Consider the following 117,909-nt stretch of genomic DNA (forward strand, 5'->3'; position numbering starts at 1 on the left):
AGACGCCGTACTTGAAAGTGGACACAGAATGTTTTCTTAATAGAATTTATTTTGCCAATTGACTTAGATGTCCCTTGAGGCCGGAGCCTCCAGACCTCTGACCCTGCTTTAGTGATCTTCGAAGCTTTCAATTTATTCAAACCTCCTTGCTTTTGGTCCAGTCCAGTTGTGCTGACCTCCCCAGTATTGAGTGTTGTCCTTCCCTTCACCTAAAGTAGGTCTTATCTAATATCTGATCAGTAAATAGACCTCTCCCATCCTCGCTCCCTCCCCTTCTCCTAACCACAAAAGAATGTGTCCTCAGTTTAAACTATTTCTCAAGTTCTTGTAATAGTGGTCTTATACAATATTTGTCCTTTTGCATCTGAATAATTTCACTCAGCATAGTGCCTTCCAGGTTCCTCCATGTTATGAAATGTTTCACAGATTCATCACTGTTCTTTATCAATGTGTAGCATTCCATTGTGTGAATATACCATAATTTATTTGTCCATTCATCTGTTGATGGACACCTTGGTTGCTTCCCTCTTTTTGCTATTGTAAGCAGTGCTGCAATAAACATGGGTGTGCATATATCTGTTCATGTAAAGCCTCTTATTTCTCTAGGATATATTCCAAGGAGTGGGAGTCATATGGAAGTTCTATTTCTAGCTTTTTAAGGAAGAACCAAATCGATTTTCAGAGTGGTTGTGCCATCTTACATTCCCACCAGCAGTATATAAGAGTTCCAATCTCTCCACAGCCTCTCCAACATTTATTATTTCGTGTTCTTTGGATTAATGCCAGCCTTGTTGGAGTGAGAAGTAACCTCATTCTAGTTTTGATTTGCATTTCTCTAATGGCTAATGATGGAGAGCATTTCCTCATGTATCTGTTAGCCGCCTGAATATCTTCTTTAGTGAAATGCATGTTCCTATCCTTTGCCCAATTTTTAATTGGCTTGTTTATCTTTTTGTGGTTGAGTTTTAGCAGGATCATGTAGATTTTAGAGATCAGGCGCTGGTCGGAGATGTCATAGCTGAAAATTTTTTCCTAGACTGTAGGTGGTCTTTTTACTCTTTTGGTGAAGTCTTTAGACGAGCATAGGTGTTTGATTTTAGGAGCTCCCAGTTATCTCTTCGTCATTTTTAGTAATGTTTTGTATTCTGTTTATGCCTTGTATTAGGGCTCCTAATGTTGTCCCTATTTTTTCTTCCATAATCTTTATCGTTTTAGTCTTTATATTTAGGTCTTTGATCCATTTGGAGTTAGTTTTTGTGTGTGGTGTGAGGTATGGGTCCTGTTTCATTTTTTTGCAGATGGATATCCAGTTATGCCAACACCATTTGTTTAAAAGACTATCTTTTTCCCAATTAACTGACACTGGGCCTTTGTCAAATATCAGCTGCTCCTATGTGGATGGATTTATATCTGGGTTCTCGATTCTGTTCCATTAGTCTATGTGTCTGTTGTCGTACCAGCACCAGGGTGCTTTGAATACTGTGGCTGTATAGCATGATCTAAAATCAGGTAGAGTGAGGCCTCCCACTTTGTTCTTTTTTCAGTAATGTTTTACTTACCTGGGATTTCTTTCCCTTCCATAGAAGTTGGCAATTTGTTTCTCCATCACATTAAAAAATGTCATTGGAATTTGGGCCAGAAGTTCATTGTATATATAGATGGCTTTTAGTAGAATAGACATTTCTACAATGTTAAGTCTTCCAATCCATGAGCAAGGTATGTTTTTCCACCTATGTAGGTCTCTTTTAGTTTCTTGCAGTAGTACCTTGTAGTTTTCTTTGTATAGGTCTTTTACATCTTTGGTAAGATTTATTCCTAAGTATTTTATCTTCTTGGGGGCTACTGTGAATGGTATTGATTTGGTGATTTCCTCTTCGATGTTCTTTTTGTTGATATAGAGGAATCCAACTGATTTTTGTATGTTTATCTTGTAAGCTGAAACTCTGCTGAACTATTAGTTTCAGTAGTTTTCTTGAGGATTCCTTACGGTTTTCTGTGTATAAGATCATGTCATCTGCACATAGAGATATTTTTACTTCTTCCTTGCCAATCTGGATGCCCTTTATTTCTTTATCTAGCCTAATTGCTCTGGCTAGGGCCTCCAACACAATGTTGAATAAGAGTGGTGATAAAGGGCATCCTTGTCTGGTTCCCATTCTCAAGGGGAATGCTTTCAGGCTCTCTCCATTTAGGATGATGTTGGCTGTTGGCTTTGTATAAATGTCTTTTATTATGTTGAAGAATTTTCCTTCAATTCCTATTTTGCTGAGAGTTTTTATCATGAATGGGTATTGGACTTTGTCAAATGCCTTTTCCACATCAATTGATAAGATCATGTGGTTTTTGTCTTTCGTTTTATTTATATGGTGGATTGCATTGTTTTTGTAATACTGAACCAACAACCTTGCATACCTGGTATAAATCCCACTTGGTCATGATGAATTATTTTTTTGATATGTTGTTGAATTCTATTGGGTAGAATTTTGTTGAGGATTTTTGCATCTATGTTCATGAGGGTTATAGGTTTGTAATTTTCTTTTCTTGTGGTATCTTTACCTGGTTTGGGTGTCAGGGATATGCTGGCTTCGTAGAATGAGTTAGATACTATTCCGTCCTTTTCTATGCTTTGAAATACCTTTAGTAGTAGTGGTGTTAACTCTTCTCTGAAAGTTTGGTAGAACTCTGCAGTGAAGCCTTCCAGGCCAGGGCTTTTTGTTGTTGTTGTTGTTGGGAGTTTTTTGATTACCTTTTCAATCTCTTCTTTTGTTATGGGTCTATTTAGTTGTTCTACTTCTGATTGTGTTAGTTTAGGTAGATGATGTGTTTCTAGGAATTCATCCATTTCTTCTAGGTTTTCCGAATTTGTTAGAGTACAATTTTTCATAGTAATCTGACATAATTCTTTTAATTTCAGTTGAGTCTGTTGTGATATGGCCCATCTCATTTCTTATTCAGGATATTTGCTTCCTTTCCTGTATTTCTTTAGTCAGTCTGGCCAAGAGTTTATCAATTTTGATAATTTTTTCAAAGAACCAGATTTGGCTCTGTTAATTCTTTCAAGTGTTTTTCTGTTCTCTAATTCGCTTAATTCTGCTCTAATTTTTATTATTTGTTTTTCCTGGTGCCTAATGGATTCTTGTGTTGCTCGCTTTCTATTTGTTCAAGTTGTAGGGACAGTTCTCTGATTTTGGCTCTTTCTTCTCTATGTATGTGTGTATTTATCAATATAAACTGACTTCTGAGTGCTGCTTTTGCTGTGTCCCAGAGCTTTTGATAGGAAGTGTTTTCATTCTCGTTGCATTCTATGAATTTCTTTATTCCCTCTTTAATGTCTTCTATAACGCAGTCTTTTTTGAGCAGGGTATTGTTCAGTTTCCAAGTATTTGATTTCTTTTCCCTGATTTTTCTATTATTGATTTCTGCTTTTATGGCCCTATGGTCTGAGAAGATGCTTTGTAGTATTTCAAAGTTTTGGATTCTGCAAAGATTTGTTTTATGACCTAATATGTGATCTATTCTAGAGAATGATCCATGTCCACTATAAAAAAAAGTATACTTTGCAGCTGTTGGGTGGAGTGTTCTGTATAAGTCTATGAGGTCAAGTTGGTTGATTGTAGCAATTAGATATTCCACCTCTACTGAGCTTCTTACTGAAGTCCTATCCTTCTCCGAAAGTGGTGTGTTGAAGTCTCCTACTATAATTGTGGAGGTGTCTATCTCACTTTTCAGTTCTGTTAAAGTTTGTATTATGTATCTTGCAGCCCTGTCATTGGGTGCATAAATGTTTAATATGGTTATATCTTCCTCGCAAATTGTCCCTTTAATCATTATGTAGTGTCCTTCTTTATCCTTTGTGGTGGATTTAACTTTAAAGCCTATTTTGTCAGAAATTAATATTGCCACTCCTGCTCTTTTTTGATTGTTGTTTGCTTGAAATGTATTTTTTTCCATCCTTTGAGTTTTAGTTTGTGTCTCTAAGTCTAAGGTGTGTCTCTTGTAGGCATCATGTAGACGTATCATGTTTTTTTTTTTATCCAGTCTGAGACTCTCTGTCTCTTTATTGATACATTTAGTCCATTTACATTCAGCGTAATTATAGATAAGTATGAGTTTAGTGCTGTCACTTTGATGCCTTTTTATGTGAGTTGTTGACAATTTCATTTTTCCATTTATTTTTTTTTTGCTGAAAAATTTTTATTTGTAAACCATGTGTTCCTCATTTTCATAGTAGTTGAATTTATTTTTGCCGAGTCGTTATGGTTTTCTTGGTTTTTATTTTGAAGTATGGAATTGTTAGTCCTCTTTGTGATCACCTTAATATTTACCCCGATTTTCTAAGTAAAAACCTAACTTGTATCATCCTCTATTGCCTTGTTTTCCTCTCCATATGGAAAATCTATGCCTAGTATATTTAGTTCCTCTTTTTGATTATTGTATCTGTTACATAATGACTTCAATAATCCCATGTTTTGAGCATTTTTTTCTTTTTTTAATTAATCTTATTTTGTTTTCTGATTTCCCTATTTGAGTTGATATCAGGATGTTCTCTTCTGTTACCTTGTGTTGTGTAGTTATCTGATATTATTGATTTTCTGACCAAAGAATTTCCTTTAGTATTTCTTGTAGCTTTGGTTTGGTTTTTACAAATTCTCTAAGCTAGTGTTTATCTGTAAATGTTTTAATTTCACCTTCATATTTGAGAAAGAGTTTTGCTGGGTATATGATTCTTGGCTGGCAGTTTTTCTCCTTCAGAGCTCTATATATATCATCCCATTGCCTTCTTGCCTGCATGGTTTCTGCTGAGTAGTCTGAACTTATTGATTCTTCTTTGTAGGTGACTTTTTGTTTATCCCTGGCTGCTTTTAAAATTTTCTCTTTATCTTTGGTTTTGGCAAGTTTGATAATAATATGCCTTGGTGATTTTCTTTTTGGTTCCATCTTGAATGGGGTTCGATGAGCATCATGGATAGATATCCTTTCGTCTTTCACAATGCCAGGGAAATTTTCTGCCACTAGATCTTCAACTATTCTCTCTGTATTTTCTGTTATCCCTCCCTGTTCTGGAACTCCAATCACGCTCAAGTTATTCTTCTTGACAGCACCTCACATGATTCTTAGGGTTTCTTCATTTTTTAAAATTTTTTTATCTGATTTTTCTTCAACTATATTGGTGTCAATTGCCTTATCCTGCAAGTCTCCCACTCTGCATTCCAGTTGCTCGATTCTGCTCCTCTGACTTCCTATTGAGTTGTCTAATTCTGCAATTTTATTGTTAATCTTTTGGATTTCTGAATGCTGTCTCTCTATGGATTCTTGCAGCTTATTAATTTTTTCACTATGTTCTTGAATAATCTTTTTGATTTCTTCAACTGCTTTATCAGTGTGCTCCTTCGTTTTTTCTATAGATTGCCTTATTTCATTTCTGAGGTCACCACTGATGTCTTGAAGCATTCTGTATATTAGTTTTTTATATTCTGCATCTGGCAATTCCAGGATTGTATCTTCATTTGCAAAGAAATTTGATTCTTTAATTTGGGGATTTGTAGAAGCAATCATGGTCACTTCTTTATGTGATTTGATATCGACTGCTGTCTCCGAGCCATCTATAGGATATTGTAATGATTTATTTTATATTTGCTCACTGAGTCTTATCTTCTTGTTTTGTTTTGTTTCAGTATACCAAGATGGGCTACTAGATTGTGCTGTCTTGATTGTTGTAGCCTTTGAATCACTTATGTCCTATTACCAGCTGGTTTGAGCTGTTACCACATATATAAGCCTAAGAGTCTATTCACTATTCTTGAATAGAATCAGCTTAGGTGTGCTGATTGTGGTTTACCAAGTGTGCAGTGTACCGTGTCACCTATTAACCTAGAGGGGTAGTGGTGATCGTTGTATGCACCAGATTCTAGTAGCAGCAAGGGGTTATGCTCAGAGGAAGGCAGGATACTGACAGCCTACCCCCATGTGCCAGTGGGGTAGGTGTGTCTATTTCTGTAGCACTTTGGTGGGTGAGCTTTGCAGCTGTACCTTAGGCACCTAATGCTTGTACTTCTAAAGATTGGTAGGCATCATTGTACTCAGACCCATTTAGCAGGTGGCTAGGTGGTTTGGGTGGAGCTTCAGCCCTCAGCTTCCTGCTGTGCATCAGTGACGGCTCTGTTTTATAGGTACAGAGGTATCAGACCTCCAAAACTTGTCTTTCCACTGCTCCTCTAAAATAATTACAGTCAGATCTCTATCAGAATTGCTTTTGCATTATAATAGCCACCTTTTTCCCTGTAGGGATGAAAGCCAAAGACTGTGGATCTCATATGCTTGGCTGGAGCTGGCTCTGTATTATTATTCCAGTTTGGGGAAGTCAGGGAAGGATTTATCCCCGCCTGGATTGTTAATTTCTGCTTCTCTCAGGCCAGAAGAATGGTTAGAAAAAAAAAAAAAAAAAAAAAACCTGCAAAGCACTTCACTCCCTGGACCAGGAAATTCCAATGTTAATGAAGCCCCCTAGGGCAGGGAGGGGAGGGATCAGATAGATAGGAGAGAGTAGCAGGGTATACACAAAGTTACTTGTCTTGCTTGGTGATGACTGTTTTATCTGAGATTCCAGAGGGGCGTGTAGCCTGTGTGTGCTGGCTGGGTTTAGATTGCCCCTGAGGGTCAGGCCTGCGTCCCATGCTTGCACCGCCTCAGGAAGCTGTGATCAGCTCCTCCGCTCCTAGTCGAAAGCCCAGCACCAAGGTTTTCTGGCTGGGACGCTGCACTCCAGGCTTCAAAACCAGCCGTTTCTTCCCCGTGATTTCTCCCTCTCCTGTCAGCCATGTCGTTGTGCAGCCTGCGTGTGCTGTTTGGGTTTCCACCGAGGTTTCTTCAGGGGGTTATGGCTACGTCCTGTGCTTAAGCCGTCTCAGGAAGCCATGATCAGCTCCTCTGCATTCAGTCCAAATCCCGGCGCCAAGGTTTTCTGACTGGGATGCTGGCTGCAGGCTCCAAACACAGTCGCTGCCTCCCCGTGGTCGCTCGTTCTCTTGTCAGCCACGTCAGTGTGCAGCCTGCTTGTGCTGGCTGAGTCTCTACCGATATTACTCCAGAGGGTTAGGGGTTAGGGCTTCATCCTGTGCCTTCCCTGTCTCAGTAAACTGAGATAAGCCCCACCACTCTGGCACCAGGGAAATGCGATGGCTCAAGGCTGGGTTGCGGGATGCTGGTTCCAGAAGCAGTCGTTGCTTCAGGGTACAGTTTTTCACTCTTCTGCCATTCAGGTCAACTCCTTAGTTCTGTGTTTGATGGTCAGGGTTCATAGATTGACGTGTATGTGATCGATTCACTTCTTTTTCCAAGTCTTTGATGTTTAGGCAAAAATCTTTTTTCACATGCTCTGATATATTTTTTTTTTTTTACACAGAAGCTTGTATGGACGAGGTCTGTTTTTTCTATTCCTATGTATTTTGTGAACAAGGTTCCTAGAGAGCTCCCTCTTCTGTTAGTACTGCCCTATACTGTTTTTTGTTTTGTTTTGTTTTTTTTGTGGATAGCATTGATTATGATGATGGAAATGACAGAAAGTTGGTCTTTTTTTCTCTTTCGTATTTGCAGGATCCTTAATTTCCCCATCTTACTTCTTTTCTTACACAGTCACAATTTATTGGGCACCATGGCTTCATTATTATTCACTTCTCCTATGGAGTAATACTTCTCTGAGGCTGCCACTTCTGGTAGATATCAATCACATCCATTCAAACCCTTTCCCAGTGGCATGAATTCTAGGTCCCGATCCATGTTAAGCATTTTGATATTTATTGTTGTATTTCTTTTTCTTTCTTTTCAGGAATTGATTATGTCTGTGTTTCACCTAAATCTTCCATTCTCTTTTTTAATGACATTTTTTAAGGATTATCCTACTTCCCCACACCACAAGCATGCAGTGGTAGGCTGGAACAAGAGTTTTGTTCACTTTCCTTTTTTTTTTTTCCTCTGATTAGAGGAAATTTGAATGTTGTGGTACTCTGTCCCCTGAAAATGTTGAAAGGCCATGATTTCTGTGTGGTTTTTTTTCTTTTATTTATTGGTTTTATAGATTTTGGAGAAGAAGCTATCCGGAATCAGGTGACCCTCTGTTCTGTGAGACTAGAGGTTTAGCTACTGTTATTTTTCTTTAATTCCCTTTCTTTTATATCCTTACTCTAAAATCTGTTTTATACTCTTAACCAGTAAAAGGAAGACTTACTGTAAGTTCTCAACAAAAAAGCAGTCTAAAATATTAACATGAGATGACTGTGTTCTTAACATGTTTTATTGTACCTTTCTGTGTCATGTATTTCATTTGGAAAAAAAAGCAGCTGTAGCCCATAATAGCTGAAAAAAATGTAAGTCTAACAATTTTAATTCTGGACCACCTAAGAACATATGAGAAAGAGTATCACATTGTGTTTTACAATATAGGCTTTATAATACATAGATACACTCCAAGGAAATGGTTAAAGAAACCTCAGAAGGCAATTAGAAAATGTTGGAAGTCCTAGTTAGTACTGCATGGAGGTGTTTTGAGAAAACCCTGTTGGCATAATGGTTAAGAGCTATGGCTGCTAACCAAAAGGTTAACAGTTCATATCCAGCAGGAGCTCCTTGGAAACCTTAAGGGGCAGTTCTACTTGGGTCACTATGAGTCAGAATCGACTTGACTGCAATGGGTTTAGTTTTTTGGGGGGAAGGGGAAGTGTTTCATCATAGCTCCTAGGAGATGATTTATGGCATGATGTATAATGCAAAATTATCTCACAGACATGACATGACACCATCCACATTTTATTCTATTTACCCTCAGTAACATTTTTGTCAGGTTTGTATGGCAATTAAATTAGATATCTAAAGTAGATCTAATTTAGCTGTAAATTAGATATAAACTCAAAGTGGAGAAATTAAAAATCTCTATTTTATATTATTTAAAGATTAAAATACCAAAACCAAACCAAACTCACTGCCGCCAAGTCGATTCTGACTCATAGCGACCCTATAGGACAGTGTAGAACTGCCCTGTAAAGTTTCCAAGGAGCGCCTGGCAGATTCAAACTGTTGACCTCTTGGTTAGCAACTGTAGCACTTAACCACTATGCCACCAGGGTTTCCAGATTAAAATACACACACACAAATAAATACTACATATTCATTCACATATATTTATAATTCCAAGCAAAATTTTAATAAATTGAATACACTATTACATAAAAAGATAGTATATCATGAACCAGTGGAGTTTATTCTAGGAATGAAAGGTGGGCTTAATACTGGCAAATAAACTAATATATTTCACCAAATCAACAAATTCATTAAAAAAAAAAAAATTGATCTAAATAGATTCAGGAAAAATAAATTGACAAAAACACACTCAGACTCCTGATAAAAACTTACAAAAACAGGGCTAGAAGTGAGCTTCCTGAGCCTTAAGGTCATCTACAAAATCCTACAGTTAAGATAAAAAGTAAAGATAAAAAAAGTGATTGTGTTCAAGAATAAGACTATGAGGTCTACTCTCACTACTCTATTCAAGCTTGTATTGAATGTTCTGGTCACTGTGATCAGGCAAGAAAAAGAAATAAAAGGCATCCAGTTTTGAAAAGAAAAGGGAAACCAGTCTTTATTCATAAATAATATAAACATCTATGTTGCAAATCAAAAGGAATCTACAGAAATGCCACTAGAACTAATAAGTGAGTTTAAAAAGGTTGGAACATAAAAGATAAATACAAAAATCAATTTTATATACACTTGCAATCAAAAAATCAAAAATTGAAATAAAAAACACATAATCTGTAATAGGATCAAAAGCAATGCAGTACTTAGCAAAACCTCATAAAAATGTAAAAGGCTGCATATTATAAAAAAAAAATCCATAACATTGCTGAGAAAAATTTGAGAATAATGAGGTAAAAGATATATACATTGTTAAAGACTCAGAATACTCAGTATTGTTGATATGGCAATTTTTCCAAAACTGATTTGTAGATTCCATGGAATTCCAACTAAAATTCCAGGAGGTTTTTTTGTTGTTGCTGATTGACATGATAATTATGAAATTCATAGAGAATGCAAAATGCAACAATGGCCAAAACAATTTAAAAATTAACAAAGCTGGATGGTGATTACTGCTAGACTTCAAGATTTTTATAAAAGTAGGATAATCAGAACAGTGTGCTTTCCATGCAAAATGAGACAAACAGATCTATAAAACATAACAGGGAGCACAGAAACAGATCCATACGTATATGGAAAATTGATTCTTGACAAAGGTGTATAGGCATTTAATTGGAACAAGGATAATATTTTTATCAAATGGCATGGGAAAAAAATAGCTATACAAAAAACAACCAAAAAAAAGTCTTTCATTCACTCCTTACCTCAAATATGTCAAATAATTCAAAGCAAATCACAAATCTAAATGTACAATCTAACAATAAATCCTCTAGGAAAAAACAGAGAAGAAAAAATTTTGTGGCTTTGATTTGATTTAGCCGAAGCTTTCTCAGAAATGATGTGAAAAGCATGATTTCTAAAAGAACAAATTGATAAAGTGGACTTTGTTAAGATTTAAAACTTCTGCACTTTCAAAGACACTGCTAAGAGAATGAAAAGACAAACCTCAGACTGGGAGAAAAATTTTCAAAACATGTCTGATAAAGGACTTTTATACAGAATACACAAAAATTATCAAAACTCAATAAGAAAGTAAAAACAATAAAAATTGGCAAACTATTTGAACAGAAAAATTACCAAGAAAGATGTACATATGCCAAATAAGCAAATCAATAAATGTTAAAGAACATAATTCCTTAGAAAAATGCAAATTAAATACACAATGAATGACTACTGCGCACTAATTAGAATGGCTAAAAGTATAAAGATCATTCCAGTGCTGGCCAAGATGTGGAGGAAGTGAGCTCTCAAACACTGCTAATGGGAATATAAAATGGAACAATCCCTTTGGAAAGCAGTATGACAGGTTTTTAAAAATGTAAACATGCACCTACCGTATGATCCAACCATTCTACTCCTAGAAAATTATTTTTATCCCAGATAAATTAAAATCTATGTCCAAGCACTGTCTTGTGAGTGAATACACGTAGTAACTTTACTAGTAATAATCCCAAAATGGAAACAACCCAAATGTCTATCAGCCAGTGAATGGATGAATTGTGTTTTACCCGTAAAATGGAACGCTACTCACCAATAAAAAGAAATCAATTATTGATATGCATAACAACACAAATCAATCTGAAAATATTTAAATAATTATGTTCAGCTAAAAAATCCCAACAAAAGAAGTACAAACTGCATGGTTTCATATATATATATATACATACAAAGCTTTAGAAAATGAACATCTATGCTAACAAAATGCCATGGAATGGTCATCTGTGTGGGTAGGAGCAGGAGGGAGGTATTCCATGGGTTCACTAAGAGATTTTCTGGGGTAATGTGTATGTTATCTACATTGATGAATGTGGTGTGTGATAGTTTCACAAACATAGGAGCCCTGGTGGCACAGTAGATAAAGTGCTCAGCTACAAACTGAAAGGTCCTGCTCCATGGGAGAAAGAAGTAGCAGTCTGCTTCCGTAAAGGTTACAGCCTTGGGAAGCCTAGGGGGCAGTTCTACTCTGTCCTATATGGTTGCTATGAGTTGGAATCAACTTGACCAAAACGGGTTTGGATTTTTTTTTTTTTTTTTGGTGTGTGCTGGAGAGGAAAAGGAGCAACACAAACTCACGTAAACTGCAGGTGAGATTATAAATTTTCCCAAGCAGCTTGGAATATAGAAGCCTCACTGTCTTTTGTGACCTGTCCTCATAAGTGTCATCCCATAACTTTGGCCATATTCTATTGCTCACACAGATCAACCTTAACAGAATATGTTTGATTATTTGAAAAGGGTGTGAATATCAGGAGGTGCAGACCATTAGGGGCCATCTAGGAGGCTGAATATAGGAGTCCAGCCTTTGGCCACCAATCATTTCTGCCCTTCCCACATGCAATATACATTCATCCCCTTCTGTGGCCCCCAAAAGTATCATCCTATTACATCATCAGCTCAAAGTCCAGAAACTCATGAGATCCAGGTGTGGAAGAGGCTCATAGGTGTCATTCCCTAAGTTTATACAAATAAATAAACAACAAGCATTTATTATTTCACACTGTTTCTGAAGGACAGGAATCCTAAACAGCTTTAGAGATGGATCTGGCTCAAGATCTCTTGTTGCTGTCAGGATGTCTGCTGGGCTGTAGTCATCTGAAGGCTTGACTCTGGCTGGAGAGCTGGCTTCCAAGAAGGCTCCCTCACTTGGCTCCTGGCAAGAGGCCTCAGTTCCTTGTGACTTTCCATAGCAGGCTTCCATTCCTCATCACACAGTCCCCTAGACAGGGTGTCTCACAACTTGGTAACTGCCTTCCCCCAGATCAAGTGATCTGAGAGAAAGGAAAGAGGCAGAATTAACACTTTCTTTTACGACCTAGTCTCAGAAGCAACATGCCATCGTTTCTACTGTTGTTCTATTGGTCATATAGGTCAAACCTAATACCATGTGGGAGGAAATTATAGAAAGAGACAAACACCAGAAGGTGAGGATTATTGGTGGAATATTGCAGCCTGGTTACCACAGACTGATAATCAAGGACAAAACTGTTTTTTATACTGAAAAATGTGGAGGTCTGTTTACAACTGGTAAGAAATGACCTGGAAAAAGGAAAGGCAAAGTAAGGAATAGGACTGGTGCTTTAAATCCTCATTTGTACTTTTTGACAGAGGTTGGCAAACTACAACCTATAGGCCAAAACCAACCTACCATCTGTTTTTGTAAATAAAGTTTTTTGGAATACAACCACACCATTTACTTACTTATTATCTATGACATCTTTAGCAAGGCAATGGCCGAGCTGAAAAGTCGAAACAGAGACTAACACACAAAGCTGAAAATATTTACTCTACAGTATTTTCACAAAATGTTTTTAATCCTTGCAGTAAGGTATAAAGAGGAAAGGCCAAAAACTATGGAAATAGAAAAGGAGGTTTAGGCTTTCCAAAGATTTCTCATGGTTAGATAATTGAAAGGATTCATGAAGCTCCACAGAACATACTCAGATAACGCTTTCAATGAGTTAAAAAAAAAAAAATGTGATACACATGAGAAAGGGAATTTATGTAAGCAGTGGGTATCCAGGAGACATTCGGGAATAGGCCCCCAATGTCATTCTTAATTGCATGAAGACATGCTTCATTTTAAGATTGAACTGCTGATATCTGTGTGATAAAACATGATTTCAGGAGAGCCCCAGCAGTTTCCAGTGGTCTCTTATGCCCATGGCACTGGGTTTTTTTTTTTAAAAGTTAAGCAAAGAACTGCCCCAGTTCATACTGGTAAAAAACTCCATCCTTCTGGGGCATATTATGTGAGGTTGTATATGTCACTGTGGAGGAGCTAAGAATTAATATATTGGGAAAAATAGGATAGAATTACTTGTTGCAGAATATATGATTTCAATTCTCAGCTATCTTATCAAGATTCAAAAGGCAGTGATTAATTTAATAAAAAAAGAAATAAAAGTTTCATTTTTTTAGGGGTATGTTGATGTTATGGATTGAATTGTGTCCCCAAAAAATATGTATTGTAAATTCTAACCTCTTTGCCTGTGTTTATAATCCCATTTCAGAATGGGTTTTCTTCGCTTTGGTAATGAAACAGGATTAGTGTAAGGTGTACCTTGATTCAATCCCTTTTGAGATCTAAAAGATTAAACAAGCAAACCAGTGAGCAGAGATGGAGTAAGATAGATTCCAAGACACAAGGAGATTTCCAAGGAAATAGGAAGCAGAAGCTGAAGAAACAGCAGCCTTTCTCCAGAGATGACAGAGAAAGACTTCCCCTGGAGCCAGCATCCTGAATGTGGACTTCTAGCCTCCTAAATGTGAGAAAAAATATATATACTTGTGATATTTCTGTTATAAAGAGACTAGATAACTAAGACAGTTGGTGTGGTAGGAAATACTCTAAGATGGTCCCTAAGGTTCCAGCTTCCTGGTATAAATGCCCTCTGTAACCTGCCCTCCTTGAGTGAGGGTAGGACTTGTGAATAGGATGGAATGTAACTGCTGTGATGAGATTAGGTTACAGGGCAAAGGTGAGAAAATTTTTCAGATACAATTAAGTTGATTTTGAGTTAATCCAAAGGGAGATAATACTGGGTGGGCCTGATATAAGCAGGTGAACATTTCAAAAGAGAGTCTAGAGGTCAGAGATTGAAGACATCAGAGACACTTTCCTTCTGGCTTAGAAGATGCGAGCAGCCATGATGTGAACTGCCTATGGAGAGGGGTAGCCACTAGTTACTGAGGGCCTTTGACTGAAAAATAGAAGGAATTAAATTCTGCCAACAACCTGAATGAACCTGGACAAGAGTCACCGCTGAGAATGTATTCTGTCTAAGACCTTGACTACAGCCTTGTGTGATCCTGAGCAAAGGACCCAGATAAGCTGTTCCCTGGTTCTGCCCAATGGAAGCTGCAATAACAAACATGCTGTTTGAAATCTCTAAATGTATGGTAATTTGTTATATAGCAAAACAAAATAGATACAGTTTTGATAACAGGATTAACTTAAGTATAAACTGACATGTGGCAATCATGTTTTGTTATTTTGCGTGTGTGTGTTTTCCACATTTTCTTACCTCTCTTCCCTTTGTTCTATGCCCAACACAGAGATATTTACTCAACTAGATACTTCCATGTGCATTAGCCCATTTCAAAGAAGAGAAAAAAACAAAGTGCCTTTCCCCAGAGAATATATGAGATTTCATGTCACATTAAAAAAAAAAAAAAAAGCTGATAGAAAGCCCTGCCAATAAAAAAAATGCTCCCTCTCCCCTTACTGAAAACTATAAAAGATGAGAGGAAGCAGTCAAGTGGGCCTGGACTGAGTGCATCTAACATAAAGTGATCATGCCATGAGAAAGATGCTCTCCCTTGGATGACCAATATCTCCATTCAAGTCAATACATTCTGTTATCAGTGCCCTGAAGTGATATGGAAGCTGAAGAAACATCTCAGTAACTGGGAGGCAAGAGGAATTTTCTTTTTCCAGTGGACATAATTTTTGGCATGAATTACCCTCTAAAAGTAGACATCTCCCATCATATTTAACACCTTCTGTTTCCTCCTCCTCTTGGAATTGTAATAAATGTCTGTGAGTGCTCAGATGTGGCTTGAGACACCTGAGAGAGTAATGACATCAAAGAGAACAATCTTTAACCTATACTTGGATGTGGCTAAATATAAACAGTGAGATTTCTCTTGCTGTTACAGAGAAAACCTCTATAAACAGCAAAACTAAACCAGAAAGCCGTGCCTCATGGGAGGAGGACAGGCAGATGGTACACTTGAGACATGGGACTTGATTTTCATTATATGCTTCTGTACTCTTGCTTTGAATTTTAGTTGAACTAAAAGTGTATTACTTTAAAAACACATAAACAAGAAAACCAGAAGATTTTTATATTCAGAAATTGTCATACATAATTTCTCTAGTCAGAGGTCAAGTATTTTAAAATCTGCATCTTTCATCGCACAATTTATGTGCAATTTTCCTAAGCAAATCATCATATAAGAACGTGATGTGTTCAGTATTGTAGTCCTATTTATTTATACTTTAAGAAATAAAATCTAATAGGTTCTTTTCTCTCGTTGTGTCATGGATTGAATTGTGTCCCCCAAAATATCTGTCAACTTGGCTAGATTCTGATTCCCAGTACTGTATGATTGTCTACCATGTTGTCATCTGACGTGATTTCTCTAGGTGTTGTAAATCCTGTCCCGGTGATGTTAGTGAGATGGATTAGTGGCAGTTATGTTGATGGGATCTACGAGATTAGATAGTGTCTTCAGCCAATTTCTTTTGAGATATAAAGGAAAGAAGCCAGCAGACAGAAGTGGGGATCTCATACTACCAAAAAAGCGGCACCAGGAGCAGAGAGAGTCCTTTGGACCTGAGATTCCTGTGATGAGATCCTCTCAGACCAAGGGACGACTGAGGACAAGGACCTTCCTCCAGAACCAACAGAGAGAGAAATCCTTCCCCTGGAACTGGCACCCTGAATTCAGACTTCTAGCCTACTGCAGTGTGAGAGAATAAATTTCTCTTTATTAAAGCCATCCACTTGTGGTATTTCTGTTATGGCAGCACTAGATGACTAAGATTCTCTATATATTGAGATCGATTATTAGATATTGATTGTTTTCATTTAAAACTATACAGCAAATAAGGATGTCAACCCAAATTCTTTAAAACGTATGTGTAACAGCCTTAAAAAGGAATTGGCTTTTGGTGGCTGTTAGGTCAGGAAGATCCCAGCCAGGCCCCGGCGTCAGACCTTATCATTATCTCCACCCTTTTTTTTTTTGACTCTCTCAAGAACCATCAAAAGATAATTTGAGCTGCTCACCACCAACAACAACAAAAAAGTGAATTATATAGAATTTGATGCAAGACTTTTAGGAAAAAAATTTTTTTAATTTATTTGAGAATAAGACCTTCATTGCACATGTACATGACTCTCTTACTGATGGATAAGCATGAGGCACGAAAGTTCTGGGGCACCTGGGCTACTTGGGCTCTCATTGCCCTTGCAAAATCTGGAAGCAACCGTATTGGAAACACATATTTCAAAGTAATGACCAAAAACTTCAGTTGTTCTTCAGAATTTAGAGTATTGTGGAAAAGAGACAGAATTTGTTTTGCTCTGAATCTGGATAACACATGTGAGGAAACTGTCATCTAGCATATAGCACTGGATCTTTCAGCTCTAAGCATAAATATATATATGTATTTCCAGAAAGAGCTAACAAAAGGCATTAAAAATATTTTTACTTTTAGAAAGGTGAAGACGGGCTTTTCCAATTTAGTATGCCAAATGAAGCACTGAAATAATGTTGATACAGATTATTTGGTGTTGTAAACTTTCCTTAAATTTCCGCAGAGATAATTTGCAAGAAAAGATGAGTGAAACGGAAACTACAATGTAAAGAAAAAACAATATATTTAATATTAAACATATAAAATCTAAATATTCATAACATTCTTTATCTCGATGCTTAATAAATTCAAGTATAGGCACAGAAATTTAATCAATTTTAAAACACATGTATTCAAATATGTACAAACTGTATAAGACAAAATATTGAAAAATGTATAGACCTAAGAAGTAGATAACTAGTAACAATATAAGAAATGAAAGGTAAACCTGAACCCTCATTGCTCCCCAACCCTAAGAAATACTTAAATACGCTGTTGCTTACAGATAAAACCATATTTCTTCTCACAATCTTCATCCAAAATAGTATCACTATTATATAATATGCAGCTCTGTGGATTTAGAATTTGAACAAATGGATATCTGTAATGAAGACAAAAATATTAGCATCTGGGAAAAGGGTATGAAAACACTCAGGTGCAAAGATTTCAGATTAATGATAGAACTTTCAGAAGCATTTAAATGAGATACTAGCATACTGAATCAAACTTTTTCTCTATTTAATAACCATAGTTTTCAGATTTCAGATTCTGTTGTTGCACAAACCTTAGTTACTCCCTCTAAAATAAATAGTATTGGGACTAGAGATTTTTGGTTATTGTTCTTGTCTTAATTGTTAATCATTTTGATGCATAATACACTTTCATTTTGTTTAAAAAATGCATTACCTTATTTAGTCTAGAGAAACAAATCAGAGCTTATAATTCACCATTGTATTATGTGGAAATTACATGTTTATGAATGAAAATAACATTCAAAGTTTACGAACATACAGAAGATAAACTCAGAATGTTTGAAACATTGGGAGTATGTTGAGAATTTTGGCTCCACCAGAATAAAGAAAGGAAGGCATATCCTGCTGTATCTGGACTGCCGGGACTGCTGAGTCAGCGCTCGGGTGTATGTGAGGATGTGAGTACGTGTGCCTGTACGGGCACGTCTATGTGTTTGCTCCAAGGAAAAATGGGGAAAAAAAGTCAAAAGCTATCTTATGGGCCCAGAACACTAAAGTTCATATGACCTGAGCATGAACTTGAATTTTCTGGATTGGCCTGCAGTTGTATTCTGCTACACTCTTCCCTTTTCTGTAACCTCACACCCTGGGCATGCGATTACTGCAGTGCTCCTGGGTGTTACCTGCACTGATGCGATCTAAGCATAAATTCAGAAAGAGTAGAAAAGGCAGCACCAGGCTGCCAGAAACTTACAGATCCCGGGAAAGAGCAGAGCCGTCCTCCCACAGCCACGCACCACGTCTTTTGTTATAAGTGAGTCCAATCCAGTAATAACGTCTACTGGAGATCCAAAACCTCTGTTTGGAAACAGAGACTAACACTGTAATCCTATTTGAATGTACTCTGGGAACAGTGTGCTTTTAAGAATTTAATGTCAGACATCATAATCGGCCTATCAATCGCACAAACTGAAATCACTCTTGGCTTCTAATTTAGAAGGTTCAGCTCTGTGCCTCATATTTCTAATTTATCACCCCCATTCAGTTATGCAGGAAAACTACCACAAAATCTGACTAAAGGTGTAAAGATTTTGTTATAAAAATATATAAAACATTCTCTATTCTGTGAGTTAGAGTTCTCATGAACATCCCTGTACAGGGAATCCGAAACCCCAGCCTGAAAATCTGTAAAATCAACACTATCTCGAGGGATAAAGCTCCTGGGTATGACCTTCTCAGCCTTTATTCAGCTCAGTCTCTGCATACATCTAGGGTAGTTTATGCCTTTTCTGTGCTGTTGTTAGCTGCTGTCAAGTTGGTTCCAATGAAACACTGCCCGGTCCTGGGTCACCTTCACAATCATTGTTAAGCTTGAGTCCATTGTTACAGCCACCGTGTCAATCCATCCCACTGAGGGTCTTCCTCTTTTTAGCTCACCCTCTACTTTACCAAGCATGATGCCCTTCTCCAGGGACCGGTTCCTCCTGATAACATGTCCAAAGTATGTGAGACTAAGTCTTGCCATCCTCGCTTCCAAGGAGCACTCTGGCTGTATATCTTCCAAGACAGATTTCTTTGTTCTCTGACACACCATAAAAAAAAAAAAAAAAAAAAATTTTATGTTAAATATTCTTCACCAACAACATAATTCAAAAATGTCAGTTCTCCTTTAGGTCTTCCTTATTCATTGTCCAGTATTCACATGCATATGAGACAATTGAAAATATTGTGGCACGGATCAGGTGCTCCTTAGTCCTCAAAGTGACACCTGGGCTTTTCAACACTTCAAACAGGTCTTTTGCAACAGATATGCCAAATGCAATGTGTCTTTTGAGTTCTTGACTGCTGCTTCCATGGGTGTTGATTGTGGATCCAAATAAAATGAAATCCTTAACAATCTGAATATTTTCTCTGTTTATTATAATGTGTTTATTGGTCTAGTTGTGAGGATTTTTGGTTTCTTTATGTTGAGGTATAATCCATACTGAAAGCTGTGGTCTTTCATCTTCATCAGTAAGTTCTTCAAGTCCTCTTTGATTTCAACTAGGAAGTTTGTGTCACCTGTGTATAACAGGTTGTTAAAGAATCTTACTCCAATCCTAGTGTTACATTCTTCTTCATATATTCCACCTTCTCAGGTTATTTGTTCCACATGCAGTTGGATAAGTATGGTGAAAGGATACAACCATAACACACCTTTCCTGACTTTAAGCCATGCTGTATCCCCTTCGCTCTGTTTGAATGGCTGCTTCTTGGTCTATGTGCAGGTTCCTCATGAGCACAAGTCAGTGTTCTAGAATTCTCATTCTTCATAATGTTATTCACAATTTGTTATGATCCACATAGTCGAATACTTTTTCAGAGTCAAAAAAAAAAAAAAACCCACAGGTAAACATCTTTCTGGTATTCTCTGTTTTAAGACAAGATCCATCTGATATCAGGAATGATATTCCTCATCCCACATCTTCTTCTGAATTGGGCTTCAATTCCTGGAAGTTCTCTGTTGATGTACTGCTGAAACCGTTTTTGAGTGATCTTTGGCAAAATTTTAGTTGCATGTGATATTTTGTTAGACAATTTTTCCATTCTGTTGGATTGCTTTTCTTAGGAATGGGACCTTAGGGATTTTCTTAGGAACTGGTAATTTTTATGAGCATACACTCTATATTGGCCCTCAATTTATAAATTCAATTAATAGAACTAAATATGCCAAAGTCATTTAGTTGGATCTTTGAATGAAATGAGTTAAATAATGATCTAATTACTTTGAAGCCATCCAGAAAATTCCTTTCACTTCATCTGGCAAATTGATTTTATTCCTAGATATAATTCTTTGAGAAATTTTATGTAAGTTTTATAGTGATTGCTTCAAAGTACAGAGCTAATAATCATTGTTCAAATATGACCACCCATTTACTCTCTGATTAAGACTTGACTCAAAATTTTCAGCTTACTTAAATATTATGTTTTCTGGACCAAAGAAAATGTGGAAACATGAGTACATACAAATTCATCTTTGCTTTCCAGCCGAAGTAGACTGGAATTGTAGGAAGCACAGAAATCCCTGCTTTCTGCCCAAGTTTTTTGTTCACTGGAAAAGAAGTAACAATTGCATCGGTACCCAATCCACTTCTCTTGGCAAGGACAGCAGCCAGAGCCTAAGATAAAAAATAAAATATGATTGATGACATTGGAGATTTCAAATATTTGTATTGCTGTTTATTCATTCAAAGATTATTTCCTATTTATATTTTTCTCTACAACTAGTCTTTGAGCATGCATGCATTACTACGTGCACTGTGGTGTGCTACGCTCAGGATTATACCTGTGAACAAGTCAAACATGATTGTTTTCCTCATGGAGATTATATTCTACAGATAGAGTAAGGCGCATAGTTACCAATCATTAGTCAATCATATTTCATGTTAATTTTGGTAAGTATACAAAGGAATTTAGGATAATAAAGGAACACATTGCAAGATATGAGATGGAGGGAGATTAGAAGAATCTGTTTGGAGGAAGTGACCCAAAGGTGAGCTCTGCAGTACAAATAGGAGTTACCCAGATCAAAGAGAGGTGATTTAAAAGAGGAAAGCATTTTATCATATTTTCTGAGTCAATAAAAATACCGTGCATTGAGGAGAATCTGACGTTTTGAATTTTTTTCAAAAATGAAGATAAATAAAACAATTAGTTTGAAGTCTGATAATAGAGTTTAGCAGTGGTAATGTCTTCAACACTCCTCATCCTCAGTAACAGAAGACATGACACATGGTAGTTAACTTGAATGTGAGCCAAATAAATGGTGATGAAATTGCATAAGAGATAAATTAAATGCCATGTGGTCACAGAAGGAGAGATAATTTGGAGTGCATTGGGGGAAAATATATTCATCAGAAATTGTACTTTAAGCTGGCTCTTACTGGGTAAGTAGATTTTATAACTTCAGAAATCTGGGCACTAAGCTCTGAGGCATAAGCACTAATGGAAGTATATTGGAGGAAGCATTTTCTATAATGGAGATAGGAAAGCATGGGCTATGAGCAGACACAGGCAGGCAATTAGGATTAACTGTAATACTTACTGAAGTTTATTCGTAATTTGTTAGTAAATAATGTGCATTCATAGAGGACAGAAATCTGTTATTTCATGCTAATATTATCCTTATGCCTATAACATAAAAATGATGTGCTCTCAATGTAATCTAATCATTCCTAGAATGAGACTGTTCTAAAATTAGGGAAGTAAACATATTACTATGTGTGATATACCATCATGCTCCTCTCTGGAAAAAAAAAAAAAGAAATTTTCTATTTTAATATTCTACCGAAACCAAATATTTTCAAACACTGGAACCTACCTCTCTGGGGTTCTATAGTGGATCCTGGAGAGGGTGTTGGCTGAGTACTTTCTGTGGCAAATGCAATAAGAAATTATAAGAAATTTATATTATTAAGTACAGGTTTAAGTGTATCTATGATATAATATTACACACTAGCAAAATGCATTGTATATCACTATATTATTAAATAGTTTTATCATAGCATTGATCTTTACAAGATGCCTAGAAAAACTTACGATTTTTCAGTAAAATTCCCAAAGTAGCCATCAACGAAAGGCACACTACTGCCAAGGTTCCAGAAATCAGGCTCCATAAATTGTTCTGAAAAGCTGCAGAAAAAGAGAGAAAAGGCAAAGATTTAAAGAGGAAATGTGTAGTGGCTGTAGCTCTTAAACGCAAAACCAGTGAGAGAAAATCCAGAAGTGTCAGGATCCACACACAGATATACAGAGAAATATTTGAGTCTTCAGGTCTTTTACGTGCTAACACAATCAGCCTGCCAGTGAACAACTGGAAAAGGAAGACAGTCCATTTAAAACTTCAACCAATATCAACATATTTTGGGGGAGGGGGGCGGTGGGGTATATTATTCCTCAGTGAGATTATCCACACATTTTCATCTCTACCAACTCTGTAAGTATATTTAGCATTAGTTTTTTTGTTTGTTTTTGTTTTTTAACTGGCAAAGAGGCTTACAGATCTAGTGGAAAAAGTGATCAAGGGGCCTCAACTTCTGTTTTATGTGCTTACATTACAGGCATTTACTTTCCTTCTCTCAGGAAAAATCACAAGGTAAATAGCCTGGTTCCCACTAGGTAGATGAGAAAATTGAGGGTCCAAGACTAACATCATTTTCTCAAGGTACCAAAGCTAGCAAGTGTGCAAGTCAGACATGAAATTCAATCCTGTCTAAGCCTAGTGTCTTTCCTGTAACGTATTCCACCATGGTCCCTGACAATAATACCATTTGGTAGTATGTCTTCCTGCTAATCTCAGTACAGGTTCTGCTTTGAGAAATGTCTTGCTGCCCATAGCTCTGTAGACGTAGTATAAGAACACAAAGAGAGAGGAGCACTTTGGACCTGGGGATGAGAGATTCTAAAACCAATGTAAAGAGTAATTCTCTGGTGAGCTGAGTTCACTTCCCAGCACACTGAATTATGATACATAAAGAACTTTTTTTTTTTTTTTTTTTTGCTCTTACCCAAAATTACTTGGTTATATGTTTTTTCCCGAAAAAATTCAACCTTGGTAGATAGTGCATGGACTTGAGCACACTCCCAAAGAGTAATGTCAGTGACAATAGTACAGTGTTTAAACCGTCAGTCTGGGCGAGATTTAGGAGTCCCAAGACAAGTGCTAAGAAAAAAATTAAACACTTTAAACACCGTGTCATTTATAGCTACCGTTATCTTTTTATTCCTATGCTAGAATTATATTGATCATAATATAACCAGGGGAATTCATTTCTCATTCAGAATTAAGACCTCTCCATATTGGAACCCGCTCTGTTGAAAAAGCTTTCCAGGCTACTTATAAATTACAGAATGATGAATCAAGAAATTCAAATAAATGTAGAAGTTACTGACATAGGGAAGGCCTAAAAAATCCACTGTCACTTATGCCTCTTTTTCTTAAAGCTCTGCCCTAAAATTAGCCATGTCCGTGGATTGCCTGTTTTGGGTCCCTTTATCTGTTGATTTTCTGACTGGAGGCACACGTACCTGCCATGAGAGATGATGTCCCAGGTGGATGCAGGGAAGGCCCGAGGAGTGCTTGTTGGGAAAGAGTGGTGCTCGATCACAGAGCTGGGCTGGAAGCAAAGGAATCCGAAAGCTGTGTGCGAAGTAATTTAAAAGAAACAAATGTGTATTTACAGGATGTTCCTGAATCATCTATTGGTGAGCCACATATGTGTAGTACTGACCAAGAAGCAGTAAAACTACCAGCTTCTAAAATGTTCCAGATATCACAATACAGGAAATTCTCACTGTATTTTTGCAATAGAAACCCTTTGATTAGCAGAAAAGAAGATGAGAGGGAGTTTGTGTTTTGTTTTTACTTTTAGTGTTTCAACATCAAAGTCATCTTCAAAATATATTTGGAAAATATCCAAAAAATGGACAAACAAAAGTTAAATGTACTCACTGCAATAAAATTCTACATATAATTTTCCTATTTTAAAAATAATAAAAATTCACTTTGTACAAAACACAGTTTAAATCTTTTTACATGTATTAACTCATATGTTTATAAAAATGACTGGATAAGGAAGATATTATAAATATCCTATTTCACCAGTGAGAAAAATGAGGCCTAGAAGGGCTAAGTGGCTTGTCCAAGGTTACTTAAGTTTAAAACTTAAGCAATCTTGCTCCAGGGCACATGAGCAATATATGAGAGAGATTTACTTCAAGGGACTGGCTCACACAATTGTGGGGCTCGAAAGTTCAAAATTCATAGGTCAGGTGACAGGCTGGAGACTTATTCTGGCTCACAGGATTGTAGGGGCTGGCAGGTCCAAAATCTATAGGTCAGGCACTGGATGGAAACTCCCGCAGGCTTGCATCCCAAGATCTGTAGGTCGGAAGAGGGAAAATTACAGAGTTGAGAGAGAAAGAGGGAGAGAGTTCTGACAAGGTATCTATTCATAGTCTGAAGGCAGGCAATAACCTAAGGAAAGACCACTTTCAACTGCTTGATTGATTACATTAGATTACATTACACAAGATTGTTACATTATATTACATTACGTTATAGAACAGCAACTAGTATTTGGCCAAACCACTGGTAATCATGGCTTAGCCAAGTTGACACATAAAATTAAACCTCAGACCTCTCATTACTGTGATATGTACACACACACACACATATACATCTGTGCCCTAAAGCTCCCTCACCTGATGTGATGGTTAAAGTTTGTGTATCAACTGGCTGGGCCATGATTCTCGGTGGTTTGGCAGTTATGAGGTAGTTCGACAGCTATGCAATGATGTAATCACCTCCGTGGTGAGATCTGCTATGAGCAGCCAAGGAGCTGAAAGGAAATTTCCTTGAAGTGGTGGCCTGCATTCGATATATGTGAACTTTCTGGCAAAGCTCGCTGACTTTTCCTCACTCTGAATCCTGCAGCTGCCTCCTGTTCTGTTCATCTGACCTCCAGTTCCTGGGACTTGAGCTAGCAACATACCCACCAATCTTGGGATTTGTCAGCATCCACAGTCTGTGAGCCAGAAGCCTGTTGTCTGACCTGCTGATCTCAGCTACATGAGTCAGGAGAAGCCTCCAGCCTGACCCATGGACTTGGGATTTTCTGGTCTCTACAACCATGTGTACCATTTCCCTGATATAAATCTCTTTTTCTCTCTCTCTATATATATATATAAAAACAAACAAAAAAAATCAAGTCAATTCTGATTCATAGTGACTCTATAGGACAGGGTAGAACTGCCCCACAGAGTTTCCAAGCAGCAGCTGGTGGATTCAAACTGTGAACCTTTTGGTTAGCAGCCGTAGCACTTAACCAGTACACCACCAGGGCTCCATATATATGTGTATGTATGTGTATACACACTTCATTGGTTTTGCCTCTGTAGAGAACTCAGCCTAAAACACCTGGCTTAAGCCAAATGTCAACGCTTCACTCATTTTGCCTTGAAATCTTTCAGCACTTACTCTCCAGTGTTCCAGTCCCTTAAGATCCTTTGAACATGACTGTAGCTGTTCTAATAAACCTTATTTTTACTAGTATGTCAAGTATTTAATTGTTTATTGTGCTATCTCATTCAGATAATATTCTGTTATTTCCATTAACACCCATATGTCTTCAAAAGAGGACATTAGTGAGAATTTCAAATGTAAGATAGGTAGACTGTGCGTTTTGAGAGCAGAAACCTTGATTTATAATGTCTCTGGACATACAATTTATCATTCATTCTCATATAAAAGCAAACTCCATTCAAAAATAAGTTTCATGGGTTTTTTGCTTCTTTGTCTTTTGTTTTTTAACCATCATAATATTCCTAGGGAGTGCAAAATGTTAACATAATTGGCTGTTCACTGAAAGGTTGGAAGTTCAAGTCTGCCCAGATGCATCTTTGAAGAAAGTCCTGGCGATCTACTCCAAAAAATCAGACACTGAAAACCCTATGGAGCATAGTTTTACCCTGGCACACATAGGGTTGCTGTGAGTGAGAATCACCTTGGCCATAACTAACGAAAACTAAAAACCAAACTCACTAATGTCAAGTTGATTCTGACTCATAGTGACCCAATAGGAAAGAGTAGAACTGCCCTATAGGTTTTCCAAGAAGCAGCTGGTGGATTCAAACTGCTGACCTTTTGGTTAACAGCCGTAGCTCTTAAGCGCTTCGCCACTAGGGCTCAGACAATAAGCTAATTTTTTTTTTTTTTTTTTGCTATTCCTATAGATGAACCTTTTTGTAAAGATGAGCTTTACATCAAAAACAACAACAACAACAAAAAAGCAAGATTCGTGACTGGATTTCTCAGCTTCCATGAATTCAAAAATTTTCCATCTTTTTAATTTGTGTACATTGTGTTTATAAAGCTGCCTTTACTCAACCACCATAATTGCTAAAATCTAGATCCTCACTGAAGAATGTGAATATGAAATTTCCTTCATAGCTTTTATGCAAATCCAAGTTGAAAGACGTGATGTTTATAAAAATGATTCTTTACCTAATTTGAAATCTATCACCCTTTTTTTTCTGAAGACTTTATTGTGTTTTAGGTGAAAATTTACACAGCAAATTAGTTTCCCATTCAACAATTTATACACAATTTTTTCCATGACATTCTGGTCTCAGGCTGCAGGAGGCTGTGGTTCATGTGGGCCATTAGTCCTATAGACTATTTGCTTCCTTGAGCCTTTGGTTTCCTTCACCCCCCTTTGCTCCAGATGGGAAGAAACCCATAGTTGTATCACAGAAGATCACTCACAAGCTTTTAAGATCCCAGACACTCCTCACCAAACAAGTATGAAGAACATTATCTTTATGAACTACGTTATATCAATTGACCTAATTGTCCCCCAGCACTATGGTCCTTAGCCTTCAAGCCTATTAACTCAGTCCCACCAAGTGTTTGAATATATGCCTAAGAAGTTTCCATTACTGTCCCTCCTATGTGTTCTATTATATGTATGAATATATATGCAGCACATACAAATATGTATATACAAAGGCTCACAACTGTACCTATTTATGCATGCACACTGCACCCCCATACACCCTCCACACCTACGTAGCATACATATCTACCTGTATAACCACTCACAAATTGTTGGTTGTCATTACTGTTGTTGCAGAATTGTGTATGTTACAGCATCTACCATGGTTGTCCTTTACTCGTAGATATCTATCCCTCAGTGTCTTCACTTACCTTGGTCACATTGTGCTGACTTCTCCAATATTTTCTGTTGCCTTTACCAGAATTAACATCTGTCTACGTTTTACTATTTAGTAAGTGATTCTCCCTTCCTCCCCTCCCATCGCTGATAGCCATCAAAGAATGCTGCTTTCTGTGTGCAAACCTATTCTTGAATTTTTATAAAGTGGTACTGTGCAACATTTGCTCTTTTGTGCTTGATTTATTTCACTCAGCATAACGTCCTCCAGATTCACCCATGTTATCTTCCGCAGGCTAGTCCTTATGCTTTATCATTGCATGCTATTTCTTTGTATGTGTATACCAGAAAATCTACCCTTTCTTGGTTTTAGTGTTGGACATCAGCAAAACAGCAGAAAGCTGCTTAATTATGATCATTTTTTATCAAATATAAAAATGTCTTAAATGGTAGAAGGTTAAGATTTTGCCTACAGCTTTTATATTTGGATGAACAAATTTGTAAGAATTGTGACAAAATAGGCACAAAAAGGGACTATTGTCTTAGCCATCTAGTGCTGCCCTAACAGAAATACCACAAGTGGATGGCTTTAACAAACAGAAATTTATTTCCTCACAGTAAAGTAGGCTAAAAGTCCAGATTCAAGGCATCAGCTCCAGGGGAAGGCTTTCTCTCTCTGTCAGCTCTGGAGTAAGATCCTTGTCCTCAATCCTTCCCTGGTCGAGGAGATTCTCAGGTACAGGGACCTGGTGTCCCAAGGATGCACTCTCTCCGTGTGCTGCTTCCTAGGTGGTTTGAGATCCCCACTCTCTGCTTGCTTCACTTCTCTTTTATCTCTTGAGAGATAAAAGGTGGTTCAGTCCACACCCCCAGGGAAATTCCCTTTACCTTGGATCAGGGAGTTAACCTGAGTAAAGGTACTGTTACAATCCCAGCCTAATCCTCTCAACATAAAATTTCAATCACATAATGGAGGACAACGACACAATACTGAGAATCATGGTTTAACCAAGTCAATACACATAATTTTGGAGGGGACATAATTCAATCCATGATGTTGTTGTTAGGTGCCGTCGAGTCAGTTCCGACTCATGGCGACCCTATGCAGAACAGAAACAAACACTGCCCGGTACTGAGCCATCCTCACAAGCTTTGTTATGCTTGAGCTCATTGTTGCAGTCACTGTGTCAAAGCACCTCGTTGAGGGTTTTCCTCTTTTCCTCTGACCCGGTACTCTGACAGGCATGATGTCCTTCTCCAGGGACTGATCCCTCCTGACAACATGTCCAAAGTATGTAAGATGCAGTCTCGCATCCTTGCTTCAAAGGAGCATTCTGGTCACACTTCTTCTAAGACAGATTTGTTTTTTCTTTTGGCAATCCATGGCATATTCAATATTCTTCACCAACGCCACAAGTCAAAGGAGTCAATTCTTCTTTGGTTTTCCTTATTCATTGTCCAGCTTTCACATGCATATGATGCAATTGAAAATACCAGGGCTTGGGTCAGGTGCACCTTAGTCTTCAAGGTGACATCTTTGCTGTTCAACACTTTAAAGAGGCCCTTTGCAGCAGGTTTACCCAATGCAATGCATCTTTTGATTTCTTGACTGCTGCTTCCATGGCTGTTGATTGTGGACCAAGTAAAATGAAATCCTTGACAACTTCAATCTTTTCTCCATTTATCATGATGTTGCTCATTGGTCCAGTTGTAAGGATTTTCGTTTTCTTTATGTTGAGGTACAATCCATACTGAAGGCTGTGGTCTTTGATCTTTGTTAGTAAGTGCTTCAAGTCCTCTCCACTTTCAGCAAGCAAGCTTGTTTCATCTGCATAACACAGGTTGTTAATGAGTCTTCTTCCAATGCTGATGCCCGGTTCTTCTTCATATAGTCCAGTTTCTCATATTATTTGCTCAGCATTCAAATTGAATAGATATGGTGAAAGAATACAACCCTGAGGCACAACTTTCCTGACTTTAAACCAATCAGTATCCCCTTGTTCTGTGCAAACAACTGCCTCTTGATCTATGTAAAGGTTCCTCATGAACACAATTAAGTGTTCTGGAGTCCCCATTCTTGGCAATGTTATCCATAGTTTGTTATGATCCACACAGTCGAATGCCTTTGCATAGTCAATAAAACAAAGGTAAACATTCTTCTGGTATTCTCTGCTTTCAGCCAGGGTCCATCTGATATCAGCAGTGATATTCCTGGTTCCACGTGCTCTTCTGAAACTGACCTGAATTTCTGGCAGTTCTCTGTCAGTATACAGCTGCAGCCATTTTTGAATGATCTTCAGCAAAATTTTGCTTGCATATGATATTAATGATATTGTTGTATAATTTGCACATTCGGTTGGATCACCTTTCTTGGGAGTAGACATAAATATGGATCTCTTCCAGTCCGTTGGCCAGGAAGCTGTCTTCCATATTTCTTGGCATAGATGAGTGAGTACATCCAGGGCTGTATCTGTTTGTTGAAACATCTCAATTGATATTCCATCAATTCCTGGAGCCTTGTTTTTCGATAATGCCTTCAGAGCAGCTTGGACTTCTTCCTTCAGTACCAGCAGTTCCTGATCATATGCCACCTCTTGACATGGTTGAACATTGACTAATTCTTTTTGGTATAATGACTCTGGGTATTCCTTCCATCTTCTTTTGATGCTTCCTGTGTCATTTAGTATTTTCCCCATGGAATCCTTCACTATTGCAACTCAAGGCTTGAATTTTTTCTTCAGTTCTTTCAGCTTGAGAAACACTGAGAGTGTTCTTCCCTTTTGGTTTTCTATCTCCAGCTCTTTGCACGTCATTATAATACTTTACTTTGTCTTCTCGAGAGGCCCTTTGAAATCTTCTGTTCAGTTTTTTTACCTCATCAATTCTTTGTTTTGTTTAGCTGCTTGACGTTCGAGAGTAAGTTTCACAGTCTCCTCTGACATCCTTCTTGGTCTTTCTGTCTTTCCTGTCTTTTCAATGACCTCTTTCTTTCTTCACGGATGAAGTCCTTGCTATCATTCCACAACTCATCTAGTCTTTGGTCATTAGTGTTCAAAGCATCAAATCTATCCTTCAGATGGTGTCAAATTCCAGTGGGATGTACTCAAGGTCATATTTTGGCTCTTGTGGATTTGCTCCGATTTTCTTCAGCTTCAGCTTGAACTTGCATATGAGCAATTGATGGTCCGTTCCATAGTCAGCTCCAGCCTTTCTGACATGATATTGAGCTTTTCCATCATCTCTTTCCACGAATGCACTCAATTTGATTTCTGTGTGTTCCATCTGACGAGGTCCATGTGTATATTCGCCGTTTATGTTAGTGAAAGAAGGTATTTGCAATGAAGAAGTTGTTGGTCTTGCAAAATTCTATCACCCGATCTCCGGCATTGCTTCTATCACCAAGGCCATATTTTCCAACTACCGATCGTTCTTTGTTTCTTTCGCATTCCAGTCACCAGTAATTATCAATGCATCTTGATTGCATGTTCGATCAATTTCAGACTGCAGCAGCTGATAAAAATCTTCTATTTCTTCATCTGTGGCCCTAGCGGTTGGTGCATAAATTTGAATAATAGTCATATTAACTGGTCTTCCTTGTAGGCGTATGGATGGGTATTATCCTATCACTGACAGCATTGTACTTCAGGGTAGATCTTGAAACTTTCTTTTTGACAACGAATGCAACACCATTCCTCTTCGAGTTGTCATTCCCAGCATAATAGACTATATGATTGTCTGATTCAAAATGGCCAATACCAGCCCATTTCAGCTCAGTAATGCCTAAGATATCGATGTTTATGTGTTCCGTTTCATTTTTGATGATTTCCAGTTTTCCTAGATTCATATTCATACATTCCAGGTTCCTATTATTAATGGATGTTTGCAGCTGTTTCTCCTCATTTTGAGTCATGCCACATCAGCAAATGAAGGTCCTGAAAACCTTACTCCATCCATGTCATTAAGGTCAACTCTACTTTGAGGAGGCAGCTCTTCCCCAGTCATCTTTTGAGTGCCTTCCAACCTGGGGGACTCATCTTCCAGCACTATATTATGCTGCTATTCATAAGGTTTTCACTAGCTAATGCTTTTCAGAAGTAGACTGCTGGGTCCTTCTTCCTAGTCTGTCTTAGTCTGGAAGCTCATCTGAAACCTGTCCTCCATGGGAGACCCTGCTGGTATCTGAATACTGGTGGCATAGCTTCTAGCATCACAGCAGCACGCAAGCCCCCACAGTACAATAAACTGACAGACACGTGGGGGAATCCATGACATTATTATACTTTTAAAACTACCAAGATCAGTTATTGCCATTGAGTCGATTTTGACTCATAGTGACCCTATAGGACAGAGTAGAACTGCCTCATAGGGTTTCCAAGGAGTGCCTGTTGGATTCAAACTACCGAACTTTTGGTTAAGTAGCTTTAGCTCTTAACCACTACCCCACCAGGGCTTCCATATATTTGTGTGTATATATACATATATATTATATCTGGATATATATAGGGATATATACATATATGTGTATGTGTGTGTGTTTGTATATTTATATATGTACATGTTCAGAAAAAGCTAACTTTCAGGAAAGTAAGGTGAGAATGAGACTTCCCAATATAGTATGTTATACAAAGAACTAAAACGAGATTGACATATATTATTCAATATAAAGTCAAATTTATTTAAATTTTTACAGAGAATTTGCAGGAATGTGTACATAAAACTACATAAAATTTAGTATTAAAAACCCATATGATAACGTAAAAATATTCACAAAATTCTTTACCTTGATGCATTATAATTTCAGGTGTAGGCACAGACATTTTAACAATGTTAAAGCATGTGGCTTCAAATACATGTAAAGTATATGAAAAGACATAAATGTCAATGTTTTGCAGACCTCAGAAGTAGATAACTTATAACTACGTCAGAGATGAAGATGCTAATTTTATTAATCCCGGGCTTGCATTACACCTCCCTGCTCCCCTTGCCCTGCCATGTCCCAAGAAACACTAAATAAGCTGTTGCTTACAGATATAAGGATTCTTTTCCCCACAGGGTTCATCCAAAATGTCTTTGTTTGGACTATACGCTATACAGTTCCTTGGGTTCAAAGTCTGAGAATGAAAATCTGCAATGAAGAAAATGATGCCACGTAACAAAAGGAAATGAGAATATTTATGATAATGTTGTTTTTGATTAAACAATAGAATTTTTTAAGCATTTGAATAAGATAAGGCATTCATTTATTATGTTTTTCATTTAATAGCCACAAATTTCATGGTTTCAGAGTACAAAGTTACATAAAATGAGTCATTTCCTCAATAATCAGTAAGCATTGAGGCCAGGAATTTTTTTAATTCTTTGTAATTCCTGTTGCTGTTAATGGTTTTGATGTATATTTTACCCACATATTTTTTAAAGATGTATCAGCTAATACAGTCTAGGGGGACAAATCAAAGCATACAATTTGTCACTGCATGATGTTGCAAGTCCCATGTTTAGAAGTAACAATGACATTCAAAGTTTACATGAACATAGAAAATAAGCCCAGAATCCACTACTCATCTGTCATTTTGTCATACTGTGATGGCTTGCGTGTTGCTGTGATGCTGGAAGCTTTGCCACACGTATTTCAAATACCAGCAGGGTCACCCATGGTGAACTGGTTTCAAGGGAGCTTCTAGACTAAGACAGAATATGAAGGAGGACCTGGAAATTTACTTCTAAAAAAATTGGAGAGTGAGAATCTTATGAATAGCAGTGGAACATTGCCTGATATAGTGCTAGAAGATGAGCCCCTCATGTTGGAAGGCACTCAAGAATGAGATGGGTTGACACAGTGGCTACATCAATGGGCTCAAGCATAACAATGATTGTGAGGATGGCACAGGACCAGGGAGTGTTTTCTTCTGTTGTATACAGGATCGCTATGAGTCAGAACCAACTCGGTGGCACCTAACAACAACAGTAACAACATGGCCAGGATATTTGAAACACCAGAGGATGCTGAGAATATTGGACTCCATCAGAATAAGAAATATACCACTTTCATGGGCTTCCTTTATGTATGAGAGCTTGTGTGCATGCACATACCATGTGTTCGTACCAAAGGAAAAAAAAAATCATATATTAAAAGTTTTTCATTGACATAAGTACACCAGTTTTCATGTCACCTGAGGAAAGACTTGGATTTTCTGAGTTGGGCTAAAATTGTATATAGTTGCACCATTCTCCTTTCAGTCATGGCGTGCCCTAGACAGTTTACCTTTCTCGTAGCGCTCCTAGGTGGTACCTGTGCTGGTGAGATCTAAATATTAACCCACAAAGAACAGGAAAGGTATCTGATTACCAGAAACTTACAGATCCTGGGAGGGAGCAGAGCCATCCTCCCACAACCAGGTGCCATGTGTTTCATTATAAGAGATCCCAGGCCAGTAAAACTGTCGACGGTAGTTCAAAAAATCCTGCTTGAAAACACAGACAGACATATGAAGCTAACTTGAACCTACCCTGGGATTAATATGCATCAGAGTTGGCCTATCAATCACACAAACCAAATTCATTTTTAACTTCTAATTTAGAAGGGGCAGTCACAGGGTTCATATTTATTTTACCAGACACATTCATTTATGAAGGAAAAAACAATACCACAAAATCTCACTTCGCTGTGGAGTGCAATATGCTATAAAGGGAGGCAGAGTTTTCATGGAACACTTTCTTCATAGAGGATCACCACTGAAGTTTGATTGCAAATCAAAAGTATCTTAAGAAGTAGATATGGATGTAATCTACTAAACCTATACTCCACACAGTTTCTGCACACAGCTAGAGAAACTTCCACTTTTTGTTAAGAAGGGGACAATTTTTATGATGCTGTTTTTCCTGCTAGTTGCTATTGAGTCAATTTTGACTGATGGCAACCCCATGTGTTACAGAGTAGAACTACTCCAAAGAATTTCCTTGGTTGTAATCTTTACGGCAGAAAATTGCCAAGGCTTTCTTCCACACTGGTTGGTTTTTTTGTTTGTTTGTTTTATTAACTTTTATTGAGCTTCAAGTGAACGTTTACAAATCAAGTCAGACTGTCACATATAAGTTTATATACACCTTACTCCGTACTCCCACTTGCTCTCCCCCTAATGAGTCAGCCCTTCCAGTCTCTCGTGACAATTTTGCCAGCTTCCAACTCTCTCTGTCCTCCCATCCCCCCTCCAGACAGGAGATGCCAACACAGTCTCAAGTGTCCACTTGATATAATTAGCTCACTCTTCATCAGCATCTCTCTCCTACCCTCTGTCCAGTCCCTTCCATGTTTGATGAGTTGTCTTCGGGAATGGTTCCTGTCGTGGGCTAACAGAAGGTTTGGGGACCATGACCACCGGGATTCCTCTAGTCTCAGTCAGACCATTAAGTTTGGTCTTTTTATGAGAATTTGGGGTCTGCATCCCACTGATCTCCTGCTCCCTCAGGGGTTCTCTGTTGTGCTCCCTGTCAGGGCAGTTATCGATTGTGGCCAGGCACTAACTAGTTCTTCTGGTCTCAAGATGATGTAGGTCTCTGGTTCATGTGGCCCTTTCTCTCTCTTGGGCTCATAGTTATCGTGTGACCTTGGTGTTCTTCATTCTCCTTTGAGCCAGGTGGGTTGAGACCAATTGATGCATCTTAGATGGCCGCTTGTTAGCATTTAAGACCCCAGACGCCACATTTCAAAGTGGGATGCAGAATGTTTTCATAATAGAATTATTTTGCCCATTGACTTAGAACTCCCCGCAAACCATAGTCCCCAAACCCCCGCCCTTGCTCCGCTGACCTTTGAAGCATTCAGTTTATCCCGGAAACTTCTTTGCTTTTGGTCCACTCCAGTTGAGCTGACCTTCCATGTATTGAGTATTGTCCTTCCCTTCACCTAAAGCAGTTCTTATCTACTAATTAATCAGTAAAAAACCCTCTCCCACCCTCCCTCCCTCTCCCCCTCTTAACCACAAAAGTATGTGTTCTTCTCAGTTTATACTATTTCTCAAGATCTTATAATAGTGGTCTTATACAATATTTGTCCTTTTGCCTCTGACTAATTTCACTGAGCATAATGCCTTCCAGGTTCCTCCATGTTATGAAATGTTTCACAGATTTGTCACTGTTCCTTATCGATGCGTAGTATTCCATTGTGTGAATATACCACAATTTATTTACCCATTCATCTGTTGATGGACACCCTGGTTGCTTCCAGCTTTTTGCTATTGTAAACAGAGCTGCAATAAACATGGGTGTGCATATATCTGTTCTTATGAAGGCTCTTATTTCTCTAGGGTATATTCCGAGGAGTGGGATTTCTGGGTTGTATGGTAGTTCTATTTCTAACTTTTTAAGAAAATGCCAGATAGATTTCCAAAGTGGTTGTACCATTTTACATTCCCACCAGTAGTGTATAAGAGTCCCAATCTCTCCGCAGCCTCTCCAACATTTATTATTTTGTGGTTTTTGGATTAATGCCAGCCTTGTTGGAGTGAGATGAAATCTCATCGTAGTTTTAATTTGCATTTCTCTAATGGCTAATGATCGAGAGCATTTTCTCATGTATCTGTTAGCTGCCTGAATATCTTCTTTAGTGAAGAGTATGTTCATATCTTTTGCCCACTTCTTGATTGGGTTGTTTGTCTTCTTGTGGTTGAATTTTGACAGAATCATATAGATTTTAGAGATCAGGCACTGGTCGGAGATGTCATAGCTGAAAATTCTTTCCCAGTCTGTAGGTGGTCTTTTTACTCTTTTGGTGAAGTCTTTAGATGAGCATAGGTGTTTGATTTTGAGGAGCTCCCATTTATCTGGTTTCTCTTCATCATTCTTGATAATGTTTTGTATTCTGTTTATGCCTTGTATTAGGGCTCCTAACGTTGTCCCTATTTTTTCTTCCATGATCTTTATCGTTTTAGTCTTTATGTTTAGGTCTTTGATCCACTTGGAGTTAGTTTTTGTGCATGGTGTGAGGTATGGGTCCTGTTTCATTTTTTTGCAAATGGATATCCAGTTACGCCAGCACCATTTGTTAAAAAGACTATCTTTTCCCCAATTAACTGACACTGGGCCTTTGTCAAATATCAGCTGCTCATATGTGGATGGATTTATATCTAGGTTCTCAATTCTGTTCCATTGGTCTATGTGTCTGTTGTTGTACCAGTACCAGGCTGTTTTGACTACTGTGGCTGTATAATAGGTTCTGAAATCAGGTAGAGTGAGGCCTCCCACTTTCTTCTTCTTTTTCAGTAATGCTTTGCTTATCCGAGGCTTCTTTCCCTTCCATATGAAGTTGGTGATTTGTTTCTCCTTCACCTTAAAAAATGTCATTGGAATTTGGATCGGAAGTACATTGTATGTATAGATGGCTTTTGGTAGAATAGACATTTTTACTATGTTAAGTCTTCCTATCCATGAGCAAGGTATGTTTTTCCACTTAAGTATGTCCTTTTCAATTTCTTGTGGTAGAGCTTTGTAGTTTTCTTTGTATAGGTCTTTTACATCCTTGGTAAGATTTATTCCTAAGTATTTTATCTTCTTGGGGACTACTGTGAATGGTATTGATTTGGTGATTTCCTCTTCGATGTTCTTTTTGTTGATGTAGAGGAATCCAAGTGATTTTTGTATGTTTATCTTATAACCTGAGACTCTGCCAAACTCTTCTGTTAGTTTCAGTAGTTTTCTGGAGGATTCCTTAGGGTTTTCTGTGTATAAGATCATGTCATCTGCAAATGGAGATAATTTTACTTCCTCTTTGCCAATCCGGATGCCCTTTATTTTTTTGTCTAGCCTAATTGCTCTGGCTAGGACTTCTAGCACAATGTTGAACAAGAGCAGTGATAGAGGGCATCCTTGTCTGGTTCCCGTTCTCAAGGGAAATGCTTTCAGGTTCTCTCCATTTAGAGTGATGCTGGCTGTTGGCTTTGCATAGATGCCCTTTATTATATTGAGGAATTTGCCTTCAATTCCTATTTTGGTGAGAGTTTTTATCATAAATGGGTGTTGGACTTTGTCAAATGCCTTTTCTGCATCATTTGATAAGATCATGTGGTTTTTGTCTTTTGTTTTGTTTATATGGTGGATTACATTAATGGTTTTTCTAATATTAAACCAGCCTTGCATACCTGGTATAAATCCCACTTGGTCACGGTGAATTATTTTTTTGATATGTTGTTGAATTCTATTGGCTAGAATTTTGTTGAGGATTTTTGCATCTATGTTCATGAGGGATATAGGTCTATAATTTCCTTTTTTTTGTAATGTCTTTACCTGGTTTTGGTATCAGGGAGATGGTGGCTTCATAGAATGAGTTAGGTAGTATTCCGTCATTTTCTATGCTTTGAAATACCTTTAGTAGTAGTGGTGTTAACTCTTCTCTGAAAGTTTGGTAGAACTCTGCAGTATAGCCATACGGGCCAGGGCTTTTTTTGTTGGGAGTTTTTTGATTACTGTTTCAATCTCTTTTTTTGTTATGGGTCTATTTAGTTGTTCTACTTCTGATTGTGTTAGTTTAGGTAGGTAGTGTTTTTCCAGGAATTCATCCATTTCTTCTAGGTTTCCAAATTTGTTAGAGTACAATTTTTCGTAGTAATCTGATATAATTCTTTTAATTTCAGTTGGATCTGTTGTGATGTGGCCCTTCTCGTTTCTTATTCAGGTTATTTGTTTCCTTTCCTGTATTTCTTTAGTCAGTCTGGCCAATGGTTTATCAATTTTGTTATTTTTTTCAAAGAACCAGGTTTTGGCTTTGTTAATTCTTTCAATTGTTTTTCTGTTCTCTAATTCATTTAGTTCAGCTCTAGTTTATGTTATTTGTTTTCTTCTGGTGCCTGATGGATTCTTTTGTTGCTCACTTTCTATTTGTTCAAATTGTAGAGACACTTCTCTGTTTTTGGCTCTTTCTTCGTTTTGTATGTGTGCATTTATCAGTATAAATTGGCCTCTGAGCACTGCTTTTGCTGTGTCCCAGAGGTTTTGATAGGAAATATTTTCATTCTCTTTGCATTCTATGAATTTCCTTATTCCCTCCTTAATGTCTTCTATAACCCAGTTTTTTTTCAGGAGGTATTGTTCAGTTTCCAAGTATTTGATTTCTTTTCCCTAGTTTTTCTGTTGTTGATTTCTACTTTTATGGCCCTGTGGTCTGAGAAGATGCTTTGTAATATTTCGATGTTTTGGATTCTGCAAAGGTTTGTTTTATGACCTAATATGTGGTCTATTCTAGAGAATGTTCCATGTGCGCTAGAAAAAAAAGTATACTTTGCAGCAGTTGGGTGGAGTGTTCTGTATAAGTCAATGAGGTCAAGTTGGTTGACTGTTGTAATTAGGTCTTCCGTGTCTCTATTGAGCTTCTTACTGGATGCCCTGTCCTTCTCCGAAAGTGGTGTGTTGAAGTCTCCTACTATAATTGTGGAGGTGTCTATCTCACTTTTCAGTTCTGTTAAAATTTGATTTATGTGTCTTGCAGCCCTGTCATTGGGTGCATAAATATTTAATATGGTTATATCTTCCTGATCAATTGTCCCTTTTATCATTATGTAGTGTCCTTCTTTATCCTTTGTGGTGGATTTAAGTCTAAAGTCTATTTTCTCAGAAATTAATATTGCTACTCCTTTTTTGCTTATTGTTTGCTTGATATATTTTTTTTCCATCCTTCGAGTTTTAGTTTGTTTGTGTCTCTAAGTCTAAGGTGTGTCTCTTGTAGGCAGCATATGGACGGATCGTGTTTCTTTATCCAGTCCGAGACTCTCTGTCTCTTAATTGGTGCATTTAGTCCATTTACATTCAGCGTAATTATAGATAAATAAGTGTTTAGTGTTGTCATTTTGATGCCTTTTTATGTGTGTTGTTGACAATTTCATTTTTCCACTTACTTTTTTGTGCTGAGACGTTTTTGTTTGTAAATTGTGAGATCCTCATTTTTATAGTATTTGACTTTATGTTTGTTGAGTCGTTACGTTTTTCTTGGCTTTTATTCTGAGTTATGGAGTTGTTATACCTCTTTGTGGTTACCTTAATATTTACCCCTATTTTTCTAAGTAAAAACCTAACTTATATTGTCCTATATCGCCTTGTATCCCTCTCCATAGGGCAGTTCTAAGCCACCTGTAGTCAGTCCCTTTTTGATTATTGTGATCTTTTACGTATTGACTTCAATGATTCCCTGTTTTGAGCGTTTTTTTTAATTAATCTTAATTTGTTTTTGTGATTTCCCTATTTGAGTTGATATCAGGATGTTCTCTTCTGTTACCTTGTGTTTTGCTGATATCTGATATTATTGGTTTTCTGACCAAACAATTTCCTTTAGTATTTCTTGTAGCTTTGGTTTGGTTTTTGCAAATTCTCTAAACTTGTGTTTATCTGTAAATATCTTAATTTCACCTTCATATTTCAGAGAGTTTTTCTGGATATATGATCTTTGGCTGGCAGTTTTTCTCCTTCAGTGCTCTGTATATGTCATCCCATTGCCTTCTTGCCTGCATGGTTTCTGCTGAGTAGTCTGAACTTATTCTTATTGATTCTCCCTTGTAGGAGACCTTTCTTTTATCCCTGGCTGCTTTTAAAATTTTCTCTTTATCTTTGGTTTTGGTAAGGTTGATGATAATATGTCTTGGTGATTTTCTTTTTGGATCAATCTTAAATGGGGTTCGATGAGCATCTTGGATAGATATCCTTTCGTCTTTCATGATGTCAGGGAAATTTTCTGTCAGCAGATCTTCAACTATTTTCTCTGTGTTTTCTGTCCTCCCTCTCTGTTCTGGGACTCCAATCACATGCAAGTTATCCTTCTTGATAGAGTCCCACATGATTCTTAGGGTTTCTTTGTTTTTTTTAATTCTTTTGTCTTATTTTTTTTCAGCTATGTTGGTGTTAATTCCCTGGTCCTCCAGATTTCCCACTCTGCATTCTAATTGCTTGAGTCTGCTCCTCTGTCTTCCTATTGAGTTGTCTAATTCTGTAATTTTATTGTTAATCTTTTGGATTTCTGAATGCTGTCTCTCTATGGATTCTTGCAACTTATTAATTGTTCCACTATGTTCTTGAATAATCTTTTTGAGTTCTTCAACTGCTTTATCAGTGTGTTCCTTGGCTTTTTCTGCAGATTGCCTTATTTCATTTCTGAGGTCATCCCTGATGTCTTGAAGCATTCTGTAAATTAGTTTTTTATATTCTGTATCTGATAATTCCAGGATTGTATCTTCATTTGGGAAAGATTTTGATTCTTTTGTTTGGGGGGTTGTAGAAGCTGTCATGGTCTGCTTCTTTATGTGGTTTGATATCGACTGCTGTCTCCAAGCCATTACTAAGATATAGTAGTGATTTGTTCTATATTTGCTCACTGAGTCTTATCTTGTTTTGTTTTCTATCACTATATGTGGATGGGCTACTAGATTGTGGTGTCTTGTTTGTTGTAGCCATTGACTTACTTATGACCTATTGCCAGCTGGTTTGGGCTGTTGCCAGATATATATGTCTGAGTCTATTCACTATTCTTGAGTAGAATCTGATTTTTGATCATCAAGTGTGTGATGCACCCTAACACCTATCCACCTCAAGAAGTAGTGGTGATAGTTATGTGTACCAGATTCTATTGGCAGCTGGGGTTCACACTCCATTGGGGGACAGGATGCTGACAGGCTTCCCCCAAGTGTCAGTGAGGTAGATGTGTCTCTATTCCTAAAGCACCTTGGTGGGAGGGCTCTGCAGCTGTACTTTAGGCCCCCAATGCAAGTACCTCTACAGATTGGTAGGTGTCACCCTCCTTAGACCCCTAAAGCAAGAAGCTAGGTGGTCTGGGGGGAGCTTCAGCCCTCAGTTCCCTGTTGTGGGTCAGTTAGGGCTCTGTTGAATAAAAAGAGATATCAAACCTGGGAAACTTGTTTTTCCAGTAAATCCGCTAAAAAAAAATGCAGTCAGATCCCTATCAGAACTGCCTTTGCATTATAACAGCCACCTTGTTCCCTGTAAGGATGAAAGCCCAAGATTTGGATCATATATGCTTGGCTGGAGCTGGTTCTGTGTTTTTACTCCAATTAGGGAAGGATTTTTGGTCCCTGCATTTTTTGTGGTTGCTTCTCTCAGGCCGGAAGAGTGGGTTAGGAAAAGACCAAAAAAAAAAAAAAAAAGGGGGGGGAGAAGGAAAGCCGCGGAGCCAGAGCCATTCTCCCTCTGGCTTAGGAAATTCCAATGTTAATGAAGCCACCTGGGAAGGGGAGGGGAGGATTCAGAAAAACAGGAGAGAGTAGCACCCCGGAATATAGACAAAGTTACTTATCTTGCTTGGGATGACTATTTTATCTGAGATTCCCGAGGGGCATGTCACCTATGTGTGCTGGCTGTGTGGAGATTGCCCCCGAGGGTCTGGCCCGCTGAAGCCGCAGTCAGATCCTCCACTGCCAGTCCAAAGCCCAGCGTCAAGGTTCCCCTGCTGGGACGCTGCACTCCCAGCTCCAAAATCAGTCACTGCCTCCCGGGGACTTCTCCCACCAGCCGCGTCGCCACGCTGCCCATGCGGACCAGCTGGGCCCCTCCCGGTGTCAGTTCAGGGGGTTAGGACTGCGCCCTGTGTTTGCGCCGTCACAAGATGTTGTGTTCAGCTTCCCTGTGCCCAGTCCTAAGCCCGGAGCCAAGGTTACCTGGCTGGGACGCTGGCTCCAGGCTCCGAAAACAGTCACTGCTTCCCCGTAGTTGTTCATTCTCCGTCTCTGTCACTCAGGTCAACTCTTTAAATCTGTGTTTGTTGTTCAGGGTTCGTAGATTGTCATGTATGTGATCGATTCACTTGTTTTTCCGAGTCTTTGTTGCAGGAGGGATCCGAGGTAGCGTCTACCTAGTCAGCCATCTTGGCCACCCCCCCCCACACTGGTTGGTTTTGAACCACCAACATTTAGATTAGCAGTTGAGTGCAAACCTTTTGTGCCATTCAATATCCAATATACTGGTTCCACAATATATCCCAGAGATATGACTAAAGGCAGGTAATTACAAAAGAAATTGAACTCAATTAAAAGAACTAAAGAGTACAGTCATTAGGTTGGTTCCTTGAATGAGTAAAAGTAGTGATCTCACATTTCTTCTTTGACTACTCACTGGAAAGTTTATTGCACTTTATCTAACATCTTGAATTTTATCCCCATGATATAAATCTTTGAGGATTTTTATGAGGTTTATAATGGTTGTTTCAAGGTACAGGGAATTAATAGATCATTTTTCAAATTGTGAAAGAAAATGATAAATTGTACGTTATGGGAACAGAGAGAGTTCTCTTACCCACAAGACAAAAGGTCATCTTATTAAATGTTAGAAATCTATGTGCTGTATAATCATAAATATATATATAGTTTTGTATGTCTTAAACTGTAACTAACCTTTAGAAGTAGCTTGCCTTGTTTCACATAATTGCATCTAGGTGATCAGGCTCACTGAAACACAGAAAGGTGAATGAACACGTCCTGTTTCCAAGAGTCCTCAGGACTTGTGACTCTGGCTCACTGATTCTGTGACTGTCTTAGCAAGGCTTCTATTTCAGCTTTGATGATATTGCAGCACATACTGCCCTCTTACAGGATTGATGTACTCTGGCACACTCATCCTATCAGAGGTCTTTTGCTCAAAGTTACTAATAAAATTGTAGATAAGCACTTTGAAATTTGTATTAATTGGAGCACTCATTTCCATGGTAAGTTGTGTATCGTCCCAATTTGCAAATTTACGATTAAACCTACATAGTAATCTGTTAATGGTGTTCTGGGTTGTTTATTTTTGACAAAATGTAACCATCCATGGACTTTATGATTAGACTTGAGTCATAGAGCTCAGCTTATTTTAATGTTATATTTTTCAAACTTAAAAAAAAATGTGGGAAACAAAAATAAAGTACATGCCAATTCATCTCTGCTTTTCAGTTGAAGTAGACTGGAATTCTGAGAAGCACAGAAATTTCTACTTTCTGCTCAAGTTTTTTCTGCATTCAAAATGAGGTAACAGCTGCATCGGTACCCAATCCACTTTTCTGGACAAGAACAGCAGTCAGAGTCTAAGAAAAAACAAAACAAAACATGATTGATGGCTCTGAACATTTAAAAATTTCAATGCTATTTAATCATTCATAAATCACTTGTTTTTTATGAATATTTTCCACAAATATTCTCTGAGAATCTACTATATATTTTTACTCCACAGCATGCTGTGTTCAGAGAATGTTAATGTGACCAAGTCAGAAATGATCTCTTTTTCCCTAGAGTTATATTCTAGAGCTGGAGTCAGAATTATATAATTTCCAATCATTTATTAATTACATTTAATGATACCTTTGGTAAGTATACAAAATATATTCATCATATTAAGACAGCACGTAGCAGGACATGGGATGGGAGAAAGCTAGAAAAGTTTTTTTTTTTTTTTTTAAGTTTTTTCAGAAGAGATCCCAAAGCTGAGCTCTGCAGTATAAACAGGGTAACTAGATCAAAGAGAGTCTTTAATGGAGAAAGCATTTTAACATGTTTCCTGAGGCAAAAAAGAATAAAGTACATTGAAAATGTTCTGGTGGCGCAGCGGTTAAAGTGCTCAGCTGCTAACTGAAACGTAAAATGTTGGTCATTTGAATCCACCAGCTGATTGGCCAGATAAAGATGTGGCAGTCTTTTCCCATAAAGATTATAGTCTTGGACACCCTATGGGGCAGTTCTACCTTGTGCTATAAAGTTGCTATGAGTGCAGTATGGAGCCTACCTCCCTGGAGTTCTATGATGAGTCCTGGAGAGAATACTGTAAGAAACAATGAGAAATTTACTTAATTTGGTGCAGATTTAAGTGAAGCCATGAAATAACAAAAAATATTACAAACTAGTAAGATAAAATCTTCATTGCTAAATGGTTTTATAATGGTTTTGACCTTTATAAACACTTGTCTAAAGAAACTTGCCAATTATTCAAGAAAATTCCCAAGATAGCCATCAACAAAAGACATATTACTCCTAAGATTCCAGAAATCAACCTCCATGGAGTGGTCTGAAAAACTGGAAAAAGAGAGATAGGCAAAGACTTAAAGAACAAACAAAGGGACTAAAGTTTTTAAAAACAGAAGCCAATTAGAAAGATTCCAAAAATTTTTTTGATTTTATAAAACAGTTGTTTTGTCAATGAAATATTGAAAGACAGACATTCAACTCAGGACTCAACCCAATGCCAAGGCTTTTATGTGGTGTACTTTATTCTTCAGTGAGACTATCCATACATTTTCTGTGCTATCCTCTCCATCTCTAGAAGACAGTAAAGCAAATTTACCATTATCTTTTTAATTGGTAAAGAAGCTTCTAGAATAAGAAGGGATCAATAGGCTCAGATTCTCTTTTATGCACTTACATAACAGACATTACTTTTATTCTGTCAACAAAAGTAAAAAGTATGATTGCCATTAGGTAGATGAGAAAACTGAGGGTTCAAGAATAACATTATTTTTCTCACAGCGTCAAAGTGGGTAAGTATCCATTTCTTGAGTAGGACATCAAATTAAAGGGTGTTTAGGCCTAGAGTCTTTCCTTTAACACTTTCTGTCATTGTCACGGACAATAACACTACCTGGAGAGTGTCCTTCTGCTAATCTTAATGCCGGCTCTGCTCTGAGAAGTGTCTTCCTGCTCATAGCTCTGTGGAGATATTACAGTGAAGAGATGAGACAGGAGCACTCTGGACCTGGTTGTAGACGTTCCACAACCAATGCATGCTTATACCTCAGAGAGCTGGATTTGTATTCCACTACATTGAATTATGACACATAAACACCCTTTATTACAAGAAGATTACATTTTCTCATACCCAAAATTATTTGCGTATGGACTTTCCCCCTAGGACAAATCATCAAATGTTAATGCAGAATCAATCTTAGGTGATTCTGCATTAACTTCAGCACACCCCCGAAGAGTGTTGTTTTAGTTAACAACAGTATAATGAGTCAAATTCTAAATCGGGGTGATCTTTGGATGTCACAGCACAAATGGCCAATTTTTTAATAAAATACTTTGAAACATTGTGTAATTAATATTTGGGATTATCTATTTCTGTGACAGAATTATGTTGATCACGACTTAACCACATAAATTTTGTTCTTTTTCAGATTTTAGAGTACCTCCATCAGAAACCACTCTTAAAACCTGTTAAAAGAGCATCAATGTTTTCTAGATTAGAGAATTTATAATCAGAAAATTAAAATCAGTGTGGAAAGTACAGCCACATGGCTAGCCTAAAAATGTCCACAGCATTTATACCTATTTCTCTTAAAGCTCTGCCTGATATTAGCCATGTCCATGAGATATCTGTCTCGGATACGTAATATCTGTATAATCTTCTTGGGGAAACACATGATGTTCCAAGGCGGATGCAGGGAAGGCACAAACGAGTGCTGTCTGGAGAAGAGCACTGGTGGGTTAGAGAGTTGAGCTGGAGGCTATGGAATTCAAAGGTGCATATGAGGAAATTTAAAAGAAAAATTGCATATTTCGATAATGTTCTTAAATCACCTCTTTGTAAGCCACATTATGTGTAGTACAAGCAAGGAGCTGAAAAATGACCAGCATTAAAATGTTCCGGATATCACAAAACAGGAAATTCTCACTGTACTTTTATAAGATGAACCCTATGATTAGCACCAGAGAAGTGACAGGGAGTCTTTTTTTATATGTTTGAACATCACAGTCTATATTTGGAAAATATCAAAAAATAGACAAAGGTAAATTTATTTAGTATAATATAAATTCTACACAGACTTCTATTTTAATCACAATAAATATTCACTTTGTATAAAACAATTTAAAACATTTTACACATATAAACTCATGAGTATAAAAATGGCTTGGTAAGGAATACACTATAACGATCCTTGATAGGTGAAAAAACTGAGGTCCAGTAGGGTGAAGCCAAGTAAATTGTCCAAGATTGCTTAAATTTGAAACCCAGGCAGTCTTGCTCCAGAGCATACATGCAATACATTTCAAATCAAGCCCAACGCTTTGTGTCTATATTTCCTGTAGATTTTTATTTCTTTTTTTTTGCACAAAGTGGTTGGTCTAACCCTCTCTCATTTCTATGTTACCCATCTCTGCCTCATTTAGATCAGCCAGGAGAGGCAAAGGCCAAAAAAGTAGAACCAGAATATCTTCCCATTACTGTTGTGTGTTCACGCCCATACACACAAACACATACACACACATACACATACTCGGAGGTCAAAAAGCTTCCGCACAGAACTCAAAGACAATTCTCATGATTATGAAGTTTATTAGGGAAGTAACAGGTTAGAAGTCAGGTTCAGGGACACTGAAGATACAGTTCTTCAATCAGGATAGCCTCTGCTCAGCTGAGGCCACAGGCATGTCTCTTTTTGGGCCCTTGCCTTCTGCCCTGCTCAGGCAAGTGTTACAAAGCTCTTTTCAGCTCTGCCAGTAAGTGCCCAGAACCACCCTAATTTTCTAGTAAGCCTCTGCCTAAAAGCACTTAGCTCTCTAGCTCTGTGGGTTGGTAAGTCTAGCTCCACTGCATGTGCTCAGAGGCACCCTACTCCACCAGGAAGCCTCCTGCAGTATTGCTCTGGGGGCTGGCAAACCCACCATGCCATCTCCTGCAAGGCTTCTGGTTCTGCAGCTTCTGCTGCTGTCATTTTTCTGCCACTGCTCCTCACCATCTCTAACCATCTCCAATGTAACAGCTCTCTCCCTGTCTCCACAGTCTAGGAGGTTTTCAGTGCAGGTATCCCAAATCCAAAGGACGTGCTCCACTCCTTTCTTGGTGGTCATGAAGGTCCCATTTCAGCCTCTGGGGTGGCTCATTTTAAGTCTAGTGGAATGGCAAAACTAACCAATCTCCTCATTAGGGTTCCATATACCTAATTTGCATGGCCCCACACCCATGAGGGTGCCATGCAACACCTTATTTACATTGGTAGCAAGCTATCCAAACCCCTTGGTAGGCCACAAGCACTTAATTTGCATAGTCCCACCTAGTCATTTGACAGGAGTTACAAAGACTATTCCTGTAAGGGTCATACTAAGTAATTCACTGCACTGCAGTGAAGAATATTAAATATACCATGCACTGCCAGAAGAACGAACCAATCTACCTTGGAAGAAGTACAGCCAGAATGTTCCTTAGAAGCAAGGATAGCAAGACTTACATTAGACATGTTATCAGGAAGGACCAGTCCCTGGAGAGGGACACCTTCCTTGGTAAAGTAGTGGGTCAGTGCAAAAGAGCAAGACTCTCAGTGAGATGGATTGACACAGTGTCTGCAACAATGGGCTCAAAGATAGCAATAATTGTGAGGATGGCACAGGACTGGGCAGTGATTCATTCTGTGTACGTAGGGTCAGAATGAGTTAGAACTGACTCCATGGCACCTAACACCATATATAAATGCACACTTATGTACATCTATAAATAGACACCATATGTATGTGTGTATATGTATGTATATATATATGTATATACACACATGTCATTGTTGTGTGCCATTGAGTCAGTTTGGAATTCTGACTCTACATACACATTATATGTGTGTGTGTATATATGTACATGTATATGACATGGATTCCCACTCACAGCAACTCTATAACACAGAGTAGAACTGCCCCATAGGGTTTCCAAGAACCAGCTGAGCTCTTAACCACTGTGCCACCAGGGCTTCTATATAAGTGTGTGTGTGTGTGTGTGTGTGTGTGTGTGTGTGTGTGTGTGTATACAGTGTATTTTTAACTTCTCCCTTAATTCTTTCCAAGCTGCATGCCCAGGTTTATCCCTTTTTGGGCATAGGCAGTTGTGCCACAGAATCTCTGCCACTCATCCCCTCCTGTCACAGAGGTTGCCATTGCATCACCCATACCCACTGAAACTCTTGGTGAGTTCTGGCAAGTGAGTGTCTGCATCTCTGTGTCTGGGCCATTTTTTCTCCCAGAACTGCTGAAAGCCTTGATGCTCTCACAAACAGCAGTCCAGAGATGCTGAGGAATTACTGTCACCACTAGAAAAAGAAAAAAAAAAAAGGATGAGGCCTTAACCAATGACGCTCAGGATGTGGTGTAGCCCAGCAATCTTGGCCCTGTGATGAGACAGTTCTGAACCTTGTGTTTTACCCCATTTCCTAGAGTTAATATCCCTTCCCTATGTTTATACCGTACACTTCCTAAATAAACTGGTTGCACTAGAACCTTTTTCAGGGTAGGAGGTGGAAAGAATTCAGATTGAAATTCTGCCAAAAAGTTCAACTTCCCTTACTTAAATTTGTTTTGAAAAGTCATGTGTCCTTCCTAAAGATGCAGATCAACACCTTCATCACTCCTTGCAAGTCCTCTCCTTCCCTAGTGTCCACCACAGGTCACCGTGCTCTCTTTCCTGTAATTTACTGCTTACCCAGTGCACTTGTTCAAGGCAAATGGTGACTCCAATAACTAAAGTGTCATTCAAACCTGAGCAAAAACCCGAGGAAAGGAAACTGAGGTCCACTTAAGACATGCACAGTGAGATCTGATGTCTTTTTGCTGCCTGGATGTTTAACACAACATGCTTTAGAGCACAGTAATGGTACATATTCCAATAGCCTCAAATGAGAAATTTATTTTAATCTAAGTGTTTGTGAAATTTTTGCATGCTCAGAGTGAAAAGGAAATTGTCTGTACTGGGCATAAAATTATTCTCTCCTTTTAGGCTAAGGAAGGGACCTCCAGGAAGGAAGTAAAGGACTGTGACCCGGTTAAGGGTCTTTGTACACATGCCAGTAACAGATCTACCAGCAAATACTGGTTAAGTTTGCCAGCCAGAGTCCTCATGTATGAAATGTTTTTAATATGTACCCAACCATTGTCTACAATTGTTTACCGGGGAGAAATATGGAATCTATGGATATTTAGGGCGTGGCACTCTGGAAAGTGTCATGAAAATTACATAACCATCTAAGTATAAAATAAAGATCCCCATAACTGAGGCATCTCTTTTTATAGTTGCAAACTTCATTTAGAGACCTCATATATTAATCTGTTTATCTGGGCCAGAATATGCCCTAAGGGGGAAAGAAAAGACTGGCAAGTAGCAAACACAGACTTCTCACTGCTTTGTGACTCACAGATATTGCATCATTGGAATTACTAGTAAAGCCTGACACTGAGTAAAATGTCTGATACTTGTGAGTTTGATTTGCAATGCAATCCTTTTTGCTACCTCTTTTAGCATCTTATTTTCCTAGTGGGTGGCTTTAAAAACAAGTTTGTTTTTTCACAATTCTGGAAGCTGAAAGTTCCAATCAGAGTCTCAGCCATGTCGTTTCCTTTCTTGTAGGTATCCCAAGTGTCCCTTGGGTCCTCGAGGATCTATACATGGTATTTGTCCTCCCCAGTTTGTGCTCGCATCTGTGTCTAATTTGTTCTTTTTATAAGTCAGAAGTGATTAGGTTTAGGACATACCCTACACTGAAGTGACCTTATTAACATAAAAAAGAAAAACAATTTCCAAACAAGGTTACTTCCAATAGGATCCAACACATATTTTGGGTGAGACAGGATTCAAATCCATAATATAGAGGAATTAAGTTTTAGCCAGATACCCAGACCCCCCCCCAAAAAAAAAACCAGTGCTATCTGACTCATAGCTACCCTATAGGACAGAGTAGAACCACATAGACATATAGATAATGAGAAATATGTATATATTACACACCACTTACCATTCATCTCTACGTGTAGCAAAAGTTGTTATTGTCCCACTCTTATACCTATAAATTTTGACAAACTTTGGCAGGCTCCTGCAGCTGCATGTCTGGAGTCCTTTTCTCCTAGAACTGCAGGAAGCCTCATACCCTCGCTTGCGTAAATTTCAGGATTTCACATGTAAATATCCCAGTTCCTTTTGCTTCTCTAAGAAAAAAAAAAAAAAAAGAAGCAGTGGCTATTTAGGAATGCATGTTTGAAAAAAAAGAAATGCATGAAAAATGTGTTTCTTATCCCAGAAACTAGGAAGAAAATCCCCTGCTATGAGAGAAAGGTGAATAAGTATAATGGTGGAAGAGGGTGGGGAAATAAGAGAGAGAACTTAGAAAGACAGAAACTGAGTTCTATTGATATGAAGGAACCATACCATGAGAAGAGAGGCTACACCAAGTTATACTTTTCATGCCTTGAAACAGGCATTTTCCTTCATCAATGCCTTGAATCAGCATGGGAGTTGAGTAAACATTTGAAGACAACTCACCCTCCGATAGGTGGGCATTATGAATTTCCTGCACTCGGGTGATATTCTAGCTATTATTTTTATCAGTGCTTGGAGACAATTTCCCTTTGAAAGCAAATAATATTTATCCTATTTAATACTATCTAGACAGCCCTGTCCTTGGCAACATTTGAAAATTCTTGTAAGCCCTTAGTAAAAAAGCAGCACAGAATCTTAATTTTATGGTGGAAAAGATTATCTCTGAACCTTTGCTTGGTTAAACAAAAGAAGTATGAGATTTATTCAATGTTGGAAGTGTAAACATACATGTATATGACATCATACATGAAAAAAGAAAAAGGTCATTAAAAAAGACAGGAGAGAAAGAAAAGACCTAAACTGATGTCAGAAGAGATTCTGAAACTTGCTCTTGAAGGTTGAGTAGCTAAAGCAAAAGGAAAAAATGGTGAAGTAAAAGAGCTGAACAGAAGATTTCAAAGGGCAGCTCAAGAAGACAAATAGGTATTATGATGCCATGTGCCTGGAGATAGAGATAAAGTATTATGATGCCATGTGCCTGGAGATAGAAAACCAAAGGGGAAGAACACACTCAGCATTTCTCAAGCTGAAAGAACTGAAGAAAAAATTCAACCCTCTAGTTACAATACTGAAGAATTCTATGGGGAAAATATTAAATGATACAGAAAGCATCAAAAAAAAAAAAAGATGGAAGGAATACACAGAGGCACTGTACCAAAAAGAATTGGTTAACCTTCAACCATTTCAGAAGGTGACATATGATCAGGAGCTGATGGTACTGAAGGAAGACGTCCAAGCTGCACTGAAGACATTGGTGAAAAACAAGGCTCCAGGAATTGATGGAATACTAATTGAGATGTTTCAACAAACGGATGCAGCACTGTTAGTGCTCACTTGTCTATGCCAAGAAATTTGGAAGACAGCTATCCAGCCAACTGACTGGAAGAGATCCATATTTATGCCTATTCCCAAGAAAGGTGATCCAACTGAACACAGAAATTATCGAACAGTACAATTAATATCACATGTAAGCAAAATTTTGCTAAAGATCATTCAAAAGCAGCTTCAGCAGTATATCTACAGAGAACTGCCAGAAGTTCAAGCTGGATTTAGAAGAGGATGTGGAACCATGGATATCATTGCTGATGTCAGATGGATCCTGGTTGAAAGCAGAGAATACCAGAAGGATGTTTACCTGCGTTTTTATTGACTATGCTAAGGCATTCAACTGTGTGGATCGTAACAAATTATGGAAAACATTGCAGAGAATGGGAATTTTGAAACACTTAGTTGTGCTCATCAGAAAATTGTACATGGATCAAGAGGCAGTCATTCGAACAGAACAAGGGGTACTGCATGATTTAAAGTCAAGAAAGGTGTGCATCAGAACTGCATTCTTTCACCATACCTATTCAATCTGTATGCTGAGCAAATAATCCAAGAAGCTGGATTATATGAAGAAGAATGAGGCATCAGAATTGGAGGAAGACTCCTTAATAACCTGTGTTATGCAGATAACACAACCTGCTTGCTGAAAGTGAAGATGACTTGAAATGCTTACTGATGAAGATCTAAGACCACAGCTTTCAGTATGGATTACATCTCAACATAAAGAAAACAAAAATCCTCACAACTGGACCAATAAGCCACATCACGATAAACAGAGAAAGCATTGAAGTTGTCAAGAATTTCATTTTATTTGAATCCACAGTCAGTACCCATGGAAGCAGCAGTCAAGAAATCAAAAGAAACATTGCATTGGGCACATCGGCTGCAAGAGATCTCTTTAAAGTGTTAAAAAACAAAGATGTCACCTTGAGGACTAAGGTGCACCTGACCCAAGCAATGGTGTTTTCAATCACTTCATGTGCATGCCAAAGCTGGGCAATGAATAAGGAAGACCTAAGAAGAATTGACACCTTTGAATTGTGTGTTATTGAAGAATATTAAATATACCATGGACAGTGAAAAGAATGACCAAATCTGTACCAACTCAATGGCACCTAACAACAACAACAACACCTCTTTAAATAGAACGCTGATGAAAGTAGAAAAAACAGTGCAAGAATCATTTGACCCTTGGGGCAGGATCAGAGTGAGGAGAGGTGGGAGAGAGAACTGTTGAGTAGTCGTCACCTCTTTCTCTAGTATGGATTTTGGGGCCCTTGTGGCACAGTGGTAAAGAGCCCAGGCTGCTAACCAAAAGGTCAGCAGTTTGAATCCACTACCCATTCCTTGGAAACCTGATGAGGCAGTTCTACTTTGTCCTATAGGGTCACTATGAGTCGGAATGAACTCAATGGCTATGCGTTTTGGTTTACTTATGTTTTGCTTTGATTAAAAAAAAAAAAAGGAAATTTAAATCTCCAAGAAGTATATAATTTATCTTAATTTGTGTACATACGTTTTTAAATGGTGTTTTCTAATTTGCTTCTCTCACCAAAAAAATTAAATTTATTTTCCATAATTCTCACTTTATTCAACAGTGAAAATGTTTGACACATGATAATTAGTAAAAGTGTTTCTGGATTTACATAGAAAAAAAGACAGGTAAGTGACTCCTTTATTTATAAAGAAGCAGAAGCAAAAAATAATCTGTAGGTAAAATAAAACACACTGAATTGAAGAGACCAAGACACAGGTTATTTTTCTTTTGGCAAAATCTGGAAGCAATCTCTGTGTGAACCTTAGTTTTAAAGGAAGTGGCCAAAGACCTTCACTTGGTCTACAGGACTCAGGACCGTGGCTAAATTAAGGCATGTGAGGGCCCTAAACATTTGTTTACTAATGCATTTGAATGGGATATGTGAGTTTTACGTGTGTGTGTGTCTTAGCTACCCATGATGTAACTTCTTTTTTAAATGCGACTATATTATTAGCCATTAAATGTATAAGTGGTATATGCCATTTTAGTGGAATGAGATGAACTGGATTATAAAATTTTTAGTAGATACAGGTGTATTAGTCATCTAGTGCTGCTATAACAGAAATACCACAAGTGGATGGCTTCAACAAAGAGAAATTTATTCTCTCACAGCCTACGAGGCTAAGAGTCCAAATTCAGGGCATCAGTTCCAGGGGAAAGCTTTCTCTGTTGGTTCTGGAGGAAGTGCCTTGCCAATCTTTCCCCAGACTAGGAGCTTCTCCACACAGGAACCCTGGGTCCAAAGGATGAGCTCTGCTCCTGGCACTACTTTTTTGGTGGTATGAGGTTATTTTATATCTCAAAAGAGATTGGATTAAGAGACAATATAGTCTTGTAGATCTCATCAACATAACTGCCGCTAATACATCTCATCACATCATAGTGATAGGATTTAACAACACATAGGAAAATCATATCAGATGACAACATGGTGGACAATTACACAATACTGGGAATCATGGCCAAGCCAAACTGATACACATATTTTTTGGGGATGCAATTCAATCCATGACATTCTAAACTTTGACATCCCAAAATTCATGCCCTTGCCACATGTAAAATATATTCACCCCATCACATCATAGCAAAATTCTTAATTTAACTCCAAGTCCAAATCCAAAAGTTCTTCTCCGTCTAGAATACAAGTTATCTGCTTCCAAAATACAATGGTGGAACAGGAACAAGCTAGATATTTCAATTACAAATGGGAAAAATTGGAGGGAAAGAAGGAATAACAGGCACCATGCAAGTCAGTAGAACCCATTACATTAGTGCTCAAGGTCTTGAAAATAATCCTCTGTTCTGAGACCATTGGCAGAATAGCCCTGTCCTCCAGACTCTGGGTGTTGGCTGCACTCTTCCAGATTCAGAGTGGAGGCTCTTAGCTCTGGGCTTCAGCTCTGCCTTCCAGGCTTGCTAAATGGCAACTTTGCTCCCTCGGCTTTAGGCACACCATTTTCCTAGTTCATCTGAGTGTTGACTCCACACTTAGAAACGCCAGAGGCCAGGGCTCCATATTTTGAAACCCCAGAAGTTGTGGCCATACCATTTGAGACTGAGGTAGCTCTGCTTCCTGTGTTCCTTGTCTCTTCAGCTTCTGCTTCCAGGTTCCTTGGCCTCCTGGAAGCCCACATCTGCCCTGCTGGGGCAAGTGTTCCAAAGCTCTGTAGCTCCACCAATAAATGGCTGGAGGCACCCCACTCTGCCAGTAAACTTTAGCTGGAAGACACTCAAATCTCTTGCACCACGACTCGGCAAGGCTAGCTCTATCAACCCTGGCAGGAAGCCTCCTGCACAAAGGCATTCAGCTCTTTTGCTGTAGGTCAGCTCCACCACCATCTCGCGCTGGTCTCCTATTCTGCTCCTGCCAGTTCTTTACTGCTGCTGGTTCTCTGCTGCTGTTTCTCACCATCTGTGCTACCTCCAGTGTAACAGTTCTCTTCCTTTTCCCCTGAGTCCTCTATCCATTCACAGTTCCAAAACTGCTTCCATACTTTAAGTATCTGTTAGAGAAGCACTCTACTCCTGGTGCCAAATTCTGTCTTAGTCATCTAGTACTGCTGTAACAGAAATACCACAGTGGATGGCTTTAACAAAGAGAACAAGGTACTAAAATTTTTACTCTATATCATATTTTCTACAAAAAGAATATTCCACATATTCTACAGCAAAAAAAATTAGTGAACTTAGTTGTTTCAAGAATCATTGTAAAATTCTGGTGCTCTCCCAAAAGGAAAAATTGATTTTCATCGGTTTTGCTTTAAACCATTCATACTTCAGTTTCAATGCTTATTTCGTAATAAATGCTACAGTTACAAATAAACAAATGAAACCATGTCATAAAAGAAAACTTAATGACCAGAAAACAAATATTACAATGAATTACTATATTTTATGTTTAGATAAATATTCCAACTCTAACACTTTATAATTAAAAACATTTCTTTCTATTCTTTGCTCTTACAAATTCTTCGGTGATTTTGTCACAATTAAGCTGCCAAACAATACCTACTTCCACACACAATAAGGATAAAAAATCTAGTCTTTCTTGAATCACTGTTATATGCTGAGGGCTTTTGAGTCTCTTTAAGGATGAAAACAAAAATGAGAGGTTGTGCAGTTTGTGATAAAGTTAGGAAAATGCATAAAACAATTTCAATATTGGGAAATACACATTGTATTTTATCTTCTGTTGTGGAATCATGCATGACTACATGAGTAACATTTATTTTTCCTGAATCTGTAAACATAGTTCTCATGTAAGAATGAAATCATCACTCTTCTCCATAAAGGTTTGTATTTACGTCATCGGGATAAGGCTGCCCTAATTTCTTGGATGCCTTCATGTATTCTTCATTAGGTATACCCACATTGTTTAAGAAGGAAAACTTATTGAAAGAACTTCATACACTTTTGCCACTCTTTTCATGCAAGATTCATGTCAATAATGGCGTAGTATGTGGTTGTGCAAAATGGATCTCCGGCACTCAATACTTCTGAAGCACTTCTGTTATTTACTTGTTTCTTTCTAATGCTTCTGCAACAGTGAACTGCTTGATAATCGATATTTGGCAGGATTTGTTTTGTTGTGTTTTCAAAATCTCTTAAATTATGTAAATAACCTGTTAACGCTGGTACAGATCTGTGCATGTCTTTAATTTACTTCTGAATCTTGGAGAGCTTGACTTGTCTGATGAAAATGCTACAATATATTATTCCACATGATAAACATAAATACATACTCTAGTGTTTGCATTTTGACAGTGATGTTTTCAGCTTCTCTTTTGGTTTCTCTTTTTTGTGTCTGGTCTTCAGCAATATTTCCTAAGGTATCTAGAATCTGAGTGTACAATTCCAGGGTTCCCCTCATTGCTACAGCATGCACTGCCCAGCATGTATTAGAAAGATATTTTAATAATTGATAGTTGCCTAACTATGTTTAAAGAACTGCCCATCAGTGGGTGGAGATGGCCAAAAACTGTAGAGTAGCTGAACAGTAGAAAAAAAAAATCATCTGCTTCTGGACAACAGTCTACTGTGCTATGTCCTACAAAATTAAGTGAAGGGGAAGCACATGGTATGAAACGGCACATTCATTACATTCTAAAATGTTCTGTTGCGTGCCTTTATAATGCCCTGACATATTGGCAGCATTGTCACAGGACCAGCCTCTGCACTTAGAAAAATCAGTTTTGTAAACTTCACATAAATAGTGAAGTACTTGATTTGCAATTTCTTCACAAGTATGACTTGTTAAGCTAGTAAATGTGATAAATTGCTCAACAGATTTTCCATCTGTTGGAGATATGTAGCTTAAAACTATACTTAGCTGATCTGTATGAGAAAGATCAGGAGTGGAATCCAAAGACAAACCAAAATATCAAGCTATAATTATTTCACTGAAAACAGTTGATCAAAGTTTATCACTTGTTAAGTTTATTAATTTTCACACATGGTTTGGACAAATACAATGGGTTGCTTTTTCCTGTATTACCATATTTCGAGATGTGACATGCTAAAAATGGATCAAGCTGAACAACAAGTTCAATTAAGCCAAATAAATATCCATTTTGTGGACACTGAAATGTTTCATTTCTTCCTCAAAAAGGTAGTCCACATTCAGCAATTATAATAAAGACAGCAACCAAGTGTTGCAAAATGGCTTTCCAAGAGTGGCATTCTTCATTAATTTGTGTTTCCAGTTTTTGAGTTAAGCCAAAACCATCCTTTTGATTTAAATATGATAATATATAATCTTTGTGAATTTAACTGTTTTCATGTTTATCAATAATATTTGAGTTGCACCAATTGATAAGTCCATTAGTAGCAAATTGAGAATTAAATGATTTAGGGCTAAATAGTTTGCAAACAAAACAATATACAGAGCCAACTGATGGAGAATACAGTGAATATAATTTTCACCATTAGCTTTGCACCCTATAAATATATTCTGGCTACAGAATGTTCTTTGTTTACGGTTCAGAAATTTTGAACACAAATTTTCAAATGGTTCACTATGATGTTGACAATCACATGGCCCTCTTTTGATCTACTACTTTCATCGTTAGAAGAATAATTATTCCACAAAGCAAGATCTGTATTTCTGTAATTTATGGGGTCTGCAAATGTGACAATTTCAGATTCTAAAATAGTTTTACTTTCCACCCAGTATTAATTTTTTTACTACAGCAAAGGATGGATGCAGAATTTGAAGGAAATTCTGTTATATTTGTATTGTTTTTACGAATTTCAGCACTAGCAGTACTAGTACAATGATTTTCACCCATTAAATTCAAGTATTCATTGGAAGAAGTCTCTTCTGATTCATTATGTTTTAAAAAGGAAAGGAATTTTGGAATTATTTTTAGGGATTCACAAATCCTTTTTTTTTTTAATCTTCCATGAGATTTTGTTTTTACACTCTGCTTAGCTGTTGCAATTTTGTTTTACCTGGATATAAAATTATGCCACTTTTTAAATTTGGTTCTACTGTAGCAGGTCAATTTGAATAATTGAAAATAAATGAAATTTATAAAACAAGTAAAATTTATACAATAAAATTTCCATTTCGGAGGGCTTACTTTACCTGATATTAGAGCCTATTATACCGCCACAGTGGTCAAAACAGCCTGGTACTGATACAACAACAGATACATGGACCAATGGAACAAAATTGAGAATCCAGACATAATTCCATCCACATATGAGCAGTTGATATTTTGCAAAGGCCCCAAAACAGTTAAATGGGGAAAATACAGTCTTTATAACACATGGGGCTGGCATAACTGGATATCCATCTGCAAAAAAATGAAACAAGACCCATAACTTACTCCATGCAAAAAAACTAAAAATGGATCAAAGACATAAATATAAAATCTAAAGTGATAAAGACCATGGAAGAAAAAACAGGGACAATGTTAGGAGCCTTAATACATGGCATAAACAGTATGCAAAACATTATAAAGAATGCAGAAGAAAAACTAGATAACTGGGAGCTCCTAAAAATCAAACACCTATGCTCATCCAAAGACTTCACCAAAAGAGTAAAAAGACTACCTGCAGACTGGGAAAAAGCTTTTAGCTATGACATTTCTGATCAGTGCCTGATCTCTAAAATCTACATGATACTGCAAAAACTCAACTATAAAAAGACAAATAACCCAATTAAAAAATGAGCAAAAGATATGAATGGACACTTCACTAAAGAAGACATTCAGGTAGCTAACAGATATATGAGGAAATGTTCACGATCATTAGCCATTAGAGAAATGCAAATCAAAACTATGATGAGATTTCATCTTGCTCCAACAAGGCTGGCATTAATCCAAAAAACACAAAATAATAAATGTTGGAGAGGCTGTGGAGAGATTGGAACACTTCTACACTGCTGGTGGGAATGTCAAATGGTACAACCACTTTGGAAATCGATTTGGTGCTTCCTTAAAAAGCTAGAAATAGAACTACCATACGATCCAGCAATCCCACTCCTTGGAATATATCCTGGAGAAATAAGAGCCTTTACACCAACAGATATATGCACACCCATGTTTATTGCAGCACTGTTTACAATAGCAAAAAGATGGAAGCAACCAAGGCGTCCATAAACAGATGAATAATAAATAAATTATGGTATATTCACACAATGGAATACTAGGCATTGATAAAGAACAGTGAGGAATCTGTGAAACATTTCATAACAAGGAGGAACCTGGAAGGCATTATGCTGAGTGAATTAGTCAGTTCCAAAAGGACAAATATTGTATAATATAAGACCACTATTATAAGAACTTGAGAAATAGTTTAAACTGAGAAGAAAACATTCTTGTGTGGTTACAAGAGCGTGGAGTGAGGGAGAGTGGGAGAGGGGTATTCACTAATTAGGTAGTAGATAAGAACTACTTTAGGTGAAGGGAAAGACAGCACACAATACAGGGGAGGTCAGCACAATTGGACTAAACCAAAAGCAAAGAAGTTTCATGAATAAACTGAATGCTTCGAAGGCCAGTGTAGCAGGACCAGGGGCCCAGGGACCATGGTTTCAGGGGACATCAAAGTCAATTGGCATAATAAAATCCATTAAGAAAACATTCTGGATCACACTTTGAAGAGTGGCGCCTGGGGTCTTAAACACTAGCAAGCAGCCATCTAAGATGCATCAATTGGTCTTGACCCACCTGGATTAAAGGAGAATGAAGAACACCAAGGACACAAGGAGATTACAAGCCCAAGAGACAGAAAAGGCTACATGAACCAGAGACTACATCATCCTGAGGCCAGAAGAACTAGATGGTGCCCGGCTACAATAGATGACTGCCCTGACAGGGAACACAACAGAGAACCCCTGAGGGAGCAGAAGAGCAGTGGGATGCAGACCCTAAATTCTCATATGACCAGACTTAATGGTCTGACTGAGATTAGAAGGACCCTGGTGGTCATGGTCCCCAGACCTTCAGTTGGCCCAGGACAGAAACCATTCCTGAAGCCAACTCTTCAGACATGGATTGGACTGGACAGTGGGTTAGAGAGGGATGCTGGTGAGAAGTGAGCTTCTTGGATCAGGTGGACATTTGAGACTATGTTGGCATCTCCTGCCTGGAGGGGAGATGAGAGGGTGGAGGGGGTTAGAAGCTGGCGAAATGGACACGAAAAGAGAAAGTGGAGGGAAACAGCTGGCTGTCTCATTGGGGGAGAGTAATTGGGAGTGTGTAGCAAGGTGTGTATATGGGTTTTTGTGTGAGAGACTGACTTGATTTGTAAACTTTCACTTAAAGCACAATAAAAATTATAAAAAAAAAGATTATGGGATTTATTAGGGAAGTAACAGGTTACAATTTAGGATCAGGAACAACTCATGATACAGTTCTTCAGTCAAGAAAGTTTCTCAGCCATGCCCACAGGTAGATGTCTCCATGGTCGTTGGCCTCTCGGCCTTTGGCTCCTTGGCCCCTTGTACAAGCTCAGCCTCTGCTGAGTTATAAACTCCTTAACTTTGGTAATAAATGCCCAGAGGCACCTCATTCCACCAGGAAGCCTCCTCTGAAGGCTTTCAGCTTTCTTGCTCCTTGAGTCAGCACATCCACCAGGTACCACTAAGGTTGGTGTCACCCAGTGCAGTAGCTCATGGTGTTACCCCTCTGCCCTCGGTGGGTGGTGCCAGCCAGTGAAACCACCCCCAGCATCCCTTCCCTCCTCCTGCAGTGCTGGCTCACCCACCAAACTGGCACTGCCTCCATCACCATGGATCCTGGGGTAATTTTGGTGTCACTCCCTCTGACAGTGGCATGGGGGTGCAATCCTCACCCCCCACTCCACCTTAGTGATGCCACTGACATCCACTGTAACCACCTTCTCTGTAGGCCAGGAAGCCCACTGCACCATCTCGCACCTATCTCCTGGTTCTGCTGCTGCCAATTCTCTGCCGCTGTTTCTCTGCCACTGCTTCTCTCTATCTGGCGCTGTCTCTGATGTTACAGCTGTCTTTCTCTGTCCCCTCTGTCTAGGCGCTTCTCAGCACAGGGAACCCAGATCTAAAGAAAGAGATCCACTCCCATCTCTTCTTCCTGCTGGTAGTGAGACCCCGCCTCCTTCCACCTCGAGGGTGGCACATTTTAAGCCTAGCAGGATGGTAAAACTGACCAATCCCTTTGTTAGCATTCCATATGGTTTATTTGCATAGTCCCACTCCCACAAGGGTGCCATACACATATTTGCACTATTAGCAAGCTGCCCTTGGTGGGCCACAAGCATCTTATTTATATAGTCCCACCCAATCTTTGGTAAGAGTTACAAGACCGTGGCTAGGAAGGCCATACAAAAGCAATCCTTTGCACCACAGGGACCAAAAGACACTCTACACTGGGTGACTAATATTCTCCATTTAAGCCAGTACCTTTTTTCTTTAATGCCCTGAAGTGATATGACAGCTGAGAAATAAATACATATAATGGGAGGCAACAGGAATTTTCTTCTCCCAGTGGAGATAATTTTTTTGCATGGACATCGACGGTCATATTTAACACCTTTTGTTTCTTCCTTCTCTTTCTATTGTAATGAATGTCCCTGTGTTCTCAGAAAAGGGCAGGTGGGGTCTTGACACCTGATGAGGTGACAATGTTCAAAGTAACAACTTTTAATCTACACTTGGATGTGGCTAAATAAAAAATAATTTGAGAGTCACACTAGGCAATAACTATGAAAATAGTTCATCCTTGGCTCATTACAGGGAAAGCCAATAAAAAGAACAAAATGATAAAAGAAAAAAAAAAAAAAACCTCATGGGAGGAAAACAGGGTGATAGAACAGTTGAGACAGAAAAGTTTTGATTTTCATTATAGGCCTATCTATGCTGTCAAAGAAAGAAATTGATAGCAGATAGCTTGCTTTGATTTTCTTACCCACAAAACCAGATATTTGCTTTAAAGAAATCCCTGACCAAAATCACTCATCAGCCTCTTTCCTTTCACCTTTGAAAGCTTGTAAATCCTTTCTTTCCTGTTCAAAGCGAAGCTAAAAAACCCATTGCCATGGAGTTGATTTTGACTCAGTGATCCTATAGGACAGAATAGGACTGTTCCATAGAGTTTCCAAGGAGCTCCTGGTGGATTCAAACTGCCAGCCTTCTGGTTAGCAGCTGTAGCACTTAACCACTAAGCCACCAGGGTTTTTCACTAAATTCGAATCTCAAAAGATATGACTGGGAGGAAGGGCAGAAACTATCTTGTGACCTGATATTCATTGACCTCAGTAAAAGGGGGAAAGCAGGGTTCAAACAATCATTTTAAGGTTAGCTAACGGTTGCGACGGCACTGGGTTACTGGGGTTTTAATAGTTGATCTATATTTCTTCTTCCTCTTCTCTTTGTGTCTAGCTTCTTCGAGTCATTTGCTTTTTCTGGAATCAAAATTGCTTTTCTATATGTATATAGAATAACTGCTCAGAATAAACCTATGTTCAAATTTCAGTGAGTTTTGATTATTTAAATAATCAAATTTTTAATTTTGATGTCAGAAGCAGAGAAAATTGGAGATCCATTCAGAGAAGATTGCTGAGCTGGCTGCCCAATTTTGTGTTGAGAGATCAAACACATGCTACCATGGGCCCCTTGCATCCAATTGCTTCCTCACCATGCCTGAGGAACTTGGTATAAATGGCCTGGGTTTAAGTGCCAAAGCAGTGGCACTGAATACTTTCCTTGGACTGTTTTTTTGGCTTTCTAAAATGACCTGAACAATTGCAGTCTTCTGTCTTTTAAAATACCTAGACCAGCCTAAAACAAAAAAACCAAACCCATTGTCTTGATTCCAACTTAAACAAAATGCACGTAAATGAACTGAGATTGCACAAATTCTTCTTGACAATGAGGCAGAAAGTGTGGGGGCAGAATCTGACCTCCTTGGGCCTACCCTAAGGCCTGCAGCTTGTATGTGTATCCTCAAGAGAGCATTTGAAAAAAGGACCCGTCTCAACCAGGTCAAGATTTTTTTTTTAATAATTTTTATTGTGCTTTAAGTGAAAGTTTACAAATTAAGTCAGTCACATATAAGCTTATATACACCTTACTGCATACTCCCACTTACTCTCCCCCTAATGAGTCAGCCCTCTACCTCCTTCCAGTCTCTCCTTTCGTGACGATTTTCCAGTTTCTAACCCTCTCTACTCTCCTATATCCCCTCCAGACAGGAGATGCCAACACAGTCTCAAGTGTCCACCTGATACAAGTAGCTCACTCTTCATCAGCATCTCTCTCCTACCCACTGTCCAGACCCTTCCATGTCTGATGAGTTGTCTTCGGGAATGGTTCCTGTCCTGGGCCAACAGAAGGTTTGGGGACCATGACCGCCAGGATTCCTCTAGTCTCAGTCAGACCATTAAGTCTGGTCTTTTTATGAGAATTTGGGGTCTGCATCCCACTGTTCTCCTGCTCCCTCAGGGGTTCTCTGTTGTGCTCCCTGTCAGGGCAGTCATCGGTTGTGGCCAGGCACCATCTAGTTCTTCTGGTCTCAGGATGATGTAAATCTCTAGTTCATGTGGCCCTTTCTGTCTCTTGGGCTCATAGTTACCGTGTGACCTTGGTGTTTTTCATTCTCCTTTGCTCCAGGTGGGTTGAGACCAATTGATGCATCTTAGATGGCCTCTTGTTAGCATTTAAGACCCCAGACGCCACTTTTCAAAGTGGGATGCAGAATGTTGTCATAATAGAATTATCTTGCCAATTGACTTAGAAGTCCCCTTAAGCCGTAGTCCCCAAACCCCTGCCCTTGCTCCGCTGACCTTTGAAACATTCAGTTTATCCCAGACACTTCTTTGCTTTTGCTCCAGTCCAGTTGAGCTGACCTTCCGCGTATTGAGTATTGTCCTTCCCTTCACCTAAAGTAGTTCTTATCTACTAACTAATCAGTAAATAAACCTCTCCCCCCTCCCCCGTAACCACAAAAGTACGTGTTCTTCTCAGTTTATACTATTTCTCAAGATCTTATAATAATGGTCTTATACAACATTTGTCCTTTTGCATCTGACTAATTTCACTCAGCATAATGCCTTCCAGGTTCCTCCATGTTATGAAATGTTTCACAGATTTGTCACTGTTCTTTATCGATGCGTGGTACTTCATTGTGTGAATATACCATAATTTATTTAACCATTCATCTGTTGATGAACACCTTGGTTGCTTCCAGCTTTTTGCTATGTAAACAGAGCTGCAATAAACATGGGTTTACATATATCTGTTCGTGTGAAGGCTCTCATTTCTCTAGGGTATATTCCGAGGAGTGGGATTTCTGGGTTGCATGGTAGTTCCCTGGTGACATAGTGGTTAAGTGCTATGGCTGCTAAGCAAGAGGTCGGCAGTTTGAATCTGCCAGGCACTCCTTGGAAACTCTATGGGGCAGTACTACTCTGTCCTGTGGGGTCGCTATGAGTTGGAATCTACTCAATGGCACTGGGTTTTTTTTTTTTATGGTAGTTCTAATTCTAACTTTTTAAGAAAATCCAGATAGATTTCCAAAGTGGTTGTACCATTTTACATTCCCACCAGCAGTGTATAAGAGTTCCAATCTCTCTGCAGCCTCTCCAACATTGATTATTTTGTGTTTTTTCGATTAATGCCAGCGTTGTTGGAGTGAGATGGAATCTCATCATAGTTTTGATTTGCATTTCTCTAATGGCTAATGATTGAGAGCATTTCCTCATGTATCTGTTAGCTGTCTGAATATCTTCTTTAGTGAAGTGCGTGTTCATATCCTTTGCCCACTTCTTGATTGGGTTGTTTGTCTTTTTGTGGTTGAGTTTTAACAGAATCATATAGATTTTAGAGATCAGGCACTGGTCGGAGATGTCATGGCTGAAAATTTTTTCCCAATCTGTAGGTGGTCTTTTTACTCTTTTGGTGAAGTTTTTAGATGAGCATAGGTGTGTGATTTTGAGGAGCTCCCAGTTATCTGGTTTCTCTTCGTCATTTTTGGTAATGTTTTGTATTCTGTTTATGCCTTGTATTAGGGCTCCTAACGTTGTCCCTATTTTTTCTTCCATGGTCTTTATCGTTTTAGTCTTTATGTTTAGGTCTTTGATCCACTTGGAGTTAGTTTTTTTGCATGGTGTGTGGTATGGGTCCTGTTTCATTTTTTTGCAAATGGATATCCAGTTATGCCAGCACCATTTGTTAAAAAGACCGTCTTTTCCCCAATTAACTGACACTGGGCCTTTGTCAAATATCAGCTGCTCATATGTGGATGGATTTATATCTGGGTTCTCAATTCTGTTCCACTGGTCTCTGTACTTGCTGTTGTACCAGTACCAGGCTGTTTTGACTACTGTGGCTGTATAATAGGTTCTAAAATCAGGTAGAGTGAGGCCTCCCACTTTCTTCTTCTTTTTCAGTAATGCTTTACTTATCCGGGGCTTCTTTCCCTTCCATATGAAGTTGGTGATTTCTTTCTCCATCACATGAAAAAATGTCATTGGAATTTGGATCGGAAGTGTATGGTATGTGTAGATGACTTTTAGTAGAATAGACATTTTTACTAAGTTAAGTCTTCCTACCCATGAGCAAGGTATATTTTTTCCACTTATGTAGGTCCCTTTTAGTTTCTTGCACTAGTACTTTGTAGTTTTCTTTGTATAGGTCTTTTACATCTTTGGTAAGATTTATTCCTAAGTATTTTATCTTCTTGGGGGCTACTGTGAATGGTATTGATTTGGTGATTTCCTCTTCGGTGTTCTTTTTGTTCCTGTAGAGGAATCCAAGTGATTTTTGTATGTTTATTTTATAACCTGAGACTCTGCCAAACTCTTCTATTAGTTTCAGTAGTTTTCTGGAGGATTCCTTAGGGTTTTCTGTGTATAAGATCATGTCATCTGCAAATAGAGATAATTTTACTTCCTCCTTGCCAATCCGGATGCCCTTTATTTCTTTGTCTAGTCTAATTGCTCTGGCTAGGACTTCTAGCACAGTGTTGAATAAGAGCAGTGATAAAGGCCATCCTTGTCTGGTTCCCGTTCTCAAGGGAAATGCTTTCAGGTTCTCTCTATTTAGAGTGATGTTAGCTGTTGGCTTTGTATAGATGCTCTTTATTATTTTGAGGAATTTTCCTTTAATTCTTATTTTGCTGAGAGTTTTTTATCATGAATGGGTGTTGGACTTTGTCAAATGCCTTTTCTGCATCAATTGATAAGATCATGTGGTTTTTGTCTTTTGTTTTATTTATATGGTGGATTACATTAACAGTTTTTATAAATTCCACTTGGTCATGGTGGATTATTTTTTTGATATGTTATTGAATTCTCTTGGCTAGAATTTTGTGGAGGATTTTGATATCTATGTTCATGAGGGATATAGGTGTATAATTTTCTTTTTTTGTGATGTCTTTACCTGGTTTTGGTATCAGGAATATGGCGACTTCATAGAATGAGTTAGGTAGTAGTCCGTCCTTTTCTATGCTTTGAAATACCTTTAGTAGTAGTGGTGTTAACTCTTCTCTGAAAGTTTGGTAGAACTCTGCAGTAAAGCCATCTGGGCCAGGGCTTTTTTTTGTTGGGAGTTTTTTGATTACCGTTTCAATCTCTTTTTTTGTTATGGGTCTATTTAGTTGTTCTACTTCTGTTTGTGTTAGTTTAGGTAGATGGTGTGTTTCTAGGAATTCATCCATTTCTTCTAGGTTTGCAAATTTGTTAGAGTACAATTTTTTGTAACAATCTGATATAATTCTTTTAATTTCAGTTGGGTCTGTTGTGATATGGCCCATCTCATTTCTTATTCAGGTTATTTGTTTCCTTTCCAGTATTTCTTTAGTCAGTCTGGCTAATGGTTTATCAATTTCGTTAATTTTTTTGAAGAACCAGCTTTTGGCTTTGTTAATTCTTTCAATTGTTTTTCTGTTCTCTAATTCATTTAGTTCAGCTCTAATTTATGTTATTTCTTTTCTTCTGGTGCCTGATGGATTTTTTTGTTGCTCACTTTCTATTTGTTCAAGTTGTAGGGACAGTTCTCTGATTTTGGCTCTTTGTTCTTTACGTATGTGTGCATTTATCATACGAATTGACCTCTGAGCACTGCTTTTGCTGTGTCCCAAAGGTTTTGATAGGAAGTGTTTTCATTTTCATTGTATTCTATGAATTTCTTTATTCCCTCCTTAATGTCTTCTATAACCCAGTCTTTTTTCAGCAGGGTATTGTTCAGTTTCCAAGTATTTGATTTCTTTTCTCTAATTGTTCTGTTATTGATTTCCACTTTTATGGCCTTGTGGTCTGAGAAGATGCTTTGTAATATTTCAATATTTTGGATTCTGCAAAGGTTTGTTTTATGACCTAATATGTGGTCTATTCTAGAGAATGTTCCATGTGCTCTAGAAAAAAAAGTATACTTTGCAGCAGTTGGGTGGAGTGTTCTGTATAAGTCAATGAGGTCAAGTTGGTTGATTGTAGCAATTAGGTTTTCCGTGTCTCTATTGAGCTTCTTACTGGAAGTCCTGTCCTCCGAAAGTGGTGTGTTGAAGTCTCCTACTATAATTGTGGAGGTGTCTATCTCACTTTTCAGTTCTGTTAAAGTTTGTTTTATGTATCTTGCAGCCCTGTCATTGGGTGCATAAATATTTAATATGGTTATATCTTCCTGGTCAATTGTCCCTTTAATCATTATGTAGTGTCCTTCTTTATCCTTTGTGGTGGATTTAACTTTAAAGCCTATTTTGTCAGAAATTGATATTGCCACTCCTGCTCTTTTTTGCTTGTTGTTTGCTTGATATATTTTTTTCCATCCTTTGAGTTTTAGTTTGTTTGTGTCTCTAAGACTAAGGTGTGTCTCTTGTAGGCAGCATATAGATGGATCGTGTTTCTTTATCCAGTCTGAGACTCTCTAACTCATTCTATGAAGGCACCATATTTCTGATACCAAAACCAGGTAAAGACATCACAAAAAAAGAAAATTACAGACCTATATCCCTCATGAACATAGATATCAAAATCCTCCACAAAATTCTAGCCAATAGAATTCAACAACATATCAAAAAAATAATCCACCACGACCAAGTGGAATTTATACCAGGTATGCAAGGCTTTCTATGCAAGGCTGGTTTAATATTAGAAAAACAATTAGTGTAATCCACCATATAAATAAAACAAAAGACAAAAACCACATTATCTTATCAATTGATGCAGAAAAGGCATGTGACAAAGTCCAACACCCATTCATGATAAAAACTCTCAGCAAAATAGGAATTAAAGGAAAATTCCTCAACATAATAAAGGGCATCTATACGAAGCCAACAGCCAACATCAGATGTTGCATTTAGTCCATTTACATTCAGTGCATTTATAGATAAGTATGCGTTTAGTGCTGTGATTTTGATGCCTTTTTGTGTGTGTTGTTCACAATTTCATTTTTCCACTTACTTTTCTGTACTGAGATGTTTTTCTTTATAAATTTTGTGTTCCTCATTTTCATAGTAGTTGACTTTGTTTCCTGAGTCGTTATGTTTTTCTTGGTTTTTATTTTGAGTTATGGAGTTGTTATACCTCTTTGTGGTTACCTTAATATTTACCCGTATTTTTCTAGGTAAAAACCTAACTTGTATTGCCCTATATCGCCTTGTTTCCCTGTCCATATGGCAGTTCTATGCCCCCTGTATTTAGTCCCTCTTTTTGTTTATTGTGATCTTTTACATAATGACTTCAAGGATTCCCTGTTTTGAGCATTTTTTTCTTTTTAAAATTAACCTTAATTTGTTTTTGTGATTTCCCTATTTGAGTTGATATCAGGATGTTCTGTTCTGTGACCTTGTGTTGTGCTGGTATCTGATATTATTGGTTTTCTGACCAAACAATTTCCTTTTGTATTTCTTGTAGCTTTGGTTTGGTTTTTGCAAATTCTCTAAGCTAGTGTTTATTTGTAAATGTTTTAATTTTTCCTTCATATTTGAGAGAGAGTTTTGCTGGATATATGATCTTTGGCTGGCAGTTTTTCTCCTTCAGTGCTCTATATATGTCATCACATTGCCTTCTTGACTGCATGGTTTCTGCTGAGTAGTCTGAACTTATTTTAATTGATTCTCCTTTGTAGGAGACCTTTCTTTTATCCCTGGCTGCTTTTAAAATTTTCTCTTTATCTTTGGTTTGGGAAGTTTGATGATAATGTGTCTTGGTGATTTTCTTTTTGGATCAATCTTAAATGGGGTTCGATGAGCATCTTGGATAGATATCCTTTCGTCTTTCATGATGTCAGGGAAGTTTTCTGCTAACATATCTTCAACTATTCTCTCTGTATTTTCTGTTATCCCTCCCTGTTCTGGGACTCCAATCACACACAAGTTATTCTTCTTGATAGAGTCCCACATGATTCTTAGGGTTTCTTCATTTTTTTTAATTCTTTTATCTCATTTTTTTTCAGCTATATTGGTGTCAATTCCCTGGTCCTCCAGATCCCCCACCCTGCATTCCAATTGCTCGATTCTGCTCCTCTGACTTCCTATTGAGTTGTCTAATTCTGTAATTTTACTGTTAATCTTTTGGATTTCTGAATGCTATCTCTCTATGGATTCTTGCAGCTTATTAATTTTTCCACTATGTTCTTGAATAATCTTTTGATTTCTTCAACTGCTTTATCAGTATGTTCCTTAGCTTTTTCTGTAGATTGTCTTATTTCATTTCTGAAGTCATCCCTGATGTCTTGAAGCATTCTGTAAATTAGGTTTTTATATTCTGCATCTGGCAATTCCAGGATTGTATCTTCATTTGGGAAAGATTTTAATTCTTTAGTTTGGGGAGTTGTAGAAGCAATCATGGTCTGCTTCTTTATGTGGTTTGATATCGACTGCTGTCTCTGAGCCATCTCTAAGATATTGTAGTGATTTTTTCTGTATTTGCTCACTGAGTCTTATCTTGTTTTGTTTTCTTTCAATATACATAGATGGGCTACTAAATTGCACTGTCTTTATTGTTGTAGCCTTTGACTCACTTAAGTCCTATTACTAGCTGGTTTGGGCTGTTACCAGATATATAAGCCTAAGAGTTCATTCACTATTCTATAGTCGATTCTGATTTTGGGTCATCAAGTGTGTGGTGCAGACTGTCACCTATCCACCCAGAGAAGTAGCGGTGATAGTTATGTGCACCAGATTCTAGTAGCAGCAGAGGTTCACACTCCAGGGGGGTCAGGATGCTGACAGGCTTCCCCCAAGTGCCAGTGAGGTAGGTGTATCTCTATTCCTAAAGCACTTTGGTGGGTGGGCTCTGCAGCTGTACCTTAGGCCCCCAATGCAAGTACCTCTGCAGATTGGTAGATGTCACCCTCCTTAGACCCCTAAGGCAGGAGGCTAGATGGTCTGGGGGGAGCTTTAGCCCTTAGTTCCCTGTTGGGGTCAGTGAGGGCTCTGTTGAATACACAGAGATATCGGACCTGGGAAACTTGTCTTTCCGGTAATCCACTAAAACAATTACAGTCAGATGCCTATCAGAATTGTCTTTGCATTATAATAGCCACCTTGTTCCCTGTAGGGATGAAAGCCCAAGACTGTGGATCACATACGTTTGGCTGGAGTTGGTTCTGTATTTTTAGTCCAATTAGGGAAGAATTTTGGTCCCTGGGTTTTTTGTAGCTGTTTCTCTCAGGCCTGGAGAATGGGTTAGGAAAAGACCAAAAAAAAAGAAAAACCGCAGCACACATCACTCTCTGGCTCAGGAAATTCCAGTGTTAACAAAACCGCCTGGGAAAGGGAAGGGAGGGTTCAGATGAATAGGTGAGAGTAGCACCCAGGAGTATAGACAAATTTACTTATCTTGTTTGTTAATGACTGTTTTATCTGAGATTCCCACGGGGTGTGTAGCCTGTGTACGTTGTCTGGGTTGAGAATGCCCCCCAGGGTCAGGCCCGAGTCCCAAGCTTGCACTGTCTCAGAAGCCGTGGTCAGTTCCTCCACTCCCAGTCCAAAGCTCAGTGCCAAGGTTCCCTGGCTGGGACGCTGCACTCCAGGCTCCAAAACCATTCGCTGCCTCCCGGTGACTTCTCCTCTTGTCAGCTGCGTCACTGCACTGCCTGCATGCACTGGCTGGGCTTCCCCCGAGGTCACTTCTGGAGGCTAGGGCTGCGTCCCGTGTTTGCACCCACTCAGGATGTCGTGCTCAGCTCCCCTACGCCCAGTTCATAGGCCGGTGCCAAGGTTTCCTGACAGGGACACTGGCTCCAGGCTCCAAAAACTATCGATGCTTCCCCGTGGTTGTTCGTTCTCAGTCTCTGTCAATCAGGTCAACTCTTTTGATCTGTGTTTGATGGTCAGGGTTCATAGATTGTCATGTATGTGATCGATTCACTTGTTTTTCTGAGCCTTTGTTGCAAGAGGGATCCAAGGTAGCTTCTACCTAGTCAGCCATCTTGGCCCTGCCCCCAGGTCAACATATTTTTTAAAAATTAGAATCACAAAGAAAAAATACCTACCTCTCACCTTAGGTTTCTCTGTGTAGTAGAGCTAAATCACTTTTCTTAAAAATTATGATCTAGTTACAGGTTAAGACTACTGAGAAGAAACATTTTCAGAGGAAACAACTGTTTACAGTCATGCATCCACGATACGTCCTATGAAATAGGACATTATGTGATTCGAAGGTTGTGCAAACACCACACAGTCCCTGGATTATGAACATCCAACTTAGGTACAACCAGTAGTTATAAACCAACACCCATAAAGCCTATTAAATTAAAAATTCAAGGTACCTACTATGGTTTGTAATAACAAACAAGTGCCACTTCATGATATGCATTAAAACATTATTATTATTATTGTTGTATTATTATATTAAAGATGTTTTAGTGTATCTGGAAGTGTTTCTTTAAATCTTTTTATGGATAGAAAGGTACACTATATGCTACGTATAACCTTATGGGACCACAAACATATATTCAGTCGGATGTTGACCAAACAGCTATTGTGTGGTGCATGACTGTATATACTTTTTTTTTCTCCTCCAAGGAAAATGATTAGTTTTGTTTCCCAAAATCAGTGTTTCTTTTCATTTCTTTCTTTGTCTCGGAATGCTTTTGCACTCTTCAAACTTTGAGATGTAAAAGAGCTTGTGAGTGCATTGGCAGGAGGGGTAACTGTCAACATCAGCCATAACAGAAATTAAAATGGAGGAACATTTAATTAAAACGCTTGTTTATTAAATCATTTGGAGATGGCAACAATGAATACATTGTCCGTTGATAACCTCTTCTTGATAATATTGTGAAATTAGTTCTGACCTTGCAGACCCTCTGAGGTCAGACTTAAAATAAAGTGTCTGTTTATTCCAGAATATAAGAATATACTAAAGGACAAAACTTGGAAAGGTTTTTTATTTGTCTTGGTTTAAAATTCTTGAGTCTGAAAGCTATGAAATATGTTAAAAACTTAATAAAGTTTGTTCAATTTTGAGTGTCTTCTTTTCTTGCTTTACTATTTATTGCCTTCACCTATAATATGAAAAAATATTTTTTTCTTCTGTGTAATCTGCTTAGGAGGCAAAGATTTTCTCTGAGTATATGTTAACTTTCATGCCCTTAACTAAGAAACCAAGCCACATGCCTTTGCAAAAGCTAAGTTTTTTTTTAACCTCAACTTAAGTAACTATTGTTTCTCATTGACCTATGATAAACTCCTCATAACTCTGAAACTTCATGAAAAGCCACAAAATGATTTTTTTTCTTGCTTTGCAAGGAAAAAGTGCTAGAAAAAAAATAATAATAAGGCTTATTTAATGTGTTATGAGTTGCATGAAACATGTGGCCAAATCGGGAAGAACTGACTGTAATTTTCTTTGCTTTAAACTTTTATGTGTCAGTGTCTTCTCTTATTTTGCCTAATATGAGACAAGACCATAATATTACTACTCATAATTTTGTTATCTTTTTAGTTGTTAATTCAGTTGCAACTTTGTAAATTGAAATCTAGCAGCATTGAATTCAAGGGGTTTTGAATGAGGGTTTACTTTACTTATCTCTAAGAGTTTCGTTAATATTCAGATGCTTAGAAACTTGGTAATCCTGGTATATTCTTGGTATATCCTAACTATGTGGTTTATATTCATATTACATTATTTCTTGGGATTATTACACGTTATATCTAAATTTTTTTTTTCCCACTAAGGTCTATGTTCATCCATTTTCAAAAACTTAGAAATTAAGGATAATCACTATGTTTAGAGATATTTTGTCAGAAGTTTTATTTTGGGTTGACTTTTATTTTGCTTTGTATTACTTTATAACGAATTCTTATCAGGTCTTTCATTTGTATGAATTATCATCAGTAATAAATTAACCATGGCTATTTTTAAGTTTCACCATCTACAGATAGTTCTTGATGATGTCTTGAAGGTCCCTGCAATAAACCACAGACCAGAGTTTTTCCTTACAGAAAGGGACTAATAAAAAGACTACACCAGGTGTTTGGACATGGATTTCTAAATGGCACTGCTTATACCACTGCACTGAATCAAGATTTCTGGAATGATTATGGAGAAGTTGATGAGTTCATGAGCGCTGATCCAGGATAAATGGAACAGAAATTAATTACAGGACTGAGTGAACAAAAGGGTTATTATGGGTTTTATGTGGGGAGATATTACTTGATGTTTTAATGTTCTGTTTTCTGGGTAGAAGAAACCTTTTCCTCTTTTCTCCTATGCTATGTATAATTTATAATAATTTAACAGGCTATGTTTATGCAAACAAAAATGGAACATTTATTATTTCTCCCTAAACTCTCCAGAATTGGAAAGCTCTTGATGAGTGATCTTATTTTTTATGGCAATATAATTATTTGCACAAGTTCAAAAAGAATCTGTCCTCCTTGTTAACAGGGCATATTTGAAAATCTCAATTATATAGCCAAGCTTTCATTAGAACATCCTATTTGAGAATGGCGCTCAGAGAATCAGGTATGATAAGAACTCCCATCAAGGCAATTTATATAATAAATCACCATTCTTGCTACACCTATGCAAATAATAATGAACAGCCATATTTTAAATCAAGAAAAACTTCGCTTTCAGAGTGTCTTTTGGTTGGGAGGAGGGTGACCATAGAGAGAAATTTTGTTTCAATAGAAAGTTATGACAATTCCTCATGGACTATCAAATTTTGGTTTTTGTTTATCGTCTTTGAGAAACCACAGACAACTAATGAGTTTATTTTCTACTTGTAGATTAGAATTGTTCTTTATGTATCTATACATAATCAATTACCCAAAAAGAGAATATGGAAATACGAAGGAGATTAAGACTTAAGGCCATCAAATAATTCTCTAAACTACTATTAAATCAGAGTCCATTGACAAAGAGCATAAACTTACTGTTCTATAACAGCCATAATACCCTTAGTTACTGAAATTGATTTAAACTGTGTAAAAATATATATGTATTGTAAAGTTATGAATGATATTAGACAAAGTAGCTCTGTTAATGTTATAAACAATGCTATGCTCTCTCCTTATGAAATAGTACAAAGATAATCACATTATAAAAGATTAGCTCTTGATTATTTACCTGTTTCCCAAGAAAGAGTTAGTACTTTAGTAAAAGCAGATTGTTGTGCAGTATATATTAATGACACCTAAGTGAAAGTCTGTTGCAAGATAGTTTTAGCTGAAGTTCATGATTAGAGATGCAATGCATGCTGCAGATACTTCTCTTTCATCTTCTTGTGATTTGTGGTCATGGTTAAGAAATTTGGCTTCATGACCTTTCAGATCATTGGCTTATACATTCTCTTCATTCTCAACTTTTATGTTATTATCAAGCTACTAAGTACTTGGCATCTGAGGTCTTAAAAGCTTGCTAGTGGCAATCTAAAGTACAACAAGTGGTCTCTTTCCAACTAGAGGAACAATGAAGATAAGAATCCAAAGAACCAGCAAGAATAATATATGCTTCACAAAAAGATACCCCACAGAACAGTACCTACAAGACCAGAAGAAACTAGATTGGTGCCTGACCAATGCTTAGTGATCAAAGATTCTAAGCAAATCATAATGAGAAGGGGTGAGATGTTCAAGAAAGAAATAGATAGATATCTTCCTTTGATTTTGGGGTTTTCTTACCCACAAAACCAAAGAAATCCCTGACCCAAATTACTCCACCATCCATTTTTCTTTCACTCAAAATCGCAAATCTTTTCTTTTCAGTTTGAAGCCAGGCTTCCTAAATTTGAATCTCAAAAGATATGGCTGGGTGGAGGGGCAGAGACTATCTTGCGATTGATTTCAGTAAGAAGGAGAGGGCAGGCTTCAATCAATTGTGTTAAGATTAGCCAACGGTTCATCTGTATTTCTCTCTCCTCTTCTCTTTATGGAAACCCTGGTGGTGTAGTGGTTAAGAGCTATGGCTGCTAACCAAAATATCAGGAGTTTGAATCCACCAGATGCTCCTTGGAAACCGTATTGGCTTGTTCTACTCTGTCCTATAGAGTTGCTATGAGTCAATATCAGCTCCATGGCAAAGGGTTTGTTTTTTCTTCTCTTTATTAAAAAAAAAAAAAAAAAAAAAATCCCATCTTTCCTAGTTTCTTCAAGCCATTTGCTTTTTCTGGGATCAAAACTGGGATGCAAGCTCATTGCTCTCGAGTTGGTTTTGTGGGTAAGAAAACCCCAAAATCAAAGCAAGATATCTGCTATCTATTTCTTTAACATCTCACCCCTTCTCATCATGATTTGCTTAGAATCTTTGATTACTAAGCATTGGTCAGGCACCAATCTAGTTTCTTCTGGTCTTGTAGGTACTGTTTTGTGGGGTACCTTTTTGTGAAACATATATTATTCTTGTTGGTTCTTTAGCTTCTAATCTTCATTGTTCCTCTAGTTGGAAAGAGATCACTCGTTGTATTTTAGATGGCTGCTTGCAAGCATCCCTATATGCATGTGGAGGAAACCCCGGTGGTGCACTTGTGAAGAGCTATGGCTGCTAACCAAAAGGTCGGCAGTTCAAATCCAACAGACACTCCTTGGAAACTCTATGGGACAGTTCTACTCTGTCCTATAGGGTTGCTATGAGTTGGAATCTACTCGACGGCAACAGGTTTTTTTATATGCATGTAGAATAATTGCTCAGAATAAACCTTATGTTCAAATTTCAGTGAGTTTTATTTTTTAACAATGCTATTTTTAAAAATTTATTAGAACATATTATTTTTCAAAACACATGGACAATGAAGCTTAAACACTTGAAATATACAGAAAGTGCATCACATAAGCTTTCTTGGTCCAGGTTTAAACATTTTGAAAAACGTTATGTTCTAATATGCATATTTCATTATATAACTTAAATGCGGTTTTCCTAAGTCAATCTACATACATAATGTGAAAAGTTCTCTTTGTAGATCTATTATATTTATAGCATGAGAAATAAAATGTAATAGGTCCTTTTCTCTTCCTGGTTCTGTGCATCTTAAAATCAACTTTGGGTTCTCAATTATTATCATTTAACTGAAAAATAAAACAAGAAATCCAATAGGGATGTCAATCTAAATTTCTTAAGATATAAATGCAATAGTTATAAAAGAGAACTGACTTTTGATGGCTGGGAGGTCAGGAAGATCCCAATCAGGCTGCAGGCATCAGACTTCATTGCTGTCCCCAACCCTCCTTTGACATACTCAGAGAACCCTTCAATAAAATGGTTTTCCTCCACATCCTCAAAAAGGGAATTGTGTGGTAATTGATACATGACTTTTAGGAAAAGAGTTTTTTGGATTGATCGGATAATAAGATCTTCAATGCACATGTAAGTGACTTTTCCTGAAGGATAAACATAAGGCAATAAAGGTCTGTGTGATAAAGAATAAAGTATTGTAAATTCGTATTACCAGGGCTTGGTTCTCTTTCTCCCTGCAAAATCTGGAAGCAATCATATGGAGATCGCCTATTTCAATGTAATGGCCAAAGACTGCTAGTCATTCTCCAGAATTCAGGAGCATTAAGGGAAGACCCATAAATGTGCTCCCCTCTTAGTGATGCACATGAAGATACTAACTTATGGCACTTTCATCTCTAAATTTATATTTCTATAAATAAATATCTAGAAAGAGCATTAAAATTATTTTTACTTTCAATAAAATGAGGTGAGGATGGGAATTCCCAATTTAGTATACCATACAGAGGTTGGCATACTATAAATGTGATACATTAAAAGGAAGTTGATATATATTATTTGGTGTTAAGTCAAATTTATTTCAATTTCTGGAGAGAAAATTTGCAAGAATACATACATAAAACTACATTAAATTTAACATTAAAACATATCCAATAAAATAAAAATATTCATAAAATTCTTTACCTTGATGCTTTACAGTTTCAGGTGTAGATACAGAAATTCCATCAATTTTAGAACAATGACATTTCATAGACATGTAAATTCTATGATAAGACACAATTTTAAACATTTTGCAGACCCCTACTATTACAGTAGATAATTAGAAATAATATGGGATAAAGGTATCATTCTTAGCAATCCTGGGCCTGCACTGCAGCCTGCCCCCCGCCCCACTGCATGCCCCGAGAAACACTTAAATAGGTTGTCGCTTACAGATATAACGATTTATTGCCTTACAGTTGCCATTAGAAATTTCCCCACTTAGACCATACAAAGTGCACTCCTCTGGATTTAAAATTTCAGAGAACAACGATCTGTAATAAGAAAAAAAGTCCACATGTAAGAAAAGGAAATGAGAGTATTTAGGGATAGCATTTTTTATTAACACATTTTTTAAAGTATTTGATAATTTTTATTAGCATATTGAAGCATTCATTTATTTTTTTCATACAATAATCACAATTTTCATAATTTCAGAGTACAATATTACAGAAAACTTGAGTTATTTCCTCAATAATCAATAGTATTGAGGCCACAAATTTTTTGTTTGTTTTTTGTTTTTGCTGTTATCATTAATGGTCTTAATATACGATATGTTTTTATTCTATTTTGTTTAAAGATGTACTGGGTGATCTAGTCTATGAAGACAAATCAAAACATATAATTTGTCATTGAATGATGTTACAAATTCCATGTTTATAATGAAAATAATATTCAAAGATTACATAGATACAGAAGATGATCCCAGAATATTTGAAACATGGGAGGGTGCTAGAATATTGGGCTCCCACAGAATAAAGGAAAAATGGAAATCACACTTTTGCAAACTACCTCTGTGTATCTGAGCATGTTTGCATACATGTACATATTTATGCATCTTTGCAAATGCCAAAAAAAAAAAAATCATAATCAAAAGTTATTTTATGGGCATAAGGATAGCAACTTTCAAGTGACTTGGACATGAATTTGGATGTTTTGGGTTGGGCTAAAATTGTATTCTGTTGTACCTAATCTCTTTTCTGTAATCTCATGCCCTAGACATATTACCTTAGTGCAGTGTTCCTGGTCTATCTAAGGATAAAATTATAAAAAGTAGAAAAGGCACCAGGCTGCCAGAAACTTACAGATCCTGGGAGAGAGAAGAACCATCCTCCCACAGCCAGGTGCCACGTGTTTCATTATAAGAGAGTCCAATCCAGTAAAAATATCTACTAGATTTCAAAAAATCCTGCTTGGAAACAGAGACAGACATATTAACCTAATATTAATCTACTCAGGGATTAATGTACATTAGACTCGGCCTATCAATCATGCAAATCAAAATCCTCTTTAACTTCTAATTTAGAAGGTACAATCACAGGGCTCCTCTTTCTCGTTTATCAACCCATTCATTTACGAGATAAAAATACCACAAAATCTCACTTCACTACGGAGTAAAAAGGTCATAAAGGGAATACTTTCTTCACAGGGGATGACCAGTTAAATTTGATGGCAAATCAACAGTATCCTGAAGGATATATCTCATGGATATAATTTACTAAGCTTATACTAAGCACAAGTTCTGCATACAGCTAGAGAAATTTTCACTTTTTCTTATGAAGTGGATTTTTTTAATGATAATATCCTCTATAGTGGTTCCACATTATATCCCAAAGACATGGCAAAAGGTGCATAATTATAAAAGAAATTAGAAATTCAATTAAAAGAACTAAAAATTACACTCATTTAGTTGGTTCCTTGAATGAGTAAAAGTAGTGATCTAGCATTTCTTCTTTGTATTCTCACTGTAAAGTTTCTTGTACTTTATTTGACATCTTGATTTTTATCCCTAAAAAGTAAAACTTTGAGGAATCTTATGTGGGTTTTATCATGCTTCATTCAAGGTACAGGACATTAATAGGTCATTTGCTCAAATTTAACCACCTGTTTACTCTCTGATTAAAAACTTGAGTGAAAGTATTTAGCTTATTTTGTTGCTGTGTTTTTCTAGGCCAAACAAAACGTGGAAAAGCAAAATAAAGTACATGCCAATTCATCTCTGCTTTTTAGATGAAGTAGACTGGAATTCTGAGAAGTGCAAGAATTCCTACTTTCTGCCCAAGTGTTTTTTCCATTAGAAATGAAATAACAGTTGCATCGGTACCCAATCCACTTTTCTGGACAAGAGCAGCAGTCAGAGTCTAAGGGAAAAAATAAAATATGGTTGATGGCACTGACATTTCAAAATTTCAATGCTATTTACTCATTCAAAAATCATTTCTTATTCATATTTTCTACATATATTCTCTGAGAATCTACTATAAATGTACACATGCACAGGGTGTTATGTTCAGAGAAAATTAATGTGACCAAGTTAGATATGACTTTTATTCTCACGGAGATTATATTGTAAAGATAGTCAGAATTATGTAATTTCCAATCACTTATTAATTTCATTGACTAATAATTTTGGAAGGTACACAAGAAATTCAGTATATTAAAACAGCATGTAGCAGAGCATGAAATGGGTAAAGTTAGAAGAATTTTTTTTAAACGATTGACACAATGCTGAACTAAGCCCTGTAAGCAGCAATTAAATAATGCAAAATAGAACAAAAAAACAAACCAAGCCCACTGCCATCGAGTCGATCCCAACTCATAGCAACCTTACAGCACAGAGTTGATTTTATAACCCATAGGGTTTCCAAGCCTGTAATCTTTATAGAAGCAGACTGCCACATCTTTCTCCCACAGAGCTTCTGGTGGGTTCAAACTGCAGATCTTTCGGTTAGCAGCCTAGTACCTAACCACTGTACCACCAGGGTGCCTTAAATAAATGAAAGAGATTTAAATGGAGAAAGCATTTTAGCATATATCCTAAGTCAAGAAAAAAAAATACAATTCATTGGTAGAGTTCTGATTTTTTTTTTTTAAATCAAAATAAATAAAGCAATTAACTTGTCTTTACAGGTTGTAAGAGACAGTGTCTTTGGAGTTTCTGATCCTCAGTGATAAAAGTCATGGCACATGGTAGTCATTCAATGAATGGCTCTGAAGTTGTTGGGATAAAATATGAACGAAGTTCTACAACAGAAGGTGAGCAGCATATAAGAAACAACATTCAAAAACTTCTGACTCTCCTGATAAGCAGGATTTATTTAGAATTGCAGAAATGTGAGCACTAAATTCTGAGTCTGAGCCTCCAGCAGAAGCAAATGGGAAGAAATAGGAAAGTATAGGTTATGAGAAAACACAGGCAGATAATCAGGATTAGCTGTAATATTTACTGCTGTTTATTTCTAATTTATTGCTTAATGATGAGTTCTCACATAGGAAAAAAACAGCTGTCATTTCAAAATAATATTTTCTTTATTCCTTTAACATATAAGTGATGTACACTCAATGTAACTTAATCATTTTTACATTAGAGAACAATGGAATGAGAGTCTCTTACAATTAGGGAAATGAACGTATATAACTATGTGTAATATTCCATCAAGCTGCGTGTGTGAAAAACAACGGTCCATTGTTATCTTCTAACAACAATAAGACTTCCAAAGTATGGTGCCTACCTTCCTGGAGTTCAGTGATGGGTCCTGGAGAGAACGCTATAGGTAGTGATTAGAAATTCACATAATTAGGTACAGACTTAAGTATATCTGTGAGATAATAAAATATTACACATCAGTAAAATGAAACCTGTATTACTAAAAGATTTTATCACCATTTTGATCTTTATAAAGCCTTGTGTAGTGAAACTTAGAATTTTTCAACAAAATTCCCAAAGTAGCTGCCAACAAAAGACACACTACTCCTAAGGTCCCGGAAATCAGCCTCCATGGAGTGGTCTGAAAAACTGTAAAAAAGAGAGATAAGGTAAAGACTTAAAGACAAACACAAGGAATGGATTTCTTAGAAACAAGCCAATTAGATTCTAAATTTTTTTTTATTTGATTTGATAACGAAGTCATTTTGCTAATGAAACTGAAAAATGAAAACATTCCATTCAGAACTTTAACCAATACCAACATCTTTATGCAGTGTACTCTATTATTTAGTGAGATTGTTCATCCATTTACTGCCCTATCAGCTCTGTCTCTAGAAGACAGTGAGTAAATTTACCATCTATTTTTTAAACTGGCAAAGAGCATAGACATCTGGAATAAGAACAGAGCAAGAGGCTCCAACTTATGGTTTATGAGCTTCCAGGAGAGACATTTACTTTTATTCTCTCAAAAAAAAATCACAAGGTAGAGAGTATGATCACTATTAGGTAGATGAGAAAATTGAGGGTCCTAGAATCATCTTCTATTCTCTTGGGATCAAAGCAAGTAAATAACCAAATCAGAAATCAAATTAAAGTGTGTCTAGACCTAAAGTCTTTCATTTAACACTTTCTAGCACTGTCACTGACAATAACACTCTCTGGAGTGTGCCCTTCTGCTAATCTTAATGCAGGCTCTGCTCTGAGAAATGTCTTCCTGCTCATAGCTCTGTGGAGGTATAATCGGCAAGAGATGAGACAGGAGCACTCTGGACCTGGTTTGGAAAGTTCCACGACTCATGCTAATACCTTGAGGAACTGGGTTCATTTCTCAGTACATTGAATTATGATATATGAACAACCTTTATTATAAGAACAGTACATTTGCTCATACCCAAAATTATTTGCTTACAGACTTTTGCCCTAGAACGAATTAGCCTTGGGTGATTCTGCGTTAACATTAGCACACTGCCAACAAGTTTTCATTAACAGCAGCATAATATGTCAGCTTCTTAATCTGAGGGATCTTTGCATGTTACAATACAAATGGCACGTTTTTAATATTAAAAACATATGTTTTATATTAAAAAATATAACACTTTTTAACATTGCATCAGTAATATTTAGCATCCTTTTGGAAACCCTAATGGCATAGTGGTTAAGAAGTACGGCTGCTAACAAAAAATAGGCGGTTCAAATCCACCAGGCACTCCTTGGAAACCCTATGGGGCAGTTCTGCTCTGTCCTGTAGGGTAGCTGTTAGTCGGAATTGACTCGAAGGCAAGGTTTTTGTTTTGTTTTGTTTTTAATCTATAATAGAATTATGTTGATCACAATTTAACCTGATAAATTCGGTTCTCATTCGGAGTATAGAAGTAGCTCTGTCAGAAGCCACTCTTTAAACCTGTTGGAAAAGCACCACAAAATGATTGCTAAGTACCAGAATGAAGAATCAGGAAACTAAAATTAATGTGGAAAGTGCTGACACATGGCAAACCTAATAATCTACTAAACTCAAAACTCACTGCCGTCGAGTCAATTCCAACTCATAATAAAAAATATCCACTATTAATTGTACCTATTTCTCATAAAGCAGTGCCCTGATATCGGTCATACCCATCAGATAACCTTTTTGGCTATTTGTAGTTCTTAAATTCCTAATTAGTGACACACATACCTGACATGACAAAGGATGCTTCCAGGTGGATGCAGGGAAGGCCCCAGGAGTGCTTGTTGGAGAAGAGCAGTGCTGGATCACAGAGCTGGGCTGTAAGCCAAGGAATCTAAAAATTGTATATGGTAAAAATGTAAAATCAAAGAGAAAGAGAAATTGTGTATTTGAATGATGCTCTTGAATCACCTGTTGTTGAGCCACATATGTATAGCATGAGCAAGAAGCAGTAAAACTACCAGCTTCTAAAATGTTCCGGATATCACAATACAGGAAATCCTCACTGTCCTTTTGTAATACAAACCTTATGATTAGCATAATAGAAGGTGAGAGGGAGTTTTTTAAATCTTTGAAAATCAAAATCATCTAGAAAAAATATGCTTAAGCCATATAAAAGCATGGACAAAAGAAGGTAAATTCACTTCGTGTGATAAAATTCTGAAAATAATTTTTTTTCTTTTAATAAAAATAAACAACTACTGGGTGTTCACATATTGCAAAACAGTGTAGAGCACTTTATATATATTAGCTCACTTATTCCTCAAACTGTCAAAATAAAGAAGGTATTGTAAATATTCTTATTTACCAATGAGGAAACTGAGGTCCTGTGGGGTAAGTAACTTGCCCAGGGTCATTTAAAATTGGAACACAGGCAGTTTGACACCACAGCACACATTCTTAGAGGTAGCATGCCCACCTAATCAAGCCCACTTTCTCTGTGCCTATATTTTCTATAGATTTCCATTTCTTTTCTCTTGCACAGAGTGGTTTATCTAACCATCTCTCATTTTTGTGTTCCCTACCTCTGCCCCATCAAACCAGCCAGGGGAGGTAAAAGCCCATTACTGTTATTTGTACACACACATACACACCTTACCACTTGGTCTGACTGAGCCCATACTTCAATATCTCACTCACATTAACCTTGAACCCTTCTTTCAACACCTCACTTTCCAATGTTCTATTCCTTAAGGTCCTTTGAACATGGCTGCAGGTGTTCTAATAAATTCTATTTTAACTAAGATTTTAATTCTTATAATTATTTACAGTGTTGACTCATTCAGATAATATACTGATATTTCAGCTTACACTTTTTTTTTAATTATCATCAACAAAAGGCAGTAGTGAGCATTTCAAATGTGGGATAGATAGGTGGACTGGGAGTCTTGAGAGCACGGATCTTGATCTATGATGTAGTATCAGGAAATACAATCTACAATTCATCCCCATACAAAATTAACTCTATAATAAATTGTGTGTTGTTGTACTTTAAGTATTTGAATATTCCTATAAATATACCTTCCTGTAAAATGGAGTTTTTCAGCCAGAAAGTCAAGGCTTGTGGTTTGATTTCTCAGTTTCCATGAAGCCAAAAGTTTTTCATCTTTTTAATTTATCTCCATTGTGTATATAGAGTTGCTTTCACCCACCCATCAAAATTGCTAAAATCTAGATCCTTACTGGAGAATGTGTACATGAAAATTCCTTTATCCAGCTCTTTTCAAATCCAAGTTAAGAGACACTATGTTTATAAGTGATCCTTTGACAGATTTGAATTCTGTCCTTTGTAGGTTGTAGTGTTGAACAATGCTGAACCAGCAGAAAGCTGCCTAATTTTGCTCATTTTTTGCCCCATATAAAAATGTCGTAACTTAATATGAGTTTAGGATGTTTTTTCAGCTTTCTTTTTTCAGTGTAACATAGTTGTGAGAATTGTAATAAAATATGCAGTAGAAATCATTACTACACTTTTAAACTCTCAGGGTTACCTTTATTGGAAATTATTCTAAGTTTTAGAGTCATGCTTGGCAAAAGATAAATCATTTATTGCATTCTTTTTCTTCTTAGTTCAGTAGCTCAGAAGTAGCAAGCTTGCAAAGCTGTACCCAAATCATGAACTCTAGACTCAAGGCTCAAATCTGATATCTATATCTCTGCATCTGTATCAGTATATGTATTACTTCTCCCTTAGATTTTCCGGAACTGCCAACTCTTGTTGATACATTTTAGTGAATGGACAGTTGAATCATATTTGCACCACAATGTCCCTACCACTCGTGTCCACTAGTAGCAGAGATTGTCAGGCCCCCCTCAAGTCTCTACAAATTTTGATGAACTTTGGCAGACTCCTGCATCTCTGTGACTGGGGGCTTGTTTCCCTCTGTTGTTGTTAGGTGCCATCTAGTCAATTTTGACTCTTAGTGACCCTATGTGACAGAGTAGAACTGTCCTGTATGGTTTTTGAGGCAGAAATCTTTATGAAAGCAGATCTCCAGGTCTTTCTCACTTGAAGCCACTGAGTGGGTTCCAACTGTCAACCCTTCATTTAGCAGCTAAGCACTTTATCATTGCCCCACCGGGGCTTCTTTGCTTTCCCCTAGAACTGTTGAATGTCTTGCTCTTCTCACACCATTGAATCTTGGATTTTATATAAAAATATCCCAGCTCATTTTGCTTCTCTAATATGGACGCACTGGGAATACATATTTGAAAAAAAGATGTGAAGATAAAAGGTGTTCCCCATCATGAAGACCAGGAAAAAATCCCTTGATATGAGGAGAAGGAGAATAAGTATAATGGCTGAAGATGGTGAAAAGCTAGAATGGAGAGATTAAAGAGACAGAAACTGAGTACTACCAATGTGAAGGAAGCATGCTGTGAGAGGAGAGTGCCCTCCACTCAGACCAGCACTTTTCTTTATCAATGTCCTGAATCAATTGGGAGTTGTCTGAAGACAACTGACTCTCTGATGGGTGAGCATACATTTCATGCACCTGGGGGATAGTTTTGTTATTATTCTCACTAGTATCTGAAGATAATTTCCCTTTGAAAACAGAGAACATCTATCATATTCAACATCATCTAGACATCCCTGTCTCTTCTAACATTCAAGAATACTTGTGAGCCCTTGGCAAAAAAAGAAACATAAACAAAACAAACAAACAAGATGGAACCCAAATGGTGAGGTAGAAAACAAAAAATATCTCTTAACTTAAGTTTGGGTAAACAAAAGGAGTCTGAGATCTATCCTTGGCTGGAAGACTAATAAAAGACTTTCCTAATCCTTTACAGAGAAAGCTGATAGAAGTAGAAAAACCAAAAGAAAAATCAGTTATTCCTTGGTGCAAGACAAGAGTAAAAACAGGAGGAAAAACTATAGTTGATTTTTCCTCATAACTCCTTCTGCACTGTGGATTTTAAAAGCATATGCAAGTTTAATTTTGATGTTTTTTAAAAAACATATAATTAAGCAAAAAAAAATCTCTAAGAAGCACAATTCATAACTTTCAAAGAGGGAAATCAATAACAGATATCTCAGATATCTTGCTTTGATTTTGGAGCTTTCTTACCCATGAAACCAAATATTCACTGACCAGAATTAATCAACCATAGACTTTTCTTTCACCCAAAGTTGCAAATTCTTCTTTCCTGTTTGAAGCCAGGCTTACTAAATTTGAATTTCAAACGATATGCATGGGTGGAGACCCAGAGACCATCTTGTGAGCTGCCAGTTGATCTCAGTAAAAGGAGAAGGGCAGGGTTCAATCAATCATGTTAAGATTAACCAGTGATTGATCCTCTGTATTTCTCCCTACTCTTCTCTTTCTACGGCTCATTGTACCTAACTTCTTGTAGCCATTTGCTTTTTCCAGAATCAAAATAGCCTCCCTATATGCATATACAGTAACTGCTCAGGATAAACCTTATTTTCAAATTTCCTTGAGTTTTGATTATTTCTAACACTTTGGTGTCAGAAATGGGGTTGAGGGAAAATTGAGGATCCATCCAGAGGAGATCACCAGGCCAAGTGCCCCATTTTGTGCTGAGAGATCAAACCTATGGTACAAAACATGGGCCTCTTGCATACCATTGTTTCCACAAGGTTGAGGAACTTGGTAACGATCTCTTGGGTTTGAGTTCCATTACTTTCATGTTGAACTTTCTGAGTTTACATCTGAGCAATTATGAACGTCTTTTCCTTGGTAAATTACCCTTTTTTGCTACCTGTTTGCAGAACTGGGTTTCCATCTGTCCTGTCATTTTCTTTCCACTTTGGGGTATTTCTTTTTGGTGCTCTAGTTTTGAAGGGAGTTTTCCCATTTGTGTTATCAGAATACTTTCCTTGGATTGGTTTCAAGGGCTTTCGACTGAGTTCAATTAAAGGTGTTGGATTTGATCCAAAGGAGATCCCAGGTCATTTTATTTGAATTCTTGCCCCAGCTTGGGTACAAGGGGTTATCTGCTCTGGTTTAGATGCAAGAGCTTCGAGACTGAGTCAAAGGGAGGCCTCGGATAATTGTAGTTGAATAATTGAACTGGGTTCAAGGAAAATCAACCTGGGTTCAAGGGAGAGCTCAGGTAATTTGAAAATGAGTCTACCTGACTGGAACAGCTTGGAATTATGTAGCTACTTTTGTGGGTATATGTTGCCTTGTTTTGTTTTGTGCTGTTTTAAGCTCTTCGTTGAGCATCACAAAGTGAAAAATCATAAGGTAAACCCTATAAATCCGTTGTCATTGAGTTGATTCCAACTCATAGAGATCCTATAAAAAACCAAAACCATTGCAGATTCTGATTGATAGGGATCCTATTAGAACAGAGTAGAACTGTCCCATAGGGTTTCCAAGGAGCGCCTGGTGAATTCGAACTGCCCAACTTTTGGTTAGTGGCCAATTTCTTAGCCACTACACCACCACACCACCAGGGTTTCCGGTGACTCTATGGAACAGAGTAAAAGTGATCCATAGTATTTCCAAGGAGTGGCTAATGGATTGGAACTGCCACTCTTTTGGTTAGCAGACAAGCTCTTAACCACTGCGCCACCAGGGCTCTGTAAATCCTATAAGCCTGTTGTTTGTGCTGGCTCCACTGAAGAATCAATGTGTGCGTCTAACTAAAAAAAAAAAAAAATGGAATCCACTTGGACAAATTTTGCGGTGGATGAGATTTTACTTTGAGGGCTTTCGTTTTGACAGAGCATTCAGTCTGGGTTTTTTTGTTTTGTTTTGTTTTCTTCCATGTGCCATCATGAGGTTGCTCTAAGCCTCAGCTCCAAGAAAAACCACTTCTTGTGTCTGTCTTATGATTTGGGCTTTCAGTATCCACTCTGAGGAAACGTTGATACAAATAGATTCATTTGAATAGGGCACTGATAAAAGGAAGGATTGTTTAATTGGTATAATGAGGTCTGAAAAAGACAAAAATTAATTTAATTCTCTAAAAAATTCTAAAAAGTACACAGAAGACAGGGTTATGAAAATGGAATATTTTCCTACCTCTGGATGGTATTATTAAATTAGATTATAAGAGTCCTTTAAAGAGCTTTATTCTGATTGGTTTAATGATAAATAAGCACTTACACACATTTAATAGTTCAAATATTTCCAGGAATTAGTAAAAATGAATGAACAAGCAGTTTCCAAGAAACTCAGTCTAGATTACCCAATGCCATCAAGTTGATTCCAACTCATAGTGACTCCATAGGACAGAGCAGAACTGCCCCATAGAATTTCCAAGAAGTGCCTAGTAGATTCAAACTGCTGACCTTTTGGTTAGCAGTTGTAGCACTTAACCACTTTACCACCAGGGTTTCCTAGTCTAGATTAAGTGTTTGGAATGTTAGGCAAAAATAATCCAAAACAAAACAAAACAAAACTCAGTGCAGTTGAGTCAAAATAGAGCAATTTTATTCTAAAGTGAAAGAAACTGATTGTTTCAGAATGAGAAAAAGAAAAGCATAAGATAAAATCTGGATGGCTATGGAAGATTTAAAAAGATTAGAAGAAAGTTAAGAGAAAGCAAAACTATTTACCAAGAGAATAGTCAAGAAAAAAAAAAAAATTTTGGTTATTGAAAATAACCAGAGCAATTAAGCGGTATTTTGCCTTTCAAAATACCTAGACTAACTTAAACATATGTAAATGTACTAAAATTGCATAAATTCTTCTTGACAAGTGTCTAAAAAAACAAGGGGGACAGAATCGGCCTCCGTGGCCCCCATCATCTGAGGCCTGCCACTTGCCCATGTAACCTGAGAGGAACTTATGAAGCAAGGACCCCTCTCAATCAGGTCAAGGTCTTTAAAAAGATAAGAATAATGTGAAAACAAATCTACCATCCCTTCAGCTTTGTGTAATAGAACTAAATTATTGTTAAAAGTTACGGTATTGGGGTTGAGATTATGGTCAAAAGAAACAGTTTTAGAGGAAAACAACTGTATGCACGCTTTATTACTATTATTATTCAAGAAAAAGAGTTAGTTTTGTTTCTCATAAGAAGCATTTTATTTACTTTTTGTCGCCTAATGCCTTTGCACTCTTCAAACACTGGGGATGTGAAAAAATTTGTGAGTGCATTACCAGGAGGGGTAACTATCAACATGAACCCTATCAGAAATTAAAATTGAGGAATGTTTAATTAAGAGATGAATTTATTAAAAGGTGAATACATTCCATGCTGAAAACCTCTTGGTAATATTGTAAAATGTATTTTGACCTCACAGACCCTCTGAGAACAGATATAAAGTGTCAGTTTGTTCCAGAAAATAAAAGAGCATATTAAAGACAAAAACTTGAAAAAATGTTTTTGCCTGAGTTTATAATACCTAAAAGCTATGGAGTATGTTAAAATCTTAGCAAAGTTGCTCAATTTTAAAGGCCTTGTTTCCTTGATTTACTGTTTATTGCCTTCACCTATAATATGAAAATTTATTCATTCTTCTGTGTAATCTGCCTAGGAAGCAGAGGTTCTGTGTCTCTGGGCTTATAAGAGCTATGGCTGCTAACCAAAACATCAACAGTTCAAATCCACCAGATGCTCCTTGGAAACTGTATGGGGCAGTTCTACTCTGCCCTATAGGGTCACTATGAGTTGGAATCAATTCTACAGCAACAGGTTTATGCCTCTAAGAAAACCAAGATTTGTGGCTATTAAAAAGCTAAGAATTTTACTATTAAAATCTTTCAGTGTTACTTTGGTTAAATATTGATGGCCTATGATAAACTCCTGACAACTTTGAAACTTCGTGGAAAACCACAGAAAATTTGTTCCTGCTTTGTAAGGAGAAAGGTGCTTGAAAAAAATAAGGCTGATTTCATGTGTTATGAGTTGCATGAAACTTGTCAAATAAGGAGAAGGGTCTAACTTTCTTTGGGTTAAAAATCTGTGTCAGTGTGTCCTCATATTTTGCCTAGTATTAGACAACAAGAGCATAATATTATTGGTCATAATTTTAGTTTTTTATTGTTAACTTGTTTACAATTATGATCTTTAATTTAAATCTAGCAACCTCAATGTCAATAGTTTTTAACTAAGGGTTTACTTCACTTACCTCCAGAATTTTCTTAATATTCAGATGTTCAGAAACTTGATAATCCTGGTATATTTTTGTATATCCTAATGTCTTAGTTGTCTAGTGCTACTATAACAGAAATTCTACAAAAGGATCGCTTTAACAAAGAGAAATATATTCTCTCATGATTTAGGAGGCTAGAAGTCTGAATTCACGGCACCAGATCCAGGAGAAATCTTTCTTTCTCTGTCAGTTCTAGGAGAAGGTCCTCGTCATCAATATTCTGATCTAGGAACTTCTCAGCACAGGGACCCTGGGTCCAAAGAACAGGCTCCCCTCCTGGTTCTTCATTCTTGGTGGTACGAGATAATTTTGTAGATTTTGTTCTTCCTCATTAATATAACTGACTCTAATCCTACCTCATTAACATCATAGAGCTAGGATTTACAGCATATGGGAAAATTACATCAGATCACAAAATAGTGGACAACCACACAATACTGGGAATCATGGCCTAGCCAAGTTGACAGGCATTTTTGGGGGACATGATTCAATCCATAACGTTTCATACTTTGGCCCCCCAAAATTCATGCCCTTGCCACATATAAAACACATTCACTCCATCATATCATAGCAGAAGTCTTAAATCAACTCCAAGTCCAAAATCCAAAAATTCCTCTCCATCCGTGAAATCTAGAACACAAGTTATCTGCTTTCAAAATACAGTGGTGGAACAGGCACGAGCTAGACATTTCCATTACAAATGGGAGAAATTGGATGGAAAGAAGGGATAGCAGGCATCAAAACCCACTGCCAACGAGTTGATTCCGATTCATAGCAACCTTATAGGACAGAGTAGAACTGCCCCTAAGGTTTCCAAGGAGCAGGTGGTGGATTTGAACAGACATTTGGTTAGCAACCAAGTTGCTAACCATTGTGCCACCAGGGCTCCAAAAGGCATCAAGCAAGTCAAAAATCAAGCTTGTAAATAATCCTTAGTTCTCTGAGACCATCTAGACAATGGCCCTGCCCTCTAGACTCTAGGTGTTAGCCATGTTTTCAGGATTCTGGGTGGAAGTTTCAGCCCTGGGCTCCAGCTCCACCTCCAGGCCCACTGGGATGGCAACTCTGCTCCTTCGGCTTTGGGTGACCCCATTCTCCTAGTCCATCTAAGTGGTGACCCCAGCAGGCCCTGTTGTTCTGCCATAGGACAGGGCAGCCCCACACCCTCAACTTTGAGCAGCAGATCCAGCCACATCACCCTGGCATTCTTGAACAGCAGCTCCACACTCCAGAGCCGAGTTGGTGATTGTCTGAATCTTTGAAACCCAGAAGGCTGTGGCCCTACCCTTTGAGACCCAGTAGGCTGTGGTTACAGCCTTTGAAACCCCAGAGGTCATGGCCCTACCATTTGAGACTGAGGCAGCTCTGTTTCCTGTGCTCCTTGTCTCTTCAGCTTCTGATTCCTTGTTCCTTTGCTTCTCAACTCCTTGGCCCCTTTGGCCTCTTGGGCCACCTGGCCTCTGTCCTGCTTGGACAAATGTTACAAAGCTCTTTATTCTTACCAATAAATGCCTAGAGGCACCCCACTCCTCCAGAAACCCTTGGCCAGAAAGCATGCATCCTTCTTGCTCTGTGGGTCAGCCCCTGCACCATCTCATGCTGGTCTACTGGTTTTGCTCCTTCCATTTCTTTACTGCTGCTTCTCATTGTCCACATTATCTCTGGTGTTACAGCTCTCCTCACTTCCTTCTGAGCCTTCATCAGAATTGCCTTTGATGCCCATAATTCCACCAACAGTCTGTTCAAGGCAATTTAGGCTTTTACTAATGAGTCATCTCAAAAGTTTTCCATCCTTTACCCATTCACAATTTCAAAACCACTTCCACATTTTTGTTATCTCTTAGAGCAGCACTCCACTCTCAGTATCAAATTCTGTCTTAGTTATCTAGTGCTGCTATAACAGATATACCACAAGTGGATGGCTTTAACATTATTTCACAGTTTAGGAGGCTAATAGCTTGGATTCAAGATGCCACCTGTGGGGGAAGACTTTCTCTCTCTGTCTGCTCTAGAGGAAGGTCCTTGTCATCAATCTTCACCTGGTCTAGGAGCTTCTCAGTGTAGATACCTGGAGTCCCAAGGACACACTCCACTCCTGGCTCTTCTTGCTTGGCAGCATGAGGTCCCTCTTCTCTCTGCTTGTTTTTCTCTAGTATATCTCAAAAGAGATAGACTCAAGACACAATCTATTCCTGTAGATTGTGTCCTGCCTCATTAACGTAATTGCCTCTAATCCTGCCTCATAACATCATAGATGTTAGGATTTACAATGCATAGAATAATTACATCAGATCACAAAATGAAGAACAACCACACAATACTGAGAATCATGGCCTAGCCAAGATGACACAAATTTTTGGAAGACACAATTCTCTCCATAACAAGTAACTACATGCTTTGTAGTCATATTATATCTCAAGATTATTATGTTACATCTAAAGTATCTTTTTCTCACTTAGGATTATTATGGTCATCCATTTTCAAAAATTAGAAAATAGCGTTAATCACTATGTTTAGAGATTTATTTCATCTAAATTTTATTTTTGGAGGTGTGATTTTTATTTTGCTTTGCATTACTTTTTAACAAGTTCTTATCAAGCCTTTCACTTGTAGGAATTTATTATTAGTAATAAGTTAACCATGGATATTTTCTAATCTACAGACAGATCTTACTTTGATGATGCCCTGTAGGTGCCTGCAGTAAACCACAGAGCAGTTTTTGTGTGTGTTTGTTTTTCCAAAAAGGGCCTACAAAAGAACTATGCCAGATATATTGACACGGAGTTCTAAATAACATTGCCTATACCACTGGACTGAATCAAGATTTCCAGAATTATTATGGAGAAGTTGATGGGTTCACAACTGCTGATCAAGGAAAATGGAACAGAAATTAATACAGGACTAAATGGACTAAAATATTATTATGGGTTTTATGTAGGGAAATACTACTTGATGTTATAGTGTTCTGTTTTCTGGATATAAGAAACCATTTTCTCTGTTTTCCTAAGCTATCTATAACATAATCATCTAATAGGCTGTGTTTATGCAAACAAAAGTAGAACATTTATCATTTCTCTCTCCCTAAACTCTCTGGAACTAGAAAGCTCTTTAATAAGTGTTATTTTTTATGGTAATGCAATTATTTGCATAAGATCAATAAGCCTCTATCCCTCTTGTTGATGGAATATAATTGAAAATCTTGGTAATATAACCAAGCTTTGACAGGAATGTCATATTTGAGAGTGATGCTCAGAGAATCAAGTATGACCAGACACTTTTAGAGCACTAAGATTAACTTTACAGAGCAAATGCTTCTAGTGGAAAGCTCTTGACATGTCTTCATGGCCTCAAGTGTTTTTTACAAGTTTAATTAAATTACCTTATGGAAACTTCCATTAAAGCAGCTTAAAAGATTATATGGTAAAATTACCATTCTTGCTACACCTATGTAAATATTAATGAGAGCCACATTTTATATCAAGAAAAATTTTGCTTTCAGTGTGTCTTTTGATTGAGAGGAGGGAGACAATAGAGAAAAATTTTACATTTCAATAGGAAATTATGGCAAGTCCTTATGGGTTATCAGATTCTGGTTTTTGTTCATTGTCTTTGAGAAACCAGACAATTATTGAGTTTGTTTTCTACTTGCAGATTAGAATTGTTCCTGTTGCCTGGTTTATGTTGTTCTCTATGTATTTCTATATAATCAATTAGCCAAAAGGAGAATTTGGAAATATGAGGCTGAAAGCCATCAAACAATTGACTAAACAGCTATCAAATCATATATATGTTCTATAACAGTGATGATATCCTTAGTTATTGAAAATGGTTTAAACTATGTAAAAAATATATATATTTAAGATTACAAATAATATTAAACAAGGTGGCTCTGTTAATAATATAGACAATGCTATACTCTCTCTCTGAAATAGTACGGATAATTACATTATAAAATAAATTAGCCCTTGATTATTTACCTGCTTCCCAAGGAGGAGTTTGTACTTTGGTAAAAGAAAATTGTTGGGCTGTGGTTTTAGCTGAAGTTCAGGACTAGAGCTGCAATGTATGCTGCAGATGCCCCTCTTACATCTTGTTGTGACTTGTTGTCATGGTTGGGAAATTTGGGTTAGTGGATCAGACAAGCCTTTCAGATCATTAGCTCATGCATTCTCCTCGTTCTCATCTTTTATATTATTATTAAACTACTAAGCTGTTTGACATCTAGTGTCTTAAAAGCTTGTGAGTGGCCACCTAAGATACAGCGAATGGTCTCATTCTGACTAGAGCAATACTGAAGATAAAAAGCTAAGGAACCAATATATGTTTCACAAAAAGTACCCCACAAAGCAGTGCCTATGAGACCAGAAGAACCTAGATTGGTGTCTGGCTGATGCTTAGTGATGAAAGATTCCAATGGAATCATGATTAGGAAGAGGGAGATGTCAGAGAAAGAAATTGATTGTTTTATGGTTTAACCTGGAAAAAAAGGACACGCAAGTGACTCCTTTATTGATGAAAAGGCAGAAACAATAAATATTCAGGAAAAAAGTAAATATAAAAAGGGCTGAATTCAAATAACCAGGTGTGGTATGATTGATCACTGATTGATTACTTTTACGAGACCTTTCTAGCCATGGTCTTGTAACTCCCACCCAGGTGATTGTGTGACAGGGTATTTGTGGCCTACCAAGGGGATTGGTAAGTTTTGCCTTAAAAGAGAGCCAATTCCAGAGCAGAGGGGAGCATCCTACCACCACCAAGAAAGGAGAGACCCACCCAGCAGCAGACACCTGGCAGCAGGAAAGATCGCTGTGGGCTTCCCAGCCCATGGAGAGAGAAGGCTGAGTGTCTTTGGGCAGAGACTGAGGACCAGGGAGAGGCATGCCTGTGGGCACAGCTGGGGAGAGGCTATCCTGATGGGAGAACTGTATCCTGAGTGTCCGTGAGCATTAATTGTAACTGTTACTTCCGTAATAAATCCCATATTTGTGAGTATGACCTGTGATGTCTATGTGGTCATTGCAATGAATTATCAAACCCCGTGGGGAGGTAGAGAGTGCTGTGTGAGCAATGGTTGGTGTCAGAATTAGTAAAGATGATGGAAAGATGAGGCTTGTCTGGCCTCCACCTGATGGGAGTCAGCCTTGTGTTGTTGATCTTGGATCTCCTTCCCCCTTGTGGGATTGGAGGCAGTCAGGCATTGCTTCCAAGCCATTTTCATACCAGGGCATACATTATTTTTCTTTTGGCAAAATCTGGAAGCAATCACTGTGTGAGCCAAGGTTTCAGACCAAGTGTCCAAGGACCTTTACTTAGTCTGCAGGACTCAGGACCACTGAGAGTAGACCATTCAATGTCATGCCCCTTTAAGAATGGATAATCCATAGAAAGAATCTCCAGCGTTCAGCAAGAGAGAGCTGGACAGAGAACTTGGAAAAAAATTCTAATTTATAAGGGGAAAGAAGGACATAAAGGATGTTGTTGTTGTTAGCTGCTGTCAAGTCAGCCCCTGACTCATGGCGACCCCATGCACCTGACCAAAAACTAAACCAGTTGCCATCAAGTCAGTTCTAACTCATAGTGACCCTATAGAAGATAGTAGAATTGCCCCATAGGGTTTCCAAGGAGCGGCTGGGGGATTTGAACTGCAGACCTTTTGATTAGCAGCCAAGCACCCTTAAATAATCGTGACATATAATATTTTTATGCTAACTAAACTTTTTTTAAATCTGTGCTCAGACAATTTGCAGAAACTGAGGCATGAGGAAAAAGTTTTATTCATTTAAGTTTTATTAAATACTTTAAATATCAGGGTGTTTATAAAATCTTTTATTTTGATCCTTTATCCTTTCAGGTGAAGACAAATTTTATCAACAGTAATATGATGGTTTATAATTTATTCAATTTTCCTTAAGAAAACAGTTAAATAAGTTCTTGCTTACATATATAATGGTTTTGCTTTCAACAATTGTCTCCTTTCCCTGGACTGCCTAGGATGATAAAAAGGGGATTTTCTGTGTGTGTGTGTGTGTATGTGTGTTTCAGTACCCAAACGAGAGGAAAGTAGGAGTTTAAAACGTATGTGGGCACAGGAACACTTTCATCCTTTGAACCTATTGAGGTGATCTGAGTGGAGCCGAATTGTTGTCTTGTTTCCTTTCTTCTTTTGTCCAGAATCTCACACCCTCAGCCTCTTCCTTCAGTGCAATTCTATGAACTGTGAATACCACTGTTCAGATCTTAGAGTAACACCATCCCCCGCAAAAAAGCAGAAAAACACCAGAACCACCAGCTTTACAGATAAGGCAAGAAAGCAGATTACCTTCGACCAGGTGTTAAGTGTTTCATTGTAAGAACATTTGACCCAAAAAATATGATAAGACATTCGTAAAGCCCTGATTGGAAATAGAGTCAAATATACAAAACAAATCCTAACCCTAGCCCAATGACACAAAGATGTTATTTTCACCTTTGCCTGTGTATACCCTGTATTTTGAATAAAGTGAGTGGCACACTATCAGACTCAGTCACTCGACCACACACTCCAAAATTATTTTTCTTATAATAAGAGAGAAATTACATGGCTTATCTTTTTCACTTTTGCTTTTTTTTTTTTTTTGGCCCATTCTCTTATGAAGAATAAATCATTCACTTACAGAAAATAAGTAACATATTGAACACACCACTAAATCTCACTCATCTGTGAAGAGGGACCAGAACATAAAGATTTTAGGAACCTAGGTGAGAAAGTTGCATTACAACACTTTATATGTTTTCAGACAGCCTATCTCACATCATCTCAGTTCAATGATATTTTAGGAATAAAGCACTGGAGTACAAACTATAGATTGTATAGTCAGCATCGGCTCTAAATATAGACATAGCAACACCCTTCTTCATTAAAGATGGGCTAATTTGTATACTCATACCTGTAAATAGGTCGGCAGTTAGAACTTATCAGAGGCTCCAGGGAGAAAAGACCTGGTGGTCTCACATAAGGATTACAGTTTAGGAAGTCCTATGGGGCAGTTCTACCTTGTCCTATAGGGTCGATTTGAGTTGAATCAACTACATGGTACAGTAATAACAGTAATAAATGTGGTTCCATATATTTCAGAGGTGAAAAAAGCTATATTATATTCAAACAAATGATAAAAAAGAGGTAAAACTTATGATTCAAAGCAGTTTAATTGGCTGCTGAATAAAACAAAAGATAAAAATGTCCTCTACATTAAAGTCAAATATTAGAAATACGATTGCCTCTTTTATCTTTAACCACCTAAGGGGCAAAACATAAGCCTAGTAAGTTTTTTAAGTGGAATATCACATAATAAGAGTATTTAATCGATGTTTTATGAATTATTAAAACCATTTCATTTAGGGTCACAGGCCTCTATATTTTACTATATTAATAATGATATTTTTATTCATTATAAATTTTCCAAATTTTCCTAAGAGTTTATGCACACTTTCTAAAAATCTAAATTTATGTTTTTCGTGTAATTTGTGGAGACACCTTATGCCATTATTGTAATAAGTATTTTAGGGTGCAAGTAATAATCACGTAATTTGTTCAAAAGTGTGTTTAACAGCCAAATTAAAAGGGTCCAGTTTAATTTTTATCGACTCTCAAATGAAACTGTGGGATACCTAGTTTAGGAAAACATTGATTCAGCTTTGTCTAACTGAAATAAGATGGAACTCAGAATCACAGAGAACCTGGCTCCCTATCAAAATGTTTGCTTCGTTAGGAAGTCAATAACACTTGGATCTGTACCCAATCCACTCCTTTGGATCAGAACAGAGTCACAGAGGAAGTAGAGACAACTTAAGGCAGCAATGAGGAAAAGATTCACCATAAAATTGAAATTTGAACATGATCTTGTAGGACAAATATGACTTAGAAACGCAAGTATGAGGTTACTGTAAAGAGAGAAATATGTAACAGGTTTGGTACATATCAGACAGAAAGAGCTCAACAAACATATTCTTTTTAAAAATTCTTTTTAATGGAGTATAACATGTTGTTGTTCAATGCCATCCAGTCAATGTTGACTCATTGTGACAGAGTAGAACTACTTCAGAGGCTTTTCTTGGCTTTAATCTTTATAGGAATAGATAACCAGTTCTTCCTTGAGCCACTGGGTGGGTTCAAACCACCAACCTTTTGGTTAGCAGCTGAGTGCTTAACTATTGTACCACCAGGGCTCCTTAAAGTACAATACACATACTAAAAAGTACAAAAAGCATAACATTTAACAATTAATCAGAAGGCAACATTCATGTAACTACCACCCAGGTTAAAAAAAAAAAAAAAGAACATTTTGAGAACTCCCAAATCTTTTCTCATTTAATCTTCCAATTATTACCTTTATGCTCTTTCCAGATATGAGCACCATTTTGACCTCTGTCTTCCTCATCTAGTGCTGCTGTAACAGATATCCCACAAGTGGATGGCTTTAACAAAGAGAAATTTATTCTCTCACAATCTAGAAGGCTAGAAGTTTGAATTCAGGGTGCCAGCTCCAGGGGAAGTCTTTCTTTGTCTGTTGGCCCTGGGGGAAGGTCCTTGTCATCAATCTTCCATGGTCAAGGGGTTTCTCAGTGAAGGGACCCTGGGTCCAAAGGATGCACTATTCTCCTGGCTCTTATTTCTTGGTGGTATGAAGTCCCCATGTCTCTCTGCTCACTTCTCTCTTTTATATCTCAAAAGGGATTGATTTAAGACACAACCTAATCTTGTAGATTGAGTACTGCCTCATTAACATCATAGAGGTAGAATTTATAACACATAGGAAAATCACATCAGATGACAAAATGGTGGACAATCACACAATACTGGAGATCATGGCCTTGCCAAGTTGACCCACATTTTGGGGGGACACAGTTCAACCCATAACAACCTCTAATGGTATAGTTTGAAGCTGTTTTTGAAATTTGTATGAACAGAACTCTTCTGTGTCTAGCTTATTTTGCTCAAGCTCTTATGAGAGTTATCCAAGAACTCCTCTCAGTACATTTCACAGACACTGATTGTTTGATTAGATAAATGCAAATCACTGTAGCCAGTAATCAACTGATTTAAAACAACCAGGGTGCAATTTGGATATTGGGGTGGGACCAGTGAATAAGGGTGATGGTTGAACAACGTGATCAACATAGGTAGTCCATGAACTGTACATGCAAAGATTGTTGAAAGGGCAAATGTTTTGTTACACATATATTTACCACAAAAAAAAAAGATAAGGGGAATGCAGTGATTACTAAAGTAAATTTTGAGATTGTGAACTTCTAAAATAAATTACCTGGACACATTGCTGACTCCTTTCAACATTTGTCTGTGTGCGTGCATGTGTGTGCATGTTCTTGTTTTATTTTGCTATAACAGATTAACAACGAATTCCATGAGTGTTGGTTTGGAAATAGTACATCTACTGTCTCTCAATTTACCATTGCTTATGTGGAGTGAACTTTTTGTTAAAAAAAATGTGGTAGTATTTGACATCCGTGAAAGAGAATCCACAAAGTGACAGAGACAGAAAAAGAAAAATGAAGACAGCTAGTATTTTTCCAAGGGAATAAAAATACTGCCTTCTGCTAACCTCTGCTTTTAATTTTTATTTTGAAATCATTACAGATTCATCAGAAGCTGCATTTCACTAGGTTTTCCTCAATGGTGACATTTTACATAACTATAATACAATATCAAAATCAAAAAGGTGATGGTAAAATCCACAGATCTTGTTCAGATTTCACCTGTTTTGTATGCACTCATTTGCACATGAAGGGCAGTGGTTTTATGGAATTTTATCATGTATATAAGTTTGTGTAACCACTGCTACGTAATCTCTGTTTCATATTTTAGAAAATAATTACTGCCAATATTTTCTTACTCTGAATTTGTTACTCTGTTAAGAAAAGGTAAAGTAGATGACTGATTTTTTTCCTTTACCAGTTTCTTACTAATGAATTGTTTTAATAGGGTGGTAGATTTTTAAACATAACAGATTTTAAACATATCAATCCTAGCGCTTCATCACATTTCATTACATATATAAAAAATCCTAGCTAAAAGAGCATCACCACTACTTCACTAATAAATTTATTAATAACATAACAGAAATTCCCAGTTACGAATAATATTTTCTTCAATGTAAAGATCACACAAGTATACCTAGCAGTAGGGAGTCCTTCTAAATATACCTAGTAGTAGAGTCATTCTTCTAATCTGAATGTTCTTGTCCTAGAATTAAATATTCTGACAACAGTTTGAGTGGTCAGCTTCTTGCTGGTCATTCAGTTCCACCCAATGAACTTTTCTAAGAGTTGACGAGGATTGTTCCGGAAGGGTCTTGCTCTGGATTTCTCTAAGGAGTGGACATGACCACCTTGTAGTGCCAATTCAAGTGAGGAAGTATTTGCCATTGGGAGAGATGCTGATTTTCAGTTTATTCGACGCACTGTTTTCGTTTGATGCCTGATATGTCAGTCAAAATCTCTATAGCTATAATTTGGGCTTTGAGTATCATGTAGTTGTTTTCACAAGTATTGTATCATCTTAAAGTTACTGTTTTAACTGACAGTCACAAATTTATTCTGCTCTATTGACCAGAGATGCTGTGCAAAAACTTTTTTCTGTATCTAGGCCAACATAAAAAGTACAGAGAACTATTTCCCACTAAAAGAAATGTGTTTTATATGCACTCATTTGCATGTATATGTGTGTGAGGGGCAGTGGTTTTATGCAGTTTGATCAAATAATTTCATGTAACCACTACTACATAATCTCTGTTTCATATTTTAGAAAATAATTACCAGCAATTTTGGATAATAAAATCAAACCATCAACCAATTCAGTATCTGGTTCACAGGGAATAGCTTACTCAGAGTCAAATAAAAAAACAAAACAACATGAAAGGTTTTGATCTCCTTACACCTTTCTCAGAGACCTGGTGGTGCAGTGGTTAAGAGCTCGGCTGCTAACCAAAAGGTTGGCAGTTCAAATCCACCAGCCAACCCTTGGAAACCTATGGGACAGTTCTACTCTGTCGTATAGGGTCACTATGGGGTTGGAAATGACTCTAAGACAAGGGGTTTTAACTTTTCCTTGGCACTTGACACTGCCTAATAACTATTTTACAAAGGGAGATGTTTACACAGAAAAAGAAGTGTCCTTAAAATGGTGATATAATTGGCAACATATATTTTGGAAAAAACATTGGAATTCTGCATTTGTTCAAGGTAGGGAAAAGTTACAAAACCAGAGTGGATAAAAACTACAACTTGTTTCAAAATGTCTTAATTTCAATCATTCATGTGCATATCCTCCAATTAATAAGTTAGTGCTTACGTAATGGAACTTGAGCAAGGTGTTAGAAGCTCATGAAAGATCTGAAACCACCTTGGCTGCAGCAGGGATTTGTCAGCCTCTTTGTGGCTGGAAACAGTTTCTCTGTGTGTAATTGGGTGGGACTTTGGGCTCTCATCCTAAAATAACAAACCAAGATTGACAAATTTGTCACTCTTTGAAGTCTAAAGACCACATAGTCACTAAGCATTAGTGAAATGATATTGGACCTCTTCAGGAGGCAAGCATACCTATAATGCAAAGCGCCGTGATCTGGGCATAAAGGAAACGAGAAAAGTAAAAGGAATTATCTAACTAAGAGCAGAAAGAAACACTGGGAAAAACTAATCTCTAGTTGATTTTGATCAAGTGATCATTATCTTCCCTTCTTCTTCAACCTACTAAATATGAAGGATCAAATTCAAAAGTTTCAAGTGCCTTGTTGTCTTTTTTGTTAGATTTGTAAGCATGAAGAGGTTGCACACTTCCATTTAAGAGTCATTGTCATCATTTGTAAAATGTAAAATGCAATTTAATCATTTGTCGGAAATATATTGTAAGAATGCTTAAACGTATAAGCATATAAAGTATTTAATATAGTATCTAGCACCTAATTAGTGCTCAGAAGCATAAGGAAAAATATATGCAGGTTCACAGGCAGAAATCATTCATGACAATACGTAGGTTTGGAGGTTAAATTTTAACTGAAATTTCTAGATTTTGAGATAGTTCACTGCTGAGGTTTTCAGAAATGCTACTAAGATGGTCTTTTCTAGTCAAGTGGCCTATCACACTTTGTTCAGACATTATGTATCTGTTCCATAAACTCTATTTGTGTAATGACTGACACACCTACCCACTGTATAATATAGAATATTTCCAACCGCAGAGTTGCTGCTACTTGAAACAGCACTTAACACCTAGTGATGTGACCATACAATCTTGGGCACAAGATGAATAGGTATTTGGCAGAGAGAACAGCAATTCTGATGAAAAGAACAAGATGTTTCTCCAAAAGATATTGGGAGTTGAAGCAGTGTACCTAGCCAAGGAATAGGAGATACAGTTAGGGGAAAGAGAAGGACATCAAAAGTCAGGTTTACAAGTTTGGATGTGGGTGACCATTAGCACTTTAACTGTCACTATTTGCGTCATTATCATTCTGGCAAGTGTGACCACAGGAAATAACACTAACTTCAGAATCATGACAGTCTACCCACGAAAAGAGGAAGGAGGGAGGGAAAAAAGATCAAACACAAAGAAAAATAACATGAGGGTCATATAACACTGATCAACCTGTAAACACAATAGTCATATTTCAGATGACATTTTTTTCTGGAAGATTCTTCCAATAGAATATGTTGTTATGTGCCATTCATTCAATTCTGACTCATAGCAACCCTATGGGGCAATTCTACTCTTTCCTATAAGGTTGCTATGAGTCCCAATTTACTCATTGGCAACAGGTTTGGTTCTTTGGTTTTTAATCTCAGAGGTGGCATATTTTGACAAAATATTTTTTAAAGAAAGAATTGAGAGTGCTTTAACCATATACTGACATGAGAGATACAAATCCCTGATTCTTTATTCTAAATGCTGAAATCCAAGTATCTGTAAAGCAAAATAATTTCATTAGTTTGGTGCCAAACCTGAAGTAAGATGAGTATGGTTTTTAAATTTTACATTTTGCTGTGGAAATATTAATATGCTTGGTTATGCAATCAATCACCTATTCCATGGAAAGCATTCATTCATATGTGGATAGGCACATATTGCATTTTAAGATTAAAATAAACCTGAATTTAAAATACGTTTCTCAAGGATTTTAGAAAAGTAATTTTGGACTTCTATTAGTACCTTGTTCCTGGATGGTACAAAAAGTTAATGTGCTTTGCAGCTAACCAAAACATTGGTTGTTTGAGTCTACCCAGAGACACCTTGGAAGGAAGACTTGGTGATCTACTTCCAAAACATCAGCCATCATAAACACCATGGAACACAGTTCTGCTCTGACACACGTGCTGTCGCCATGACTCAGGATCCACCCAGTGGTAACTGATTTGTACTTTACACGTCATTTGACTTATATGTGGGCAGACAGAGACAAACAGCAATAGAGACAGAGATATATACACTCAATAAGTAATAAAGGGTATATAGTGTGATTTTGGTTGTTGCCCGATTAGGGCCCATGCCCTGGAGCAGTCAAGCCAATGAAACATATGAAAGACTGAGAAAGTTTATTTAGGAAGTGACACTACCAAGGATCCAACAGTAATGCAGACTATCTCTATGCAGTTCCAAAAAGCAATTTTTCATTAGAGCATATATAGAATTTTTACAAGGGTTAGAAGTGTCTTTGTAGCCCACAGATGGCATGGCCAGAGATGTTATTCATCACAAGATAGTGAGAAGAAACTCTTTGTCAGACTAAACAGATGCATGCTGGACATCTTATCAGGCTAAAGGTATTCATGTCAGTCACCTGGGCTCTAATCTCCAGGTGGGGGTAGTGGGTCCGTTAGTCACAGGTGGCTAGACAGAACAAAACAGAGTCATTAGCACAGGATAAAACAAAGAATATAGCCATTAGCATCAGATTAAAACAAAGTCATTAACCAAGCTCTGCAAGGAGGAGGCAGTCAGAGGAAAGAGAAGAATTTATAGATTCAGCATGGTGTTAGTTATGTCAAGCTCTCAGTCGCCCATTTTGAAAAGGAGAAAACGTGCTGGGGAGCATTAGGGTCACATGGTGTCAACTTCCACTCCTACTTCTTTAAAGAAATGGTGAGGAAACGTATATGAAGGAACAAACACACCATGTAATCTGACATCTCAGAGTCTGTAAATTGTTTCTACCACTTCTCATTTCAAATATGTTACAGGCACTCCCCTCCATTTAATTTAAGTCTATTCAAAATCACCACTTCAGGGAGTCCTTCCCTGGCCACACTTTCTAAATTAGCATTCACCTCATTCCTTAGGCTCTACAATATTTCCTACTATAAAGAAACCAATGTTCTTTCACAACAAAAACAAGCATTCCAAAATCTAAAATGACTCACTATCTTAAATGTACTATTATATATAAATTTTATATTAAGTGTGTTTTTATTAGGTGTTTGTATCTCTCTTGGGAATGGTTTTTAATGACTATATAATGCTGAGATTTACTAATATTATACACAGTGTTGTGTAGATCAAATATTTAGATTTTAATAAATATAAAGAAGGAAAAAGATGACATATAACCATCAGAGGAGTTAATTCTCAAATCATCAGGAATAGTAGATAACCCAAGAAGACTGAGTCTAGAAGAAATTATGATTTTCTGGTATTTTTTAATGGAATTCAGATGAAAAGTTTTATCTTATGTGGTAGTGTGACTCAGGATTCCAAGACCCTATTCATATAACTAAAACAGAATACTGCAAAGAGTTAGGCACTGCAAGAATACAACTATCGTATTGAAAGGACAGTGTCATGGGTTGAATTGTGTCCCCCCAAAATACGTGTCAACTTGGTTAGGCCATGATTCCCAGTATTGTGTGGTTGTCCTCTATTTTGTGATTATAATTTTATGTTATAGAAGATTAGGGTGGCATTGTAACATCCTTACGTAGGTCACATCCCTGATCCCATGTGAAGAAGTTTCCTTCAAGTGTGGCCTGCACCACATCTATCTTGCAAGAGAAAAAAGGAAAGGGAAGCAAGAAGAGGGGGGAGGGGGGGACATCACACCACCAAGAAAGAAGCACTGGGAGCAGAGCACATCATTTGGACCTGGGGTTCCTGCACAGAGAAGTTCCTAGTCCAGGGAAAGATTGATGAGAAGGACCTTCCTCCAGAACTGACAGAGAGAGAAAACCTTCCCCTGGAGCTGACACCCTGAATTTGGAATTCCAGCTTACTAGACTGTGAGAAAATAAACTTCTCTTTGTTAAAGCCATCCTCTTGTAGTACTTCTGTTAGAGCATCACTAAGCAACCAAGACAGACAGGAAGAAACTTTGGAGTCCCTGAGTGAAGTAAAATGTCAATGCAGTCAGTTGCTAACAAAAAGATTGGAAGTTATAGTCCACCCAGAGATACTTTGGAAGAAAAGCCTGGTAATCTACTTCTGAAAAATCAGCCAGTAAAAATTCTGTGGAGCATAGTTATACTGTAACATACATGGGGTCGCCATGAGTTGCAATTGACTTGACAGCAAGTAGTTTTAGTTTGGAAACAACTTTATTTTTTTCTCCCATTTTCCCTTAAAACCTGATGTGGGGATTTGTTCTTTCTTGTTCTTTGGAAGTCTCTAATAATATAAGTAATTCTCATTCAATTAAACTCTTTTAGTCATTTTCAGGCATAGTATCATGTCTTCAGTAATTCAAGTTTCCATTCTGCTCAACTACAAAGTTATTGAATTTTACTTAAATTTTTTCTCTTTCCTTCGACTTCAACTTAATTCAGGCTGGAAAACCTGCAGAAGAGAAGGGGTTGTGTTTAAGTTCTTAATTTTTCCACTTCTTAACTTGTTCTTTTACTTCTCACCACCCTTGAAAAGGCTGACTCTCCCTTCTCCAGATGTAGAGAGACAGAAGGATGAAGGAGAGGCTAGAAAAGGGAGTGTCTCATTTGATTGGGGCTCTGCTCTCTGGGTATGGTGGAAGCCCTAAGGCTGAGTCTTTGTCTCAGAAGAGGGTGTCAGGTATTCTTGGAGAAACCCCCATGGAGCCCAGAAACTACAGCTCCTTGACTTGAGCAATGATCCTCCACTGGTTGGTTGCCTGATCGTGATTCTTCTCTCAAACTGAAGACACCCTGTGTCCCTTGTCTTCTGTTTGAGCTCTATAATCCCACCAGATAGTTTTTCTGTATGAAATACAAGATGGCCTCAGGCTGCTACCTCTCTCCTTCTCCATATGCAGACCCCTTTTAATCCACAAGAAACACTCAGACATAGTTTATCCCCTTATTGTTGTAAGTGCAATATATTCCCAGTATAGCCTTCAAGACTATTCCACCACAGAGTATTTCACCAGTATGCTTGTTAATCTCTTTTGGCACACCCTCACCCCAGATCTCTTCTCCATACTTCTTTGACACATTCTGTGCCTCAGGAAGCTGAACTCTAACATCATCCAGGCTTTTTCGCCTTCTGACTTCTGGCTGGTTCCAGCCATGGGAAGTCATTGGCAGGAGATCAGAAAACAGAAGGAGGCATGAGACAAATTATTTCTCCAACTTCCTGCTTGCTTGGCTGGGTCCTGGCACTGTCTAGAATCTCCTTGTGACTTGCTGGCATTATCTGGCACTCAACAGAGGGGCACAATGCAATCATTTTTCTGTTGTCTTATACAACACAGCTTAGAATATAATTGCTAAAACATTTGGCCATAAAACTATTAAAAAATAAAAACGTGGATTCTAATATGGAGCAATGTTACATTTTTCAGAAAGGATGCTAGGATGGCCTTCTGAATTGAATTCATTGATTATTTTTGGTTTAGTCACCATGCATCTGGTCAATACACTCCAAGTGTGTGAAAAGTGTTGCTGACCTATCTACCCACTGCACACGCTGCTGTACAGAATTTTTCCAACCACAGTGTAGTTTACACTTGAAAGAACATTTAATATTAATATCTAGACAAGTCTTGATATTATTGGAATGATTCTTAGGGACACAGGTAGTCACATTAGAAAAACAAAAAGTTAGGCCATGATAAAAATAATTCCTGGAATAATATGTAAGTGAAACAGCCATGATTTTACAGTGCATATTGAAGCTACCCATTCTTAGCAATCGGTAGCTAATGCTTTTACTTGACTGTCAGTTTTAAGATGAATATGACTTATACCTAAGAATTTATTTTACATATAAGAGTAAGAGTTTTCATGGTTACCATGAGACATACCCTTTAAGGGATACACAAGAGAACCAACAGTTTCAGAACATAAATTGTGATCAAGACAATACTAATTTAGGGATTGTTCTTAATTATGTGATATACTCACATCATATCTTTAAAGACGTAGAACTAGAAATTGGTGCCAAATCCCATATATTTTTGTTTGGAAACCCTGGTGGCATAGTGGTTAAGAGCTATGGCTGCTAACCAAAAGGGCGGCAGTTCAAATCCACTAGACATTTCTTGGAAACCTCACGCGGCAGTCCTATAGGATCACTAGGAGTCGGAATCAACTCGATGGCAACAGGTTTGGGTTTTTTGTTTGTTTTGGTGCCCAGTCTATGGTGGCAAATGTTTTATTATATATATATATATTTGCAGTTTTACTATATGTATAGTAAGCCTCGCAAAAGCCATAACCTGTGTAAGGCAGAAACCTGTCAGAGAAGGAAAACTCAAATATTTCCCACTAAAATAAGAGCAACAGAAAAGTGGTAAGACTGCACCCTGTCAAACGCAGAGAACTTGCAAGGCCCAGAAAAACAAGGCAGTCCCGTTGAGTTCCCTTCCAGCTCTCACAGGTTTCACTGTATACATACATACATAAAAAATACATACTTACATATATATATCCTTTAGTGTTTGGTGACTGTGTATATATGTATGTGTGTGTATATATATATGCACACACACACATATGCATGAATTAAATGTCTCTTCCTGAGAAAAGATTCAGTGACTAAATTCCCTTACCAAGGTGTATGGATCAGGAAGAGGTGAAGAAGGTAAAGTCAGAAATATTAAAAGAATTTTCGAGGAGACCATACTAATGTTCAACAATACCAGATGCTTGTGGAAAGCAGAGATTATAGAGGCGCGTAAAATACCTTAGCTATCAGCCATTTTTGAGTGGCTTTTGGAAAAAAAAGTGCACGTGTCAGGCTATAACTAATCCAAAAGCTGAAAACCAGACCCCAAATAGTTTCACTGGCCAAAATAATGTAACCAAACCTGATTGATCAAATTTGGAATAGTAACACTATCGCCTAAAAAACTACTGAGAGCGGTGAGGCATCACTGGTAGCTCTAAGAGAGCATTAAATATCCAAAGTAGCCAAAATACCATCTAGAGGTCGGGTCAATGGCCGTTGTGGCCTCCCCACCAGGAAGCAGCAGGAAGGGAAGGGAATCACAAGTCTGGCATGCAGTGGTAGCCCCTGCGTCAGAAGCAGAGTCCTTTACTTGGTGCCCAGTCTGTGGTGGTAAATGTGCTGGCGTGTCCAGTGTAATGATGGATCCAGAGAGCAACAGCAGAAATCAGACAGTGCACACTCATTCAGCAGCTTGATTCCAGTTGCTCTCATCAGAGAATGTGGGCATCTACATGAGACACCCAGACTTTTTTTTTTTGACATGTATAAACTCATTTAGTTTATTGCAAGGTAATCACAGCAAGGCTCACAAGACCTCATAACATTCATTTAGAATTGGAGAGTCAGAATTAGCAATTACAATGTTAGTTCAGTGGTTAGAGTCCAGATATTTAGACTTTTAACCTTAACCTTTAATGAGAGGGAGAGACCCAGACATTTTGATCAGTAGCTTCAATTTCTTTCTGCAGTTTATGGCCCCAAAGAGGGGTATCTTTAGTCTGCTAGTTTTGTTTTCCAAATAGCAGTCCCTACAGTCAGAATGCTGGCAATAGCCTTAACATGAATAAAAATATAGCAAGGTCCATCAAGGGGAGTATTGGACAGAGCTTTGAGACTGGTCTTGAATTCGGCCCACTGATAGGAGTGAACAGGTTAGCTTCAGGTTTGCATAGCTGGCACTGAGCCTGAACAGTCACAGCAGCCCAGTGAATACCATCAGGCTTCCTATACCCGAGCTATCAGTGAACCAGGCCCAAGAATTTGGGGAACCTCTGGGAATCAAGAAACCCATTAAGCCACCCCACCACCACTTTCTTAAGATGGTGGAGTCAGGAATAAAGTTTCTCCCAAAGGGACATGTGCATTTTTTCAGGTAAAGATGAGATGCTGCTGGGTCCTGGCTGGTTTTATTTTTGAATATTGCATTTCCATTTAACAAGGAAGTTTGTTGGATTCTTCTCACATTGTTCATCACTGAGTCTGAAGTTTGAGAGCAAAATATAAATGTCAGGTCTATGGCTCAACTGTTCAGTTTCTACAAGAGCTCAAAAGCAAGTTAATAGCTGTCCTCCAAAAGGAATGTATCTGGTTGCATGTCAGGCAGACAAGGCAGGCAACCCTCAGGTGGTGTCTCCAAGCACACACTTCTTGCCTTTGCTAGAGGCTCCATTCAGCAAAATCGTGTTACAGAGACTGGTAATTCCAAGGAGTCATTAAGATCATGGGGCCACAAAAGTAGATGGCATGTTACAGCTTTCTGGACAGCTTCTAACAACTACTCAAAAGCATACTATTTTGCAGGTTACCCTATATAAAGGATCAAATAGAATGTCCAAGTGAGGCAGATTCAGTCTCCAATATGCAGCAGGATAATGGTTGACCTTTCTGGAGGTAGATGTGGGGACAAAGACAAATGTTCTTCCTTGACTTCTGGAGTGTTTAAGCATCATGAATCTTTTCGCATTGACCCAAGAAACTACTGGGAGAGCAGGTCTCTGAATTTTGCTGAGGTTTATCAGCTACCCCTGCTGGCAGAGGTGTATATCACCATAGTCAGGGCTATTGAGACTGAGGTTTCAGACTTGCCAATGAACAGAACATTGTCAGTGCTTTGGACCTCAGAGAGTAGAGGCATTCCAGTTAAATCCTGATCTACCCACTAGTGTCAAATGACAGGGAAATGTGTACCTCTAGCACTTCTTTATCTGGGTCTCTCCTGATCAAAGGAAATCTCTGGCACTTATTGGATGGAGAGGTTGTTGTTGTATGCTGTTCCAACCCATAGCAACCCTATGAGACATAGTAGAACTGCCCCATAGGGTTTTTTACGAGGAGATCACCAGGTCTTTTCTCCCGCAGAGCTGCTGGTGGGTTCAAGTCACCAGCGTTTTAGTTAGCAGCTGAGTGCTTAACCACTGGGAGGCCAGGCATATAATACATTAATTTCTACTAAACATTGAAGTGTAGATGCAAAAACAACAGTGCATTGAATTGCCAAAAGGGCCCCCTAAGCAGATTATATTATCTTCCCTTTACCAGTGTGAACCCTGTAAAACCCCATTGATTGAATTCAATGCCCAGTCAATGGATTGAGTATGATAGTAGTGTAGCTGACTGTACCCAACAGAGTCTTGTTATACATGGTTTAATATGTATCAATTTATAAGTAAAACTAATGCTCTATTTGATTTCTATGTAAGAGGATTCCATGAAGAGCTTTTCCTTTTAGGAAAAGGATATTTGCTAATGTGCTTATTAGCTAAAGTTCCTGATTTTAAGTGAACTCTGAATATTTGAATACTCAGATTGTTTTTTAAACATGCAAGAATTTACAATGACTAGGTGCTTGCTATGTTTGTGTGTATATATGTCATTCATTGCCTTTGTTTATTTTTTGCATCTTTTTCTCTAATTTTTATTTGATTTGGTTTTGATGTTGGTAGAAATAAATTTGCTTAAATTAGTATTATAACTTTGACAGAAAATGTTTCTATCTTGCATTAATTGTAAAAAGAATAAGAAACTCTGTTGGCATAGTGGTTAAGAGTTATGGCTACTAACCAAAATGTCAGCAATTCCAATCCACCAGCTGCTCCTTGAAAACTCCGTGAGGCACTTCTACTCTGTACTTTAGAGTTGCTATGAGTTGGAATTGACTCCACGGCAACAGGTTTTTTTTGCTTTTATAAGAAGAAGAAATGGAAGTTTGGAAGCAGATGTTGGAGTCAAAATACCTACAGACATAGAAGTAGATATTTTTATAAAGGACACTTTGATAAGGCAAGCTACACTTCTGTTGAAGTTAAAGGACTTGGGCCGAAAGGTCGCAACCTTGAAAACCCTATGGAGCAGTCCTACTCCGCGATCTTCCATTGGTTGGAACCTACTCTATGACAACTAACAACAACTCGTGTAAGTTGGTATTTAAAAATGAAGTGAAATTAGCTTAATTAGAACAGTTCTTTGTGAAACAAGGTAAATCCCAATAGAAATACTTATTTTACAATTAAATGGAGTTTCAACTGAGATGGAGCTAATTATTTAATGATTTCCCTCATTTTACAGCTCAGGAAACTGTGCCAGGGAATATTAGTTACTTGCCAAGAGAGCAACCCACTTTTTTTCTCCAAAGTGTTGATTAGTTTCAAGATTTATGGAATTTCTGCCTTGTGTTCATCCTATTACATTAGTTGACTTTACCTGTGCCTGGCCCAGTGCATAATATCTAGCTGAGTTCATAATAGGTTCTTAATAAATGTTTCTTCAGGTATGTTTTTGCTCTTATGCTCCTTTTAATGTCACATCTGTTTCAATATCCCCATGTATATCTAAAGATCAGCTTTATTTCACTCTGTCCTTTTTATTTACTTCACTACCCATGTACGTGAATTTGGGGTTTATCTTTCTTGGTATGTCTCTTATCAGTTCAACCACATTTGCAAAAATGTAACATTTTATACTTTAATTTCTGGCCAACTGTCCAGTAAACACCTCTGACCACATTCAGTAAAAAAAAAAAAATTTTTTTTTTTTTAGTAGCAGCTTAAAGTGAGCATCCTGCCCAGCAGACTGTTTCCTACCACAAAGCTGCACTTTCTGCCTTTAGATGGTACAGGAAGGACTTAATACACACTCAAACATTTAAGTCAACTTGCACTTATTTACTGGCTAAGAAGGCCAGTTGATTAGCTCTTGGTGGTTCTTTTCAATTGACAAAAATAACTTCTAAGGAGTTTTTGTGGTGGTTGTTCTCAGATAACTTGAATGTAGCTTGTTTGCAAAAGCATTGTGACTGTCTTTAATAATTTTAAGAGGTCAGATGAATATGTCCATATGAAGGTCATACTTGTACTCTAGTAGTCAAAATATTGTTTCTGCATAAATTCATTTTTCTTGCTCTATCGCTGTTTGTTATGAAGTATGTTTTCTGAAAGCTATCCCACATCCTTTTCCCATTCCACATATCACAAATAATTACTAATGCTCAGAAATCCTCAATAAATATTTCAATAGTTGAATAGTGCATCATTGAGAAAGAAATTAGAGTTTACTTGCACATGTTATTTCTTTTTCCAATACTTTTTTTTTTAACTCCCTTTTTTAACTCATCTTAATTCATCAGGACTCATCTTAGAGTTTGTCTCTTTAGGAATTCCTTCCTCGGGCATATAAAAAAAAAAACCAAAAACCAAACCCACTGCCATTGAGTCGATTCCAACTCACAGCGACCCTATAGGACAGAGTAGAACTGCCCTGTAGAGTTTCCAAGGAGGGCCTGCAGAATTCGAACTGCCAACCTTTTGGTTAGCAGCTATAGCACTTAACCATTATGCCGCTAGGGTTTCCAACCTCAGGCATATATGAATATACTAATGTGCAAATATAGGTGTAACTGTAGGCATATTTAAAAACACCTTTATGTGTGCTGCAAGTATTTTAGAGTATAAAATAAAGCACATAGGGGACACAGTTTATGAACACTTTCTAGACATAACCAAACACTTCACGGGATTGGTTTACTGGGTTTGAGGGCTCAGGACCATGGCCTCATGGGGCAACTTGGTCAATTGGCACAATATAGTCCATAAAACAATGTTCTACATCCTGGTTTGGTGAGTAGCATCTGTGGTCTTAAAAACTTGCAATCTGCCATCTAAGATGCAACTATTGGTCTCTACTCATCTGGAGCAAAAGAGAAAGAAGGAAACCAAATATTCGAAGAAGAAACTAGTCTACATAACTAGTAGTCTATATAAACAACAGACTCACCTACCTTGAGACCAGAACTAGATGGTGCCTAGCTTCTACTACTAACCATTCCAAACAGGAACTCAATAGATGGCCCAGATAGAATGGGAGAAAAATGTAGAACAAAACTCAAATTCCTAAAAAAAGGTCAGATTTACTTGACTGTAGAGAGTAGATGAACCACTAAGATTATTACCCTTACTCAGTGCCATCGAGTTACCCTTGGATACCCTTTAAACTTTGACCTCAAGTCACTCCCAGAAGTCACCTTTCAGCCAAATGAATGATTGGCCCATAAAGTAAATAACAGGGACGGGTACTGTGTTCCTCTAAATAATCATCTGAATGAAACCAAATGATAAACATTCACCCTAGACCAAAGATGAGAAGGTAGGGGGGGGGGGCAGGGATGCCAGATTAGTAGAAACAGAGCAACCAGAATGTCAATAAGTAGAATGCCAATATACTGTGAAGAATGTAACCAGTGTCACTGAAAAACATGTATATAAAAAAAAAAGAATTAGAAACCGTTAAATGAGAATCTAATTTGATGTGTAAACTTCCATTAAAAACACAATAAAATATCAAAAAACTAAAAATAAAAAATAATCCTTTCCTCATTCTATCAAGTTTCTTCAGTGATTATGGCAGCTCACCAAAAGGTCGGCAGTTTGAATCCACCAGCAGATCCTTGGAAACCCTATGGGGCAGTTCTACTCTCTCTGATAGGGTCACTATGACTTGGAATCAACTCAATGGCAATGGGTCAGATTTTTTTTTTTTTTTTTTAATGACAGCACAACTCTCAGGCTTTGCTTTATCATAGCACTTTGTCTCAAGGAACTGTAATTGTAGGTATGATTTTTTAGTTTCTTCGTAGGTATATAAAATTCTTGGGCAGTGATAATATTACCTAACATTTTGTATTCCTGGTGCCTAGATGAGTACCCAGGCCAGAGTTAACCACAAAAAAAAAAAAAAAAAAAAGCCAAACCCATTGCCATCGAGTCAATTCTGACTCATAGTGCCCCTATGAGACAGAGTAAAACTGCCCTGCAGGGTTTCCAAGGATTAACTGGTGAGTTCTAGCTGAACAGTTAGCAGCCAAATGCTTAGCACATAATAAATGAATTAATATGGAACACTTGTGCCTCCATTTTTTTCTCAAGTTGTTATGTATCATCTATTATTACATACATACTATGCAAAGGCATTCGACTGTGTGGATCATAACAAATTATGGATAATATTGTGAAGAATGTGAATTCCAGAACACTTAATTGTGCTCATGAGGAACCTTTACATAGATCAAGAGGCAGTTGTTCAGACAGAACAAGGGGATACTGCATGGTTTAAAGTGAGGAAAGGTGTGCATCAGGGTTGTATCCTTTCACCATTCCTATCCAATCTGTATGCTGAGAAAATAACCTGAGAATCTGGAGTATATGAAGAAGAACGGAGCATCAGGATTGGAGAAAGACTCGTTAACAACCTGTGTTATGCAGATGACACAACCTTGCTTGCTGAAAGTGAAGAGAACTTGAAGCACTTACTAATAAAAATCAAAGACCACAGCCTTCAGCACGGATTGCACCTCAACATAAAGAAAACAAAAATCCTCACGTCTGGACCAATGAGCAACATCATGATAAACGGAGAAAAGATCGAAGTTGTCAAGGATTTCATTTTACTAGGATCCGCAATCAACAGCCATGGAAGCAGCAGTCAAGAAATCAAGAGACGCATTGCATTGGGTAAATCTGCTGCAAAGGCCCTCTTTAAAGTGTTGAAGAGCAAAGATGTCACCTTGAAGACTAAGGTGCGCCTGACCCAAGCCATGGTATTTTCAATTGCATCGTATGCATGTGAAAGCTGGACAATGAATAAGGAAGACCAAAGAAGAATTGACACCTTTGAATTGTGGTGTTGGCCAAGGATATTGAATATACCATGGACTGCCAAAAGAACGAACAAATCTGTCCTGGAAGCAGTACAACCAGAATGCTCCTTAGAAGCAAGGATGGCGAGACCACATCTAACATACTTTGGACATGTTGTCAGGGGGAACCAGTCCCCGCAGAAGGACATCATGCTTGGCAAAGTACAGGGTCAGCGGAAAAGAGGAAGACCCTCAACGAGGTGGATTGACTCAGCGACTGCAACAATGGGCTCAAGCATAACAACAATTGTAAGGATGGCTCAGGACCAGGCAGTGTTTCATTCTATTGTGCATAGGGTCTCTATGAGTCAGAACCGACTCATTGGCACCTAACAACAACAACTACATTATTACATACATGCACAAACAGAAGCTAATAAGTTACTGGTGTAAGTCTCACATATTCCACAATTTTTGACCATCAAAGATTGTAAAAATTATGTAGCAAAATTTTCAACCTTAGGTAAAGTTTATGATAAGTACTCTGTCATAAATCTATACTTCCCAGACCTATTATTTGAACTAAATGAAATATGTAGAACGTTCAAATGCTCTGATTATATTCTACTTCAATCTCTTTTTCTCAGTCTTATATTTAAGAGTCAACCTCCCACAATTAAATCTAAAGCTATGAATATACAAATAACTTTTCAGGCAAGATTGATTCCAATCTTTTTGTTAGCAGTCAAGAACATTAACTGTTTTTACCACCAATGAACTTCAAATAAGAGTAAACCAAACCAAACCAAACCTGTTGCCTTCGAGTCAATTCCGACTCATAGGGATACTGTAGGACAGAGTAGAACTGCTCCATAGGGTTTCTAAGGAACTTAATCACTGGGCCACCACAACTCCAATTAAAAGAGTAGGTATTACTAATTCAGGTGTATTTGTTTACGGTTTCTACTATATTCCTTTTTCCTTCCTCCCACACAGAGGTAACCACCATCTTGAATTTTGGACTTATCACCACTTTGCTTTTAACATTATATACAGTTTTATCAGAAGTGAATGCGTGACAAAGTGAAACAAAGACATAACCTACAGAACATCCCCCTGATAACATGACCCTTGTAGGAAGCCTCTTGAGTTTCATGCCTACGCTTCATGGAATGTATTTAACTCTCAGTACAATATTCTATTTACATTCTCAAAACGTAATACATTTCATAGCATAATAATACATGGAAAGAGTTTTATTGTAACTGCATTTGGTAGAACATAGAATACTGAGTAGGCATTCTAAGAAGGATGATGAATATCCAAAGGTGTGCCAAAAAAGGCATCACTGTGTGCATGGCCATTTAGATACAATGACTGACATTATCCCAGAATGTGACAATAAGAAAAAAAGCCTTTCTCTGATAGAGTCACTGTACAAAGAAATTTACAAATGCAAACAAATGGAAGGATAATAAAGCTCTATACAGCAATTTTTTCCTCCTAATAATCAACCTACCCCCCATCCAGAAGATTAATCAAATCTTTACTTTTCAGAAGCCTCTGGCTCCAAAGTAAACCAAAAACCAAACCTGTTACCATTGAGTCGATTCCGACATCATAGCGACCCTATAGGACAGACAGAGTAGAACTGCCCCATAGTGTTTCTAAGGAGAGCCAGGTGGATTTGAATTGCCAACCTTTTGATTAGCAGATGTAGCGCTAAACCACTATGCTGCCAAGGTTCCCTTCTCCTAAATAGTGGAGAATATACATTATGACTTTAATCCTTGCCTCATATTACATCTTTGTTACTGAGCTAGTCCATATCTTCAGTTGCCACAATGAGTGACAAATACTTCAACCGATTTCTTCTCGTTTATTTTTCTTTATCATTACTATGTTACTGCACTTAGATAGTACATAGTTTATTTGAAATTTTCTAAGATTTCCTTTACTGCCTTTGATTTTATGCCCAATTTTGTAAATACCCTGTTTTCTTGAGAAGAGTGTGTATTCTGTCAGATACATAAGTCTAGTCAATCAACCTAGTTTAATTGTCTTAGTCAAATATTTAATATATTGTAATTGTTTTATCTGTTTGACCTATCAGTGACAGAATTTTTTAAATCTCCTGATATGTTGATGGATTTCACGAATTTTCCTATAGTTCTTTCAGTTTTGAGGCTATCTGATTAGGTGTATTCATTCTAGATTTTTGAAAATTTTCTGGTCAGTTGAACCATGTCACCATTATGTATTTCTTCTTCTATCCATCTCAGTAAATTTTTTTCAAGTATTTTTGGATTTCATCCATATCAAAAGCTTAATTGGTATCAAGTCATTCATAATATCCTCTTGAACATCATGTAGGTACTTCAAACACAAGATGTCACAAACAAAAACCATCACGACAAAATCTAGTTTTTTTCTCATTGATTTCTGAATTTGTCAGCTACCATATGATTCATGCAAGTGATCAGACCAGAAAACTGATAGTGATTTCCCTACCTCTTTCTTCATCACACTCCCATGACAAATTACAGGCAATTTCTTGCATCCCATTGTTATTACACTACTTCAGGTAATATTCAATTACCCACTGCATTATTTTAAAAAAACTTTTAACTTTTTTGCCTGTTCACACTGAAAAATATTTGTAAAACACAAACAGAATTACTTTACTCTCCTATTTACAATTATCAAGAGTAACGGTATTTTTAAAGTAATTTTTCATCCAAATTATCAATAGTATTTGTATCAAATCAGCATCAGCCCTCTTTTTTTTTTTCCCATGTGATGTCTGAAGAGTCTGTACTGAGGCCCCATTTTCTAATGCTGATAATGCTAACTTTTGTTTTTTCTCTGTCTCCAGCTCATCCAATTTGTTTAAAGT

At 37.6% G+C, this 117,909-nt stretch overlaps 2 protein-coding genes and 1 pseudogene across 2 annotated transcripts; all 3 read right to left on the bottom strand.

The window, feature by feature from the left end:
• Positions 1-17,068: 17,068 nt before the first annotated feature.
• Positions 17,069-23,943, bottom strand: LOC100662107 (natural killer cells antigen CD94-like). Its single transcript, XM_064284625.1, has 5 exons — positions 23,590-23,943; positions 22,102-22,194; positions 20,530-20,681; positions 18,278-18,381; positions 17,069-17,432 (listed from the first exon to the last, which is right to left on the bottom strand). The coding sequence occupies exons 1-5, from the start codon at positions 23,594-23,596 to the stop codon at positions 17,315-17,317; spliced, it is 474 nt and encodes a 157-aa protein (XP_064140695.1). The 5' UTR covers positions 23,597-23,943; the 3' UTR covers positions 17,069-17,314.
• Positions 23,944-31,775: 7,832 nt separating this feature from the next.
• On the bottom strand, positions 31,776-82,754 carry LOC135231243 (natural killer cells antigen CD94-like; annotated as a pseudogene).
• LOC100661824 (natural killer cells antigen CD94-like) lies at positions 76,026-82,964 on the bottom strand. Its single transcript, XM_023549124.2, has 7 exons — positions 82,821-82,964; positions 82,638-82,743; positions 80,921-81,052; positions 80,769-80,804; positions 79,246-79,397; positions 78,342-78,445; positions 76,026-77,531 (listed from the first exon to the last, which is right to left on the bottom strand). Exons 1-7 carry the CDS (start codon positions 82,947-82,949, stop codon positions 77,411-77,413), a joined length of 780 nt encoding a protein of 259 aa, XP_023404892.2. The 5' UTR covers positions 82,950-82,964; the 3' UTR covers positions 76,026-77,410.
• Between the last annotated feature and the right edge of the window lie 34,945 nt (positions 82,965-117,909).

Source organism: Loxodonta africana, chromosome 4 (genome assembly GCF_030014295.1).
Source record: "Loxodonta africana isolate mLoxAfr1 chromosome 4, mLoxAfr1.hap2, whole genome shotgun sequence".
In the NCBI taxonomy this organism is placed as follows: Eukaryota; Metazoa; Chordata; class Mammalia; order Proboscidea; family Elephantidae; genus Loxodonta; species Loxodonta africana.

What these genes read in the sequence shown, in the direction of transcription:
- LOC100662107 (XM_064284625.1), bottom strand. An exon ending in GGGAATTTTACTGAAAAATC is followed by an intron (nt 20,682 to 22,101) that starts GTAAGTTTTTCT and finishes TTTTTATCTTAG; the next exon opens with GCTCTGGCTGCTGTCCTTGC. An exon ending in TCTGCTCTTTCCCGGGATCT is followed by an intron (nt 17,433 to 18,277) that starts GTAAGTTTCTGG and finishes TCTTCATTACAG; the next exon opens with ATATCCATTTGTTCAAATTC.
- LOC100661824 (XM_023549124.2), bottom strand. Translation starts at nt 82,949, where the DNA reads ATGCTAATCATAAGGTTTGTATTACAAAAGGACAGTGAGGATTTCCTG. An exon ending in GCTTTATAAAGATCAAAATG is followed by an intron (nt 80,805 to 80,920) that starts GTGATAAAATCT and finishes CACTACCTATAG; the next exon opens with CGTTCTCTCCAGGACCCATC. An exon ending in TAAAAAGCAGAGATGAATTG is followed by an intron (nt 78,446 to 79,245) that starts GCATGTACTTTA and finishes GTTTCCAAGCAG; the next exon opens with GATTTTTTGAAATCTAGTAG.